At 36.6% G+C, this 139,548-nt stretch overlaps 14 protein-coding genes and 4 long non-coding RNA genes across 31 annotated transcripts in view; 7 read left to right on the forward strand and 11 right to left on the reverse strand.

Moving 5' to 3' along the window:
• The first annotated feature begins 205 nt into the window (after positions 1-205).
• On the forward strand, positions 206-32,089 carry LOC149602647 (uncharacterized). 2 transcript variants are annotated; one of them, XM_089860870.1, is made up of 7 exons: positions 206-586; positions 26,836-26,899; positions 27,056-27,165; positions 29,080-29,172; positions 29,812-29,871; positions 30,319-30,399; positions 31,413-32,089. In XM_089860870.1, the coding sequence occupies exons 1-7, from the start codon at positions 515-517 to the stop codon at positions 31,893-31,895; spliced, it is 963 nt and encodes a 320-aa protein (XP_089716996.1). In that variant the 5' UTR covers positions 206-514; the 3' UTR covers positions 31,896-32,089. The 2 variants fall into 2 exon arrangements, with proteins under 2 accessions (XP_089716996.1, XP_089716997.1); XM_089860871.1 differs by having other exon boundaries at positions 27,080-27,165.
• A 718-nt stretch (positions 32,090-32,807) lies between these two features.
• Positions 32,808-38,123, forward strand: LOC149602648 (MFS-type transporter SLC18B1-like). The gene is made up of 9 exons (XM_089860821.1): positions 32,808-32,901; positions 35,528-35,805; positions 36,407-36,502; positions 36,580-36,653; positions 37,243-37,322; positions 37,412-37,479; positions 37,676-37,744; positions 37,799-37,886; positions 37,960-38,123. The coding sequence occupies exons 1-9, from the start codon at positions 32,808-32,810 to the stop codon at positions 38,121-38,123; spliced, it is 1,011 nt and encodes a 336-aa protein (XP_089716947.1).
• A 1,010-nt stretch (positions 38,124-39,133) lies between these two features.
• On the forward strand, positions 39,134-40,540 carry LOC149602649 (MFS-type transporter SLC18B1-like). The gene is made up of 5 exons (XM_089860822.1): positions 39,134-39,269; positions 39,329-39,424; positions 39,494-39,568; positions 40,317-40,410; positions 40,484-40,540. Exons 1-5 carry the CDS (start codon positions 39,196-39,198, stop codon positions 40,538-40,540), a joined length of 396 nt encoding a protein of 131 aa, XP_089716948.1. The 5' UTR covers positions 39,134-39,195.
• LOC149602650 (MFS-type transporter SLC18B1-like) lies at positions 39,949-45,164 on the reverse strand. 3 transcript variants are annotated; one of them, XM_089860888.1, is made up of 11 exons: positions 44,512-45,164; positions 43,045-43,487; positions 42,913-42,986; positions 42,701-42,848; positions 42,368-42,436; positions 42,210-42,297; positions 41,819-42,149; positions 41,657-41,752; positions 41,514-41,588; positions 41,193-41,286; positions 39,949-41,124 (listed from the first exon to the last, which is right to left on the reverse strand). In XM_089860888.1, the coding sequence occupies exons 1-11, from the start codon at positions 44,540-44,542 to the stop codon at positions 41,086-41,088; spliced, it is 1,488 nt and encodes a 495-aa protein (XP_089717014.1). In that variant the 5' UTR covers positions 44,543-45,164; the 3' UTR covers positions 39,949-41,085. The 3 variants fall into 3 exon arrangements, with proteins under 3 accessions (XP_089717014.1, XP_089717016.1, XP_089717015.1); XM_089860890.1 differs by lacking the exon at positions 44,512-45,164 and adding an exon at positions 43,900-44,151; XM_089860889.1 differs by lacking the exon at positions 44,512-45,164 and adding an exon at positions 43,679-43,890.
• Positions 45,165-45,278: 114 nt separating this feature from the next.
• LOC149602651 (uncharacterized) lies at positions 45,279-45,969 on the forward strand. Its single transcript, XR_016377869.1, has 2 exons — positions 45,279-45,414; positions 45,645-45,969. It is a non-coding gene; the product is annotated as an uncharacterized LOC149602651 (long non-coding RNA).
• Positions 45,970-46,262: 293 nt separating this feature from the next.
• Positions 46,263-49,535, reverse strand: LOC149602652 (uncharacterized). Its single transcript, XM_089860887.1, has 11 exons — positions 49,336-49,535; positions 49,147-49,270; positions 48,992-49,080; positions 48,806-48,907; positions 48,644-48,739; positions 48,485-48,583; positions 48,365-48,424; positions 47,906-48,299; positions 47,542-47,843; positions 47,066-47,474; positions 46,263-46,569 (listed from the first exon to the last, which is right to left on the reverse strand). Exons 1-11 carry the CDS (start codon positions 49,387-49,389, stop codon positions 46,541-46,543), a joined length of 1,758 nt encoding a protein of 585 aa, XP_089717013.1. The 5' UTR covers positions 49,390-49,535; the 3' UTR covers positions 46,263-46,540.
• A 605-nt stretch (positions 49,536-50,140) lies between these two features.
• Positions 50,141-52,247, reverse strand: LOC149602653 (uncharacterized). Its single transcript, XM_089860852.1, has 7 exons — positions 51,751-52,247; positions 51,545-51,695; positions 51,370-51,458; positions 51,211-51,309; positions 50,759-50,863; positions 50,645-50,701; positions 50,141-50,512 (listed from the first exon to the last, which is right to left on the reverse strand). Exons 1-7 carry the CDS (start codon positions 51,808-51,810, stop codon positions 50,270-50,272), a joined length of 804 nt encoding a protein of 267 aa, XP_089716978.1. The 5' UTR covers positions 51,811-52,247; the 3' UTR covers positions 50,141-50,269.
• Positions 52,248-52,259: 12 nt separating this feature from the next.
• Positions 52,260-54,075, reverse strand: LOC149602654 (uncharacterized). The gene is made up of 7 exons (XM_089860855.1): positions 53,704-54,075; positions 53,485-53,629; positions 53,325-53,413; positions 52,983-53,081; positions 52,822-52,917; positions 52,692-52,748; positions 52,260-52,629 (listed from the first exon to the last, which is right to left on the reverse strand). The coding sequence occupies exons 1-7, from the start codon at positions 53,761-53,763 to the stop codon at positions 52,471-52,473; spliced, it is 705 nt and encodes a 234-aa protein (XP_089716981.1). The 5' UTR covers positions 53,764-54,075; the 3' UTR covers positions 52,260-52,470.
• A 119-nt stretch (positions 54,076-54,194) lies between these two features.
• On the reverse strand, positions 54,195-56,190 carry LOC149602655 (uncharacterized). Of its 3 annotated transcripts, none has more exons than XM_089860851.1 (8): positions 56,043-56,190; positions 55,808-55,957; positions 55,601-55,751; positions 55,416-55,504; positions 55,248-55,346; positions 55,049-55,153; positions 54,931-54,987; positions 54,195-54,781 (listed from the first exon to the last, which is right to left on the reverse strand). In XM_089860851.1, the coding sequence occupies exons 2-8, from the start codon at positions 55,865-55,867 to the stop codon at positions 54,470-54,472; spliced, it is 873 nt and encodes a 290-aa protein (XP_089716977.1). In that variant the 5' UTR covers positions 55,868-55,957; positions 56,043-56,190; the 3' UTR covers positions 54,195-54,469. The 3 variants fall into 3 exon arrangements, with proteins under 3 accessions (XP_089716977.1, XP_089716975.1, XP_089716976.1); XM_089860849.1 differs by having other exon boundaries at positions 56,017-56,184; XM_089860850.1 differs by having other exon boundaries at positions 56,013-56,184.
• A 464-nt stretch (positions 56,191-56,654) lies between these two features.
• LOC149602656 (uncharacterized) lies at positions 56,655-58,234 on the reverse strand. Of its 2 annotated transcripts, XM_089860854.1 has the most exons (8): positions 58,100-58,234; positions 57,934-58,026; positions 57,731-57,863; positions 57,582-57,664; positions 57,413-57,511; positions 57,213-57,341; positions 57,094-57,153; positions 56,655-57,018 (listed from the first exon to the last, which is right to left on the reverse strand). In XM_089860854.1, exons 2-8 carry the CDS (start codon positions 57,997-57,999, stop codon positions 56,821-56,823), a joined length of 768 nt encoding a protein of 255 aa, XP_089716980.1. In that variant the 5' UTR covers positions 58,000-58,026; positions 58,100-58,234; the 3' UTR covers positions 56,655-56,820. The 2 variants fall into 2 exon arrangements, with proteins under 2 accessions (XP_089716980.1, XP_089716979.1); XM_089860853.1 differs by having other exon boundaries at positions 57,934-58,104.
• A 40-nt stretch (positions 58,235-58,274) lies between these two features.
• LOC149602657 (uncharacterized) lies at positions 58,275-61,983 on the reverse strand. 3 transcript variants are annotated; one of them, XR_016377841.1, is made up of 11 exons: positions 61,628-61,981; positions 61,138-61,531; positions 60,947-61,076; positions 60,791-60,879; positions 60,632-60,730; positions 60,371-60,562; positions 59,955-60,038; positions 59,337-59,882; positions 58,809-58,875; positions 58,390-58,718; positions 58,275-58,336 (listed from the first exon to the last, which is right to left on the reverse strand). XR_016377841.1 is itself a non-coding variant. In XM_089860846.1 (11 exons), the coding sequence occupies exons 2-11, from the start codon at positions 61,180-61,182 to the stop codon at positions 58,690-58,692; spliced, it is 1,218 nt and encodes a 405-aa protein (XP_089716972.1). In that variant the 5' UTR covers positions 61,183-61,531; positions 61,628-61,983; the 3' UTR covers positions 58,474-58,689. The 3 variants fall into 3 exon arrangements, 2 of the variants coding, with proteins under 2 accessions (XP_089716972.1, XP_089716971.1); XM_089860846.1 differs by lacking the exon at positions 58,275-58,336 and having other exon boundaries at positions 58,474-58,718; positions 59,337-59,582; positions 59,646-59,882; positions 61,628-61,983; XM_089860845.1 differs by lacking the exon at positions 58,275-58,336 and having other exon boundaries at positions 58,478-58,718; positions 61,138-61,204; positions 61,269-61,531; positions 61,628-61,982.
• A 123-nt stretch (positions 61,984-62,106) lies between these two features.
• On the reverse strand, positions 62,107-108,451 carry LOC149602658 (tripartite motif-containing protein 2-like). Of its 4 annotated transcripts, none has more exons than XM_089860841.1 (9): positions 108,138-108,451; positions 76,910-77,371; positions 66,023-66,274; positions 65,653-65,943; positions 65,009-65,593; positions 64,503-64,946; positions 64,145-64,420; positions 63,811-64,083; positions 62,107-63,200 (listed from the first exon to the last, which is right to left on the reverse strand). In XM_089860841.1, exons 1-9 carry the CDS (start codon positions 108,207-108,209, stop codon positions 63,048-63,050), a joined length of 2,808 nt encoding a protein of 935 aa, XP_089716967.1. In that variant the 5' UTR covers positions 108,210-108,451; the 3' UTR covers positions 62,107-63,047. The 4 variants fall into 4 exon arrangements, with proteins under 4 accessions (XP_089716967.1, XP_089716968.1, XP_089716970.1 ...); XM_089860842.1 differs by lacking the exon at positions 108,138-108,451 and adding an exon at positions 81,080-81,509; XM_089860844.1 differs by lacking the exons at positions 76,910-77,371; positions 108,138-108,451 and adding exons at positions 66,364-66,490; positions 75,808-76,206.
• On the forward strand, positions 77,269-80,590 carry LOC149602659 (solute carrier family 35 member G1-like). Of its 2 annotated transcripts, none has more exons than XM_089860848.1 (4): positions 77,269-77,394; positions 77,459-78,784; positions 79,254-79,483; positions 79,763-80,590. In XM_089860848.1, exons 2-4 carry the CDS (start codon positions 78,596-78,598, stop codon positions 80,337-80,339), a joined length of 996 nt encoding a protein of 331 aa, XP_089716974.1. In that variant the 5' UTR covers positions 77,269-77,394; positions 77,459-78,595; the 3' UTR covers positions 80,340-80,590. The 2 variants fall into 2 exon arrangements, with proteins under 2 accessions (XP_089716974.1, XP_089716973.1); XM_089860847.1 differs by having other exon boundaries at positions 77,370-78,482; positions 78,570-78,784.
• LOC149602660 (uncharacterized) lies at positions 96,147-97,129 on the reverse strand. Its single transcript, XR_016377850.1, has 3 exons — positions 96,794-97,129; positions 96,576-96,733; positions 96,147-96,486 (listed from the first exon to the last, which is right to left on the reverse strand). It is a non-coding gene; the product is annotated as an uncharacterized LOC149602660 (long non-coding RNA).
• A 5,800-nt stretch (positions 108,452-114,251) lies between the features above and the next one.
• Positions 114,252-115,942, forward strand: LOC149602661 (venom peptide MmKTx1-like). Its single transcript, XM_089860824.1, has 3 exons — positions 114,252-114,437; positions 114,529-114,637; positions 115,413-115,942. Exons 1-3 carry the CDS (start codon positions 114,344-114,346, stop codon positions 115,537-115,539), a joined length of 330 nt encoding a protein of 109 aa, XP_089716950.1. The 5' UTR covers positions 114,252-114,343; the 3' UTR covers positions 115,540-115,942.
• A 2,062-nt stretch (positions 115,943-118,004) lies between these two features.
• On the forward strand, positions 118,005-121,207 carry LOC149602662 (uncharacterized). Its single transcript, XR_016377836.1, has 3 exons — positions 118,005-118,087; positions 118,171-118,361; positions 120,714-121,207. It is a non-coding gene; the product is annotated as an uncharacterized LOC149602662 (long non-coding RNA).
• A 4,301-nt stretch (positions 121,208-125,508) lies between these two features.
• Positions 125,509-130,180, reverse strand: LOC149602663 (uncharacterized). Of its 2 annotated transcripts, none has more exons than XR_016377808.1 (3): positions 129,343-130,180; positions 128,870-128,952; positions 125,509-125,939 (listed from the first exon to the last, which is right to left on the reverse strand). It is a non-coding gene; the product is annotated as an uncharacterized LOC149602663 (long non-coding RNA). The 2 variants fall into 2 exon arrangements; XR_016377809.1 differs by having other exon boundaries at positions 129,825-130,178.
• A 654-nt stretch (positions 130,181-130,834) lies between these two features.
• Positions 130,835-139,548, reverse strand: part of mop (tyrosine-protein phosphatase non-receptor type protein myopic) — a 9,226-nt gene continuing 512 nt past the window's right edge. The window contains exons 3-19 of the mRNA XM_089860869.1: positions 139,439-139,548; positions 139,239-139,365; positions 139,039-139,170; positions 138,391-138,573; positions 138,160-138,318; positions 137,773-138,095; positions 137,559-137,698; positions 136,599-136,690; positions 136,321-136,525; positions 135,710-136,025; positions 135,442-135,635; positions 133,186-135,387; positions 132,927-133,120; positions 132,667-132,851; positions 132,500-132,604; positions 131,965-132,164; positions 130,835-131,893 (exon numbers count right to left, since the gene is read on the reverse strand). The exon at positions 139,439-139,548 is cut by the window's right edge and continues 18 nt beyond it. Of these exons, the coding sequence (XP_089716995.1) occupies positions 131,373-131,893; positions 131,965-132,164; positions 132,500-132,604; positions 132,667-132,851; positions 132,927-133,120; positions 133,186-135,387; positions 135,442-135,635; positions 135,710-136,025; positions 136,321-136,525; positions 136,599-136,690; positions 137,559-137,698; positions 137,773-138,095; positions 138,160-138,318; positions 138,391-138,573; positions 139,039-139,170; positions 139,239-139,365; positions 139,439-139,548 (5,388 nt within the window). The 3' untranslated portion in view covers positions 130,835-131,372. The remainder of the gene's footprint in view (positions 131,894-131,964; positions 132,165-132,499; positions 132,605-132,666; positions 132,852-132,926; positions 133,121-133,185; positions 135,388-135,441; positions 135,636-135,709; positions 136,026-136,320; positions 136,526-136,598; positions 136,691-137,558; positions 137,699-137,772; positions 138,096-138,159; positions 138,319-138,390; positions 138,574-139,038; positions 139,171-139,238; positions 139,366-139,438) is intronic.

Raw genomic sequence — 139,548 nt, forward strand, 5'->3', positions numbered from 1 at the left:
AGTAATTATGCTACAATCGCCATGAATCTAAAACCTGGATACACTGGGTAGACTTTGAGCTTGTCTGGTTGTGTTGAAAGTAAGTTAGGCTTATTGCCAGTAGGGGGAGTTTTGTAGCACCAAGAATCTGGTCGCTAGGATGCAAAATCAATATGGTCTTTGGGATGCTCTCCCGCTCTCTCTCTTTCTCTCTAGTTCTAAGTTTTGGTTTCATCGTCATAAAACAAAGGTCTCCAGCTTAGGATGTCTCAGTTAAAAACACGTGGGGAACATGGATCGCTGCGTTCTTGGACATAAAAGCTTCTGTCCCCTTTGTTTAATCATGATTAGCTTAAATACGTTTAGGCGCGCAGGTCGTTAAGGTTAGCGTCAATCGGTTAACTAAATCTTCATTTAATTATGCGTTTCGACAAAGAATTAATGAGAATTAGGTTAATATTCTAGTGGAAATTTGTACTTTAAAAAACTAATTGATATACATATTGTGGTTCTGAAAACTCTTTCGGACTTTAAAATGCCCGTTTTAAGTTCGTGTTGCTGTAGGTCAATCCGTTGTGGGAGTTTCGCTAGTGGAATCTACACACTAGTAAGTGTTTTTCTAAGTTTAATTTGCCATGATTTTGAAGAGTGTTATTGAAAACAACCGATTTGCTGAAAATGTTGTCACTTAAAACAATATATTTTAAAAAACTGATTGAGAAATGCGTAGCGCCTTAAATGTTTTGCACTTCATTTTCTTTGGGTTAAAATTTCACACTTAGGTCTATTTTGAAAGGTAAAAAAATTGACCAACACGTGCTATTCTCTCGCGCCAAATTTTAAAGATTTTACGTCTAACAAAGCTCGTGACGTTTTCGCGCGCCAATTTCTTAAAACAGTTTCACAAGAAAGTCAATTAAGGGAACACACTCACTAAACCTATTTCACATTCCACGAAGTTGCTAAGTTAGTATAGGCCTATCTTCTTTGCTACTGTTCAGGGCGTTGCTTCAAATCCAAAAATTTACTGCCATCTACACATCATTAAAAATTCACAATTGTAATTTAGGTAAGAAAAAGGTAGCGAATCACGCCATGTCATCACGCGTGCTATTATAGAGACAAAATGACATCCTTGCGAGTAAAAATGCGCGTGCCAAAAAAGGATTACCGAGAAAGATAAGATAAAAACGCGAACCATATACTGGCAGGTTTTTCTCCCGCCAAAAAAGACCAATCACGCGGCCAAAAACAGAAGTATACGCGTGTATAGGAAAAGATAAAGATAAAATATCTATCAGCGACCCGGGATGGGCCCCAAGCAAGCAATAGACCGATAAATTACCTACCCCGTTTTCCCCTCAGAATTCACCAAGAGATCATTTCTTATACCAAAAACATTTTCAATTACATTAGAGCTATAGGGACAACACCAAACGAGGGGTTCGACGCTTGTCATACAAGAACTCATGATGACATTTTGGCAACTTTATACAATATAGAGAGGTTAAGAAAACGTCTAGCGCTCTTTAAAGTTTGGCTCTAGAGAAATAGGGTTGTTGGGCTTAATTCTTACATGTTCTTGCGAGAACGAAATTAAACATGGAAAAGTATAAAGTGGTACCGTTTTCCAGAGAATTTCTTTCTTAAACTCTCTAATATTGACTTCCTACAGAAATAGACACTTTTTTCACTTTAGCCAATGTTTTTACGTATGATATTGGTTAGTTTCCAGTCCCTCGATTCGCAAGGTCGGCAAAGGTCGCCTGTGGTGTTATTTATGATGATAGAACGTCTAACATTATTTATTTCCAATGTTAAATTATTAAAACATTGATTATATAGCATGTTAGATACATAATATACGAGTATAAGTAATGATATGACGTATCTTTGTTTTATATACAGTGTGTTTCTCTTCAGAATGGTATAAATTATGGGGGATTTTCATGGAGCGATTTTGAGTAGAAAATGTAACTTCTATCTCCATTTTGCCGTCCAGGCCGCACCGTTTTCGAGCTATGAGTTGAACGTTTTAGGGATTACCCCTTGATTAAATTAGCAGTCAAATCGGTTATCTAGTTCAGTTGTGTATAAGAGTATAGGAGATACGCGTTTAAAGTTTAAGCCTAAAAAGCAAGGGTCTTAATTCTTAACTCTTTGTGTCAACAGAAACGCCAAACAATTCAAATCGAACAAAAGAGAATTTTTAAATATTAATTTTATGCAAAGCTGGGATAAAAATGAAAAATACTTCAAGCCATTATCCTGTATCTGAAATTCAAAAAAGACCCAAGTGATTTATTTGAATTTTCCTTTTTTAATTAAGGCTTACTCGCAATTGCAATTATTGGCTAATTGAGCGTGATTTGAATTAACCTAACGTTATTATAATGACATGAACCATAATTACAATTTTATATACTTTTAATTAATTATACATTTTAAATTTTAATTTCGGTATAATTAAAACGTGTTAATATTCAAAGGGTCTTAAATCAACACCTATAAGACCATGTTACATAATCTTAAATTAATTTTGAGGAGGCACTTTTCTATAAGCAGCCCTTTTAAAAATTCATTAGAGGTACGCCGAATAAGTTTTCACTATAAAATAAATTAGTTTTACATAATTTCATATTCCACATATGCAAATTAGAAAAATGGTGTCTTAATGGAAAGCAGGGTGCAAGCTATTCAATCCGAGACAGCCCAATCAATAAACGCGCTGTTTCGCATATATTTACCAAATTAAATTTACATTGTACCTAATGAGCCCACTTTGTCAAAGGCTTAAACGGAATATATTTTAGAGAGTAATTAGAAATAAATGATATTTTAAAATACCGGGGGACTATAACGGAATTGAAAATAACCTCATTGAATTAACGCGTTCCATTATTTTTGAACTTAGGTAAATTCTACAAAAATTAGCCCGTCATATGTATGCATATTTTAAACTTTTCCGCCTTCTACTCCATACTTAAGTCTCTTTAATCATGCTCACTCCATATGACATATCCGTATATAACCAAATTTTATCATTACATACACTATATACAATCTTTGATACTCCTTGCTTATGCATTTTTAACTGGTATTCCATTAAATTTGAAGTAAGTAAAATTCTACTAATTTACGCTAGTCATACGAGGCAATACGCATATTTTAACCTTTCCGCCTTCTACTCCATACTTGAACCTCTTTAATTTTACTCACTCTTTATGACATATCTGAATGAAACCATATTTTATCATTACATACACTACAATCTTCAATACTTCAATCTTGCTTATGCATTTACAAACAGCAGCAAGTGCATACCAACGATGCAAATACTCAGTCCTCAATAAAACCTTACAGGTGCAACTATAGATAAAGCGTTACAAGTAGACAGACAAACTGCATTCGTGTTTCTATATTACATTATTTATTTTTTAAAAAAACAACGATAAAGCAATTTGATATTATCAGAAGTGGATCATATTACAGCTCCCTAGAAGTACTGGACGATATAACATCGCCGTGCATCAGCATTGTCTCCTAGCACTGAAGAGAAAACGGTATATGCGAAACGCAGCGGCGAATTTGTGAACTAAAAAAGAGGAATGATTTTGGCGCGAAAGAAATTTTTAATAAGCGGGGCAAGCAAACGGAAGTAAGTGGTAGCTAATGAGGAAAGGTTTGAGAGAGAAAAGCGCGGAAGGAAACAAGTTGTTCCATACAAAGTGTTGGGTTGTGAATATAATGGTAAAAGTCCACTTTACTTCTCCGATTTTAAAAAATAATTGGCGGTCTATTTTTTAAATGCGGTATTTTTTGAACGCTTGTGTTGAAAAGGAAATTAATATGAATTCAAATGATCAAAATAGCCTTCATAATGCTAGAATATTTTTAATGTATCCCTAGTACAGCACTGAGCTTCCACCGATTTGAATGTTTTTAGTGATGATAGTTGGACCGATTTATTACTAATTATAGGTTATGTGAGTAGACATAGAAATTTGTTTTCGTTTTTAAAGTGTGGCAAATCTTTTCAATGATTTAACGTTTTCTGTCAATATTTTTCTGTTTTACAAAACGTTTTAGTTGCTTACGGTTTAGTGCTTTTAATATCACATAGATCGTGTTCAGATGTCTCTTTAATTTGGGCTTGCAACGATTGCAATTAGTTACATTGATCCTACGCGTTTTTTCTAATTAGCAAAGAAACATAAGCCATTCTAATCAAAATTATAACGCGATAACAAGCTTCACACTAATCACGACACTGACGGTGGTCTGACAGACATTATCATCAACCGGAACTTCCGTAGGTTAACCTAACTCAAGATCCGGGTTAATGGGAAAACTATACTTGTAAAACTGGGCTATAGATGGCGGGCTTGGATGTCTTGGAAGAAAACGCTGTTTACAAAACCATAACCTACGTCCAGTACTTATAGGGAGCTGTAATATAATTCACTTATGATATTATCTTACACCCTAATTTATTAATTGAATTGTATTCTCGTGTTAAGAAAAAACCAACAAAAACTATATTTGTGCCTTGAGCTAAAATAGAAGACAAGATCGAGTACATATATATAATAGCAATCTTTTATCAGTATGGACGGACATGGTATAGTGTAAGTGGAAGTTTTATTATCCACTTCACCTAATGAAGAAGCGATATAAAAGTATTATGGGATAGCAAAGAGCTGCAAAGGAGAGAAAAAAAAGGCCAGGGCCTTTGGGCTATAGGTCCTTGGAATTCTCTCTTCGGAGAAAGTATCCAGATTAGAGATGCAAAGAGTGTTTATACGTCTCAGGAATGCGCATAAGATAGCAATGGCAATGGCAGATATAAGTAACAGAAAGTGAACCAGTATCAGAAGAACGCAAGTCGAACTTTCTGAGCCAAAGATTTGACCACTCACGTTTGTCCAGATTCAAAAATTAAAAAATAACGTAATATTTGAGAAGAGGGCTTATTGCTATACCAAGGCTATAGAGAAAGAAATTGCACCTCGCGTCATCATACTGTGCACTACGAAACGGTTGCATCCACCCATGCAAGTCACTCCTCGCTAATTCCATTTGCAATTGTCCTAGAGTATGTCGTGCCGCAGTATTATAAATATTATATGCACGTAATTTAAAAAGATTACTACTTCAGTCTTTCTCGAACCCTAATACCTTTAAATTAATAATGAGATACAAGACTCGATCTAAAATGACGCACTAATAATTCACTCGTAAAATCTTAACACACGTGATTCTATCTATAATTGGTCCCAAGATCTCAATTCGCGAAACCCAGTGATGATAGAGCTATATCTTAAAGGTTAGTTATACCATAAGTTTATAAGATATGCTCCATAAGTATGACGACGCTACCTATACTTCGTAATGCTTGAGACTTACAACTGGAGCTAGTTCGAGAACGACAAGCGAGAATTGAAGTCCTACATTCGGTGGTTAATTTTGCAGGACTATCTATTTGGTCTGCATTACTAAGCCTTTGACAGCGCCTCACCAGGCGTCGCTTAACCTCGAATCTATGGCCTACCTCACTCACTTCATGACAAGCTCCAGTTTGTAACCAGTGACAAACTTATGGAACATATCTTATGAACTTATACCTGTGTCTAGCGATGAAGAGCCGCAGAAATGGATCGGACGTATACGTAACGAACCTAAGTAATTTGCTGTATAGAGATATAGACCCATTTAACCTTTTCTCTCGGCTCTTGGCCAAGGGTTAGTATATACTGACTGTAACGATCTATGGCATCAAAACCCCTTGGTACCTTTAAGGGCCTTAACTACAGCGGTATATATGAAGTCAAGTATATAGAAATTTCAGGGGAAAGGACCTGGATTCTACACACGAAATTCAATTAAAAGTAACGGGGTTTTCGTAACAGTAACAGGCAGAGACAAGGCTTAATTTTAATTGAGGTTTAATGAAGTAAAAAACGTCAAGGACTCGGGTCGTATAATTTTTCATTTCTCGCAGGCACTGTTCTACAGTGTCATTTTATTAAAAGTAAGGTATGAACTTTAGAAGCTGTCCACTTTTTAAAGGAAAAGTTTAGGTAACATAACATTATACCTTAATATGAAAGGAAAAACATTAAAATATGATCTCTTATTACAAAATAATTAGCATTTAATTATTCTTAAAATCGAGGACTACTGGCATGCCGCCATTGTTTAGCCGAGTCTACAAGCCTGAACCTATTTTAAGGTATAATGTTATGTTACCGGAACTTTCCCTTTAAAAGTAAGGTAAGTATGGCCGGAAACCTTGGAAGCTGTCCACTTTTTGAATAATAAACAGTTACATTCAGTAGCAGATTAACTTGAAGTTTCATATTACATTTTTATCTTTTCTGGCCATATAATATCCTGATATTTTTTAGCTTATATACTTTTCATCATAGGGGCAAAGTTAATTAACCTTAATTTACGCTCATGTAGGGAGTAATTACACCCGCATAGTGCTAGGATGTAATAAGGTTACGAGTTTTTCCCTTACATAATTTTGTACAAGTTTACTAACAAGATTATATGCAAATTACGTCTCACTCTTTCACGAAAGGTATTATAAAACTGGCAAGGCGTTAGCTAATGGATAACATAAAATTTCTCCTCACGAAACAGGCGTGAAAATGCATATTTTTAACTATCTCTCGGCAACGTAAATTGCTCAAAACATCTGTTAAGAAGCAACAACTCGAGATAAAAAATATTTTGTACAAGGCCTAACATTTCTCAATCTTCCCCATTTACTGTACCATGCACTTTTTCCTTTAAAAATCAATACACTAATCAATCTAGGGCTGCCATAAACGTTGCTGTTTTTTTTATTAAAAATAAAAAGGAGGAAAAAACTTATTTCCTATCTTGGTCCTGGGATGGAAAAATATTTACACCAGGTAATATTGACAAGACATCGTACAAGGCTTAGCTCTCGTAAATAAAAATTTCATACCACAATATTATTGAAGCTACACAAAAACATACCTATTTCCTTCCAGACGTTCCCCAGTCTATTCCACTAAGCGAAGGTAAGACATAAGAAAACAAGGAACGTATCTTTGTATGGAATATAATAGGAACGTCTGGCATTTCTCAGTTAACCATATTGCGAGCATTATCTTTAGGCTTAGCGGCCTTAGCCTAAAGTATGTAATATACAAGGGCAGTAAACAAAGCGAACTAAAAGATTTAGAATTTCTTTGAAGGAGAAACGTTGTTACATCATAGATTGATGCTAGGAAGTAAAAAGCTCTTCTGTTATTCCTGGATAATAAAAGACATTCTTGGTACAGAAAAATCAGTTATGCGTTACTCTCTAGCCAAAAATAATCTAATTTGACCATCATACAATGTAGAAAAACCCTTGTAATATATACAGGGTGTTTCTGATAAGTCTATCATAAATTAAATAGGAAATATTAGATTCAAAATGGCCCAAGGAACATCCCACTTAATTTCAGAAACACCCTGTACACATATACTTTTGATTGTTTCAAAGCATAAATATTTTAGAGTTTGTGTACATAAAATGTTATTTTGATCGTATATAGGGGCAGTTATACGATTCGAAACTCTTTAGATAGATAGGGTTAAGGGTTTCTATAGTTCGGAACATTTTATGACTTTCGGATAAACACCAAATCGTAAAATTACAGGCACGGCGATAAACAGACTTATAAAAAAACATCTAGATAGAAATAGAATAACGCAAAAGTAAATAAAAACCATGATAATTCTGATGTATTACAAGATACTTAGTCTTACATTAGCTTCCCAAAAAAGATTAATCTCGTAACTTCTAACTAATATACTTCCAAACCTGATATAAACATTTATAGACCTACAACAAAAATTATGATTATGATGGTCGCAACTTTTGAAAAAGGCCCCTCGTAAGTTTATAACCCTGGATTGGTCAAGCAAAAATTGTACTTCCTGTAACAATTCGTCGCTGCGTTCATGGTGTTATTAAGACTGCTGTTATGTTATATTGGGGTATAATTTTTACGATTTATAACGTTACAATATAGGAAATTAGTCCCGAAATTCCTGATGGTCAACGAGTATAAGACGTCAACCTGACTCTCTTGGTTTTAACTGTTGGTTAAGTTGATAAGATTATTGTTTTTTTAGCCTTGGTCAACTATATATATATATATAGGTTAACAAGTAGAGAATCTCATTTCCGGGGAATCTAACAGGAACTATAGCAGTTCACAAACATTATGTCACGACGAAATGTGTAAATAATCGGTTGTGAGGAAGAACACAAGACAACTTCACAAGCTCGGACACATAAACCGTAACTAAAATCCAATCCCACGAAAGATAACCATGCAGTTACTGTAAAAAAAATCAAAAAGGCAATGGGATATATATAAATAAAATAAAAATCATGAAATTTTAGGTGATAGACTTTAAAAAAGATCGACCTCAATTTCTCAAATCCCCGTTTATATATATATAGATAGAGAGTGTAAGTTACAAGGCAGCCAATCGTATAAGTTAGACCATAGATTCTTTTACAGTCTCCTATCTAGAATATTTCTAACTTTATCCCTTTCCGGACAGAAATCCCTTGATTTCTTTTTTGGCCAAATCCTTGTAGGAGTATAGTAGAAAGCCATCATATCTGAAAAGGGTACGACGAAGTTTTTGTCGACTGTATCATTTGACGTAATAGTGCCCCGTTATATTATTATTCCTTCACGGAATCCTAAATCGGAAATGGAAATTTATCCAAGCCCTAAACGCTTCCTATAAAAAGAATTTTGACGGAAAACGTCCCTGTATGATCTCTCGTGTGGAAATTGAAAAGAATGTATAAATGTAAAGGGGTAATGAAAGGTTGCCAATGAATTGTATCTGTAAAGGTATGTTAGCCCAGAACAGACTTTTTTCAAAAATCAACTTGTTAGTTAATGTTTTCAGAAGTATTTAATACTTCTCTTCGAGAGAAGTGTATCACAAAGCGGGGTAATTGTAACATGATTCTTCCCAACATCCCTTAACATTTATTATAGCAAGGTTACTAAACCGTATCGCACACGCGATAAATAGTTCCCACATCATTACTCTATTAGCGCTTAACTATTTGCCAAGGTGCATGCATGCGCTAGTGGATTTTTGTCCCACGTCAAGAAAATCAAAGTTTGTGGGTTGATTGCTGAGGATTTAGTACCAAACAGTTATAGAATTCACCCCAGTATGCGATGCCCATCTGACGTTTGATGAGCAGGAAAGCAAACAAAAAGGGTAAGCCTGGGAGGAATCATGTTACGTAACTAATACGTAACTGTATTAAGAGGATACAGAGTGTCATCCTTCTTCTATTATCCCCTTCTGGTATTTTTAAGGTTGGTCGCGTAGTTTGACTCTACTACCCAAGGTCAACGACAAGTGTTGTTACTTAACTTTAGCTCTACTTTTGAATTGGGTAGTTAAATGCTTGCCAAAATGACGGCGTTCAAGTCAGAGCAACTACAGCCCAATTCCATCTCGGAGTGTTGCAAAAACTTCTTCGGTGAAAAAATGAGGTCATTCAATATGACCTTATATTTTACAGTGACCCCTTGGTGATACCCTACCATCAAAACTATCCTGATTCCATCACCATCTACATGATACCTACAAAAATATATAAAGTAGCTCAAGGGATACCTCGCGTGGTGTGCGGTACAAAATTTGTATTCATAGAATTCCATTGCAGAGTTTGCCCAACTCAACTCAGTCCAAAGTTTCTTGGCTTTGCTCCGCCCCCATCATTTTTTTTCTTAAAATATGGATTCAATATATTTCTCCCCTCTAGTTCGTTATATATATATAACGAATATATGACCTTATAATAACCCTTGGGTTACCTGAACAAATACGAGAAACATATGAAATAAACAACTCATGAAGGAAAAAAACTTGATTAAAAACAAATATATTATTATTTAAAATAAGTCTGGTATCTTTTTCTAGAGATATTTTTGATTTCCCAGAGGAAATTAAGCTGTGTATTTTTAACAATTCAATCATACCTTACTTTAATTATTACGAAATTTCGTTGAAGTAAAATGTTTGATTTGAGAATAATAACTCATTTTCTCTCAATCAGTCTAACAATATTTCCCCGAGTTCCCATCCCACGGGCTCCAAGCGAAAATAATACGTCTGATACAGACAATAACTCTTCAACACTTAAGCCTAATCACCTGAGCTTCGTAACAAATGTCGTTGCGCCCCGCCCAAAGCTGGACAAAACATTTACAGATATTGGCAAAACAAAAGCAGCGTGGGACAAATATTTGATTAATATAATGGATTGGTACTGAGTAACAGAGAGAGAGGGTTTCGACCTCATTTTGTAAAATATCAACTGGCTAATCGACTTCGGTATTTTATCTTATCAGGGATAGATTTAATTTTAGAAGTAGGAATGGAGAACAGAGTAATCTGGGCGCGCGTCAAAGTCCCGGACCCCCTTTCTCTGGGAAGGGGGGGGGGTATGAGAGAAGAGGCGGCTCATAGCGACAGAAGTAAAAAGGAATTACGTATTTTTCGCCGTCCTCCTCAGCAACGTCATCAAAACGTAGTTTAAGTGAGCCAATAAGATAATTTCAACTTTTCGTTACGTGTTGGAGGGAGGGGATCTATACTAGGCTATGAGTCGGACTGAAGTAAATACCAACCGTTCTCCATTCCTACTTCTAAAATTAAATCTATACCTGATGTTACATAATGATTGTTTTATTAATACCGGTTTCATAATATACTCAGGCAAACTTGCACAATGATAAGAAAAGATTCTTGGCTAACAATGCCCCAAACAAATAATCGATCCAATTAATTACTAAAAACTTGTAACGAATCTCTTCTTTTCATCCAGTTAACTTACGCCTTGGGTTTAAATGTTCCATTATTTGGCACGAACTTCCACCTACGCCTTGGAGGTCTTCTTTGCGAGCCAATTTCTTTGTTTCCCCAGAAACCTCAATGCCAACCGTACCGTTGCGCGAAAGAAAATTAAAGTTTAACGAGTTCTTCGTTGTCTTTTCCCCGGGCTGTCTGTTTTCAATTTCCTGGCGTTTCATTCAATTTTTCGGATACCTTTTGGGCAATCTAGGTTATGCCACCAGTGTCTTAATCCTTGTCTAGTTAGGATGATGGCCTTTGTTTCTCAGTAACAAAAACAACCCCAGAGCCAGAAATCCTCTAACTGCATGGAGGCCCAACTGACCAACGAAGAGAGACACCAAAACCCTATAATAAATTCGAATGGCATCCTTTCGAAGTAAAAATATGAAATTCCGTAAATATACAGCTACGATAAATCGTCAGTCTCGTGATCTAAAAACCGTAAAAGTTCAATATTCTCATTTTTTAAAAACTGACAGACCAAAAATAAATAATATTTGCTAATACCTCCTACATTTCCCACAGATCTAAGCCTAAATTTATCCTATAAAGACAGATAAAACGGAATGTATCAATTTTCGAAACAAACTCATAAATAACGGGGCTTATATGATCTCTACGTAGTGATCTATTATTCAATTTCTTGTGGTTTTAGGCTAGTATACAGATGTATTTTTGAAGAAAAGACAGGGGTCTTCTTATAAAACCGTTATTTCATTTATTTTCCCGCGGGTAAATATCTGCATTTGCAACCCGCATCTGAGGAGCGAGCGTAAGATGTTTCAAGATTTTCTTAATTTTCAAAAGTTCAAAGGGCTTTAGGTTACATTAACGAAGCAAAGGTTTCCCGCCAATTTACATAACATCTTAAGAAGATTAAAACTTATATTTGCAAAGGTATCCGAATAAGCTTCGCCAATAAAAAATTATATTTGACATTAAAAATTTAGTTTAAGGCTTTTTCCAGTAATTTAATTAACCTGAGTGAAATGAAAACTTATAGCTCGAACATTTAAAATTTGAATTGCAATTTGCTTCCTCGTACCTTTCTAAATTTTGGTTAAGAGTGCGTACAAACACTCAAATCACGCTTCCCATAATCAATTTAGTTGGGTCTAATTTAATTTATAACAAAATTAAAAATAATTCCAAGAACATTGCGGTACTCTTTCACGAAAACAACCCTTCATTCAGTCCTTGAACTTTCCAGAAAGCAATGTACCAAAACAAACACTAACTGAAAGGTGTATACCATCACTCTTTCTGTAGCAATATTACAAAGATTGGTGACCGTAGGCTAAAAGACAGTAAACACACAACACAACACCCTTTTATCTGGTTTCACGCTTGGTGATATTTCCGAAAGAAAAATATAATTGTTATATCAGGAACGTCTGTCAACAAGCCTCTAAAGCCCTCTAAGGCTATAGTTTTCGACTTTTACAATAGATATTTTTCACTCTTAAGGTCTGATATTCATAAATTTGAAGTTAGAACCATGAAAAAGCCATATTTTCATCTACCATTAAGGGGCATTTACTTCAATTTAATGTACTTCTCTCTTCAGTTCAGAGGCTGAGCTGAGAGAGACAGCTCGAGAGATATTTGAGCACGTGATATCGAACTGGGAAGATCGAAATGGTTTTAAGACCCCCGGATTCATTTCAAGGCCTTAATCATTCGAAGTAATGATTTTTATACAATCTTGTGCGGGGTGATTCGTTTGTTTTCCAATTAAAGAAAATCAGAAAAAGGTCAAGGTCGTAATCGTGCTAATGAGTATTAAAGATATAGTAGACTAATTACGTTCTGTATTATTAATTTATAACATAAGTTCATATGATATGTTCCATTTAGAAATACCAAGAAGCGATATCTAGTTTACTATAGGGAGAAGGTGTAATATGCCTAAGCATTCGCGCACCATAGTCCCCTTCAAAATACAAGGGGGGACGTAAAAGGAGGCCGGGCTATTTCTCCTCTCCGCAGTCGGAAAATACGTAATTTTCGTCATTCGCGTCGCCGCCGATGTGAGTTTTCAAGAACCAATAAGATGCTGGTTGTAATTTAGAGGCGGGGATTAACTACGGACCTACGTTTGGACTGGAGATAAAGCTAGAAATGTGGATTTATTTATACCTTCTCCTCAGTAAACTAGATATCGTTTCTTGGAAATACATATTATACAAGTGGCAACAGTCTATAATAATAGGTAAACTAATTATTCTAAACCAATTAATTATAGGCTTAACTCGAAAATAGAAGTCAGTATAATTTAGTCTAGGCAAGTTCGTTACCTGAAAATCAATCCGGCTCTAAGAAAGCCAATCTCTGTCGAATCAGCCAAAACTAGGTTTCCCCAATATTTGAATGCAAAGTATGGAAGGGGAATATGCAAATTAAAATAAACTGGGTCGATTTCTTGATATTTGTGGAGGGGGCGCCGCGACGTAACTGAACCCTTTCCTCCTGGCGTGCTCTTTTAGAGTTTAAAGTAACTCTTCTAATTTGTTTTCAGCTTTTCTCGACTGTTGGAAACATTAACGAGTCGCTGTCACACCGTTTAACGAAATTAATTCCATAGTGTCAACAAGCCAAAGTTAAAATCCTCGAAATGTAAATTAATCGCGGCTTGAGACGCTATTTATAACCAAAATTTCAAGGTTTTAAAAACAAAACTCGAAAAGAAAGAAAGGAAGGAAGAAAGTTTCCATTTTATAATTTCCAATAAATTATCAAATACTAAGGTCTATTTTTGGTCTATAATTTGTAACGGGAAAATTCAGATAAATTTTAGAATATTATCGCCTATTTTTCGTCTATAATTGAGCAATGAGATTACTAAGATTAAAGTGTATGGGAATTTACAATTTCGTATCATATTTTAGCACGAAAGTGGTATTATATTACACTTTCAAGTCTCTACTTTCAAAATATCAAGTTTGTAATATAATTGAACCAAAGTTTCTATTTTTAAAATCCATTGGAAAATCACGAAAACTCAGTTTCGATATATAAATCATTTTGTCTTGTCAGCTTGTTCGGTTGGTTTATGACATCACTATGACGTTGAGGAAAAAAACGCGGGAAACCTATACGCGCGAGCGCGAGCTATACGTGTCTCGAGCTCTGTCCATGCTTTGATAGCGGAGAGAGTGGCACCATCTCGCGTGTGTGGCGTCAAAAACAAGAAAACGTTGTAGCCTTTCTTAAAAACTTTAAAAAGTGGATTTTAAATAATTTCATATGAAGCATTTTCAAATGCATATTGCCAAATAACTAGAAATCGGAGAATTAAAAGCTTGATATTTTTGAATTCACAGTAATTAATTCTAACTTTTGCTATATAAATCAGAGGTTTTTCAAACGAAGCTTCTCATACCCTTTAAAGTAATTTTATATGAAAATAATTTCCCCTCATAATTAAAAACGGTTGGTTCCTTAACCGTTTCTCAAAAATACCAGACATTATAAAATATTTATCAAACGAAAAATGTGTCCATTATATTTACTATTTTTCATTTGACAAGAGCCCAAAACAAATATATACATTTTCATAAAAGCAACGTCAATCAACATATTTCGGCGCTATAACTTTGATTAAACCACTGAAGCTCCATTTACTGATATCAATATATAAAAAAGAAAAATACTTCTTATCCTAAAAATATATAAGTTCTTATAAACCAATCTGACGTTGATATCTCTTTAACGGGTTGGGTTTTCTAGCTAGTCTAAAAGACGATGGGATAAAAATACCTATATATGACGTTTCAACGACAGCTAGAAAATTGAAAAGCCTTAAAGATGGTCCGTTATCCCCAAAATCTGGAATCACAAACGCGGAAATTGTCAATTGAAAACATTTGCAACGTGAAAGGGTCTTCCTTTCCCGCAATACATCAGTGTTTATAGACTGAAGCTACCCACCAGGCTGAAACTTTAACATTGGTTTCCCATAGAACGCCTGTAAAAATGTTTTGCCCTCAATACACCAATGTTCAGGATCAAGCCATTCTATAGGTTCAAATCTAAAAATTACATCCAAATATAATAACGAAAACTATCACGTTTTAAACCCACATAAAAACCACAATTACTTAAATCAAAAGTAATAATTCAATATGAGAGTTCAAATCTAATCTAAGCATTATTACATCCCGGAAGTAGGAAGCAATAATGAAGACTAAGGCGTTTTAAACCCACAAAAATTCACTTATTATATAATTCAAAAATAGCAATTCAATATGGCACCCACATTAAATTATTAAAAAAAAAAAGAAATTGAATTTTATATTATCAGTTAGCGTCCGCCCACGACAAGGTATACAAGTCAAGCGAAATTTGCTCCTTAATTATGCAAAAGATTAGTACCCACTAACAAAGAAGGTTCTTGGGGGCGGGGATGAGGGGTCGTATACCCTTTCTTTGATGAGAGAAATTGAATCTTACCCTCAAGGACTGAGTAAATTTTAACTCACTACCACTAGTAATATCTATTTATAACTTTCGGTATGACTGGAGTTGTATACCTAAAGAGGATGAACAAAGATGTAATATTTTGTGACGTCAATAGAGAGAGCTTAGCGGAGTGCATCTCATTTACTCCCAATTTACACAGCGCTCAAATTCATTTTTGAATGATCATGATACACTACAATCCTAATCTCCAATTGCTCACGCATGCGCACTGTGGTTTGTGAACCTGCAGTTTTCCCATCTCATACCGAGTTTCGAAAGACACGTTCTCGTGTCGCGACGCGAGTTTTTCTCACTCTCGTCTGTATGATCAAGAAGTGATATCTAGTTTACTAGGGAGAAGGTATAAATTCACCAAATTTCCAGCTTTATCTCCAGTAAAAACGTAGGTCCGGAGTTGATCCCCGCCTCTAAATTACAACCAGCATCTCATCTCATTGGTTCTTGAAAACTCACGTCAGCGCAATGCGAATGACGAAAATTCTCCGACTGACAAGAGGTGAAATAGCCCGGCCTCCTTTTACGTCCCCCCTTGTGTTTTAAAAAGGGGAACTTTGACTATGGCGCGCGAATACTTAGGAATCTTATAGCTTCTCCCTAGTAATCTAGATATCGCTTCTTGATATGATCGAGTGGGACATCCGATATATTTGTTGTATAAACGTTCAGTTCTAAAAGCTTTCAGTGAAGGATTAAAAAAAAAGCTATTAATTGAAAAAGACTTAGCGAAAGAACACCCATCCTTAACTATAGCAGACGATAAAAAAATATCTTCTCAGATTAACTAGATGCAATTTTTTTTATACTTCGCCATCCCAGATTCATTTATGCTTATGATTAGATGATGAATATAAGGTTGAGGCGTGTGGGGGCGTTGTCTCTTCCTTCACAAAGCACAATACCCCTTCCTAACCCACCTCACTCAGAAAAGCTTCATTTGTTCTCAGGGGAAACGTTTTTGATCCTCGATCAATCACTAGATGGTTATTTCCGCTATAGCGTTCTCCCTCAAAAAAAAAAATTATAAAACAAAAGAAAAATTGTTCAAAAACAGCACTTCCTCCTTTTTTTGATCAAAATAAAGGCGGTGGGATCAGATTAAAGGATAAAGAGGGCGAGGAGGCACGATATTTGATACGAGACATGGAAAATACCTATACTATAACATGGACTATGTAATCCTAGAAAGGACCAGTAATTTATTTTACAATAACTCGAGCTTATTTAGGAGAAGATGCCTCCAGGGAGCCGAGCCAAAAATTTAAATTTCTTATATTAAAAAAATAGGATATTTTTTCCCGGAATTCTACGATTTTATAGGAGAAAAAAAAATGTGTTTTTATAGAAAAATATAAGACTAAAAATGCTCATATGTAATACCAGGGATAGACTTAATTTTAGAAGTAGGAATTGAGAACGGTTAATATTTACTTCAGTCCGACTCATAGCCCAGTAAAGAGCCCCTCCCTCCAACACGCAATGAAAAGTTTAAATTGTCTTATTGGCTCACTTAAACTATACGTTTTGATGACGTTGCTGACGAGACGGCGAAAATTACGTAATTCCTTTTTACCACTGTCGCTATGACACGCCTCTTTCATACCCCTTAGTCCCGTGGAAGGGGGCCCGGGACTTTGACGCGCGCCCAGATTACTCTGTTCTCCATTCCTACTTCTAAAATTAAATCTATCCCTGATAATACTATTTTGGCTTAAACTATGTAGAAAAATCCTATCCCCTAAATGTTTTATAAGATCCATGGCACTACAAAAGAGCGAGTGATGAAATATATTCTAGGCGATTTTGGGTGTCATGGTGTTAAGTTGTAAAGCACGCTTCATTTATCACTATTACTTTATAGAATTCTAGTTTTTGGGGCCGAGGCCCGAACCTTTCTTGATAAACAATCATCGAAATGTACGTCGGTGTTTTTGTTTTCAGGAATATATGTATTCTTGACCGGAAAGATAATACTACAGTTTAGGGTTACCGTATAGGAGAGTCGTTTCCGCTGTACGTAATATGAATATTTAGTTTCCAAGAACTTGCAAAACCATTCTTCCCCATCTTCATTAAACCATATAAGTGTGGGTCTGTAGTAGAGGGTGTATAGATAGACCTTTTCTAGGTAAAAAAGGTGGTTGGCAACCCTCAGTATCGGCCCATACAAGGGGGTTGATTCATTGCCTTCTCTGCGCACTTTCATGATACAAAAAGAATACAGCGCAGGTACCAAGAAGTGATATCTAGTTTATTAGGGAGAATGTATAAATTCTCCACATTTCCAGCTTTATCTTCAGTCCAAACGCAGGTCCGGATTTAATCCCCGCCTTTAAATTACAACCAGCATCCCATTGGTTCTTGAAAACTCACGTCAGCGCTACTCGAATGACGAAAATTACTTGTATTTTCCGACTGAGGAGAGGCGAAGTAGCCCGTCCTCCTTTTACGTCCCCCCTTGTATTTTGAAAGGGGGACTAACACTATGACGCGCGAATACTTAGGTATCTTATACCTTCTCCCTAATAAACTAGATATACCTTCTTGGCAGGTACCAAAAAGCAAGGTGGAAGGCAAGGTAATAGAGGCTTGTAATTGTTCGTAAGCTCCAATAATATTGTTTCGTATCTTAATTAATATAATTTGAAACCTGAAGGAAAATCTATTTCCCCAAATTAAAGTTCCCAGATGAGCGGGAAACCAGATATATTATTAATTTAACAAACACAAAGAAGTATTTGTTAAGTTATTAAAGTTTCAACATTTAAGGAAGCAGACATTTTTGACACTTTGAGCGGGAAGTGTTTGCCAAGACATCATCTGAAACATTTTTCTGAAAACTTAATCTCATCAGTGAAATAAAAAAGAATAAGACGTTAAGCTTAGTTCAGGTGCGATTTTTAATCAGCTTGACAAGCTGCGATAAATATAGAAAGCGTTTGCTTTAATTCCCCAAGAAAACCAACAGAAGTTCCGAGAATCTTAGGCGACGTTTTTGAATAAATTAGGCCTAATTCACAGTTCGTTTTGGGGATTCAGAATCTTCTAGGCCTTTGCTTAATTAAATATACTCTGCTTTCTTCTGTGAGAAAAACGAAGTAAATAAAAGAACAAAAGAGATAGTCCAGTCAATTTAGGGCAGCCAGCAGGGCCAAATTAAATTGTGTAAACGGTTACACAAAGTGAGATGAAAAGCAAAAGAAACAATAAAAGAGATTCCGGTGATGAGAATGCGATTCAAATGGAATGGAAAATATTCCAAATACACACTTCAAACTAGCAAAGACTCAAACGGAGTGAAATTCAGCCTAGGCTACATTATCAGTAGTATACAAGTATATATTACTTCTCTTCGAGAGAATTGTAACATGATTTTTCCCAACATCAGAACATTTAGAGCAAGGTGACAAATCCGAATCACATACGCGATAAATAGTTCCCTCATCATTACTCTATTAGCACTTAACTATTTGCCAAGGCGCATGCGCTTGTGGATTTTTGCCCCACGTCAAGACATTCAAGGTTTGTGGGCTGATTTCTGAGGATTTAGAATACCAAACAGTTATAGAATTCAACCTAGCACGGTGCGATACCCATCTGGAGTTTGATGAGCAGGAGAGCAAACAAAAAGGTTCATGGGCCTGGGAAGAATCATGTTACATACCTAAAGTATTAAAAGGATATAGAATGTCATCCTTCTTCTATTACCCCCTTCTGGTATTATGGAACAACAAGTATTGTTGGGGCTACACTAATGAATCTTTGTAAACAATTTCACTTGGTGTTCTTCAGCGTTGAAATAACTCTTTCCCAAACTTGCCCCACCTACCAATGCTTTCACTCTAAGAGCACCTTTGATCCTTGGACCGGAACTCGTTCAAACAAACCAAACGATTCAGAGCTAAGTACTAAAATTCTAAGGTTAGTAAGAGCGTTGACTGTGAAGAAAAAAAACTCCAGCATAATAAATGCAAATTTCTAGCGAAGTCAATGAGTGGAAAAGTTAGTGATAGTTTAGTTTGTAAACATTACTTTTCTATGGGGTAGGTTTTTTAGCTTCGCTACTCTTACCGCACGTAAGAGATGCAGATTTTTCCCCCTTAAGATCCACACTCAAATTTCTAAGAAAACTTTACTATCGACTCGAATTTTAAGCCTCGAATTCAACACCCTCAAAAAGAAAATGAAATTCTAAAAAAAAAGATTTTTCCGAAGAAGCTGGACACTTGTCATTTGAAGTATTTTTAAAAAACGCATTGAAATATGATTTCAAAAAACCTTTTGACCTTTTGAATTTTGACTTTCCCGCGAGTCGTTTATCGAAATCTCACACAAAGCTCTAAAAGTATCACACGTGCATTTTTGCTAGCTCAGAGAAAAATCACAATTGCAGAACTAGGTTTTTGTCATATTTTTATGATTATCTTCAATTAAAAGTCTCAGCTGCTTAGACTGAGTCATCTACTCTAAATTCCCGTAATTACCACATCAAACGTTACTAACAGATAGATAGACGGTTTAGCATTTCATAATATATGGTTAAAAAATTCAGGCTTCGCAAAAGTGAGTGTCCAAATCCTCGGAACATCTAAAACAAAATTTATTCAAATACCCTTACAGGCTAATCCCAAAGTTTCCTATGAAGAAGGCAAAAAATTTTGGGTGTAGTAGAAACCAATTTTCCTTAAAAACCTTTAAAACCCTAAGCCCGTAGCAATTCTGGAGGGAAAGAAAAAATCCTTAATGTCTTTTTCAAGTGACTTTCATGAAAAATAGTATATCTAACCTATACATATATAACCGGGTAAAAACCGCAAAATGATGAGAGGGAAAAAGAAAAAAAATCAAAAGTGCAGGGGCATTAAGAATTCCCAATGGGTAGGATCTTTGTGATTTCTTTTTAAAGTTAACCCAAACTCCCTACCCTCATTTCCAGGTTTAAATTCATGTCACGGTAATTGTTCATTATTGATATTATTAATCTATTGATCAGAGCTGTGCTAATTAGCTGACAACTAATTGAATTAGAATTAGTAATTAGGGAAATATTTATGAACTAATTAATTAGTCAATTAGCAATTAGGGAAATATTTATGAACTAATTAATTAGCCAATTACCAATTAGACATAGAAACTAATTCAATTCAATTAGAAATTAGACATTTATTTATCAAACTAATTAATTAGAATTACTATTTTCTAATTAAGGTAAAAAAGAAACCATGAGTAAATATAAAAGTTTAAAAGTGCCCATGGATTTAGTACTTTGGTAATGCAAAGTTTAATGTTTTAATGCCCTTTAAAAACGGGTACGGAAGCCATGAATTATTCTCGATAAATGAGACTTGCCTCGAGCCTTCCGTCATGTTAAAATTTGTCTCATTTATTCATTTTCTTGCCACAGTTCCTATAATTGACTCCTGAGTAGTAAATACATGCGCACTGCTATTAATTCGAGTAGGTAAAACAGTCGTAATTTCGAAATGGGGCAGTTGCGAACTACGAAATTTTCTACTAGTACTATAGTATTCTCTCATATTTGAGGAGCTGAAAAATTTAGAGCAGCACTATGGTTTCCTCATCGATATAATAAGGCTTTTTCATATTCAAATAGATGAATCAAGAGTTAATTCCTCGATTTTTTTACAACAATTTGGCGTAAAAGATTAATTGAAAATCCAATTGGCTAATTAGTTACTCCTAAATCTAATTAAATTTTAATTAGATAATTACCTTTCCGATTCATACTAATTAATTAGAATTACTTCTCAATTAGCACTAAGGTAATTAAAATTCAATTACCATTTTCAATTAGTAAATGTTGCTAATTAATTAGAAATTCAATTAGCTAACTAATTAATTAGCACAGCTCTGCTATTGATTAGGTATCGTTCGTAACTTTGAACCGTAAAGGATTCAATCAAGCTGAATTATCAAACTGATACAGTTACTTAAAAAGATATTTGATTTTATAGCTGTCGATTTAAAATTAAAAAAAAAATATTTTTTTAATGAAGAGTTTGCGTCATTAAAGGAGATATATTTTAAGAAATTGGTTTGTACAATATGAAAGCCTATCAGTGGGTCAAGGGTTGACCATTATAAATTTTTAATTTAAAAACCTTTTCAAAGGATTTTATCTACTATTATTCATTCCTTACTATCGAAATGGGTACAGAAACAAAGGTCCAGGTACTTTGTCGTTAAAAATGTTCACTCTCTAAAGTTCGATTTAAAATTCATTCTCAAGCAACGAATGTCTGTGACACGTGACATTCAAAGCCTCTAGGGGGTGCGAAATGAAAAGTATATCAAATCAACTTCCAAAAATTCACTAATTAAAATTGAGGATTAATTTTAAAATCGATAAATGAAGATTTCTAGCGTGCCTAATGAAAAAGGTCTTTAATTATTACAGACTTTGAAAACAAAATTCAATTAAGTGAAAAGATAATTATCTTTAAATTAACAGATGTTTTGGCCATGCCTCCAAGGTCAGATTATTGACCTTATGTTTGAAAGTCGAAATTAAAGTTTTAAAATTTCAATTTGAGGAATACTAGAAAGAAACTTAATCCCCATTCTACATAATTTCAGTGAGTATCGCGTAGATTCGCGACAATATAGCTGTCACTCGAGAAATTTAATAAACCGTAAAGGTTTCCTAACCCTTTCATCACAAAGTACATAGAAACTTCGTTCAACGACACTTGTTATTTACTTTGGTCTTTGGCTAGCCAAGTGTATCGTCTGTGGTATTATTGGTATATCGCGAAATCCTTTTAAGTGTACACACACAAGAGGGGGGGAAAAAGTAAAACTATACAGGGTGTTTCTGATAAGTCTGCCATAAATTAAGGGAGATGTTCCATGGGCTACTTGGACACGAAAATGTAACTCAAAATCGTACACCCAAAGAACATCCCCCTCAATTTATGGCAGACTTATCAGAAACACCCTGTATAGTATACACCGGTTAATTCGAAACCAAGGCCCGAACGGAAAGAGGAAGATAGTGAATTAGGCATTAGAGTCGCCTACAACCTAATAGAATTCCTATATAGGCGCTGAAGATAAAGAGAGGCATATATTATTCAATTTGAACAATGAACCAGTCGAAAATGGAGTGGATAAGACATCGAAATAAGTCAATTTTCTTTCTTATATTCCGACAAAAATTTTGCTTACGGACAAAAGGAATTATTTAAAACTTGATACTAAACTATAGCAACTCCAGAATTTTCAATTTTTCAAAGCTAAACTGAACTCCGGCTCGGAAAGTGCTAATCAAGATTGAATTCATCTCAGCCACAATTTGTTAAAATGTCGCAACATATCTATTTAGTATCCTAGACTCTTTGTCATTTGACTCTAAGGTTACAACAATATTGCTAGTAAATGAAACCTTTTTGCATGCAATAGCTAGTCGACCGGCTTGCGGAAAATGACGTAACATAGCTATTCAGTATCCTAGACTCTTTGTCATTTCACATCGAATGAAACCTTTTGCATGCAATAGCTAGTCGACATTCTTGCGGAAAATGTCGTAACACATCCATACAGTATCCTAGACTCTTTGTCATTTCACTATGAAGTTACAACAATATTGCCATTAAATGAAACCTTTTGCAAGCAAGAGCTAGTCGACAGGCTTGCGGTCTAGCAATCGGAGCATTGAAGCGCTAACGATAAAGAGAAATATTGGTGAAGGGAGACACGAGGAGGGGGAGGGGGGTTCTTCACGTACTCCTTTTTGTTGCTCTTTTAAGTGTCGTCTGTCGTACATTACCGCCCAATTGCGGGGGTGGACGACGTGCTAATGGATCCTCCGCGAGGTGCAAGGGGGTACTGAACAAGCTCCCAACATTTTTGGGAACTTCTTTCATTGGGTCGCTTTGTTTCCGGACAACGATCATGATTCTATTCGTAATGGAGTGTTTCATACAGATCACGTACTACAGATATAAAAGTGACCTCTTGACCCTGGCTGGCTGGCTGGCTGGCACTGGTATAGCCATTCCCAAAAATATCTGTCCCAGTTGGAACTATACCCCACCCCGTTTCGCGATAGTCGCAATTTACTGTCTAGTTTTTACTTTGGCGACGTCATTATCGACCCAGATGGGGTCATAGGGTTAAATTTTTAGGTCGTATAATGTAATTTCGCAAATATGGTTTGCAAAATCAGTAATAAAAACGAAAGATTTAACACTCACTCAGACTGCATTTGGTTAATTTAAATCCTCGTGTATGACGTTTCAGTCTGTCTTTGAGATTACGTTTGATGTGCCACGTGACCACGTGACAAAACCCTAGTTCAGTAAACATCTGTAGTTCCGGTGTGACCAAGTGATATCCATATTAATAGTTTTCTATAATAAAAATAATAGAATAAGTTATAAGTTTACTAATAAATACATCATTTTTCAACAATAAAAATAATTTAATAATTTAGAAGTTTACTAATAAATACCTCAATTAAAATTAAATCAATACCTAATGTTAAGTAATACAAAACAATACAATACAAATATTAATTAAGCCTTAGCCTATAATATTACACAAGCAAAAAACTAAAAATGTAGCGTGCCGTTAGCTGGCCGAAATTCGCGACTGAAATGACTCATCATTGCATTGTCTTTACCGATAGCGGGGGGAGGGAGGAAATCATGATATAACGTGCCCTTAGCTTGCCGAAATTCGCGTCTAAAATGATTCATTACAGCAGCAGTGTCTTTACCGATAGCTGGGGGGGTGGATATTACAAAAATTGGATTGCCCTCTACTTTAGGCCTATTTTTAAGGTTTCAAACTCCAATTCTATACACGTACACGCGTACTTTTAAGATACTCTGCCATCTTGTACTCGGAAAGACAAAAACTAAATTAATTTTGTAAAATAAACTAATTTAAAAAAATTCAATTATCACAAAGCATAGAAACAAATTGAGAAAACGAAAAGATAACGAACGTAGAAAAAATCTAATTTCCCGTAAAAACGTGAATAAAGCATTTTCTCTGATGAAAATTCGCGGAAAAATTTGAAAAATTCGAAATTTCTCTTTGTAGAATGTGTAGTTCTAAATTAGTTTCTTATGAAAACAAAGAATCTAAAATTAATAATAAAGAAAATTGGACAAGAAGCTGAAATGAAATAAAAATAAAAATACATAAAAATCACTGTTAAGGCTTAGCTCTAAGTGACTAACATCGCGTTTTAGACCTAAATATCGAAGAATGCATTAAGGTTAACAATAGACTGAAGACCGCTCTAATATTTATAATACATGGCGTTTATGTCCTAAGTAAAAATGACCGGATATGGAAGAAGGGTATATCTCTTAGATACTGTCCATTATGGTCATTTCCGCCGGAGTAAAATGGAATCCACTCTGGAGGAGGTACTGTCACCACAAACAATATACGACACCAATTTTTCCAGGAAAAAAAATAGAAATAAAATCGGATTTTCTAACAGTATCCGGAAACGGAAGAAATAGTACTTCCTGTCCAGAATTACCACGTGGTAACGTAGAAGCAAGGGTAACATACTATACAGGGTGTTCCTGATAAGTATGGCATAAATTAAGGGAGACCCTGTATTCTAATGGTGATATTATTTTTAGATTTCTAAAATCAAATTAATTAAAGGTAAATTTTATTTTTAAAATAAAAGCTATAATCCAATGATTTTTAAGACTAAATCTTTCTTAAATACCATTAAACATTTCATGCTCTGTAATGGACTTTTTAAGCTTTAATTTAATAAAGGCACTCTATAAAAGGTTAATGGAAAAACATTTTTTTAGTTAATCTGTTAAAAGCTCCGAAGCAGAAAAATTAAATAGAAAGAAGTAGATAAAACTGAAGTAATCAATTTCGAGGCTCACGTATGAAAGAAAGGTCTAAGATTTTCAATTTTTATAACGCGACACGCGTGTAATTATGGTGGCCAGCTTAGAGGAGCTGGAACTAATTTCGTCATCCAAGATCTTACATAACACTAATATGCAAGGGATTAGTCATACGAGACTCGCGTAATGGCCTAATTTGGACAACCGTTGGGCCATGCAAAGTCTTGAGGCTAGCTTTGAACAGAATTTAGTCGAAGATGACGGTAGTACATTATCATTGTATAACGAGATCTTAATCCTTGAGCGAGAGACAAAATATATGTAATTACAAATGCTTTAGAAGTCTTTGAGAAACAACCTTCATATATATAGTTCATTAAGGTTGTATAAAGGCGTTCCCCGGGCAAATTAATATATGCCCACCAATTTGAAAAGGAAATCGATGTTCCTTACAAATTAGAATTTCCAATTGAATACCAAAGTTAAACATATTTCAAATAAGTGTTTACTCCCTCAAGGACAAAGATTTCTAATTTCTGAAGAGACAGATAAAGTAAGGACGTTTGATACTTGGTTCAATCAAGCGTCAAGACGCTATATACCCATCAATTCCCCAATTTGGTTCAACGAAACGTGAAACAGGGATCCCTGACACATCTCAAGTTACAAAAGAGTCTAAGGTACAACCAAGGATGTCCGTCAAACCATTAACCATGAAGGCAAAACATCTACTAACTCTCGAACCTTCTATTCAATTCTGAGCCTAAAATAGGCCTAAGTCAATGGGGTATCTCAGTAGAAAAACAGAAAGAGATAATACCCAAGAAGTCGTCGACTGTGACGATCTCAATAAAAATGGAAAGTAATACGATTTAATGTTGTAGGAATTACTAGGGTTTAGAAGGGCTAAGAGAAGCGTAGAACGATGCTGGGGTCAAAGTTAATTCCCTACAGCGAAGTTAGATTGACGTTCCGTAGTAAGTGGGCCAGAGTGAAAGGAATGTATGAGATAACTCCTTAGGGAATCCGTTTCACGACTTCTTAAGGAGCGAGTAGGCGTAGATCCTTGTCACAGACAGGCGTTTCTTGTGACGAACTACTCGCAGTCAGTTTTGCCAGTTTTGCTTCTTTTTTACTAGAAGAGTTTTCACGCAGTCTAGCTCAAAATCATTTCTCGCGTCGCCCCAAGTTCTTGCTGAAAAGATTGGTGGCATCTCGGGTCGGAAAAACGAAAAATGGATCCATGCAAAAGAATGTAGAATAAGTTCTTTTTTTAGTAAGGGTATTAACTCGAGAATTGCAAGAAGACCGTTTAGAAGATATAGTGAACCAGAATTAAAAAAAAATGTCAACGGTCGAAACGTATAGAAGGCTATCTTTTAAATTTCTAGGCACCATTTTCCAAGATGGCTCCGGATTTTCAAGAACCTTTGATTATCATTCACTTCGTCATTACTTATTTGAACACCAAAATAACCTAACCAATTTCTCAATATAAAGTTACGTTATCATACTCAAAATGACGTTAATGAATTATATCTTAGTATATTAATTAGCATATAGCAATCATTTTTCGCCTCTTTTCTCTTTGCAGCTATTCTACATATTTTTCGTCACAGCGTGTGCCTTTCACATGAACAGCATTTTCAACGTCAGAGGTAAGAGGCTCTAATAAGATCTGATCCCTAAAGCAATTACACACTGAAACCCGTACATACTCAAAATATGTCTAAACGTATACAAATTAGACTTACATAAAGATGACTTTAATACCAATAAATGTTTCATTACCATTTTGCCGCTTCTTGATATAGAGAATCCCTCCGACTATTTTATAGAACTGTTGATCATCAGTAGCATGGCTCTGATCTTCTCTGGTCTCTGCGTTTTATCCTCGGTTCTCCTCATCGTTGGATTATGCGTGGTAATTATAAACACTTTGTACATAATCTTGCTTGCAATGATGTCCCCAATTTTCACTCTAATTAGGCAAATTCACGGTATAACATAACGGATTAGTGAAAATATATATTTGCACATATACTGTATGTAAATAGGATTAATGTCTTGTTCAAACACAAACCTAAATTTTGATTTCAATTCAACGTAAAATTAATAATAACACTTTTCAAACGGTGAAATTTTAAAAAGTGTATAATAGAGCAAGAAAATATAAAAAAAAATTCGAAATACCTTTAGAGAAATCCCGAGAGAATTTTGGACTTAATTAAATACTTCATACTTAGCAGTAGTAGTATTTTTTTATAAACATAAGCCGAAATTGCTAGACTTAAATTGAATTTGATGTTTGCCTTATATACTTTCAACGGGCTAGAGTAAAATATTAAATCTTTCAGATGATTTAATATTTCTCGTCGTGCCTAAGGCTTATTTTTAGAAATCTTATGATGCAGTATCTGAGGACTAAATAAGGTTTATGCCTGATTTCATAGACTTGTTTCGAAAATATTGAAAGAAAGGCACATATACCGGGTTTATATGGTAGAAATTTGATATTATTCCACTCTTATCTTATATAATCAAGAAGTGATATCTAGTTTATTAGGGAGAAGGTATAAATTCGCTACATTTCCAGCTTTATCTCTAGTCCAAGCGTAGGTCCGGAGTTAATCCCCGCCTCTAAACTACAACCAGCATCTCATTGGTTCCTGAAAACTCGCGTCGGCTTAACGCGAATGACGAAAATTACGTATTTTCCGACTGAGGAGAGGCGAAATAGCCCGGCCTCCTTTTACGTCCCCCCCCTTGTATTTTGAAAGGGGTCTGGAACTATAGCTCTCAGGCAACTTATATCTTCTCCCTAATAAACTAGATATCACTTCTTGATATAAGAGATACCATTCTATCAAATGTCATTGTTACGTCGTTACTTCCTAAGCCTAAAGGGAGAATATAAAAAATAATACCATAAGCTTATAAGATAAATGAAGTTCGAATTAGAACTAAGTTGATATTTTCAAATGAATTTATTACAGAGAGTAACGGAATTAATATAAAATATATCACATTTGGTGTTGAGTTTCACCAAAACCATTGTAGGGTTACGGTAAATTCATCACTATTGACTGTCCGACTTGATTAAAGAAAGAAAGAAAGAAAGAAAGAAGGAAAGACAGAAAATTCAATCTTGTTTCCTTAGAATCCTTCTTTCAATATAAGTTAGGCAACTATATCAGAAGTATATAAACCGGAAGCAACAAAAAGTGTCTTTGAACTGCGTATATAAACCCATAATATTCAGGAAAGGAAATATTTTTTCACTTCAATTTATCTTTTATTGGTTCTACCGTAAAAGATACCATATAGTAAAAAAAAAAGGAAGTTGAATTTTGAACCAAATAAAAAGTATTAGGATTTAGTTCAAAAGAGGAAGTAACTTTCTATGAAATATAGCTTCGTCGCTTAAAATCCTATGCAATAAAAGAATCCATTTCCGGTTAATATCATTCATATATCTGATGCAGTTATTAATGTTATTTTCGTGAAAAATAAAACACGAAAAACAGAGATAAGCACTCCAGAAATGTTTGCAATCGAGTGATTTAAGAAGGCAATGTCACCGTCCCCTTATAGTATTTGTATACTTCGTTACTCCTCAGCAACAGTAAGGTTAGGCATTATTATTGGTCTAGCCTAATTGCAATCAAGTTCTATTGAATTGTCGCGCGGTGTTTAATCGTTAATTAGGTAAATATTTCCGCTCTATTTGCATTGGATACAGACAGTTTCTATTCCCAATTGGAGAAAAGCGAATTTCAATTTACTCGTAATTTGTAAAGTTGAACATTCTAAATTTCCGTTTCAAATCTTATTCCAGGACAATCACCAACTGCTTTTGCCCTGGCTATCCTCCGTTTCCTTGGCTACGTTTCTAGATTTGATTATCGCCTTCTATTTACTCAGTGAATCGGTAATACCCGCAAATTCATTCAATCATTGCATGAATTGATAAGCTTTAACTAGTAAGATTGAATCAGAAAATGTATTGCCTCTTAAGGTTAATATCATACAGAGTTCTAAACAGAGTGGTAGAACCTAAGTACAGTTGCTTCTATGAGATATCTGTTTTTGAGAGTCGAGTTTGCTCGAATGGCATTTTGACCTAAGGCCTACTGTTTACAAGCTACGCTTAGAGTATTGTGACTATTGTCATAGGAGTAGATTATCGACTCAAAATTGATTTACCATAGAATCAACTGTACTTCGCTCCTGTATTTATTCTTTCTGAAACACCCTGTATATATATATATCAAAAGGTCTTTCCTTAATTAAAACTCGCGAAATTAACCAATTTATGAAAATTAATTTGAAGTACCACTTCTTAATATTTAAGGCAGAATTAAATAAATTCGTAAAGGGTAAAGTTATTTCACAAAACTTAACTTCGATTCTCAAAGAGGGAAAAATAGATTAAGGGACTTAAAGCTAACTTTTATCATCCATAGTTACGTAAGCATTTTCTCTGCCAAAGTTATTTTAAATTCATTTCACTTATTTCGTTATAGAAACCATTCCACTTAACTAATTACCTCTATTCAATTATCTCTAGGAATTGGACGTGTTTCTGGTCATACTATTCGCCATTGATATTTCAAAATGCGGGATTAACGTAAAATATAACCATAAGTTTATAAGTGATACGTTCCATAAGTATGACACTTCCTATACTTCGTAACGCTAGAGACTTACAGCTCGAGCTAGTTCGAGAACGACAAGCGAGAATTGGTTGTCTACACTCGGTTAATTTTGCAGTCCATCTAGTTCCCATTTAGTCTGTACTAAACCTCACCAGGCGTCGCTTTACGAGAATATATGACCTACGTCACTTCATGACAAGTTCTCATTAACTAGTGACAAACTTATGGAACATATCTTATGAACTCATGATATAAGAGACTTCATTTACAAAGGCGAGCCGGTGATAATGGCAAACTTCGTTCACGTTCGAAAACTTAATGACTGTAAATTTAGCTTCAGTTACTGCGGTAAAACGTTAACACCGGCTCGTCCAAAGTTAATACCGCTAAAGTGTTAATTAAGACTTTCACGTTGACAGATTTACTGCATCCTGTGCGTTTTCTCACAATACCAAGTGTACAGAGGCGGAAGAAATCCCGGGCAACTAAACGCTTTTCCGGTATGGTTATTTTAAAGGACATATCCACAGAGTTTTATCGCCCAAAGTCTGACCTAGATTTAAAGGTCCAAAATCGAGGGGTCAACCACTTCTCAAAATATATCGCGCACCATCCCACGAGTCCATTGAAATTCCTTGTTAAATATCCGACCGAAATTAGACGCAATTTCAATTTTCGCGAACGTTAGTTTAATTACTTTAAATGTATTGATTACTTTGAAGTCACCGAAGCCGATAGTTAAGATATTTAAGGCAAGAATTTGCATCAGTGGTAGACAACATTGGGTATAAACTTCATTAAGTTGATGGGATTTTGAAGTTTATTAAAGCGTTTATGTATATTCGCCTGAATGGTATTTATCATTAAAGGAAGTTAATTAAATTTCGACAGAGATAAGAGGCAAAGGCCAACAGCCTGATTATGTATTCATAGCCAAGCTGCATCCACGCGTTATAAAGTAGCTAAACAATGCCTTCTAAAATATACAGACTCACGAGAAACGTAGATAATATTAATTAGCAATAATAGATAATTCAGAGAAACTGGACGCGACTTGACAAATTTCGGTAAACTTTATACTGACGCTTAGAATGACGTCGGATTTCACCCATCCCATTCTGTTATTCCAATTCGAATTTCATATAAGCAGTGAGCACGTATGAGAAGGAGACTCAGAGAGACCAAAGTCTCCGTCATACCTCCTTCCGAAACCGGTACCATCAGAGTTTGGCACATGCGCAATCGGTGCAACAGAGGGGACAAAAATCAGAGTTTCTTTGTTTACGGCCAGTATTATGGCCGAGGCTGCTACACTCAGCCACCCTTATCTCTGGTGTTAGCCTCTAACAGTCTTCTCGTATTTACCCTTTTTGAATTTTCTTTTTAACGGATCACGTGACGTCTGGTTCGTTATAGTTACCTTCCCACTTTCCTCCTCCTTATACGTTCTCACTGATATAAGACGCCAGTAATTGCATCTAGAAAACTGACTTTTAATTACTCACTAATACAGGATATACCAATCCTCCGAGTGCATTCACCGTCGACCCAAGAAAACGGTAGCAACGTTCACAAATCATCCCATCCAATCATCCACCATAATGGTACCCAATCGAGCCAAGTCTTAAACACGTTGGGCCTCTTGTCCCGTAACAATAGTTACTCGAGCGGCGTCAAAATATCCGTGGCCACGATACAAGAGTGTCCAGTTGCTCTTTACGAACTAAGTTCAACATCGGAGCATCGGACTTCCATCACCGACTCAACAATCTTGAACGACGAGGTCCTCGGTGACGCGTCAAAGTCGAACAAAATAGTCAAAAGCCAAGGAGGTGAGCCGGTAACTGTAGTCATCAACAGTCCGGATTCGGACGACACCCTGGAAACGGAAGACAATGTTACATTAACGGAAGTTCCGGAAGAATATCTCGAGGTTAAGGTGACAGACAGCGAAAGTTGTGCCTATAAAAAAACCAAAGACACGCACGTTTCGTAGTCCCACTCGTCGTGTGTCTTTTTGATTTTTAAATTAAATTTAATAGTTAACAAATTAAATATAAAAGAACCCAAAAAGAAAAAATAATCATAAAGTATTAAATATAATGGATTTTTGTATATAATTATAAGGTTTGTATATAAATATATATATATAGAGGCGGGAAAAAATAATATATTGTATTTTACAAACAATCGTATTTAACTCTATTTAAATAAAATTTTAAACGACGTCTTATTTGTGGCGAGATAGTTAATCTTAGAATATACGATTACATTATATACAAGGCGTTTCTGATAAGTGAAGTTATTTGGGTGATTTTAATTTTCGACTCGAACTCGCACAAAGAACATCTCCTTAATTTATACCAGACTAATCAGAAATACCCTGTATCATATAACCATATAACGCAATAACATATTATTACAATGCGGAAATATGTACCACTACATTTAATATCACAAAACAATTAACGTTTCATAAATTTTAATCAAACCAAAGCGTTTCTTCTGCGAGAGAAAACACACCGCGTTCTCTACGTTAGTGCCGACGTAAAAAACAAAAAACACGTACAAAATGTAAAATGACAGATGGGTAAGGCAAGTTAGGTTACTGCATAGCGAAGAAGTCTATAGCGTTCATTTTCGCGCAAAGTTTTCCATGTATCCTACAGCTCTACCTAGGTTTTATTTAGTTTAAAAAGAAGAAGTTCATAGTCTAATTTATTGATGACTATAGCTATGCATTATCCTTGACAAGACAGATAGGTTTCGCGCCACACCGGGCGGTTTTTAGTAGCGATTCCCGCCATTTTTCTTAGAGTTTATCGAAACGAGTGTCGCGCTCACGTTCTAGGTCTTCCGCAACTTAAAAAGTGGAGCCTAAATTATAAAATTATATAGCCTAACGTAAATGAAATTATTCAACAACAATGAAAACGAAACATTATACGAAAGGATACCACTTACAGAGTTGCGATTGCGTGAAGCGGGTAATAAAATCGAAGGTAAGTGGCAACTTGTATGGAGTTGTCTTGGTGACAAATACTTACGGTCAAAGATTGATATAGCTATTTGAAGCTGTCAGAGCAATCAATCTGAGAAACTTGCTTCTTTTCCATTCGAGTTTTGTCATTAATTTTAATGGACTAGTTAATATGGGTTATAAATAGTAAAGATATTGATCGAAAGAAGGTTTAGCATTCTTGATTCAAGATCTTTCAAGTTTGAGGCGAGAAAAATACCAAGTTGTTTTTCGATTTTCAATGCATTTTAGGCTTAACTCGTGCACCGTCTATATATACAGCATGGTATATATAATATGACAGCCAGTTTATACAAAATCGCGCCAAAAGAACATTCCCCCTTAATTAATATCCTCCTGTATATGCTAATGAATCCAGAAATAAGTAACTAGAACGCTACTGTAAAAACTAAATTTTGTAGAAATTTCGAAATAACAGCATAGAAATAATCGTCAACGAAAGTGCTATACGGTATTAAAAACAGGTGTTTTTCGACGCCTCTGTATTTATTTTCCCTTGAAATTCTGAATAGCCTGATGATATGAATTTTGTTTACTATATCAAATTCCCCTGTGAAGCTAAATTACAATGACCAATTTAGTAACATACAGATAATTGTCATAATCGAAAAATAAATAATATAAATTAAAGCAATTGCAGCCTTTAATTACAAAGTTTCGACAAGAACGCATTCAAGTTAATAAGAACATAGGGTCCGGTACCGCCTGCGCATCATAAAGGAGTGAGTGACGGAGAGGCAAGCCCCATACCTATAACGTTGCCTATGTATCCCCACCTACGGAACGGCACCGAAGTCCTCCCAGCATCCTCAGCGTTTAGGTAGGGTTGTACAGTACGAAATCGTAAAGGACGCCCCCTCTGTCTTAAAAATAGAAGCTATTTCTAGTACAAATTAGAGACGAGTCGGGCCCCCGATTTAATCGGGTTTTTTCGACCCGACCCGACCCGAACCCGATTCGGGTCGGGTCGGGCAAAATTAAATTCAAAATTTTCCGGGTCGGGTCGGGTCGGGTTTTTATTTAAATTTTTTTTTCCGGGCCGGGTCGGGTCGGGTTTTTATTTTAATTTTTTTTTTCGGGTCGGGTTAAGTTTATAATTTTAAAGTTGGACTCGGGCCGGGTCGGGTCGAAAAGAAAGTCGACCCGACTCGTCGCTACACCTAACTAGAGACGAGTCGGGCCCCCAATTTAATCGGGCTTTTTCGACCCGACCCGACCCGACCCGAAACGGGTTCGGGTCGGGTCGGGCAAAATTAATTTCAAAATTTTCCGGGTCGGGTCGGGTCGGGTTTTTATTTTAATTTTTTTTTTCGGGTCGGGTCGGGTCGGGCTAAGTTTATAATTTTAAAGTTGGACTCGGGCCGGGCCGGGTTAAGTTTATAATTTTAAAGTTGGACTCGGGCCGGGTCGGGTCGAAAAGAAAGTCGACCCGACTCGTCTCTAGTACAAATACAATGGCGCAACGCGGCAGCACTTAACAATCGCCTACCCAAGGGTAGCGGCGTGCGCAAGGTACACTGAAAGTGTTTCGGCGCCGCACGTCGCCCATCATTTCCAATACATCTTACCCCACGTCTCTCTACTCGCGTACCTGGCTGAGAAGATTCGTCTGCCAATATTTATGATACCTGTGTATTAGCATAGCCCCCCCCCTCTGGTAAAGGGCGATGCAGGCGAAGAATGAATTTTCCATGTTCTTACTAGCTTGAATCCATTCTTGGTTTTGACTTTTGATACTTTTAAATATCAGAAAATATGAAAAATATTTCAATAATAAAATAATGCCGTAACTATAGCAACTGAGTGACGTCAAAACTGCGTCGTTTTCTTTATGACGTCACCAAATATCATGCAAACCACGATTATTTAAAAATAAATATCTCTCAAAACATATCATTTATTCAAAGGTCTCATTTAAAATCTAAAAATAGATTTCTACTCCTCTGAGACTACCCCTTTAAATTAGGGGTATATTGCGCAAGTACATCTTCCAGGTGCGTTAATAAGTACTTGCAGAAAACTCAGATGTAGTCTACTCGCGTTTCAATGACTAAATTCAGACGTAAGTTCAGAAAAAAACTGCGCGCACAATGAGAGGTTCGTATCTTTTCTAAGATTGGGATTTTGCGAATTTGGTATTTTCTATGAAAGTATGTCCCATAAATCCCTGATGAAGTGCCATTTTCCGCACGAAGAGTAATTACCGGTAACTACAGTTCTCACACACCTTTTTTTTCCAATTTTTTTTTCCCACGACATAGCAATAGAAATAATTTTCAGGATCATAGGTGAAACTGGGTTAGTATTTAATTCCTGTAGATAATTCGGGAAATGAGTTTAAGGGTATGTACCCAACACGACCCTGTCTATAGGAAAATAAACCAGACGCATCGACATTGGCCCCAATGTGAGCCTAGTTTATAGGGCAAACAACATTTTACCTATGTATTCTCATTCAAAAACCCACGTAGCTAACTAGTACAGTTTTTAGTTTAGCATTAAACATCGCGGAGACGAGTTGCGTGAAAGTAGAGCTTCGTAACGCGTCTATCGTTAGTTCTTATTCAATCTTTTTAAAATAAAATCAGGACATTTCTCGATGGAAAAGAGACAAAATCCCAGGTACAGTATCGTACGTCTAACCGCTTTCGGTGGACTAGGTGCGTCCAGTAGCTTCAAGAGGGCCAAACAACAGCATCTTTGGTCATTGGAGACTAAAAATGGAGCGCCAAACCAAGATGCTGCCGCGCAAAAGGAAAAGGAGAAAATGCCTTTCAAAATCATGATGTTGATCATGGTTCTAGCCCTAACAGAATTCTTCACTTTTGCCGCTATCAATTTACTAGCACCATTTTTTCCTTCACTAGTAAGTGGTTCTTCAATCTTTTTCCAGGTCGTCAGTTTTCCCTGGGCCCGGGCCAACTGTAGTACTGTCTTGATGGGGCCCCAAAATTTCGTCATTTTTCCCAGGGGGCCCGACAGCCCTGTCCTGTGTCTCTGTTTTGTATAATCAAGAAGTTATATCTAGTATATTAGGGAGAAGGTGAGACATGCCTAAGTATTCGAGCGCCATAGTCCCGGCCCCTTTCAAAATACAAGGTTTCGCCTCTCCTCAGTCGGAAAATACGTAATTTTCGTCATTCGCGTCGCGCTGACGTGAGTTTTCAAGAACCAATGAGATGCTGGTTGTAATTTAAAGGCGGGGATTAACTCCGGAACTACGTTTGGACTCGAGATAAAGCTGGAAATGTGGCGAATTGATACCTTCTCCATAATAAACTAGATATCACTTCTTGGTATAATATAATTTCCGTGGGCAGGGCTTGAATAATCACGCGTACTTGTGACTAAGCCGAGCAAGCATGTGTCATTTAATTTTTAACTCTGAGCAAAATCCGGGCGTTGACTTTGAAATGAATTGCCCTGAAGTTATATAAAGCTTTAACGTTTAATGCAATTATTTAAAGGCCGAGAAGAAAGAAGCTTCAGGTGCAGCATTCGGGATTATAATTGGAATATTTGAATTGGCCGCTCTTATAATCTCACCTTTCTGCATTAAAGCCGTGAGTTTCCCCAATTTTTAAACTTGTTACATACCAATTCGTTTTCTCTAAAATTTTCTCATTTAAACCAACTCAAGGTGTTACACGTATCACCGAAATTATTAACAGTTGTCGGAGTTATACTATTGGCATTGGGAACGTTACTTTTCAGGTAAATGCCTCAACCTTGCGAAAACAAATATGAAAAGCATGTACCAGAGTTAATCGCTTCCACTGATCTATTTCGGTTCTTGGTAGTTCATGTGACGTAACTTTGAAGCCACATTTTAGAGTATAAGTAGAAGTAACCTCAATAGGCGTGACACTTGTCATAGATTGGAGTTTTTCGTGAAAAATTAATGGATAAGTTCTGGGAAACACACTTTCGTTAACATATTTGATTTAGTGACATAGTTATTATTCCGTTACCATAAATTCATGAAATACGTTCCATTAGTTTGTCACTGGTTACTGAAAGTGACGTGGGTCATAGAGTCTCGTAAAGCGACGCCTGGTGAGGCGCTGTCCAAGACTTAGAACAGACTTAATATGAAAATGGACTGCAAAACCGAGTGTAGTCTTTCTCGAACTAGGTCTCAATAAGTCTCTAGCATTATGAAGTATATGAAACATACCTTATAAACATATGTGTTACTTAAGCTAAACGTCATTCACGTGTAGATTAGAAAAAAAGTACATTAAGGATTAAAACTTGGGTTATTGAACTTCCGTGAATTTTACTGACAATGCGTTTATTACAGTATTGTTATGATGTTACCACCGGGGGCACCATTCGTATCAGTTTCAATTTTACTGAGAATATTTCAAGGTGTTGGTTCAGGTGAGTTATGAGCCCACGCGAAAGTGGGGAAATGCTAACATCTACAAATTCCATTGTTCTCTTCTAATTTTGGTTGGTTTACATTTCAGGTGTTATTGACGTTTGCAGTTATATGGTAATAAGTTTAGTAGTCAGCGGTAAAGTCTCTACTGCCATTGTAAGTATATCTAATTATGTTCATACATAGTTTACATGCTAGGAGAATTTACAAAAGGCGGCCAGGCTACTTGGCGGACTAAGTGCAGAATCAAGTAGACTGGCCTCCTAGTGTAAATGATATCAATCCTCCGAATAGTTTGAAAATATTGTGTTACATAATGAAATTCAATAGTTAAACCTTAATATATTAACAGGGTATCCTAGAAATGGCAGTGGGTTTGGGCATAACAGTTGGACCAGCCATAGGAGGTGTCCTATTTGACGTAAGCTGGAACTTACCACTTTTACGAACCTATCTAATGCTTTGTAATTTATAGGCTGGCGGTTTTATGTTACCGTTTCTGGTATTAGGAGCGCTGATCGCTATCATGATACCAGCCAATATCGTAGTATTCCCAACCGTTGGTAAGATTACGAAAAAGTATGTCCACGGCTTATTTTTAAGACTAATTCACTTTGTTACGCTTTCACTATGTAGAAAGGCAAGACGATGACAGTAAACTTAGTCTAATGGGATTTTTACTGGACTTCGAAGTTATTATTTGTATTATAAGTATAACGTCCGGTGGAGCCACCTTGGGTTTCTTAACAGGAATTCTCGAACCTCATCTAAGACAAGTCAGTAACATTGCTATATCGTAGGATGGTGGTCGGTTACCTACAAGGTTACTAGTACCATGGTGGGACAAGTATACCTACAAGCACCCGGGGCAAGCGCCTACAAGTATCTACCAGTACCTAAAAGCACCTACAAGCTCCTTCAAGTACTACAAGTACCTAAAAGCACCTACAAGCTCCTTCAAGTACTACAAGTACCTAGAAGCACCCGGGGCAAGCACCCACAAGTACCCACAAGCACCCACAAGTACCCACAAGCACCCACAAGTACCCACAAGCACCCACAAGTACCCACAAGCACCCACAAGCACCCACAAGCACCCACAAGTACCCACAAGTACCCACAAGTACCCACAAGTACCCACAAGTACCCACAAGCACCCACAAGCACCCACAAGCCCCAACAAGCCCCCACAAGCACCCACAAGTACCCACAAGCACCCACAAGCACCTACAAGCACCCACAAGTACCCACAAGCACCTACAAGTACCCACTAGCACCCACAAGCACCCACAAGTACCCACAAGCACCCACAAGTACCCACAAGCACCCACAAGTACCCACAAGCACCCACAAGCACCCACAAGTACCCACAAGTACCCACAAGCACCTACAAGTACATACAAGTACATAAAGCGCCCACAAGCACCTGCAAGTACATACAAGCACCCACAAGCACCTACAAGCACCCGAGGCGAGCACCTACAAGCACCCGGGGCGAGCACCTACAAGCACCCGGGGCGAGCACCTACAAGCACCCGGGGCGAGCACCTACAAGCACCCGGGGCGAGCACCTACAAGCACCCGGGGCGAGCACCTACAAGCACCCGGGGCAAGTACCTACTAAATTAGGGGTCAAGTATTAACAAGATTACTGGGACAGAAGTGAAAGTCGATAAAAATGAACTTAATCCGTTGTTCAGTTCAACTTAAGTGCCACCAACGTTGGACTGGTCAGTATTACTACAGGAGCTGTTTTTGCCATCACCACGCCTCTATGGGGGTACTTATCTGACAGAAATGTGAGTTCTAACAGGCCAAATACAAGTAACCCTTTCTTAATGAATAACCTTTCAGATAAACGCCTATCTACTCATGATCACCGGAAGTTTGCTAGCCGTTATTGGTTTCTTTATATTAGGTCCATTCCCTTGGCTACAAATGGAGTAGTAAGTGACCATGTTCTTAATTAAGGTTTAATCAACTAATGTCTTTATGAATACGCTAGCAAACTATGGATGATGTTAGTGTCGTTGTTCTTCTGTGGTTTAGGGGCGGCAGCGCAAAGCATTTGTCCTTTTGGTCTTATGCTTAAAAGTGCCAGGTAGGGTAACTCAAAGTGAGAAACAAAAACTGTTTAAGTTTCTAAAGTTTTCACTGTTAAAAATTACAGACGTTTAGGCATGCCAAATGACGTCACCACATCAGCTTTAGTCTCAGCTATTCACATTACTTGCAGTACAGCAGGGTGAGATTTTAAACCTTCAAAAGGGGGAAGAAAACGGGGGGAGTTTACCGCTACTAGAACCGCGCCACGAGAATGTAGATGTTATTTGGGGGATAATTAATATGCATCCCCTACACACAGAAAGTCCTCGATTTTCAAAAACCCGAATTGCGGGGAGTGAAATTTCATATGCCGCGAAAAAGTTCCTCCCCCCCCCCCCAAAGGAGCAAGGGTGGTTGTCTCTGCCTGAAGATTCATGCCACCACGTTTCAATTATAAAATTATTCAAGTTAGGCTTAACAATTACAACGTATTAAACAATGCGGGTGGTTGTCTTTGTCAAAAGATTCATGCTGCCACGTTTTTCTCTATTATAGAATTATTCAAATTAGGCTAAACAATTAATAGGTATTTAACAATAATTAGGAGAGTTTAATTTACGCTTATAAATACAAAATGAACCTAGAGTTTGAGATTTAATTAAACACTAGTTACCCCTACAGTTGGGACTCCAAAAGGAGATAGGCTTGTCAAAGTTAAAATTTAACACACACACCTTTAGGTTGGGATTAATCCGTATCCACTCGAGTGAGATTTGACGTTAATGAAATCCATAATTACCGCACAAAACGTCTTAATTATCTTCGTAAAACACTGACCCGCGACAAGAAAACAAAATCGTACCGCGAGTCGCAGGGCAACGGGCGTACTAATGGCTGGCCAACGTTTGCGCAAACTCTCTAAAATCACGTGACACTTTTCTTTTCAGAAATTCATTAGGACCAATCGTGGGAGGTTTTTTAATAGACTTATTTGAATTTCGTATGAGTACTTTCATCATGTTTCTATTCGAAATTTTAAAGGTACGGTGAAATATTAAAATATATAAATCATTGTTCAAGTATTATTTACTAAAAATATTTCAACCGTTTTTAGGCCTTATTAGAGTTTTTATCATGGTACCTTTTAAAACGTAGAGCCTCGGCAACCTAATTTTAACAACGTCACAGAAATTATATATATATTACCTATATTTTACTCTACAAAATTTTAAATTGTTAATATTATTTAAAGGAGAAAAATAAGTTATTTGATTATGGAAAAGAATCTATAAATTTCGCGGTTAATTTTATGTACATTACACGGAGTAATTCATACTCCTCAAGAAGAAAAAACTGTATATAGTTAGAAATAAAATAATTAAATATACATATGTGTCAACTAAGTCTATTGGATAAAGTTATATAAAGTGGGGCATTTAAGAAGTTGAAAAAAATATGAAGAGTTTAAAAGTCATTCGTGAACTAATATAGGACTTTTAAACTAACCTTTAAATATGTATTTCAAGAAATTTAAACTTAATGTTAGGAAGCATCTGTTATGATTGAAATGTGTAGGAGAAATAATTGCCAGCTGTGTTGACAATTGGCATAAACAAAATCTTATCACCAAACGATACGGCGTTCAATATTTCGTTAATTTGTTGGCAAATGGCACATAGTTGTAGAATGAATTTTAGATTTTAATGTTGAAAGTTATCACCTATATCTCCTCCAAGTAAACACCATGGCAAATAACTGTTAGACAGGACATAGAAAAGACATTAGTTATTAGTGTTTATAAATCAGAATGTAAGGGTTAGTACCAGAATAACTTGAAAGGCAACCATAATGGCGCAACCAGCACGAAAACCGAGAAATTCAATGAATAAGCCTCCAATGAATGGACCAATGAAACAACTTCATTTAAATAAAGGTTAGTTTCACGTGTATAAACAGCATAAGTTTATATAAGATATGTTCCACAAGGTAATGTAAGAGACTTACTGAGGGCGCCTCACCATGCATCGCTTTAAGAGAATATATGGCGTTTCACCTACGTCACTTCATGACAAACTATCAGTAACCAGTGACAAACTTGTGGAACATATCTTATGAACTTATGATGAGGGTAAATAAATACTTACCCTAGGTTACTCGAGGTAATATGAATGGCCGATACCAAGGCTGATGTTGTCACATCTTCTGGTAGCCCGTTTCGACTGAATAATACAAAACCAACTCTGTGAATACATTCTTAAACTCTGTTTACAAACTATTTTTGACAAACCTAGCGCTTCTGAGCATCAAAACATAGGGGCAGACACTTTGAGCGGCAGCTCCAAGACCGCATAGCACCTGAGCTATGATGACTAACCATAAGATACTGAAATATATTTCAGTAATTTATTTACATATTTAAAAACGCGAAAATAATTATAAACTAACTTACGCTTTAAAGGGAAGTCCAGGAAAGGGTCCCAAGAAGAAATATCCAGCCGAACACAAAACGCATCCGCCAAACATCAAATAATAGGAATTTATTTTTTTGTCGCACATGTGACCCCAAAAGGGAGTGGTCAAGGCAAAGACTCCTCCAGTAGTTATGGTAACTAAACCCACATTAGTCGGTGAGAGGTGAAACTGACGTAGATGAGGTTCTAGTACGCCCGTCAAGAAACCCAAGATTGAGCCACCGGAAGTTATACTTATGATGCAAACCAAAACTTCGAAGTCTTTTAGAAACCGGAAGACGTTCTTCAATCGACTTTCAGCCTTACCCTCTGTGGTGAAATTAAGTTTGTATTGGCGTAAATAAAGTTATGAGATGTATCCAAACTTACTGTCACTCGGGAATATAAGATAGTTAACTGGTGAGAGTACCAGTGTTAATAGACCAAGTGCAAAGAACGGTACACCATAACCAAAATACTGAAGGAAAGTGTATATTCAGATTACTACTTTTACGGTGACATTTAGTATATATATTATCCATACACACTTCAAACATTACACCTCCTACAGCGGGTCCAGCCGTTAACCCTAAGCCAACAGCCATTTCTAAAACACCCTGAAAGTTCCAATTTGTTTTAAAGTCACTGTACCCAAAAATAGAAAAAAGTAAGCCTTTTCCAAACAATAAAATGAAAATTGAATACTTTTGGGCTTTAAAGGGTTAGGATAATATCGTATAGTAGAAAAGCAATAAGATACGGGAGACAACGAACTCAATGAGTTGGTAAACAAATAAAATAGAGCCTTAGGAGAAAATAACAGATTTTTATAGTGACGTGTGTAACAAATCTTCGATTTATCAAAGAACCAAATAACTTACAATGGCTGTTGAGACACGGTGAGGAATTTCTCGAGTTGCCACCATATAACTACATACGTCAATTACACCAGCACCAGCACCCTGCGCGCTACGCAAAACTAAAGCCACAGTGACGTAACCTAACCCACCTTCCATTTCATTAATAAACCTTTGTAAGAAAAGACAAGCTTATAAAGTGTCCGTAATTAAAAGGCAAGTCTAAAGACACTTACCCAAACAATATTGTACTTATAGCTAAAACCGCGATACCAGCTACGATCAAAATTTTTGGTGATACAACAGACACCTAAAAGAAATGAAGTACAATAAGTACTTGTTCGAATTGGAAATTCAGATGTAGTTACCATTTTGATGCAGACATTTGACACGATCAAGGCTACCAGTTCAAAGATTGCTATAATGGCACCATATTCTGTGGGTGTTGCGTTCTTTTTTTCAGCCTCCGCCGGGAAAAATGGCGAGAGTATGGTTATGGCTGCAAACGTTACGAAATCCGTCAAAGCCAAAACGGCCAGAAGTATCCATGGTCTCCAACCACCTCTGGGTCTCTTTATGGATACTTTTTCAACATCTTCCGTGATATCATCTTCGGATATCGTACGTGGTTCTTTGATACCTCCATCTTTTTGTTGCAAAAGTTCTATGACTTCGGGGCCGTGTATCGTTGTTTTTCCGTCCGACATCTTTCGCAAATTCTTACCGTTTTTTTCGACAATTCCTTTTTGATCATCAACCACTTTACCATTGCTATTAATAAGTGGCGATTTATTGGTCCCATTTAAGGATGCTAAAATGGTGATGAATATTGTCAATTGGGGGTTGTTGATTCTCTTTGCGAACCTATCTAAACCCTAGCATCATAAGTTTATAAGATATGTTCCTTAAACATGACACTTCCTAAACTTCGCAATCATGTCAAGCTCTCAGTAACAAGTGACAAACTTATGGATCATATCTTATGAACATATGCTATAGTACCGATATAATTTAATAATTAATACGGCGCGTTTTGAATTTTAATTAACTTGGCGTAATCTGACATGTCACTTAAAATTATCACTAAGGCGATACTTGACAACATTCTAGGTCAAGTAAATTTTAATTAGACTTTAAACGCGTTTTGAAACCGTTTACATAATGACGACCTTAGAATCCTAGTCAGAAGTGACATCAGCTGACAATATTCTAGTGGCAATTACGTTTAAGTGTGGTGTTTTCCGAGCCCCATTATAAAGATATATCTATCGCTTCATCTAAGACACTCGAACTAAACAATAGCCTGGCCGTGATTGTGTATCGTCTCTCTATTGAAGTAGCTTTCAATCTCGGCACGGTGTTAGTCCGTGAGTCAAGTTGTCGTCGTATCTTTTCTTTCAACCTCAAAGACTAAAATCACGGTTTCGCGCCCGGACTAGAACATTTTGGGAATCTTTCCCTCTTTTTTCCAAAAGTTTATCTATGACGACGTTTCAACTAAAATTATCATTTGTTTAAAATATAACTTCTACAAGGTTCAAAAGTGAAAAAAGTGGGTAAAATTTCCGTTTATGTTATAGTCCATTAGTCTGAGAAATTATCTTAGATGTATCAATTTTGAAAGAATACTAGTTAATACTAGCGAGAAGATGACTGCAATTCTCGTGGCGGTTTATATAGTTTCCAGACAAGGAGGATTGATACCATTTACACCAGGAAGTCAGGCTACTTGGCGTACAAAGTGCAGTACCAAGTAGCCTGGCCTCCCTGTCTAAATGTTTTAAATCCTTCTGGTCTGAAAACTAGTATAAAAACTTCATTAAAATAGTACTTACCGTGGGAATTCAAATTATTATTATTGGACATCTTGGCACATAAATTCCTTCGATTAATTCCCGCTATGAAAACAAAACTTGATATTTCTTCAAGATAAACCACGTTTTATAATCGTAATCACGATTAAAGTTAAAAGTATTTCTCGCAAAAGTAATGGATTAGTTTGACCGATACTGTTATGGTTATATTCCTTCAGCATCTTTCAAGCACGATGCTGCAGTTGGGCGCCAACTTTGAATGGAAACGGTGGAACCGTGGACAATTTACGTTTGATTTCATCATCACTATATCGCTTGACAAATTGGTCCCGAGATGATGTGTTTTTCAGTTGTCCGTGTGAAAGGGATTTGAACTCGAAGCGAGCGAGTCAAACCATTTCTTTAGAAAACGATTAAGTAATACTAGTTAAAATGAAAAATAAACCAGGCCTGGGATTATTATAGCCATAGATCTGGGCTAAATGCCGATTTAACCACCAAGGCCGGTTAATTTGCTATAGTACAAGAGAAAACTCAACAGGATATGTCGCGTATATTGAAAGATGAAAGTTATTATAATTGGATGAGACCCGCTCTTTTAATAAACACCTCGTGCGCGCTTAATCTCTTCGACGACGACTCGATTCTTCGAATGTGAAAAGGTTTTTTCCAGATTTTTCAATTCACGACTCAACTTTATATCCGACGTGTTGAGTATAACACAGCTCGTTAAAAAAATATCGAGCAATCTTATCTTTTGTTAAAGAAGAAACCAATCTGAGTTAAGAGTGACTGATGGAGAGAAAATTGAGTACATCCAAACAGTTTATATTATTGGTTAGATAGTTCAGACGTCAATTAACTAGAAGTTTTAACGCGTAATTAATTGCATTTTATCTCATTTGAATTTTTCGGTGTTCTTCGGTGAGTTTAAGACGTGATAAAGTAGGCCTGCCTTTTACCATCGCGAAATAATTGTAAACAACAATGTTTGTCCTTGATTTTGTATCTACCAAGCGCCCAATTGACTCATCACATCACCTACAGTGTTTAAAAGATCCCCTATGGAAAAATTCCTTTCATAACTTCGTGCTAATGAAATTATTATGTGTTTTTCATTTCACTCTTACTGAATACATTTTTTTCTTCTACAGGATTGCGACTTCATGGTAATTTTTGATTAGAAATAAAACAATACTACGCATAGGTAACCGACTATGTCAATACAACGTCAATACTTGAAGCATCTATTGTCTTTAATTTGATAAGGGAACCGTTTAGTTTATTTTGAGATCTGGCGTTTATTTTTGTCAGATATTTTCTAAAAACTAGGATTTTGCGTCAATGGGTATCGAAATAAGTTGGTTTTTGGAAAAGTAAACGTCAATGGTGACGTGTTACGCTACAAGAATCGTTGATGTAAATGTTTTGCAATAGACTTTTTGTTACTTTATGAAAATAAATATACTTTGATCGTCACGCGTTAGTGTTTTAATGACGTAAATTAAAATTGTATTAAAAGAAGCGCAAAATCAGAAAGACACAATGCAAAAGGAACTTACGTAACTACTTGCCTTTGAAGTTGCAGTTAAGTCATCTTTAGCCCAGTTTTGGTAATTCTATACTGTTAGTTTGTGTATTATCGGTGTCAAGGCAATCTGTATTTATGAGAAGAAAAAAAAAACCGTTCACATATACGGGGTCACATCATAAGCGTTGTTATCTTCTTGCTAATTATTTTTGCCCTATTAAATGAGAAGAGCCAAGAGTGATTAAAACATTTATAAAAGAAAATTTTAATTAGCTTTTTTTTTCTCTCGATCGTGTATCGAGATCAAGAACGTATAACCGTATATTTGTTCTAATTATTTATATTAGTATTTTTGGTATATTTTTAGTCACAAATAATATATTAGAGAGTTCACATCCGTTGTTAGTATAATAGTCACAACACGCTTGTTAATTTTTTAAAAACAAAAACCCAAGAGTTACCATTCGAGCTCAGGATGGACATAAGCTTTACTTGTGAAGTATTATTTGGGAACATTTCTTAGTACCGTGCTCTAGGTACTTTGTAACCTAAAGAAACCAATTAAAAAGTTAAATTTTTCAATTGTTTTATTGATCTACACTTAAAAGTTTTAGTCTAGAAAACCCTGAAAATTCCATGGACTCAAGATTGAGGCTTCATTGTAGCATATGTTCTCAAGACATGTTCCATAAGTTTGTCACTGGCTACTGAGAGCTTGTTATAAGTGACGTAGGTCATAGATTCGAGGTAAAGCGACGCCTGGTGAGGCGTTGTCAAAGGCTTTGTACAGACCAAATAGAAAAATAGACTGCAATTTAACCTAGTGTAGTCAATTCTCTCGTCCTTCTCGAACTAGCTCTCAACAAGTCTCTAGCATTACGAAGTATAGCTAGTATCAAACTTATGGAACATATCTTATAAACTTATGGAACATATCTTATAAACTTATGGAACATATCTTATAAACTTATGGAACATATCTTATAAACTTATGATTGTCAGTCATCCAAGGGTTGTCACGGTTTAAAACCGGAAAATCATTACCTTGACCCTCGTATCCTCCTTCACGATGATTATCAAAACGTCGTTCCTCATATTCGGAACGTCTTGGGCTTTCATGATCACCAAAGTTTCTTCTATGCTGCTGGTAATTTTGGTTCCTGACTGGTGACCTTGTTGGAGTCGGACCCTCGTCTCTGGGGTCAATGTAGGCCGGGTTATCATACTGCGGCATTCTGTCCCTATGAACAACGGGAAGATTTCTCGGGGAAGTCGGTCTGCTATTCGATTCCCGGTCTGAATGGTAAGACCTTCCTTCTGGAGTTGGTCTCAAACGTCTCTGCGAGTCTCTTACATGGTCTTCGCTTGATAAATAGCCGTTATTATCTCTCCCAGAACCAGGGACCCTTGTAAATAGCTGCTGACCCACAGGTGGTGAAATGGAGTTTCTTGCCTTTGTGTAATATTGTAATTATTTAAGTTTTGAAAGAAATAGTTTCGCTTAGTATCTAATTACTTACCGCTGGTTCAAAGGCTGTTGGTTGATAAATCTTTGGGTTTAGTTTTGTTTGGTTATCAGCACGAGTCATGGATTCAATTCTTTCAACTCTTTTTGATAACGGAGCTATTGGTTCATGTGATGGCGTCAAATCATGACGATCCATCCAGGGCTGTGCTTGACGGCGTCCGGAGTAATTACGTTGCAGTTTCGACTGTTCCTCTCGTCTAAATGAATCCAAACGTTCAATGTCAGACCTAGGACTAAGTTCTTGACGTCGTGCACCGTGACTAGAATCAATCTTAGCCATTCTGTTTTCGATTTCTGTTAAACAGAAAGGAATTTCACTAGGTCGTTAAAAATGCATTTAAATCAAAACAACTAACCTGCTGCGTTGTTTTCATAGTCGTACACGCTTTTTCTTTTAAAGACAAAGTTGGAATCACTGGCACCGGAATCGTCCATATTTGGTGGTAAACCGAATTTGTCGTGGTATGATTCATTTTCGTATGGTTGTCGATTGAAATGGGGTCGATCGTCTTCCTCTCGGTTGCGAAAACCATTCGATCTACTTGTATAAGGACTATCTTGTCCGACCGTAGATAGGGACCCTCCGTAAGGATAATTATGAGGAATTGGATCCTGGTGGGGCATTTGCAGACGACTCAAAGACGTTTCCCTCATGTCTTCGTCATTCATCGTTGGTCGATCATAGTCATAGTCTGATTCATGAGCGAGTACTTTAGGTTGCGTTTCACCATTACTTGCGATCCCAGGTTTCTATAATGAGTTGTCAATCATTGGTCGAGTTTCTTGGTGACTTTAATTAATTTAAAAATACCTACAATTTTGGATTGATCAGTAATTTGACGCGCTCTTTTGTGAACCATTATGGCTAGAAGTGTCTAAATAAATAAATGGTTTAAAAGGTTACCAGAGGCATAACAGGTCTATGTTTTTATTACATTTAATATCCATAGCACGATGGCTCCGTTAGACAAAGCGATCAAAAAGTAGGAGAAGACAGTAGAATTCTCCTTCCAATATGACGCAGTCGCGCTTGTCTGTAAGTGACGTACAAATATGACAAAACTTAAAATTAAAATACTTGCAGTATTTATTACCTCTGACGCGTGAAGTATCGATGTAGTCTGAATTGTTGTCACTTCGGGCTGATTGGTTGCCACTTCTGATGCATTGGACGTGGGTAGAGGATTGGACTAAACATGTCGGTCTTACAATTAATACTAATTAAATTGATAATTTTACGTTACAATTATACTCACAATAGAGGGAATAGCTTGAGCTATATAATAGGAACAGCAAATGAAAGAGCATATGATGACAAGAGTCGTTACCACAACCCATTGACGGACAGCGCAGGCTGCCTATAATATGTTTTAATTGACAATACTGCGGTCTAAAATACCTTTCAACGTAAAGATACATGAAATTGAGAAATTATACATTACCCTGGTGTAGTTACTAGCGATTAAAGTTAACGACGATAAAAACCAAATCACATTCACGACAGTCTGCGAAATAAGCATCGCTTTCAAACCTGTTAAATGAAATAATTTTTTATACACAATCCACTAGCTATTATGAAACTAAAACCAAACTTTACCGGACTTAAATGATTCAAGAAATGGGGCGTTGAACCATTTCCCAATTGAATTATCATTTCTAATTGCATCGAAATAATACAAACACGGTGTTATATTTAAAGCAATAAAGACCAAACTTTGCAGCTGTAGATAAAAACAGCGTTAAAATTTTCATAAAGAGCTGATAACCTGTACGAAACAACACTTACTGTTCCCAAAATGCCCGCAATTAAACTTTGAATTTTTGGTTTAACCCCGCACATTTTGATTTAAAGTTTAAAGTTAAGTAATATTTTGAGGTGATTCAACTCAGGACTAATTTTGGGTTGTAGCTAACGGGTGAAACCCCATGTTATCCGGACCGGATTTTTGATATTAAAACGAAAAGAGCCAAAACAATTGAGCTTTGGAGTTTCTTGGTACTTGGAATATTAGCAATCTATCGTAGATAAGGTCTATCCATATGAATTGTGGCTGACATTGCGCCAGATTAGATAGCGTCGTTTAAAGGCGGGGGCAAGTAATTAAATAATTTTGTTGCCGATAATTCATAGGTATAGCCTGGTTATTGGCATGGCACCATAAACAATTGAACCAAGTATTTAACGTAATCTATAGCCAGAAATAGAAGAAAATATGATAAGTATTTATAATTCGCGCTGTTACACTGAGAATTCTCATAATACATCTAAGAACCGAAAACATAATGTAATTCCCACACCATGCTTCATTATCATTGCACTTAAATATAATCATCCTTGATTTTACACGTTATGGCACATACCTACTAATCACTTCAGACTTCGGGGTTCATTAACTTCGTTTACACGATTTTTTTGTGTGACTTTCATTTGAGTACATACCTATTGAGGAAATATAACTGAAAATAACAAAGTATATACCACTCAAAATGGTCTTGCAATTTTGCAAGAAGCCTTGAATGAGAGGTTGGTTGGTTAACAAATGAAAATCTTACAGTGTTCCCAATAGAACACTCCAAAACATATTGGTAGATATTTAATGAAATTGTTACATTTATAGGTAAAAACACCTAACTAAATACAATTAAAGCTATAGTCTAAACGACCTAACAATAATAGTTTTAGTCCTATGCTTAATCAAGGGAGTCTGTGACATGCGGTGTTACTGTCTCTCTAGAGCATGTTGTCCATTCAAACCAACGTCATGTGGGTCATGTGAAGCTTTGGGATAGAGCGTAGGGTATTGAGGATTGTCATGTCCGGTTGTCCAATGATGAGGTTGCGTAGTGGAGTCAACGGACGCCATGGAGTAAGGTCTCTGTTGCATTTGGATTTGATTGTATGGAAACGCTTGACCTTCCGGTTGGAGGTTATGTGTCACGGTGTCAGGGCTCGTACCATTTGCCTGCATATTAAACGCAGAGTTTTTATAAAGACAGTTAAATTACCACAGCACCAAAACTTCTTAATTATTTCTTTTCATTTTGTAAATGAATGACGTGAAACTCAGTTTCGGTGCCAAAGGTATCGTATGTACCAATTTCATTTTACGGATTTCCTGATAGCGTTTGTAGACGAAAACGGTCAATGGAATCTAAACAATAAGCCTTATTATTGGATCTGTTGAAATCCCAAGGTACGACAACCTTACGTTGAAACTCCATCCGAAAACTACTCCATACCCACGACTTGTTGCAGCCAAATCAAGAAAGAATTCAGCGCTGTAAATCGATGGATAACCGCCACCCACATTATCCTGCATTATTAACGGATACATAGAAAATGAGAATTGAAAGAACCAAGACACAATTCCTCAAGGCATAAGTTCATAAGATATGTTCAATAAGTTTTTCACTGGTTACAAACTGGAGCTTGTCATGAAGTGACGTGGGTCATAGATTCTCATAAAGCGACGCCTGGTGAGGCGCTGTCAAAGGCTTAGTACAGACTAAATAGGAAGATGGACTGCAAAACTAGCCGAGTGTAGTCAATTCTGGCTTGTTGTTCTCGAACTAGCTCTAGCTGTAAGTCTCTAGCATTACGAAGTGTAGGTAGTGTCATACTTATGGAACATATCTTGTAAACCTATGCTCAATAACCTACCGCAGCAATACTTATGAGGTAAAACGACAATAACATCTCGCAAACGGTCATTACGGATGTGATAATGACCCATTGATAAACACCATTTGCATTGGGCTTCTATTTACCAAATTAAATGTTTAGTCTTCAGAATCATTGAATTGCAACCTATCGTCGTACCCTCTTGACGTTTGATACTAGAAGAGCAATGGAGGACGCGAACCAGATTAAGTTGAACAAGAGGATAACCACAATCATCGTTTTGACAGCTAAACATTGACACGTGTATAAAAAATCACAATCAGCATATTAAGTTGACATTAAGTTTCTTAAAATTAAAAATGGAGAAAGTTACCCGTATTAATCCGCAAGAAGGCAAGGAAATCAACATTAAACCTTTCCGGGTCTTCTTTGCCTTCACTGGAATAGCGCTCATAACTTCTACTTAAAGTGTAGTGTATAACAGTAACTGCAACTGATATCATAAAATAGATGACGCTTTGAATCTGTTTAATTGAACAATATCAAATATTAGCATTAAAGTAAATATAATTGACTTACAATTCCCAGTACACCCGCTGTAACAGTGGAGCCATACAAACCGCACCCGCAACAGCCCATGTTTGCAATTCAATTATTTAACTTAATTTAAACCCTGCGAAACCATGTGTTCTCCACTAAAAATAGACTGAATTTTAATATTGAAACGTCGAAGTAATCTTAAACAATTGAGCTTTTAAGATTCATGGTACTTTGAATTTTAGCAATCTATAAGATAAGGTCTAACCATAAGTTTATAAGATATGTTCCATAAGTAGGACACTTCCTACACTTCGTAATTCTAGAGACTTACAGCTCGAGCTAGTTCGAGAACGACAAGCGGGAATTGAAGACTACACTCGGTTTTGCAGTTCATCTTTCATTTAGTCTGTACAGCACCTCACCAGAATCTTTATGACGTTTCATCTACGTCACTTCATGACAAGCTCTCAGTACCCAGTGACAAACTTATGGAACTTATCTTAAGAACTTATGGTCTAACCAAATGAATTCCTGCTGATTAGATTGCGTTATATAAATGTAGGAAAATTATTCAAGGATATTTATTGGAAATAAATAATTGAACAATGTATTTCTTTTTTTTCTTAATCTTATATTAAAACACCCATACGTAATAATTAACAAATAATTTTAAACAGTCTTCGCGCATTATATTTAACAGATATATCAAAATAAAAGTCCATTGATAACGTCTGTTAAATTTTTTTCAAATAACAGATCTTAATTATTGTATTGCGGAGGAACACATTGGGGAGATGGTGTCCACCTTGGCAAGGGATCCGGTGTGGGTAACGAATGGGAATAAGGCCGAGAAAACAGTACCCGGGCTTCGATAACTTGGTCGGGTTGTAAATGGGCGAGTTCTGTCGCTTCGCTTAGCTATTATATCATTAATAAAACATTAAAAACCTGTCCTTGCGAAATGTCCACGACTTACGTACATGTTTTCCTCGAATTATTTCCTTGTAACGTTTAAAAACAAAAACACTTAATGGAATCTTTAAATAAATTTAAGAAAAAAAAAGTCATTATTAAAATATGCCCTCGTTAATTATTAAATTTTCAACTCACATTAAAACTCCAACCGAATACCACCCCGTAACCTCGACTAATGGTCGCTAAATCAAGGTAGAAATATCCCTCGTAGCCACTTGAATTTATATTGTCCTTGAAAGAAAAATTAACATATAATAAAAAGTAAATAACTTGAAGAAATATATCGTTGTACTTACAACTGAAATGGTTAGCAAATAAAAAGTGCACAGCATCTCATAAACTGTCATGACACCGGTTAGAATAACCCATTGTAGTACGCAATTAGCTTTGAAATTCTACAATTAAAAATTCAAAGCATAATCACTTTATTTACAATTAAGATTGCAATTAAATTTTATGCCGAAGAACAAATATAAGAACTGCATGGGAACGCTCAAAGATAGAATTGGGCTCTAACGCCGAGATTTCATAATCATTTGATTTCAAAGTAATCATGGTTTGAAAGATAAACGTACTCTTAGCGTTACAATCAGACAGACAAATGTTTCATAACATATAATTAAAAAACCAAAACTTACAGATCTCGAGTTACCAGACAGTAAAACAAGCGATGAAAAGAACCAAGAAAAATTGAATATTACAGTCGGAATAATTATCACTTTGACAGCTGCGCAATTAAAAATTAACAAATTAATTAATAGTAAAAGTGGTCAAAATATTTAAATTAATATAGTTTACCCGAATGAATTCTGAACAAGTTCATCATTTCATAAAAACGATAACTCCATTCCATCTTTACGTCAACTTTATTTTCGTACGAAAATGATGAAAAATGGTCTATACATACCAACACACAAAGCGACGAATACAATATACTTTGAAGCTAATATCACGGAATGAACCCGATCAGTACTTAATTTTATAATCGAAAAACAATTTTTGACTTAATGCACTTACAATGCCCAGAATTCCCGCGGTTACTGTGGACCAATATAAAGAACATCCAAAGCAACCCATGACGACGAGTGGAATGGTAGGACCTGGCCAAGAACGGATTATAGACCGCAAATGAAGCCAAAGTCTCTCTTGAAAATAAAAGGCATTAATTAGCCCAAGACAGGTTTTCTATATAAAAAAGAAGTTTTATGTGTTTTGACTAAAACCCTATAGGAAATAATTAACATAACTATGCCTACAAGGGTCTGGCACTGAAAAAAAATCTATATAATAGTATGACCTTCAAAAAACTTAGTAGAAACCAATCAATCTTTAATTAAACTTAAGGAACACATATTTATCACGCGATTTAACTTAGTTTCGGTACGTACCTTTTTGAGGAAAAAATACTGAATATAATAAAATTTATTACCAAACCATGGATGGTCCTTGGCTTTTTCAAAACGCCTAAGGTGCTGTACTTTGAAAGTAAAAATCTCAACACCAAAACGTTAGGGTATACTTTTAATGAAATTCTTACATTCATTCGTAAGAAATATTTATACAAATACGTAACTAAACACGATAAAATCTATAGTCTTACAGATCTAAAAACTATTGTAGTAAGTTAGCCTTTTACATTGAGTATTATTATTTAAGATTCTAAATGTGCCATTCAATGGGTGATTGGCTATAGTTTGTCCTTTAAAACTCCGACTCAAATAGATATCTAATTGTTATGTTGAATTGTTCAAGACTGTACGTTACTGAAGGAACATTAATACATTTAGGCCTGCCCCTTAACCAAGGGTGTCTCGTGACATTCGGTGTTACTGTCTAAAGAAGGTTGTCCATTCAAACCAACGTCATGCGGAGCGTTGGGGTAGACGTAGGGCTGAGGTTGAAAACCCGGTTGCGCCCCAGGGTATTGAGGATTGTACGGTCCGGTGACCCATTGTGGAGGAGGTTGAGTCAAGCAGTCGATGGGCACCATGGCGTAAGGCCTCTGTTGCATTTGAATTTGAAATTGGTTGTTAGGAAACACTTGCCCTTCCGGTTGTGGGTTAAGTGGTACGGTGTCAGCGTTCGCGGCTCTTGCCTAAATAAAACGTCACGTCACGTCTTCACAAAGACAGACAGTTCAATTACCTCAGCACCAAAACTGGTTCAATATTTTCACCCCGCCATTTCGTAACTGAATGACATTGAACTCAGTTTCGGTGCCAAAGGCATCGTATGTGTATATACCAATTTCATTTTACGGATTTCCTGATAGCGTTTGTAGACGAAAACGGTCAATGGAATCTAAACATTAAGCCTAATTATTGGATCTGTTGAAATCCCAAGGTACAACAAATAGCCTTACGTTGAAACACCATCCGAATAATACTCCATACCCTCGACTTACTGATGCCAAATCAAGGAAGAAAAAACTGCGGTAAAAGTCTGGGTAACCGCTTTTAATCTGATCCTACATTATTTATCGATATGTTCAGAATAACAGCTCCAAAAAACCAAGGAGGGAGGGACACACTTCATCAATGTTACAAAAAGTATCAACATACCGAGCCAATACTTATTAGGTAAAACGTGAAAAGTATCTCGCAAGCGGTCATTATGGATGTGATAACGGTCCATTGGAGAACACCATTAGCATTGGGCTTCTATACAAAAAATGTTTAACCATTTAGGCCTAACGATCACATTGAATAGCGGTTGACTTATCAATGTACCCTCTTGACGTTGGACACCAGTAAAGCAATGGAAGACGCGAGCCACAGTACATTGAAGAACATGGTAACCACAACCATCGTTTTGACAGCTAAGCATGGACATAGGTACAACTTGTTTCAGAAATCACCCCTCAACATATCAAGTTACATTAAATTTCAAATGAAGAGTGTGCAGATTTTAATACCCGTATTAATCCTCAAGAAGCCAATGAAATCAATATGGTACTGCTCCGGGTTCTGTACGGCTAACCAGTGTCTTGAGTCATAGTACCTCGAATAACTGTAATGTATTATGGCAACTGGAATTGACATGATGATATAGATGACACTTTGAATCTATAAATTAAACAATATCAAACCATGGTTTTCAAGAAAATAACGAACTATCTTACAATTCCAAGTACACCCGCTGTAATAGCGGAGCCGTACAAGGCGCACCCGCAACAGCCCATGTTTACAAATTCAAATTAGGCTCAAACTCAAGACGCACAGCTGTAAGAACTGTGAGAGGCCCTAGTGGTGAGTCACTAAAGCTGCAATGTCTACAAAAAAACAAGCATCGTTATATTTACAAGAGGTACGTAAAAATACTCTTACCTACTGCGAAAACTTCGAAATTAATTTAACCTTCAATTATCCAAGGTCATTTGATTCTAAAAGGTTCATGAAATAGGTGAAAATGTTGCGTCTACCGAGGTTAAATTCTAATAAAAATTGAAGCCGTCTTCACCCTAACTAAACTCGATCCCTACTAGCTGCTCCTAAGCTCCCCAACCCAAACGAAGCCGCGTCGTTGCCTCCAGCTTTAGGTTTCTATGGACAGATGTATATGGTAGGGTCCGAGGGATTGAATGAAACGAGTTTCCGTCTTGGGAGGGTGGATAAAAATCCACGAATAGATAGAGTGTACTCTCTTTACACTAAGCAGCGGGTATCGATTGATGTATTATCGTTCGTTGTTGGGCTTATCCTTGGTAGAACGTTTTGTTTTCTTATTCAATAACGTCAAATTTCCTGCGTTCTCACTCAATCATCAGAAAAGGGGCGTTGGTTATAAACCACGTCGTCCGTCATCAATGGCCAATGGCCTTATGGGTTGTTGTTAGGCGATGTAAAGCGATTTGGGTCTGATTGCTGCCAGTCGCCTGGCCACCGTAGGTAGCCCTTAAGTACTGTTATTTCGACGAGTGATGACCCTAAAATAGCCTCCGGTGGGCTGAAAATTGCTATTTTCTAACACATATAGTTGAGAAAACATCGTTAGAAACTAGTCATAGGTGAGAATTTTATCAATAAAGGATTATAGTTTAGAGTATTTAGTACAACATACAATTACAATCTACAAATATATAGAAAACATAGCAACACAATTTATACAAAACACCCTTAAACGTGTCTACAGCAATTAATAGCAAACCCCGTCCGAAACGTAACCTCTGTTATCTTGTAATCTGGACTGTTTCGTTGCGTTTTGCGTTCCAGACCAACCTGTCGCGATTTTAGAGTGTTCGTTTATTGTAGCTAGGCTCGATACGGTTGAATTATTCGAGCCAAATTGCACAGATTTGGTTCCAAGAGTTATGTACGAATTAGATGTTTTCTCCTGTAAAATAATAATTAAATTATTTAGAGTTCTAATTATGATTAAGATTGAATCGAGTTAATTAAATATTTTAACCGTTCTGATGCTTTCTAAGAGTATAGTGGCACGTCTGTAAACAATGTACGCTAAGTACAACTGAAAAAATTTAAATCGTGAAATTTTTTTAATTTAATTGGGTATGATGTGAAAATTACATTAAGGAGCCAAAAGAAAATTCCAAATTTTCCAAAAACGTAAAGCATCCATATGTAGCCTCTAACTAAGTCCGCTTTGGTCAGATCCTGCGTGTCCTCCTCCCAGCTGAATATATTTCCCAGTACATCCTAAAAGTCCCACCCCAAAAACCCTCAAATAAGATTACAATTACTTCCACGAGTTCATCCATAGCCCTTACAGAAGTCATAGTTAAAAAGTAAATCATGAATATGATGTCGAAAACTGTTATAACAACCGTAACAATTATCCACTGAGTTATGAATATCACACGATTTTTCTATATGAAATACGTAAATTATAAATTAAAAATGTATTTATGTAATTAAAGCGTATATTTAATTCCATACGATATTTCCTGCTACGAGAACAAAAGATGATACAACCCAAATACTACTCATCACTGCTACAGTTGGAATAAGACCCTTCATAGCTGCAAATTAATTTACTTTAAATTTAGCCAGTCTGAAAAGGCCTTATATTTAACAGTTTATCTTACTGTCATCAAAGTCTATAGTAACACCGCGGATCAAAATAGCCCATAATGGAAATTCAATAATCTTTGGGATGTAATCGGAAAGATAGAGATCGCAATAGTAACTACTAATTCCCAAGGAAATCATTGCTTGAATCTAAACGTGGCAATTCCAAACTTATAATAATAAACTTATGTATATTTTAACACCAACATTTTTAACTTACGAATCCCGTTAATGCTGCTATGAATGTTAACACTTTAATGGAACAACAATCGCAGATGATATTCATATTGATTTTAAGTGATTATAAACTAGACTGAAAAAAATTAAGAAAGTGACTGCGCTAAAACGAAGGCTCGCGTTGAATCTCAAAGACACAAAGTACATACTCATTATGCTATTTTCCAATTAAATGAAAATTGACGTAACTATTGAATACATACAGCTGCATTTATGTAAAACACAGATGGGTGCGTAGACGTTGGGGAAGAAAATAGCTTTATAAAGACAAGCATGCACGTCAACATATTTGGCGGTCACCCTTGTTTATCATCCTTATTTAGTTAGGAATATTTAAATAATACCAGTATATTATTGGCACAGTTGAACTAACAAATAACTACTTTCTAAAATAGTAAATGTTAGGCCTAGATGTGTAAATCCCCAACTTTAAACTTACGTAGGCATTTTCTTCTTCTTTCATACATACTTCGAGATTTCAATTTAAGTGGAACCTAATTAATTGCGATTAAATTAGAAAATCACGATACGTATATTTGTATTATTATTTTATGGCAATTCTTTATGCATTGCGGATAATTTACATATTTACTACGAGTTAGAAAAATTATGCTTTGTTACGGGACTATAAAAATAAATTAAATTATCAACTCTTCGGTTCACTGGCTTCTGGTAAGATGCCAGTATCTTATTTAAATATGCATTATTTGAAAGTCTACAATGGAAGAATTTACAGTTTTCAATATCTCCCGTGACCTCCAGGGTTAGCTATAGAGAGATAGGCGAAATGTTTAAATATAAATGAGCTTATTTCAATTTAAATCCTTTTAAGTTAATATTTAACGTTAATAAACAAACCTGATCTATGTCCATCATAATTAAAAGATTCGGGTATAGTTCCGTTTTGACCGTTCATAGGTCTGGGCTACAATGATGCATAAACATTAAGTATAATCAGAAGGGGATAATAAAAGAAGGATGACACTCTGTATCCTTTTAATGCTGTAGTTAAATGTAACATGATTCTTCCCAGGCTCATCCTTTCTGTTAGCTCTCCTGCTCATCACACTTCAGATGGGCATCGCACCGTGGGGTGAATTCTATAACTGTTTGGTACTAAATCCCCACCAATCAACAAGCAATCCTTGATTTTCTTGACATGGGACAAAAACACACAAGCGCATGCGCCTTGGCAAATAGTTAAGCAGCGCTAATAGAGTAATAATGAGGGAACTATTTATTTCGTATGTGATCAGGTTTAGTAACCTTGCTCCAAATGCAATGTTAGGAAGAATCATGTTACTATTACCCCGCTTTGTGGTACACTTCTTATTTAAGGGAAGTATTATAACCTTCCCGTTATTTGAATATTAAAAATTAACGTACGAATGAAGATAACATTGGTGATCGCTGGTTGGGTTTATTAATTGTAGCGTACAAGGGATTGTTGGCCATATTATGAATTTGATTATGATATCCATTTGACATTATACGTGGTGGTGATGGTGTTCTTGGCGGGGTATCAGGAACATCGTCGTAATCTACGTCCGGGATCTCTGGCATATCAGGGTACAACTTGCTTATCATAAAGTTGGACCTCAATGCAGGTGTGTTAGGCAAACTGCCATTGAACTGATTTTGAGGTATCGCATTAGCACGCGGCACAGCGTCGATATTTAAATCGTAATTTCTAACGGATATACGTCGTTCCTTCGGGTCTTCGTGTATTACAAAGTCCGGTGGTTTAGATGTCCGGAAACGATTGTGAATGACTCCAGTAACAGGGTCAACTTTTTTGGCAAGAGGAGGTTCAACCCATTTCTCTATTTCAGCCGGTTCTTGGTACTCGTTTGTTATTTGGTTATCGGCGTACATATTTGGGGTTGGTTTACTGTCAGCGAAGGCCAAATTGTCAAAGAAAGAGCTGCTGGCCTAATTAAGAATAAAACGCTTTAAGCTAATCGTCGCCCTTGACTTTTGTTTATGTGTTTAATTGTAAATTACCTTTGATAAACGTTGTTTTTTGGTCGTAGAAGTTGTCAAACGTATCTCGCGTACTCTTTGTGACGCGAAATAAACTAAAGGTATCTATAAATAAAGTATAAAATGTTTTTCTTTTTAAATATTCAAACTTAAACTTAATAGGATTATATGTTCATAAGATTTGTTCCATAAGTTTGTCATTAGTTACAAACTAGAGAGAGAAACGTCATAGATTCTCGTAAAGTGACGCCTGGTGAGGTGTGGTCAAAGGCTTAGTACAGACTAAATAGGAAGATGGACTGCAAAATTAACCGAGTGTAGTCAATTCTGGCGTCGTTTTCGAACTAACTCTCAATAAGTCTCTAGCATTACGAAGTATAGAAGTGTCTAACTTATGGAACATACCTTATTAATAGGATTAAATTCCAAAAACTCACATTAATCAACACACCGATGAAGAAAAATCTACTGATTCCAGCAAGAAACAACGTATAGCCTTTGTACGCAACATCTTTGTCAAAAGTATTCAAAACAACCGTAGTCCCATTTACAACTCGCGATTCGACAAAAGTTGAATTAAAATTGTTAAAAAACCTTTTCTCCGTACGAAACAAGTCCTCGAATGTAACCTAAAATGTTAATTACACATATTTTCAATAAAATATTATCACACTTCGTATATAAGGTTGGTAAATTACCGTTGATGAAAAAATTACGAATAATGTCAAGGCTACATCGGTGAAGATGATTGCCATTGTTACCCCAATCCATGCTCTAATACCAGATGCATTCGATTTCTAAATCATACCCAATATTTCGTACACTTTTAACAAGTCAATTATAACCCTAAAATTTACCGAAAACCGATTTGACAGTAAAGCACCAACGGAACTGAGAAGCCAAACGAAGTTCAGTATGGTATTCAAAATAACTACCGCATTAATACCTGAAATACCGTGTATTATACTTAATTAGTAATTAGTATATTAATTAAAATCTTTAACTAAGATTACCGTATTGAACACCTTCCACTTGCATGTAGAAATACGATAACCATTTATTCATATAATCGGTATAAACCAACGGCTGATAACAAACAAATAAAAAGAATGCATCCCATGCTAAAAGCAATGAACTCTGCAACTAAAGTTTTCAAAGAAGAATAAGTAAATTTATTGAACTAAATTAGTTCAAAATTACTTACGATGCTGAAGCCACCAGCTAAGTTCGTTACGTAGTTGTTAATCATATTTAGGCAGTTATTTTGTTGCCTACAACATTTTAAAAAATGAAACTTAATTGCGACAAAAAAGCTGTAGCCACTAAATGGCGTACAATCAAAGAAACTGGATCAGAATCAATAACGGCAATACATTTATGTGATAAGATAAAGAAAAGGCGTAATTCAACGAATTGCTCATTGGTGGAAATAACTGTCTAATTTGGTTTACGAGGCGCTTAAATACCAGGCATATTTATTGCATATTGTAAGGTGACGCGCGTTATCTCTTACAGAAAAATTTAGCTTATCTTGAAATCGTTTAGGACAACGGATCTTGAATAAGCTGAGATTCATTAACAATGGAAGTGTAATATCTCTGAAAATAAGTACGTTTCTATAACTACTTTTCTCAGAACTGCGTAGCGGATGGAATTGTTATTGTTAACAAACCTGAAAAGGGTTATCAACTCACCATCTTAATAAAATGAACATCAAGGAAATTAATAATATTTAGTTGAAAAGGATGACACTCTCGTGTATCCTCTTAATACTTTAGTTGCATGATTCTTCCCAGGCTCACCCTTTTAGTTTGCTCTCCTGCTCATCGAACCTTGGGGTGAATTCTACAACTGTTTGGTATACTAAATCCTCAGCAATCAACCCACAAACCTTGATTGTCTTGACGTGGGACAAAAATCCACAAGCGAATGCGCCTTGGCAAATAGTTAAGCGCTAATAGAGTAATGACGAGGGAACTATTTATTGTGTATGTGAATCGGTTTAGTGTCCTTGTTTGGGAAGAATCATGTTACAATTACCCCGCTTTGTACACTTCTCTCAAAGAAAAGTATTATATACTTCTGCTAGTAGCAAAGCACCAGGATTTGCCCGTCAGCCCGTTTGGACATTTTTATAACGTTTTGGGAAAACAAATATTAACTTATTAACAAATAAGTCTAGGTATATTTTTTATTCTGGTGACCAATATGAGGTTTTCAACAATTTAGCCACGTGGATATTTAGAAACAATTTAAATTTGTTAACATTCTATTATTTAATTAAAAAAATTAACGTTAGTTGGTATAATAGGGTATTGTTTAACGTATTAGTTTTCATTTCTTTTAAATTGCATATATTAAAACTTCAGATGAAAAGTTATTAGAGGGAAGGAAAAAAAGGTTTAAGAATTGTTATTAGGGTTTTAATTATTTCTTAATTAATTAATTAACTTTTGCATATTATTAATTTACCGGTGCATTAATTATAATATCACTAGCTATTTTTGTTAATTTCGTTTTAAGGAGCTGATCAGTATACATTTAAAAACATTTTCTGGAAGCTACACTCTCTAAATTTGTTAGGTTTCTGGGTTTTTTTTTTTAATAATTCTTTATGTTTTTCATAGCCCATTATTAGTGTTCCCATAACGAGTTATTGGCACCATTGACGTTGTTTATACACACGTGTATTAATTAACATAAAACTAAATATTTGTTTTTGCCTTTACAACCTAGAGATCTAAGCCTAATATGAAGGTAAAACTAATTAGGGAAATTAATTATTTGTTTATTTATTTATTTAAAAAAAACAATTTACCTCGTAGGGATTTCGAATTCGAAAATTTGTTAGTAGGGGCCTAAACCTAACTAATTTCAAAGCTTAAAAATTTACAATTTGCTTGAAAAAATATATAATATATAATTTGTCTTTACAATAGGAATAGAAATTATATTAAAAACATTTATACGTGGAATCCAAAATAAACCACAACAAAAAATACGTAAATATATATGGAAAGACGCGATAGAGAAACGAAAAGTTCATTCTTCGAACTCAATACCAGCCGCAACATTAACTTCATTATCGGAGCCTAAGTTACTACATTTTGAAGGTCATTGTAAATACTTGTAGACTTTGAAACAATGATTGCCGGAATCGGCCACAACGACGTATCCGTCGGAAGTTAACGCCAAACCTTGAGGTCCGTACAACGGCTCCCCGTTAGTGTTGACGAATGACAAGAAAGACCCATTCGAATCGAAAACCTTATTTATTTACAAATCATATTGTCAGAAATTATCATAAAAATAACGGACTGACAACGCAGCAATGAACTATTTAAGACGGAATGGATGCAACTACAACTCGGCAACGTGAGGAAAAATTTACTTTGGAAGGAAAAGAATGAAAACGTGCAGTGCAAAACCATTTCGGAACTAAAAGCTGCCCAGTAACTACAAATAAAACCATTTCGGAACTAAAAGCTGCCCAGTAACTACAAATAAAACCATTTCGGAACTAAAAGCTGCCCAGTAACTACAAATAAAACCATTTCGGAACTAAAAGCTGCCCAGTAACTACAAATAAAACCATTTCGGAACTAAAAGCTGCCCAGTAACTACAAATAAAACCATTTCGGAACTGAAACCATTCCTTTAGCTAACTTAATGAAACTTTGAATTCGTGCAACAAAGAAAAACCCGGGCGATAATTGCAAGCTGAAAACAATTGCACCAACTAAGCAAAAGCGTGCACCGTCCACCACGGGAAAACCAAAACAGTATTTTAACCAAAAAAAGCAATTGATGAATGAATTTGCGCATTCCAGAAATTTTGCGAATATATTATATTGGGACTTTTTGACCTATGGCCTACCTGAATTCTGCTGTTTCCCCAGTCAGCAACTATGATGTTATCCTGGGAGTCGACGGCGATTCCAGTCGGGGCGTTGAACTGTCCATTCCCTTCACCATTTGATCCGAACGACGTCAAGTAATTTCCTTCGCAATCGAACAATTTGATGCAATGATTATGGAAATCTGTCACTATAATCTGATTTTTGCTGTTAACGGCGGCGTAATGAGGTCCGGCAAATTTCTCGTAGCTATTGCCTCGAGATCCAAATCGGTATAGCAATTTACCATTTTCCTAAATTGGCGTTGTTTAGTTGTTTTTAAAAAAATCTTGATGATGAACCGCAATTACTTACTTGGAATATAAGTACGCAACTGCCTTTGTTATCCACAACTACAATGTGTCCATTCTTGTCGACGGCAACGCCTTTAGGTCCGAGTAGTTTCCCGGTACCAAGTCTATTCACGAACTTTCCATTGGGTTCGAAGATGCTAACCCATTTATTTTCATAGTCAGCGACAACGTAATTCCCATTGGGCATGACAGAAACACCAGTGGGCCTTTGCATTTGACCGGCGCTACGTCCTCTAACGCCAAATCTTAGTTTGCACTCTCCCGTACTCGTGAATACCTGAGATTAATGGCAGATCCAAAAATTCATCAATCAGACGTTATAGTGTTTTCCTCTTCGCTTTTTTAGAGACAATATTTACCTGAACACATTGATTGTTGCTATCAGCGACGATGATTCTACCATTAGCCATTGGCGAACAACAAACTCCTTGAGGGTTCGAGAACTCTCCTTTAGCCCTGCCTTTAAGACCGACCCTCATAACTAGGTCATCTTCGATGGGATTACTGCGTCTGTGTGATCCGCTGGACCTATAGCTAGGAGGCCTTTTAGTCGCTCTTTGCCGGACTCCGGTCGTCCTGGGTATTTTGGAGCTGGTTGGTCTATCGCTTGAGGAGCTTTCTTCTTCGCCGTAAGCCCTGACTTGGAAAGGGCTTCCCCGAATGTGATGACCGAGTAAAATAATGGATAGTTCGTAGATGCCTTCCTGCGGCACTGTATACGAGAGATCGTAACTTCCGTTTTTGAGATCGACAACGTCAGGGACAATGCTGGGTACTGAGGAATCGGTTGATATCAAAGAGGCCTAGACAATTAAACGTGGTTAAGGTTTATGCTATAAAGGACTTTCAAGTCACAATTACTTACTTGAAGTATTCCACCATCGCAAGCGTCTTTGACTATCTCCCGCCTCCTATCTTTGGTGGTAATATTAACTAAAGTTGGTTTTCCAACTACCGTATGTTTCAATCCTTCCCCCGATGCCGTACTTTCGTAAGAAATGGCGCTAGTGGTACGCACGCAGCCAAAATTCAAAATACTTTTCTTCAAGGAAGTCGCTCCGTCTTCCCCCAAAAATACCAAGTAAGAGTTCTCTTCAGGATCCTTTTGAACCCTCATGACGGCAAACTCGGTCAGTTTCTCGGCCACTTGTTTGTTGACCAAGAGCACCTCGGTATCGGTACCGTGGTTGAGAGCGTTATCCGTAAAATCGCAACTCGTAGCGAGATTGGAAAGGCACAGTTCTAGCACATCTCTTTGTTTGTCCAAGATCCTCTGTTTGGATCGATGAACATCCTCAAGCTCGGTGAGTAATTCAACCTTCCGTTTTTCCAATGTCTCCGCCAAAGAGTTGAAACATTGTTGAATCTGTTGAGACGCCTCTTGGTACTTTTGATTTAGTAAGTTTGATGTCCCACTAACGGTTTCTATGGCATCTTTAATTTCAGGAACCTAAAGAAATCGGTCAGATTTAATATCACGGTTTTAAACATTATGACGAACAAATTTACCTGTACGAAAGCTTTATCCAACAGCTTCCTTAGAGTAGCTTTCTGGTCTTCAATCGCTTCCCTAAGTCTCATGGTCATATGACCACCGTGTTCGATATCGGTACAAGTTACGCAAACTGCAGTTTCGCAATCGCTGCAGTAGAAACGTAGTGTTTGACTGTTGTGTTTCGGACACATCAAAGACGGTTGGTCGCGGCAACGCTCTTGGTCCTCCATCAGCGCCAACTCGCTCAGGGATAAAATACGATGGTCGCAAGTCGGTGTCGAAGTTAAGTGAATACCGGCACACACCTTTTATGCGAAATAGTACATTTTAGATAAGAACCTACGAATTCCATTAAAAAAAAGCATATTTCAATTAAATACAAACCTCGCAAAGGAACTGGTCACACTCTGTGCATTTGGAAACACCAGTGGCTTTACAATCGCAGCCATGGCAGAGAGACGGATGATCTAAGACATCCATCAGACTAGAGATGAAGAAATTGTTCTGTAAACCGGAGACTCCTTGCTCGGGTAGAATCGATTGTTGCCGGCAAACTGGACAAGTTAAAGTCAGACTTTCGGATGGGGTGTATTGAACCAGACACGGTTCGCAAAATGTATGCAGGCAAGGAAGCACCTGTGATAAACATAAAGATAAAGAAACCTTTCATTAGCCACCTAGACATACCCAGTTAGTAAAACTGCTTAGATTTGCATATTAGTAACCTGGGAAACCTGACATTGTCCGTCGAATTCGCATTTCTCACTTATAAACCGCGGATTTACTTTCATTTCATCAAATGTTTTCAACTCAATCGTTCGTATCCGTTAGCGTGTCTTCACTCGACGAAACCTCAGCGGAAAATAAAAGTCGTACTACTATTTTCGAAGTTTGTCTCTTTCGTGTTAACCACAGAGAAAAGAAAACGAAAGAGTATATGGGAGAAACATTCACGGTCCGATGGACATCGGGAACCGTCATTTCAAAAAAGCTTGCAGTGGTATAACCAAAATTGCTTTCAATTTTTTTTATCCTTTACGTTTTTAGCCATATCGTAGTATACGATAGGCTCTTAGTTTGACCCGAGCCGTCCGTAGTAGTAGTAGTAGTAGTAGTAGTGGCCGGGGTTGTCGCTTCGTTATCGTCAGATTTTAGCTTAAAAGGAACTTTATATTACCACAACCCACCCATAGGGGTTACTGGGCTCGGTTAGAGATTTAATTTTAATTAAAATTTTTTCAGGTCAGACCCGGGAATCGAACCCGGGTCTCTGGCGCAACAGGCAGACATTCAACCAACTGAACCATAGAGACTTGATAGAAACTCCGAGTTTTTTATTATTTATTCTTATCTCTAAAATGTCGGGGTGATGTGGGGTGGGGTACCTCTTAATCTGTCGGATCGGATACTTTTGAATTTTTATCTGTGGGGTCGGATACTTATGAATTTGTATGTTTGGGGTTTTTATATTTATTTTCTTTTAATGTATGTGCTAATTAAATAGATAACGATTTTCCCCGTTATGTTTGACTGGAACGTTTTGGCGGTTAATTCAAAGGTGGGTTTAGATAGAGCTAACATAGTGTTAAATGAGCGTTATGCGTTTGATAATTTTAGCATTGCTAAAGGTAATTCGAGGGGATAATCACTAAAATGCGTAATCACTATAACTAAACTTTCTCTTTCAAAAGTTTCTGGGCATAAGTCCTTGTTAGAAATTTATAAGATGCGATAAGTGTGCATCGGCATAAGTCTATGTTGTAAACTCATCGAGGGGATTATCACTAAAAACTATCTGTTCTTCGATTCGCCGGAATATTAGAATTACAGCATAAGTAAATTTATACGGTCATAATTTAATCACTGTTTAGAGTAGGGAATCGAGGGGCTATTCACTCTGATTTTATCCACGGGAAATCATTTAAACATTGAAAAAGATAGCGCTATTCACTCATTAGGGTAAGGCATAGAGGGGTTATCCACTCATTAGGGTAGGGTATAGAGGGGCTATTCACTCGTACGATATGGCTACTATTACGAGCCCTTGGGCCGTCTTGTTTAGGTTTAAGCAGTTGGACATGTACGTTATATGGGTGAGGACAAGAAGACTCGTGGTACTATACATATGGTGTTGATAACGAGGCTATAAATTTTTTTAACATAATACCGGCAGAAAATTGGGATTGAGAGAAATATATAGTAACGAATTGCGAAATAACGGTATTTTTTCCGTTTTTTCTAACTGACGTTGACCTAAATTCGAGTGGGTTGTTTTTATTGTTCTTTTGCGGAAAGTTTAAAGACCCCTTTATTGTTAAAATCAATTGATAACCGCGTATTAATTATAGTAAACAAAATTCCAAGTGGAAGTCCAAAAGATAAATTATATTATCTTCATTATTCAATTATTTTTTAAAGTCTACGATTTACCATGCACCAGACATAAAAGTTAAAAAACAAATTTCCCGCCAATTATATAATTTAGAAATTATTTTCCAGTCAAACTACAAAAATTAGGCCTTGTTTCTTATATAGTCATTTATGTAAACCTCATTTTTGAGTAACAATCCAAAGGCGTACTCCTATTCCACAAAGCATATAACACAGCAATTTCATAATCAATTACCTAAAACACGTTGAATCTTCCATTACAAGTAGCTAGTCCATGGCGTGGGACAGTTAGAATTTAACAACGCGCTTTGCTTTTATCCATTAAGGCTAAATTTCCCTTAGTTTCAACGCATGATCAATCACGCGTACACTCCATGTAAAACCGACAATCCCACATACATTGTGATCCGGTATATTTCTCAAAGCGAGTCAGCTATTAAATAAAAGTAAATGAACTCAAAGGTATACTGTATTTGAGGAGTTAAAGCTCCTTATCAATAATAATGCTATATTGTTGTTGATATTGATAATGTCAGTTTAATATACTTCTTAGAGTTATTATCCGCGAAGTTTTTTGTGTTTTTGAGCGTACAAGAGCTTTGGTATACTGTTTTATTCACGCACTGAATAGACTTACGTACGGGTGATTTAGTACAAAAGCTATGGCGCGCTCATGGTTTAATATAAAAAAATATGGTTGCATTAATATAATTTATACAATAATATTCCATACCATATTACTTTAAATTGTATATAAATATTATTCATATTTTTTGTTGTTGTTGCGGTTAACACTCCCGCCAGCAATAAATGATGCAATTAACTGTAACGTTATGTGGAAATATTATGCTAATAAATTGAAATGCATAATGGGTCGTTTTTTTTAACGTTTATAGTTATATCATAAGTTTAAAAGATATGTTCCACAAGTATGACACTTTCTATACATCATAATATCAAGAAGTGATATCTAGTTCATTAGGGAGAAGGTAAAAATTCGCCACATTTCTAGCTTTATCTCCAGTCCAAACGTAGGAAGGTCCGGAGTTAATCCCCGCCTCTAAATTACAACCAGCTTCTCATTGGTTCTTGAAAACTCACGTCAGCGCGACGCGAATGACGAAAATTACGTATTTTCCGAATGAGGAGAGGCGAAATAGCCCGGTCCCCTTTTACGTCCCCCCTTGTATTTTGAAAGGGGGACTGGGACTATGGCGCGCGAATACTTAGAAAACTTATATCTTCTCCCTAATAAACTAGATATCACTTCTTGATAATATATTATGAACTTATGGTTAAATATATATGTATTTATAAGCGTGCACTAGCTTTTAATGTGCGTTTTTATTGTAAAAAATCGTGTAACGGCGCCATTAGATTATCATATAAGGCGACCAAAGACGCAGGCCGCGTTTTAAGAAATGGGCATAATAACAGCGTGATGCCGGGTCACGATTACGTTGGTCGGAATACGCACATGGCTATCTATGATTACGTACTTTTGGATATTATCATGAACTCACCAGCAAAAAAAAAAAAATCAGAAAAATAAAAAAACCGAATTTTTCTTCTAAACTTCTCTTCTATTTTAAACACAGCGTTGTCTTTTCAACGCCTAATTCTTTTCAAGAGGTGTTTCTTAAACTATCCGGTGATGGTTGTATAATATTTCATAGTGCTAAATAAAGCTTGACCCATATAAATGGAGGGCCCGGAAGAATATAAGGAATTTTGAACTTGAAAGATTTTCAGATGTTGAATGATATAAACATAAGATTATAAGATATGTTCCATAAACATGCTAGAGACTTACCAAGAAGTGATATCTAGTTTATTAGGGAAACGGTATAAATTCGCCACATTTCCCGACTTTATCTCCAGTCCAAACGTAGGTCCGGAGTTAATCCCCGCCTCTAAATTACAACCAGCATCTCATTGGTTCTTGAAAACTCACGTCAGCGCGACGCGAATGACGAAAATTACTTGTATTTTCCGACTGTATTCTCCTTTTACGTCCCCCTTGTATTTTGAAAGGGGAACTGGGACTATGGCGGGCGAATACTTAGGTAGGCATCTTATACCTTCTCGCTAATAAACTAGATATCACTTCTTGAACTAACTGAGAGCTATAGTTCAAATAAACAAATCAAAAAGATGTTACTAATAAATTTGAAAGCAATTAAAGACAACCTTGACCCAATCAATCATATTGCCCAATAATTTAAAACCCATAAAGAAAAAAGCCAGGCTAAAATGACACTCACGCTAAGTTGGAAGTCTTCAATTCGCGTCTAAAATTGGGGTTAAACAAAAGACAATATTTTGCAACACATCTAATAATAACAATAATATCTTTTCCAATCAACTGTATATACGGTTCAGATTGGGGACGTCGCTTCACCATCAACACTATAAAGAAGCGGTGAAACATTTCGCAATTACTATTCGAGTTTTCTTACACCATTTGACACCCTATTGTCTTACTTAGTATAAAAGAAGCTTTGTAAATAAAAAAACCTTGGGAAAAGAGAGACCCTAATAATAATAAGAATACAAAGGCGATCGAGGATGGGAAACCATCGAAGCGTTGAATCTAAAAATGGGATCATTCTATAGAATCCATCGCGCTTAATTTGTATTTCTGTTAGTTAGTTAGTCTTAGTTCTTCGCATGCCCATTAAAGTTTCAATGAATGAACCAACAAATAGACAAAAAAAGTCTTAACTTATTTGCTCCAAATCTCATTAATTATATGAGGAAGATAAAGTTTGAGAGTCAAGTTGAATCAATGACTCTTTTTGTCCAAGGACATTCTAATATCAATAACGTCGTTACGCGAGAAATACTCGAGACTTACATTCCATATTTCAACGCTCCGATTTAAAAAGATTTTAAAGATTTAAAACATTAAAATTAATGTTTGTACATAAATTGTACTTATAACATTTTATGACAAGCTACTTTTTTTAATGGGGGGAGGAGGAGATTTGAAAAGGTTCAAGGTTTTATGGTTGGTTTAAGTATAGTTTAGAAACACGCCATGTCTCAATTAGATTAGGGTTGAAGGTCATTTATACGCAGGACAGTGCGTCTAACTTCAAAGAAGGTGCTTGCTTAATCAACGAAGGACGTTTCATATATTTTAATCTTACCAGGGGTAAATAACGAAAGGAGTTAGAGACGCTAGCTTCCGTAGTGTAGAATACAGTGGGACCTTGAAACGTCATAGAATTTGTAACTAACGTAGTGCCATCTTTGGAACTGTATTGTAAATAAGACCAGAACCTTAAAAGTTTTGCCTTAAAATCTCGCTCCGCAAGGTATTCTGGGTAAAGTAAAATGGCGGGTGTCGATGTTGTGAAGTCGTCTCATAAATCAACCCAATATAATTATTATATTCAATCGCGAGTAAATAGCGATTTAAAGAAGAAAGATAAGTCAACAATTTGCAATTTGAAGCCGGGGAAATCCTCAAAATGTGATCAAACTTGTTTTGCCGTAAGTGCGCGGTTACAGACAGAGTCGGCCCAGTGAGCCAAGGCTTAGTGGGAACTGTGGGATCAGGATCATCGACTGTATCTGTGACTAAAGAAATTAAAACAACTAAAACTGTATTGAAGGATGCAAAAACGACATTTAATTCCATTTCATTATCGAATAAGGAATTTACCAACTTTAAAGTTGCATGTTTCTAATTCAAGTGCACCTTAATGAATAAACTTTACTCTAAGCCTAATTGTCACTCAGTCGTAAGCAGACGAATACTAGCAGACATTAGAAAATCGATATCCCAGCATGCCTTTCGAATCTTTACTGCCACGCTATTGGTTGGAAAATATCATACTTATTTTGAATTATAGGCGGCGCGACCGAGGCGTTTTCTCTTTTCTGTGTCTACGTTTGAAAGTCCCACTGTATTCTACACTACGGAAGCTAGCGTCTCTAACTCCTTTCGTTATTTACCCCTGATCTTACATATCAGATGAGTTCAATTCAGAACAATATTCTTAATTATCCTTCCTTAATAATGCAAGCTTTTTATGATATAAATGTTACAAATTAAACAGTAGCCGAAGGCCTGGCGTCTTCGAACCTGAGATAAAGACTCCAAATGTTTTGGACAGATCCAAATGATACATAGTCAGATCTATCCGAATGACAGTTACAAAATAGGGTAAGGTAGCTTTGTAAACACGGTAAATACTATAATCAAGTTATTTAATTGTTTAACAACCAAAATCCACAAATTTCTGGTGGTTTTCACGTTGAAATTATTGAATTATAACTCATACAAAGGAAAAGCATATTTCAAAAATAAAATCCATCGAACCAAATTCATCCAAAATTAGCCCCATTAAAAGAGATAAAAAACCATTACGAGGAAAAACAAATATTAAATATTACCTGAGCATGACTCGAATAATATATTAAACAACAGATTCACCACGTGTGTACGTTCTCCTTCAGGTAAAACTACGCGATAAAAGTACTTCAAACTCTCATCAAAGACTACCAAGAGTCAAATGATAGTCTGCTTAAAAAAACCCTCCTCTCAAAGTCAAAAAAAAAAACAAAAACTAAAATTCACCCCCTATCTCTCTCAGCATCCAAGAGCCAGCCGTGTGTATTCCATTATTCGTTGTATAATGGCTTATATTGTATCGAGTGGAATGGATGCAATACTATCAAAGGCGGGGGACTGGTATAAACAACCGAAATTTAAAGTGGCTAAGCGATGTTTGGATAAGATTAGTTCTAATTCCATAAACGATCTAAGAGAAGCTTAACAAAGCCTATATATACCGGACTGGCTTGTAAACAGAACAGAGGCGACCAACCGGAAGTTGGAAACTTTTTTATAACGGCGTCTATAGAAGCGTGACGTCACAATGAAAATCAAGCCTACAATAGACTGTTGACCTCGGTGTATGTTTTTAAAGGAAAGGTGTAATGAAGATTAATTTCATAAAGATATAAATTTATCTAAATAATTTGATAGAAACTATGGACAAGTTGGGAACGAGGGATTAGTGTTTGCAGGGATAGATTTAATTTTAGAAGTAGGAATGGAGAACGGTTCGTATTTACTTCAGTCCCAGTATAGAGCCCCTCTCTTCAACACGTAACGAGAAGTTTAAATTACCTTATTGGCTCATTTAAATTACGTTTTGATGACGTTGCTGACGGGGACGGCGAAAAATACGTGGTTCCCTTTAACCTCTGTGGCTATGACCCACCTCTTTTTTCACATCCCCCGTCTCGTGGAAGGGGGTCCGGGACTTTGACGCTTGTCCACATTACTCTGTTCTCCATTCCTACTTCTAAAATTAAATCTATCCGTGGTGTTTGTCTACACTTAGGACGCGTTACATCAAGAAATAATACGGATGACACTTTTCCTTTGAAATTGACCAAGCATGGGTTAAATTTGAGGCCCTTTACTGTCTACCCCCAACTACTAAGTCAATTTTGATGGACATAAGCCTACTAAATGTATTAGATTACAAATCCTGGCTAAATATAAAATTACCTCGCGCCAAAAATATCTCGGTGAAACCACGTAAAAATTCGTTAATAAATTATGGTAATTTCACGCGAGACGAAATTTTAATTTAAGGCTTAAATAATAATGTTCGGTGAATTGTTTGAGGTTAAAGCTATATAGCCTAGCTCTGTTTCTTTACTTATTCTAATTAAGCATGGCGTCTACCACCTGCTTTCAAAAGTCTACAAAAAATTGTTATTATAATTTCTATCTATTTATGCGGAAATCGAGAAAAAAAAAATAAGAAAATCAGATAAAAATTCCGTGTGGGGGTTTTAATTAACGTTGTCGAAGTTATTATTTCCTTGCATAAGTATTTCAATAAACCTTTCGAATCCCACGTACAGTTTTCAAATTGCACTGATTAAGTATAGTTGAAGCTCGCGGCAAAACCTACGTAACTTTGAAATCAACAGCATAGCGTCGAATAATAAGTTTATAAGATATGTCTCATAATTAAGACACTTCCTATACTTCGTAATAGCTAGTTCGAGAACGACACGAGAATTGACTACACTCGGTTTTGCAGTCCATCTTCCTATTTAGTCTGCAGTACTAAGCCTTTGACAGGTCCTGAACAGGCGTCGCTTTACCTCGAATCTATGACCTACGTCACTTCATGACAAGCTCCGGTTTATAACCAGTGACAAACTTAAGCTTCACATATCCTATAAACTTATGGTTGAATCAACGCGTACACACATTTACATACGGTTTCACTTCCGAATTAAGTTTTACTTTCGAACTTGACCGCGTTTTACTTCGATATTACTTCCTCGTCTAAATATTTTCTCCCACGACAGTTCTTAAATCGAGCAGTAATCCGCCCGTGACGAAAACCCATCCATTACTTGAACTAGCATTAACTAGATTAATACTTAATGAATAATGGGAGTTCACGTGGTTTTACGAGCCAATCAATGGATGGCGTGGTTGTACAGTACGTCAATAAAACTGAGCTGCGTGTCGTGAAGAATTGAAATTACAGTCATGTACATTATTTTTTTATTTTTATTTTATTTTTTTCAAATATATCGGCCGTTGTCATGGAGATATTGAATCGCGTGCTATTATTAAGATATACGTCGATTTAATTTTACTTGACAGCGCTATTAAAGGTGGGAGTACTCTTTTCTTAATGGTGTAAGGGTGACAGGGTCTATGCCAAATATCCTTGGAAGTGAAGGAAGTTGGATATTTAATATGACAGACGTTTAGGTTGTTGAGGTAATGCCAGAGCAAGAAGGGATATCTATTTTATTAGGGAGAAGGTATAAATTCGCCACATTTCTAGCTTTATCTCCAGTCCAAACGTAGGTCCGGAGTTAATCCCCGCCTCTAAATTACAATCAGCATCTGATTGATTTTTGAAAGCTCACGTCAACGCGACACGAATGACGAAAATTACTTGTATTTTCCGACTGAGGAGAGGCGAAATAGCCCGGCCTCCTGTTACATCCCCCCTTGTATTTTGAAAGGGGGACTAGGACTATGGCGCGCGAATACTTAGGCATATTATACCTTCTCTCTAGTGAACTAGATTATCGCTTCTTTGCCAGAGGTAATAGACGACTTCAATTGCTTCTTTAGCTGACGCTCTAAGTAAGGGTCGCAGATGTTTTGAACCAATGAAAGGTCCCCTTCCACGCAATCTATCAATTAGCTCAGGATACGTCTATTAATATTAAAGAGGCATGTCTACGACTACACTAAGCTCTTTCAGTTATTGTGTCGAAAAGGCTTACGGACAATGCAAGATTCATCGTCATTTATGAAGAGATATAATATTACGGAGTAAAATTCTACGGTACAACAATACAATACATTTTTATACGACGTGACTATAACAAAAGTTATCTTCGGCTCAATGAATAAGCTTTGGAAAATTTAAGCCTTGGAAAACACGCAAATTTCATTAGGAAAAACAATCTTTCAACTCTTATAACAGAGTCGTTATCTAATCGCTAGGCCTAACGATAAATATTATGGATCTTTAAATTTAATTGGGGTAAGCGCACCTACTTTGAAAATAATTTCTGATAAAGAATACACTAAAAGCAAATTGAAACTAAATTAATCACAATTCATCACGTAAAATAATATAAATACATCCACCCACCCAATCATTCATTTAAATAATTAAAAAAACATGACAAGCGGTTAATTAAAACCCACTTATTAATGTAGGCGGTAATTAGTAACGCAAATTAAAGCAGAAACAAAATTAACTCACTAATTTATATCTTCTTAAAGACTTCCCAACGAGCGAGCTTGAACTTTTAACTAGGTTTTATTATTATTATTTTTCTTTTTAAGTATAACCAACGGTATAGTATTTAATATTAAAAAGCTCAAATTTCATTTGCAATGGCTTAAAAATACCGCCTACGCCACGTGTATTTCGTCGAAGACGGACTATAGAGATGGGAATTAAACCGTTCTATATGCTTTTAAAAGTTTATCAGATAAGAGACACCGAGCTAAAGACTCGCTATGGGACGCACTGGTGCGGCCGGGCCGATGATAACGTATGGTAAAAAGCACTCTAGAGGATTACATTACGGCATTACGCCCACCAATATTGGATTACAACAAGGGACTAGAAATCCATCTCTATACACTTGGGTTACAGAAACCCCTCTCTCCGACAGGGCTCGCTTCGAAAAGAGAAAAATGACAACTCGACAATAGAAATCTAGATAGAGTGAAACGTGGATTGTGAGAACGTGTTAAGAAGATTAAAGTACGGTATCTCTCGTTCACTTAATTCCAAAGCTCAATTTCATCGGAGTTTTCATTTTTAAATTTCGTATTAAATGCATTAATCTTAGTATGGATTGTAGAGCAATTTCTGATTGACTTGAAATGGGACCATATGAAACGCGACAATTACTGGGGTTTGACGTGGAGTTGGCAAACTGACAAGCTACGGTTTAAGCATAGGGCTTTCAAGTTATAGTTTGTAAAACTTAACAGTTCACTACACGAGTTAAATACGTGTAATCATTTTCAATATTAGTGTTTGAAAAAGTTATTTTTTTAAGTTTCGTAAACCGTAAACAAGAAATAGCAGTAAAAATTGCACAATCCAAGTCAATATTTCTTTGAAATTAATCATGCATCATAGATAAGATTTACTGGAAGAAACTGTTTACTAAAAATAGTTATGCCTTTCTTTCCTCTTTATAGTCCTTATGGATAATAACAAATTTCACAGTTGTATCAAGGACAAACCATAATATTTTTTCTTAATAACAATTAGATCCCAAGTCCACCAAGTGACACGTGATTTTTCTTTATAAGTAAGTATTAAATGAATAAATATGGACACATACCTTAGGTGTTGTATATCTATCGAGACATATTCCACACTTGAGGAACTGAGCATTAATCTGCTTGACAACCGGCGAGGCCACTAGTCCGTTGGACAGTTCGTGATTCCCCGCAGCGTCGATAGACGTCGTGCTACCCGACGTAGTTGTCCCTCCTCCTCCTCCTTTTAACAGGACAGGCCCCTTAGTGGCCGAAGGGTTCCCATTGACCAATGACGTCATCTTTTCTCGTTTACCGATGTCACTCTCGGGTTTCGTAGCGCCTGGAAGGCGACTTAGTCCATTAATCTTTTTCCTCGACGATTGGATGGCGGCGGTATTCGACGAAGTGTCGTCGTCCGCTCTTTCTTTCAGGGTTAAGGATTTACTTGGGTCCAAGACAGGAAGAGAAATGGGTGGTAATCCCGATGCGGATGCTTCTTGATCGCTATCGTCCGGGAATTGAAGAGCGAGAACGTCGGGGAACTGAAATATTTAAAATAAAACATGTAATTACTTTTTGAAAATAACTGCATTACATTATTAATTACTAATAATACTAAAAATTAAAAGTACATCCTCTATAATATATGGGAGACTTATCAGAAACACCCTGTTTAATTTAACGTTTCAAACGTCATATCACTTGGAATTCGTTCTATATCCAAGGCACAAGGTTCGCTAACGTTATTTAGGGATACTATGTCTTCCTTGGCTCTACATAATGGGTTTGTGACCTTCATTTTTGATAGTCTTCGCAACTACCGTATACAATGCACCGGTATTAACGTACGTTTTGGCGTAATTAGGGTTACATCTCGAAATTTCTAACTTCTATATTAAAGTGGTTAGCTCCTGGTTTGAACAATAAATATAATCTCTACAGAACAGTTGGTTTTTAATTATATTTCCGCAGTTTTGTTCACCTACGACATTGCGCTTGCAAAACTCTGCAAAAAGAGTTGCGTTTCACAGAGTTATAAAGAGCAGAGAACGAATGAGTAAATATTCTAAGAAAGTCACGAAGGGTTTATTTATCCTCAAAGAAAACGTAAGTTCAATTGGAATTCCGGCCCAAGGAAACGGTTTGCCAACGTTAGTTAGGGTTATAATTAAGGTTTTTATGTCTTATTTGACTCTGGTGCATTTACTCACAAATGCCTGTATTAGAGCACGTTTAGGCGTTTAATTAAGTGTTGTATACATTTACATCTGCTAAACTATAGTCGTTATGTCATAGCAAGAAGTGATATCTAGTTTGTAAGGGAGAAGGTATAAATTCGCCACATTTCCAGCTTTATCTCCAGTCCAAACGTAGGTCCGGAGTTAATCCCCGCTTCTAAATTACAACCAGCAACTCATTGGTTCTTGAAAACTCGCGTCAGCGCGACGCGAATGACGAAAATAACGTATTTTCTGGCTGAGGAGAGGCGAAATAGCCCGCCCTACTTTTACATCCCCCCTTGTACTTTGAAAGGGGACTGGGACTATGGCGCGCGAATACTTAGGCATCTTATACCTTCTCCCTGATAAACTAGATATCACTTCTTGGTCATAGCTTTAATTACAGGAGGAAAAATATGCCTCTGTACTGATGGTGGGTTTTAAAATTTATTTTCTACGACATTACGTTTACAGAAATCTGTTAAAACGAGTAGAATCATTTTAAAGCGTTGCGTTTCAGAGAGTTATAAAGAAAGCAAATTGAATATGGATTCTAAGGATTCCATATTTGTCGAAGAAGCCGCGAAGGTGTTAAATACCACACCCATTTTCAACATCTACAAAACCATTTCCGGGGGAATTACGTCTCACATTCCAAAAAGGAAATCGAAGCCGATATTGGGGATATTTCTAGCTTTTCTAAGCGCAATAATTGGAAGCGTTAAAGGCCTAGTGGTAAGTTAAGTTAAAAAAAACACCTATTTACTCTTTATCCTAATTTTCAAAACACCCTTTGTACGTAATATAAGTTTAATTCGGTCTGTTCGTGCAAACATACGGGGTCGAAAAGTACTTTGGTATTAACAAGTTCAATCGTGCACTTATTTACCACTATTTAAAATCGAAGCGCATCAATGTAAAGCGATTAATACGTCCTTACCAGCTTGTTTCTACAGACCATTATGCTAATTTTCCAAAAAAAAGAGCGCGGATAAAAGAGAGCGTCGCCATCTGCCTTTGAGTAGAGTGATTAATTTAAATATAATACTTATATTTTTTTATTTAATTTTTCCATACATTAATAAAAGTATTAATTAGGGGGGGGACAATAATAACATAGAAAAACGTCACTAAAAATACAATAAAAAAGCACAGATGTCGCTAACTAATTATAACATACATTCCACTATATTTAATTTTACAGGTGAATAAAATTGCGTACATTGGACCCATTGAAATATTCAGCATACGTAGTCTCGGAACTACTTTCGTAGTATTGCCCTTAGTAATATACTCCAGGGAAGCTATTTTCAGAGATTTCAAAACCAATTTATGGTTACTCCTCATGTCAGTAATTGGTAACATCGCCGTGACTGGTTACTACTACGGTTTCGCCTATCTACCAATGGGAATTGCCTCTGTCATTTATTACAGGTAAATACTTGAATACTTCGAAAGTCTCATACACTTCTACCATAAGTTTATGAGATATGTTCCTACCATAAGTATGACACTAACTATACTTTGCAATACTAGAGACTTACTGAGAGCTAGTTTGAGAATAAGGAGCTTTCGGTTGGGGGAGGAGCTAAGATTCGTGAGATAATTTTCACGGCCATACTGACAATCTCTCAGTAACCAGTGACACACTTATGGAACATATAGCTTGTGAACTTATGCTTCTACTAAAATATAAACAATCATCATTTACAGCTGTCCACTGTACACTACAATCATGGGTTTAATATTTCTGAAGGAACCTTGCGGTGTGACTCAATTTCTTTCAATCCCCGTATTGATCTTGGGTTTAGTATTAGTTACTAGTCCTTGGAATTTAGTTACTGGTAACGCCTACTCAATCCCGGGTCTCGTGGGTTCCATAATGGGGGCAATAGCCCAAGCAATCGTTTTCCTAATTTTAAGAAAATTGAAAGATATTCCAGCAGTAATTTCAACAACTTGGTGGTCTGTTATTGGAACGATACTGTCCGTGATAATACTAATTGCCACGAAAGATATTCAAATGGCAAAATGCAATATTGATGGGTACCTTACAGTTATCATATCAATTTTAGGCACTTTAGGTTCCTTAACAATGACCTTTGCCCTCTCTGAATGCGAAGCTGGATTAGTTTCAATAGTTTTAACATCAGAAATAGTATTCTCTTTCTTACTTCAAGTTTATTTCGAGGAAATAAAGTTAGAAATTTTATCCGTCATAGGAGGCGGGTTAATTTTAATCTCGATTATAGGAACATTTGTTGCTAAAAGATATATAAAAGCAAAATAATTTATATTTTTTTCAATAAAATAAAACCTTGAAATATTTGGAGAGTAATTTGGATCTTTTTTCACGCCAATGGTATAAAATTCAAGTGCTAAAAGCTAAAAGAAATAAAATCGTTTCTCGAGGTCTAGTACATATATATAATCAAATTGCTAACGATTATTCGAGCGTGGGCGTAGATAGCTTTTAAGAACCAAGTACGAAGGGTAGGGGTCACTTAGAGATCGTTTTACAATTTATACCACCAAGAAAAACTAGAAAACTACCAAAAAAAAAGTGGCGTGAACTTCCACAGAAGTCCAATGACGAATTCACGATAAATAGAAAAAAAGAGTTAATGTAATATTCGTGACAGGACACTGTAGTCTATTCGCCAAAACAAAAGGTCTTTGAAGTAAGCCGGGATAGCATCCTTAAAGTATAGTTAGATATCCTTGAAAAGGTAATGATTATATAGTTATGATATTTTAATTAGGTTTCGTTTCGTTACTTTTTCATTGCTAAGTCGTAAAAATGATTGTAAGAAATGAATTTCCGTATTCGGTTTCTTTCGTTATTAATTATAGAAATGTTTTACAAACTGTTTTGGGTAATTTTATTACCGAACAATTGTAAATAAGACACTACAAGGTCAAGGTTAATGTCAAAACAACTTCATTTCGACGCAGTTTGATTCTTTACGACTTTACTCAAGATTATGTCAGTATTTAATTAGATAAACTATTATAATTAGGATATATTACCTTTCAAATTATCTCCAAATTCAAGTGGCACACAAAAATGTCAATGCGTAAAAAAACACCACATATATTTTAGTTTAACACATAAATTTGATGTTGACTTTAATTTAACAGAAATACGCGCACTTTATTGGCATTTTGTTTGAAGAACTTTAATTCGAGCTTTGAACTATTTTTAAGTTTTCAACTAAAATATATTTTATAAAACAAGTCACGAAAATAATTTTGTATTAGCTACGTGTGTTTGAGGTGGTGGGGGAACGTCATGTACGAGGGGGGTCAAGGGTTAAGGTATAATTCTAATTTTTAGCTACTACACTACCACAGTTCACATTACAATGATTAACCAAACATTTCCATAGCTTGCTAATTGGTGCATCGAATGTTATAACATCAAAGACCCAAAGTCGTCCACAGTTATATCTCGTGCACCTCCGATTTACTGAAGGTATTTTCATGTTTCCGACCTCCACACACAAACCACAAACAGACACCACACATACATATAGCTACTTGTGATATATTACACCCGTAAATTTATGTGGGTGTTCTTCGAGGATACTAGAAAAAGCAAAGGACGAAAAATGTTTGATAAAAAACTTATCGATCTTTTATTGACAAACAGAGCGGCCTAGATCTTGCTTTCATTTCAAGGTTTAAATGTTTTCACTAAGTACTTGAAATAAAAAGGAAAAAATAAATGGGAAACTTTGGATTCTTTGGCATGGGTCGTAGGAAATGGAATATTTCACTTTGAAGTATTAAAACTCCAGTACTATACACGGAAAGCCTTTGAATATGTGATAGATATACTTCTTACCTATCCAAAAATACCCAGTAATTAGACTTACAGAAATTAGAGCTTAATTAATAACATAAACAATGAAACGTTACACAGTTTTGATCTTCATGTTACATAAGATAATTAGTTAAACAAGTTGGGAAAACCAAAATATTACCTCTCCGTGTCAAGAGGTCTACTACTACAAACGTATTTACCTAGATATGGAATTATTTCACTTTTTTGAAGTAAAAATTTACGAAATATTGAAGCAGTATTCCAAACATAGCGAATGTACAGTAAAGCAGGCGACATTTCACATCCAATAAGGATAAATCTTGGACACATGGAAATCAGTCAATGGGGAAAAGAACAGGAAATGAAGTCTACGCTTCAGCTGTTTACCCTATATTCTGAAAGCTACATTCACAACTGGTTTGCAGTGTAAACACTATCGTCTCGTCTCACCTCAACAATATTCTTAGTTTGCCAACATGAATGTTAACGTTAAATAACACCAAAGCTAAATTGTAGCTAGACGCACTAATAGTCAATGCGCACCATAAAGAGAATAATAAGTCTGTAGATCCTACCCGTTTACCATTAGCCCTTTTACTAATCTTATTATTATTATTTAAGAGTGTATTTAACTTTCGGCTCACTCTGAAACGTTGATGTCTGTTCATTTCAGACACGAAAATCAAAGCCTCAATTATTTACTCTTTGTTTCACTAAGCCAATTGCGGATAGTACTTGTTATACGCGCCGGAGTCTAGGTCTTAGTTTGCTTCATGAAATCACTAAACCAAGGATTATTCTATATACAGATGTAGTATAGCTTAAGCAATATATAAACAGCCATTTCAAATAACAATATTAAAAATACATCTTTGGAATATCAAAATGAAACAGAGCTTTAAAGCTGCAAAAGTACTAAATGCATCATAATTACGAAAAATACTTCCACATATTCACTTTATATTATGGAAAAAGGGAATATTAAGGTTCTGTATGATTTCTTAACACATCAACACAAGGCTAACTGCTAACGCGACGCACTAGTGTAACAATGGACGGACACACACAGACAACAAGAGTAACAAGGAGTATAAACCCATTAGTGGAAGCAGTATTTGTTTTCCGAAACAATCTCGCTTATGTTTATCCTCTCTAGACTTCGCTAAAAACGTATTACTACTACGTAAAATATTAATAGACAGGCAAAGATTGATACCATTAAAGAAGGAGCGCAATATTATCCATATTTTCATTTCATATACAGAGAAAAGAAATTATTATGTTTCTGAGAGGAGCTTCCCATTTTGGTTGTTGTTTTGGAAAATATATCGCAATGCACGGGCCTTGATAGATATAGGAGGCAATGAATGAAATATATCGCATGCACGGGCCTTGGTAGATATAGGAGGCGATGATAATCTCTCTCTTTGCACGAGAGGTTTATCTTTAATATTTAAATAAATATAATTATTTTTAATTATTTTAATCTTCAATAATTAACATTAATAATAGTTAAATCGTTTAAAATAACGTTATACCTAATATCATCTCAAACTTTGCTAATATTGACGTTTAAAGTGAAGGGTACCCCTCTTGCCCACTTTCTTCAAATTTTGGGGTATATATACGATTCGTTTCCATTATAATAGTAAGGAAAAAGCGCAATTGCGAAAACCTTTGGTGGCGATCCCACCTTAGGGAGGCTAGACGTTTCTCGTAACCCTAGCTGATCGCCGCGTATATCCTAAAACCAAACGATGATAATGGAGTAGAAGCCAATGATACAGATTGGTGTCTATGTGGAATAGACGGAAGACCAGTGGATGGTGGTGTTAGAAGCCAATGATACAGATTGGTGTCTATGTGGAATAGACGGAAGACTAGTGGATGGTGGTGTTTAGGAGCCAGTATGTACAGACTGGTGTCCAAGTGGATTGGACAAAGACCAGAAGATGGTGGTGATTAGTAGCCAGTATGTACAGACTGGTGTCCAAGTGGGTTGGACAAAGACCAGAAGATGGTGGTGATTAGTAGCCAGTATGTACAGACTGGTGTCCAAGTGGAATGGACGAGGACCAGAAGATGGTGGTGTGAGAACTCAAGTAGAGGAGCCGTTTCCGTGACTGTGAATGCAGTTCGGAAATGGCGAACACGTTTGCTCCGATTTGGAAACTGCGAACGCGGTCACGTGGGTGTAACAACGGACAGACACACAGACACACAGACACACACACACACAGACACGGCCGTTACAGAACCTCTCCTGGACTACGTCACACGGAGAGGTAAAAACTATTTGACCTATTAATGTTAATCTATCTGATAAGCCTCGTAAAGAATATATGTATTTAGACGATAGGGGGCGTAACCCTCTTGAGAGATACTTTGTTACACGACTAGTCAGTTGCTGCCTGACGCTCAAGGAATAAACTTAATTATTAACAACTAGTTTGTAATTAATAAACTATAACATGGTGATAGAGTTACCCTAGTCCCACGCGCGTCTCCTACGTCGGCTCCCTAGACCTGATTCTACGATGACTTCGTTCAAAGGCCCTGCACCGTTCACCCCTGGCACGGATCCTGCTTCGTCATGGGCGGAATATAAGGAAGCGTTTGAAATTTACGCTGTTGCCGCTAAACTCAACGAGGAAGATATCCCCACACAGCGTGCAACGTTCTTACACATACTTGGCTCAACGGGACGTCGAATCTACAAGACTTTATCCATACCACAAGAAGGTGATGACCGTACACTAGCGGTAATACTCAAAGCTTTTGATACACATTATGCACCACATAAAAATCTCGCGTACCTGCGGTATCAACTATTTAGTACCAAGCAAGCCGCCCACCAATCCTTCGATGATTTTCTCACTGACCTCAAGACTAGGTCACACGATTGTGAATTTCACGCTGTAACGGATTCCATACTGACGACGTTAATTGTTGCGGGCATAAAGAAAGATACCCTACGCAAATCGCTCCTAGCGGAACCCGACTTAGACCTTAAACGAGCTACAAAGATGTGTCAAGCAGACGAGATGTCAACTAACTGCGCACAGGCTATGACAGAAATAAATAAAGCCCATTCTGCGAACGACAGCAACACGGTTGATGCACTACACCAACGTAGCCAGATGACGCAACGCGGACGCTACCATTCGAGATATTCGCAAAACCCAATGAACATGGCACCAAGAAGACAGTTACAGATCCGCCAGGCTGAGCGCCCACGACAACTAGCACAGCCATCATTCCCGTCACACACCCAGGGCAGACCGACCAAGCCACAACGACCGAAGTGCCCGTCATGCGGCCTACAACATCCACCCAACCGGTGTCCCGCGCACAACACGACGTGTTTAAAATGTTTCGCGCCCGGTCATTGGGCTGTTGTATGCAGATCCACGCACGAAGTGCAACAAATCGACACGTCCAACCTATATGAGGACGAACCCTACGAAGAGGATGATGTCAGAAATACATACTTCAGCTACTGTCTTACGTTGAGCTCACAAGCGCTAGACCACATTGAGCTGCATCAAAAATCCGACCTGCACAAGGATGACCTTCTCCAGAGGGAAGACGAAATCTATGACGAATTATATCTATATGATCAACCAACCATTTTTAAACTCGATACGGGTTCCCAAGTTAATATTATCAATTGGAAAATGTATCAAACACTACCAGGAAGTCCAGCTCTCCGTACACCTGAATACACAGTAACAGCCTACTCAGGACACACAGTGCCAATCGCAGGTGTTCTAGATATTCCGTGCACTTCACACACAGCTTCCGCAACGTACCCGTTCTACGTCACCCACGAAGAACGGACTCCAATCCTCGGCGCCGTGGCAGCCATATCGCTTGGACTGATACAGCACCAGCGGCAACCGTTGGGAGACCCACCATCGCACAAAGTCTATACAATCGAGTCAGACGGAGCTTTACGAAATACCACTGAAGGAGACGAAAGACACACTGAGCGTCCTCAGTCAGATACACTCGGATTCTCATTTCAACAGTTGGTACAGCAATACCCCACATCATTCGACGCCATTGGAAAACTACCCGGGAACTATGACATCAAGCTGCGCCCGAACGTCAGTCCATCTATCGCGGCAGCACGCCAGATCCCGCATGCCTACCGCGAGGCAGTAAGGAAAGAACTAGACAAGATGTTACAATATGGTATCATAATACCTGTATTCGAACCAACCGAGTGGATACACCCTATGGTCGTGGTGCCAAAGGCGGAACGAGAAACGGAAGGACAACAACAACAGCCAAAAGATAATATCGAAGTAAGAATATGCTTAGACCCAAGGAAGTTAAACGTGGCCATCAAACGTCAACCTTACCCGCTACCAACGACACAAGAAATATTCTCTGACCTTAGCGGCTCAAGAATCTTTACGGTCCTGGATGTTAAAAGCGCATTCTGGCAAATACCACTTACTGAAGAAAGTTCTAAATTATGTACATTTGCCACACCATATGGACGTTACCGATTCACACGACTGCCTTACGGCGTTGTCACGGGCACAGAAATTTGTCAGCGTACGATGAGATCTATATATCCAATAAATGAATTCCCAGAAGTACACATATCTACAGACGATTTTCTAATTGACACACCGGACGTGGAAACGCACAAGAGAGCGATTTTCAAAGTCTTGGACAAAGCCCGGGAAGTTGGTCTATGTTTCGGCTCCAAAAAAGCACAATTTGCACAACACAAAGTTAAAGGGATAGAATCAAGGATTTCCGACTAGTACAAGATGAGGGCAGTTTTAGGTAAAAAAATGTGCCTAAAATTATGTGTGCCAAAAAAAAATCGAATTAAAACGTTTAAAATTAAGAAAAGTACGTTAGATATTTTGAAATTCAAACTAGCCGCGAATACCGACCAACTTGTTTTGTTACCCTAGTGACGTTGCTAACGTCCACTGATTCATTGGTTGTTTGGAAATAGGAGTATATAGGTAGCTCTAGACCACTGTATAGTAGCTTTTCTCCTTCACTGGGGAATCGGCGCATATTCGAGAAGACATTTGTAAACATAATTCTGATTTATCATGTTTATTATCCTTTGTTTCCTTAACTCTTGGTTACGTTGTAGAGTTGGGATGATAGAGATTTGTCAAAATAGTTACGGGTAATGGCCAAAACACCTCATTTTTACGCTATTTTGGCAAAGGCTTAGCTTCCATGAAAAATACTAATTTGGCGAAAATGCAAAATGCAAAATAGTATGAAAACTACTTTTAGGTGTAAATCTACTATATTTCCGTGTGAGAGGAGGCCAGCGGGGTAATGTAGGTGGTTCGCTCGTGTTTTTGCCGAACGACTGTAGAGGGAGCAGTGATGGGAGCGGCGCCGAAAACCAATACTTTTAAAAACTAATTAAATATAGTTAAGTTATTAAAACTATCAATATATATATATTTTTGAAAACGTAATTTTAGGTTCTATCTGATTTAAAAAAATGAAAGCTTTTCGTTAGTAGTCAAAAGATCGATTCTATCCCTTTAAATTCTTGGGCAACATTTTGACAACCAGAGGCGTTCAAATGGACCCTAGTAAAGTGCAAGCCATTTGCTCAATGCCATCACCAACTAATAAAGTAGCGTTACAAAGCTTCCTCGGGATGATTAATTACGTAATCCGTTTCCTACCTGATGCAAATGCTGACACAGCTCCACTACGTAATCTACTCAAGAAAGATATCATATATAAATGGGAACCTGAACATCAAATACACTACGACAATCTGAAGAAGTTAGCCACAACGGCACCAGTATTGGCCTTCTACGATCCAAAGATACCCATCATATTGTCGGTGGATGCAAGCCAAACAGGAATAGGAGCTGTCATGCTGCAAAATCATCATCCTGTGGAATATGCCTCGACATCACTTACACTTACACAGCAAAGATATGCTCAAATAGAGAAAGAAATGTTGGCTATAGTATTCGCCTGCGAACATTTCCACTATTACGTAGCCGGTACAAAAATCAAGATTCAAACAGACCACAAACCACTACTTGGGATTATAAAGAAACCTCTCCACATGATATCGCCAAGATTACAGAGACTGGTGATGAGATTATTTCGATACCAATTTGAATTGATCTATGTCCCGGGTACTCAACTATACATTGCCGACATGTTATCGAGAACACCGCAACAAGAAACGGCAATCAACACCGACAGTTTAGAAGGCACGACAACGGCTCTTTTTGCACTGACCACATTGCCAGCCACAGTCCAAGAACGTTACAAACAGGCAACCGCCGAAGACTCAGTTATGCAAGCACTTATGCAGTTAACTAATCAAGGATGGCCGAGCTCACATAAGCAGATCACAGAAGAAATAAAACCATACTGGCAATACCAAAGTGAAATCCACACAGAAGACGGTCTCCTATACAGAGGGCATTGCCTAGTAATACCAACCGGTATGAGGAAATACGCTATGGTACAAATACATTCCACACATCAAGGAATAAACTCCTGCATAGCCAAAGCCAAACTGAACGTTTTCTGGCCAAGAATGCAAGAGGACATCACAACATACATTCAGCAATGTGCAATCTGCAATAACAGACAGCGAGCAAACACAGCACTGCCTATGAGACCGCATCAAATACCGACTCTTCCTTTCGAAACAGTGGGCACGGATTTGTTTAAAGTAAACTCGCACAACCTAATACTCCTAGTGGACTATTTCTCAAAATACGTAGAGGCCAAAGAACTAACAACAACTAATGCTCAAGCGATAATCAAGTTCTTAAACCCCCATTTTGCCAGACATGGAGCGCCTAGACGACTCATATCGGATAATGGTCCACCTTTTAACTCGTCGGCATTTAAAGATTTCTTAGATCAATGGGGAGTTCAACATGTTACATCATCACCGCATTATCCACAATCAAATGGAATGACGGAACGAACTATCCAGACCATTAAAAATTCGTACATTAAAGCCCAACAAGAAGGAAAAGACTTGCAATATGTACTGATGGAGTACAGAACAACACCAAAGAACGACTTACCATCACCAACAGAGATGTGTATGGGGCGACAGATAAGGACACCGACCACAACAAATACGAAGATTTTACAACCACACTACCCGACCAGAACGATACATAAAACACTACTCAACCGTCAACAAAAAATGGCTGAAAATCAAAAAACTAAAGCTACGCTACCAAAACTCAGAATTGGTCAAGAAGTACGATACATGGCAGGACATCGGAATTGGTTACCGGCGAAAATCACCGCTATTGGACCTGAGCCCCGTTCGTATCAAATTCTAACAGACGACAACAAAGTATTTCGCAGAACACGAACGCACTTACGAGAAACAAAAACTACCAATCGCCGCAAGGAAAAGAAAATAAATCCAACCATCCAACAACTTTGCAACACGTAATACCAAGTGCACGAGAATGGGTAAAAACGAAGATAGGACAAACAAGAAAAGGACACGATAAAGAAAAGACAATAAGAAGCACGACGAGGAAAACAGTGCCCCAGCCATGCAACAGTCAGCAAGCAGTTCAATCACATGACACCCAACAAGATGACTACCGGCAAACAGTCCAACCACACACCACCCAACAAGAGGACCACCAGAACGAACAGGAAAACCACGGAAGACGGACATCACCAAGAATAGGACCACCTCAACACGTATCAGCATTCACACAGCAACGACAGGAGATAGGACCGAGAACCAAATATGGTCGTCTGAGCGTACCCCCAACAAGATATGGACAAGAATATATATATTAGATTTTAAGGAAAAGTGGAAAGTTAATTTAATAAATTGTAAATAGTATAAAAGGAAAGATGTTACATAAGATAATTAGTTAAAAAACTATTTGACCTATTAATGTTAATCTATCTGATAAGCCTCGTAAAGAATATATGTATTTAGACGATAGGGGGCGTAACCCTCTTGAGAGATACTTTGTTACACGACTAGTCAGTTGCTGCCTGACGCTCAAGGAATAAACTTAATTATTAACAACTAGTTTGTAATTAATAAACTATAACACTTCAGTTCGCTAAGCACGGTTTTCAATTACCATAAAACAGTTTTAGTTGAATATTGGCCTTTTAGTTTTCATGAAGCTAAACACACATTCAAAATGCCAGCACCGTCTATTTCAAATAACCTACTTCTAGTGTAAAATCCAAAATTTCATTTTCTAAATTTAACACTTGAGTGCAGTATTTCACAAGAAAGTGTGCTTTAAATGAATTATCCTTAGTTGCAGACTTAAAACCATGTTAAATTTAACGTCTTCTGGGTTCAATTTAGATCTCTTCTCGGGTTGCGAACTTGTTAAAGAGAGAACCAAAATAACGATCATCGCGTCACGAAAATATGTTTCACGATATTTCGTGCAAACTATTAAATTAAAATGTTTTCCATGTTTTTTATGGTGTCGAGACATTAGAGTGCCAGTAAAGCGCTCAACTCTGCCAACCTTGTAAGTAAGTAAAGTCCTACAAAAGCGCAGCGGGTACTTGCAAAACCTAAAATCCGCTCAACACACGAAAATCACGATTTATTAACGAAACCTCAATTAATCAAAAGGTTTTTTTTAAAAAAAACTACTTTATACAGGGTGTTTGTGAAAAGTCCATCAATAATGAAAAAACGTATTTATTGGGCCATTGTGAGTCGAAAATGTTCTATGACATTTTGCCGTCCGAGCCACGGTTTTCGAGTTATGATTAGAATATTTTAGGGATGACCCCTTAATTAAATTAACGCTGTCTTTCAATTTCTTAATTAAATTCAAGGGGGTCATCCGTAAATTACTCCAATCATAACTTGAAAACAGTGGCCCGGACGGAAAAATGTCATAGAACATTTTCGACTCAAAATGGCCCAATAAATACGCCCTTTCATTATTGATGGACCTTTCACAAACACCCTGTATAAGGCTGAGAAATAATAAAAGAAATTAAATTTGGTGCATATTAATTAACCGTGAAATTAAAAATTTGGCTACCAATAATAAGAAACCAATCAAATTAAGCTCGCTCGTACAATAAAACCCGACCCTGAATTTCGGATTTTGGAATCTCAGCTAATTATCTTCGTTTTTATATACGTGGTAGTTATGTAAGTACATTATAGAAATGGAGTGTGTGGTTGTTAGTTTGTTAGTGGCGTGTTTGATCTCATAGGATATACGATAAACAATAAACAATAAGATTCCCGTTTCAAACTCGTTAAGGCTCGAGTTCCAGCGAAAAGGGTTCTAGGGAACCAGGGATAGATTTAATTTTAGAAGTAGGAATGGAGAACAGAGTAATATCTGGGCGCGCGTCAAAGTCCCGGACCCCCTTCCACGGGACGGAGGGGTATGAAAGAAGAGGCGGGTCATAGCGACAGAGGTAAAAAATTAATTACGTTTTTTCGCCGTCCTCGTCAGCAACGTCATCAAAACGTTGTTTAAGTGAGACAATAAGATAATTTAAACTTTACGTTACGTGTTGAAGGGAAGGGCTCTATACTGGGTGGTCTATGAGTTGGACTGAAGTAAATACTAACCGTTCTCCATTCCTACTTCTAAAATTAAATCGATCCCCGAGGGAACTAAAAACCGAACATCGTGATAACACTTTTCAAGAGTTGGGGGTAAAACAGATTCTGGTGTTGCATCATCGTATTTTCTTAAGACAGAACTTCGCGGACTTGACTCTACCACACGTAGATATTAATATAGCGTCAGAGTAATTGTTTTGCTTGTTTTCTTTATTTTTGGTGTATAAAAGCATTTAGCCCATTAATTTAAAAGAGTGGAAAAATATTTAACTTGAACTAAAGCGGGTGTTAGCGTGAAGAAATTAAAATCCTTATTTCCCTCATTCCATACATACATACATACATACATACATAATAAGAGGTCTTTTTCACGGTATTTCGCCCTTAGAGGTCAATTCTTAACTGCATCATGGATGAGCCAAGAAAACTGTCACGCGATATTTAACTTTCAAGTATTTTGTTATCTTCCTAAGCCTAGATGAAGTTTTCTTTTTGGGAAAAAATTTAACCTTCTACAAAGCAAGAAGTGATATCTAGTTTATAAGGGAGAAGGTATAAGTTGCCTAAGTATTCGCGCGCCATAGTCCCAGTCCCCCTTTCAAAGTACAAGGGGGGACGTAAAAGGAGGCCGGGCTATTTCGCCTCTCCTCAGTTGGGAAATACGTAATTTTCGTCATTCGCGTCGCGCTGACGTGAGTTTTCAAGAACCAATGAGATGCCGGTTGTAATTTAGAGGCGGGGATTAACTCCGGACCTACTTTTGGACTGGAGATAAAGCTGGATATGTGGCGAATTTATACCTTCTCCCTAATAAACTAGATATCACTTCTTGTACAAAGTTTAGAATTGCTAGAACAACGGTAGGGCCAATAATACAAAAACTATCAAGCTACTCGTTTCAAATGGGAAGTAAAGGCAACGACACGTTTGGGAAACCATTTTTTAATTAATTCCTTCGCTTGCTTCTCTTTATTGCAAATATTTAATCTCGTCAAGTGTAACGAGTTCAATCCGAGGGATTAATCACTCCGAAATTATTGAAAGTAATCCTAGTCAGCGTTATCTTGATTACTCGGAGTGACTAACCCCTCGGTTTATCTAAAGCTAAATAGACTTAACTTACGCATGACTGCAGTCAACTTTAGGCCTAACACACTTCATCTTCTGTATAAATAGTTTCGGAATTAAGGGCGCGAGGGAGTGTTTGACAAAGAGCGCGATGCAGTTAAGCTAATCTAGTTGAAGAAATTGGCTTCTCTACATTGCATACAGGAAGCATTCGGTTAGGGGACAAGTGGCGCCTCAGGGTGACAAAGGGATCAACTTCGTCTAGATATGATATTACCAGTCTGGTGGAAGTCTACCCCTAAAGGCTCGCTTCGTATGGCTTCCTTTAATATTGATTTTCCAATACACTGAAAGTGAGATAAGCGAGAAAAAGGGATATATTTCTTTGGCATGCAATCGGAATTAGGAAGGCTTAAAATGAAGCCTTTTTTGCAGTCCTTGCTATTCTTAAGAAGCCTGAATAGCAATTTCGACCATATATTTCTAAAACGTGACGTAATTTTGTTTGTGCTAATTTGTATGATATAACGCTACATATTAATCACAATGTACTTGCTATGATATTTAATCATACGTTTATAAGATATGCTGCATAAGTATGACGACACTATTGCTAGAGACTTACAACTGGAGCTAGTTCGAGAACGACAAGCGAGAATTGACGACACTCGGTTAATTTTGCAGTCTATCTTCCTATTTAGTCTGCACTAAGCCTTGACCAACGCCACTTTATGAAAACCTCCAGTTTGAAGTGACAAACTTATGCAACATATCTTATGAACTTATGATTTTGTTAAAACTACTTTCTCGTGAATTATAACCGTCCTCCAAAAATGGAAGAAAAAATAACCCTTTTCTTGAGCGTGGATTATTTTTTTCAGCGAGGCTTAACGTCGCGTTTTAATACATTACAAACTAATTTTGATCAAGAACCATAATAGAAAACCCGTCCCTCGAATTAATCATGATTAAAATATAAAAAGTTAATTTTTCATAAAGGGAAATAAATTGCGAATAATTTATTACTTAATGAACCGTAATAGAAATTGCCTTCAAGCCATAACAACTTAACTTGACAATGAAACAAAGGATTTGTACGTAAATTAACGCTACTCTTACATCGTTCTTACTACGAAGATAACTTGTCCCAAACTAAAATCGTGACTTGGCGTCACGAATGGCATCTATAGCCTTTAGTGGGTGCCATAAAAAAGCACTTAAGGGTGTATAATGATAACTTATCAACCTTTTTATTTTCTTTTATAAGAAAAAGAAAAGTATTTTTAAACAAAAGACGAAACAGAACAGGGCCGCCAAACTCTTTCGTAAAATTTAAAATCCTCAACTTTTTCTGGTTCGCCTAACAAAAGAGATCTTACACAAACAAGTTTCTACTCTTTTTTTTTTCATTTTGAAAATTATGTTTTTTAAGGGTTTGATTTGTCTCTCCCGAGATAAAAAAGAAGTTCATAATTTCAACTTTATCTCCTTATAATCCAAAATAACTGACGAAAAGGACAGACTGAGACAAAGTACAGTCCATACCATAAGCCTTTCTAGTCGGAGGCGAGGGGGAAGACACTTGAGAACTCAGGTGTACAATATGACTTGAACTCAATGCACTGTCAAAGCTGAACTCATTTGAACTCAGGTGTACACAGAGATCCAAAGCGTCTACCCCCTCGGTCGGAGGTTACAGACAGGTCAGTGCAGTCACACTTAACCCCTTCTTTTTCGCCATATAGGCCTATATAGAATGCTTTACGTGGGGTCACTGGGGTCATTCCATCTGGGTACGTATTCTCCACACGTAAGGGAACGCGCAAAAATACCATAGATACAAATACACCATTAGAGATACATTAAGAAGAGACGTGACTTTTACACCCTGCAACACTTAGCCGTAACGTTAATTAAGGCTAAAAAGCTTATTTGTAAAGGGTCAGCTATAAGCAATACCCCCTTCTAACTTTGCACTGGAGGCAATTATACTCTTCCACCATATTGGCTTAACCATAAGTTCATATGATACGTTCCATAAGTTTGTCAGTGGTTACTTAGAGCTTGTCATAAAGTGACGTAGGTCATAGATTGGAGGTAAAGCGACGCCTGGTGACTGGGCGCTGTCAAAGGCTTAGTAATGCAGACTAAATAGGAAGATGGAAGTCCTGCAAATTTAACCACCGAGTGTAGTACTTCAATTCTCGCTTGTCGTTCTCGAACTTGCTCGAGCTGTAAGTCTCTTGCATTACGAAGTACAGGTAGTGTCTTCATACTTATGGAACATACCTTATAAACTTATGCTTAACCCAAAACATGCAGTGCATCGAATAGAAAATGATATTTTTTCAGGTAGTGATGATTATTGAATAGTCAAACCTGGGTAATCGTACGTGAGTCTAAAAGGAATAGGGCATCGGTTTCGAACACATTACCTAGAAAAACTCTGAATAAATTCAATACGTGAAAGGTCTACAACCTTAATATTACGTCTAGCAGTCTGTATAGAAAAGCAAAGGGCTTTGGCCAAGCTTGCCATTATTTCTAGAGCAAAAATAAAAAATTGGATAAAACATGATCGAGAAAGAAAAACACTTTTTGAGGCGTCAATCATTTTTAAAGTCCATTTCAGAGTTAGTGTTCTTCACTACTTGCAAGTAATAAACGACGATTGTAGTATATTAGGCATTGCATACGGGTTTGAAATGATCTAGAGTTCATAATAGGGCTTTTTTTGCTCAATGATCAGAGTTACATTGGCGTGGCTCACGGCCGACAGAGCGCAAAACCCGGGCAATTTCCAGTTCGAGGTTTACAATAATATACTTACATAACGAGAAATGTATACAGGGTGTTTCTGAAAAGTCCATCACAAATTAAGGGGCGTGTTTATGGGACCAAACTGAGCGGAAAGTACCAAAGAACATGGGGTGTACAACATTTTGTTACGGAGATATGGCCTTCCAAACATTCGCCCCTAAAACAAGGAAATATCCAAAAATGAGGAGTAACACTTAAGACCGACTAACCAGCTTGTTTAAAATTACTAGACAATTTCAATAGCCTTTAATCGAACAATTGATTTCTACCTTTACTAATCAGAAGCGTATAAATGAGTAGAAGTATGCCTACGGTGGTAATGTAAAATTAATCCCAAGTGACATGATGTTTCAAGATCTTCCCAGCACCAAGTAAAATGGTTCTGATTGAAGGGACTTTTATTAGCACAGCGTAAACAATGTTATTTTCAGGAATTAGTCCAAATGTCCACGGGCGGCATTACAAAAACGAGGCAGTCTTTCGAATGATACTTGGACATGTTGGAAGATCCCTGGCTTGTTCCTGTTATCTCAAACCGTAAAAAGCTACGCAAATCTTCATCATCACGGACAACACTCTTGTACGTTAGGTATGACCTTGAGAAAACCTAAAAGGACATCTCGAATGTATTTGAAAAACCCATCTCCAATTAAGGGGCGTGTTGTTTGTTTCCAACAGAGTAAACTCGCCCAGAGAACAATTACAATGCAGAGCCACGTTTCGGCGTTAATGGCCCATAAAGGTGGTCCCAAACAAAAGAACAAACTTTAATTTGTTTCGTTCAGTAAGTATTTCATGTGTCATAGATAAAACGCCATTTCCTAGAGCCCAGGTTAAACGGTGTGGCTTACTTGTAGTTCTTACGGGACGATTTACCAGAACTACTCGAAGACGTACCCTTAGGTTTAATAAACAGAATGTGGTTCATGCACGATGGTGCACCACCACATTTCAGCATCGCGGTCCGAAAACTTGTCAATAACATTTTCTTTGTGCATTAATCATGGCGTTTTATCTATGACACATGAAATACTTACTGAACGAAACAAATTAAAGTTTGTTCTTTTGTTTGGGACCACCTTTGTGGGCCATTAACGCCGAAACGTGGCTCTGCATTGTAATTGTTCTCTGGGCGAGTTTACTCTGTTGGAAACAAACAACACGCCCCTTAATTGGAGATGGGTTTTTCAAATACATTCGAGATGTCCTTTTAGGTTTTCTCAAGGTCATACCTAACGTACAAGAGTGTTGTCCGTGATGATGAAGATTTGCGTAGCTTTTTACGGTTTGAGATAACAGGAACAAGCCAGGGATCTTCCAACATGTCCAAGTATCATTCGAAAGACTGCCTCGTTTTTGTAATGCCGCCCGTGGACATTTGGACTAATTCCTGAAAATAACATTGTTTACGCTGTGCTAATAAAAGTCCCTTCAATCAGAACCATTTTACTTGGTGCTGGGAAGATCTTGAAACATCATGTCACTTGGGATTAATTTTACATTACCACCGTAGGCATACTTCTACTCATTTATACGCTTCTGATTAGTAAAGGTAGAAATCAATTGTTCGATTAAAGGCTATTGAAATTGTCTAGTAATTTTAAACAAGCTGGTTAGTCGGTCTTAAGTGTTACTCCTCATTTTTGGATATTTCCTTGTTTTAGGGGCGAATGTTTGGAAGGCCATATCTCCGTAACAAAATGTTGTACACCCCATGTTCTTTGGTACTTTCCGCTCAGTTTGGTCCCATAAACACGCCCCTTAATTTGTGATGGACTTTTCAGAAACACCCTGTATAGAAAGAATACAAAACTACACCTGATCTGTTGTCCTAAGCCTTGCCAATGATAAAGATACGCTTGAATGATACGTATAAAACTTCAACTGGATTCGCGAGTTCGGGGTAAAATGATCAATGCGTTGGAAGCCTAACAGCGGCAAAAACATAGATAATCCAGCTTAGTATCCCAGCATCCCAGGTATTAAGTCGATAATCACGAATACCGAATACTTTTTTTATTTCTACGGATATTTCATTTGAAATGACCGGAAAAACTAGGCGGTATATAACTCGAATCTGGTTTATACGAGCGAAAACTTGAAAATTTTGACGTTTTTGACATACGCGAAAACACGCGAAGTTTCAATAGATGTGTTAATTAGCGATTAGATCGAGGTTTTAAATGATACGGTTGTTAAAAGCTATCAATAACCTGATTTCATAAGTATCACAATAAGAATAAGTATGATAAAATTTTGCTTTAATGCTAAACTTCGTAATGAAATATAGAAGGCTTTGACAAACGACAAATTGGTTAAACGAAATGAGAACACACCTTCCTAGGATGGTGTTGTTATATCACGTAAACCTTCAACCAAACATAACCCGAATCGTGCGACTAAAGTTGAAAACTAAAGCCCAAATGCAATTTGTTGTACTTCATCATAGGGGTATAGAAGGTTACATTATTTAAGCCGTAGGGGCTTTGCATTATAATAATGTTGGATATAGCCACAGGCAACAATGTAAGCCGTGATAAACGAGCCCAAAATTGGTCCTATTTTTAATATTTAATATATATTGAAGGCTCAAGATATAAAATTTCTTCTGGCGAGGACAATGTCCTTTAAGGTCATATGATTTTTTTTAACATTATCAATGTCGTAGGATCTCGCAATGAGTTTTTCGGGTCGTAGACTTAATTTTTCTTCAGTTTTTACTTCGTCCCACGCAAAATTAAACCTAACAAAAGTATGTACATTTATGCAAATTAATACAGTACAAATAATACCCTATAGCTAAGCAGGTAATAACGTCTAACCCATCCTCTAAGGGTTTTCCTTTAGCATTTACTTTAAATCAAGACTCTAGGGTTCTAACAAGAAGTAATATCTAGTTTATTAGGGAGAAGGTATAAGTTGCCTAAGTATTCGCGCACCATTGTCCCAGTCCCCCGTTTCAAAATACAAGGGGGGACCTAAAAGGAGGCCGCGCTATTTCGCCTCTCCTCAGTCGGAAAATACCAAATTTTCGTCATTCGCGTCACGCTGACGTGAGTTTTCAAGAACCAATGCGATGCTGGTTATAATTTAGAGGCGGGGATTAACTCAGGACCTACGTTTGGACTGGAGATAAAGCTGGAGATGTGGCGAATTTATACCTTCTCCCTAATAAACTAGATATCACTTCTTGGTTCTAAGTTACATCCCAAAAGTTCGTCAATCTATTCTGTCCGTTTGTACCATAGTTCTTGAATTTTTAGATGCCAATTAAGTACGATTTATAAGTTCATAAAATCTGAAAGTCAATTCTAATCCTTCCTGACACGATAAGTCGACAAAAAATACCCTCGTTCGTTTTCTCACGTCAAAAAAATACCCATAAAACATGACTCCCTAAATCCTAACGTTAAAAACGAGCAAAGAACATTGCTGTGATGGGGATTTCTGTGTAATTCCGGGCCTAGATCCAAACTCGACAATAAAATAGATCTTTTTTTTTTTTTTTTGCTTTTTTCGTTCACCGTCCGTTATATACTTCTGTCTTGTTTCCTATTGAATAATGCAATAGGGAAAATTAGAAATGATGGAAAAAACTTCCTGGTCGAAGTTTCCTAAACTCAGTTTTGATCGTCTAGCTCGGTATAAATTTACATATTCCGATCTAGGTCTACAGAGAAACTAGAAAAGAAGAAAATGAGAATAAATTGAAATAGCCCCGTCAGATGACGAGCTAAAATAACTTCTATCGCTTTCTATTAGTAACCTTCAAACTAATTTGATTTATACGACCGAATTGACATTCGTTTAAATAAAAAATAAAAAATAAAGTCAAAACTGTCAAAGTGTACTTAATAAATTGTTTAGTAACTCCAAGGTGGGTAGAGGAATGTGTTCTTGCCAAATATTGACTAATTAGATTCTTTTATTTAAATAAATGTCGTATCTCGTCTCCCGCTGAGAATGTTGACTCTATAAACTACGAAACAGTTGTGGGTGGTTCCTGATAAGTCTGCCATAGATTAAGGGGGATGTTCTTTGAGTCGAAAATGTAACTTCTTTCTATCTCCATTTTGCCGTCCGGGCCATTGTTTTAGAGTTATGATTTGAATATTTTAGGGATAACCCCTTAATTAAAATCGAAATCATTGTCTAAATCAGTTTCTAAATTAAATGTAATGGGTCATCCGTAAAATACTATTGACAATCTTAGCTTGAAAACAGTAGTCCGAAGTTACATTTTCAACTCAAATTCGCTTAAAGAACATGCATCCCCCTTAATTTATGGCTGACTTATCAGAAAAACAATGTATATAAATATTATGCTTAATACCTCTCGGGACTTTGTTCCAAAGGCTTAAACAAAACAAAAACGTTACTATGGTAACGATATTGAGTACCAAGGTTATTTTTAATAAGTCAAAGGCTCCATTCGCACTTTTGGTCTCTGGTAAACACATAAAAACAGAACCATTTTATAGCACCTTGGAAAAGTTGTGAAGCGTATTTTCCAAAAAAATGTATCCATATATTACGGGGATGTGGTTTACTAAATTGTTTTCCCGACAACATGACAAGGGTCTAGGATGCTAGACAAATTATTTTGTCGTTAAGGCGCGGCCAGACGGCAATTCGGGGTAGGAGGAAAAAACCTCTTAACTTGGAGTAGAAGCTGAGGTTGAGAGGAGTTTGGAGATGTTGAAAGATCATTTGGACTCTTGGAGGATGAAAAGGATGAGGAAGATGCTGTAAGGAATGAAGGAGGGTATACCCTCAAAAGGAAAAACACAGAGAGTTAAAGAGAACTAGAAGGGAATGCGCAGTGGAAAGAAGCATCGATCTGGAAAATGTTTCCGATTCGCATTAAGGCGAAAGACGGACCAGAAGAGATGAACATCTATTGGTTGGCTTTGAACGGCTTTAAGACTCGTTGGCAACAGTGTTCTATGGGGTGTAAGATATGTCTCTGTGGTTCAAGGGTGAAATGTTAATTCGGGAAAATAAACGGCGTAGTAGTAACACGTTAGGTAAACTCCCATGGAGATAAAAGGTTCTAGCACATACTCAAAGACGGAATGCATGCACTGTTATAATATTTGTTTTAGGCTAAAGATGGGTGGAGCATTCTTCATTATAATGGGATTTCGGTAGAACTCGTTTGAGTTACTAAAAATATGTGTATAAGAAGAATGACTTATATATATTGTCTTATAATTACAATATATCATCAAAAACTAGCAGCTTGAGCCTTTAAGGATATATTGGAAAAGAACGGATTTAGAATCTTAGTCTGTCTGAGGAAAGTGAATGAATTATTTTTAATAAAAACTATTACACTGTATCACATTTACGGTTTTCTTGTCTGTGTAGGGTCTGAGCTGGCGGTTTAAAAAAGTGTAAATTATCTTCCCTAAAGTGAATGTATCTTTCTAAAACGAGCATTATTCAAATTGTTCGCGCGTGCAGTTAGCATATACGCATCTGGGCCAGGTGTTCTTTATATTCCAACTATGCTACTTTGAAATAGCGTATTTTTTGCAGAAATATATTACCTTGAAGTAACGCACAAAAGAATCACAGTTAATTTCATACTTTGTAAAAAAAGGGATCCCTAGTTTACAGACTAGGAGGATTCATACCATATACACAAGGAGGCCTGGATAGACTCAACAAGAAGTGATATCTAGTTTATTAGGGAGAAGGTATAAATTCGCCACATTTCCAGCCTTATCTCCAGTTCAAACGTAGGTCCGGAGTTAAACCCCGCCTCTAAATTACAACCAGCATCTCATTGGTTCTTGAAAACTCACGTCAGCGCGACGCGAATGACGAAAATAACGTATTTTCCGACTGAGGAGAGGCGAAATAGCCCGGCCTCCTTTTACGTCCCCCCCCCCTGTATTTTGAAAGGGGGACTGGGACTATGGCGCGCGAATACTTAGGCAACTTATACCTTCTCCCTAATAAACTAGATATGACTTCTCGGACTCACCCAGTGTAACACCTGAAGCCTGGCCTCCCTGTGTAAATGGTATGAATGCTCCTAATCTGTAAACTATGTATAACTAGGCCTAAATGGTTTCGTGCCATGCGTTGATAAGTACGTATGTATCAAGTTTTGGCAGTCAAACCTTTTTTTGGGGGGAAATTCAAGAGAGGTTCCGAGTCTGGTATGAAATCGAGAAGAAACAAGAGCCAAATTTTTTTTTTTTTTATTATGGAGTGGAAGTAGAAATAAAAGATATGGAGGATATCAAATGTCATTAACAAGTTAAAAGTCCGTCCCATCACGAACAGGTCGCCGGGCGATTATAATGAAAAAAACCTTGGCCTTACCCTAAGGGTCAAAGACGCTAAAATAATATACAGGGTGTTCTATAAAGGGTGCGCGGTAGGAAGGGCACCATCATTTACAAGTTATTATTGAGTATTTTACGTATAGCCCTTAAATTTAACCAAAAGTTCATAAGATATGTTCACCATAAGTTTGTCAATAGTTAGTGAGAGCTTGTCATGAAGTGACGTAGGTGAAACGTCATAGTTTCTCGTAAAGCGATGCCTGGTGAGGTGCTGTCAAAGGCTTATTACAGAGTGACTAAATGGGAAGATTAACTACAAAATTAACCGAGAGTAGTCAATTCTCGCTTGTCATTCTCGAACATTTTCGCTCATAGAACCCATTGAGTCGTACCACAATCTTTTAACACCCTGTAAAATACATAACTTTCGAGGCCCCTATGGAATGGATTAAAAAACATCCGAAAAACCGCAATTTTTAAAACGCATAAAAACTCTGCGCGGGAGGCAATGACTCGTAGTCACGCGCTAGGATGAAATGAAACTCGAGAATAAAACAACCAATAGAAATTTGATAAGCTCCCGAAAGGTAAAACTCTTCAAACACGAGTCCATATTTGTACAGCACGTCGAAAAGGCTTATAATCAATACATAATTATACCGTATAGAGATAATCTGGTGAATATTATCACGTGACTCAGTCCCAACTAGAGAGAGTGAGCTATACTATTAAAGGGAGAGTGAATGAAGTTTATTTTCAATTATAATACCACACCGCGGGACAGGTCAGTCACGTGACTGTGCCTTTACGTATACAACACGTCATTAATCAGATATACGTTAGGTCTATCCGCGTGGCGTCTGTCAGACCAATGACGTGTCTCCCATTTAAAATATACCTCTGTCTGCAACTTCTAAACCCACGCAGGTGCGCCTGGGTAACGAATAAACTGTGCTTGGCTTTTATCTCAAAATAATTACTATGCATTATATCTATCAATTCAAATTTTCGATTGTAAATGGGCCTATAATATATATATTCATTTTTGGTTTAAACCTGAGGTAAATATTGTTGGAAAATGTAAAACAGGTGCTCTTTTGTCCCTTGATTTTCGACCCTTATGCAGTTATCAATAATCTATTAAAAGTAAGGTGTTAAAAACAAGTCTGACGTTTGTAAATTTCGTAAAGATTAAGGCTTCTTCCTAACTCTAAAATAGTTTATTTCTACCAATATTTTGGCCCAAAATAAAAAGTTTTAACGTATTTCATCGCATAACATACTTAATGTTGTTACGTTGTTTATGAATGAATCTATCCAAAACAGTGGTGACCTAATGGACCTCTATTGTGAATCTCAGACAATAGGTCTACATCTGATACTAAATAAATTCCTATTTTCTAAAAGAGTTTAGGAAACATCTTCCAGACTATATCACATTCACGACGCGAATTATGAATAAAAACAGAAGGGGATAATCGAAGAAGGATGACACTCTTTAGTTATGTAACAGGATTCTTCCCAGGCGAGGGATCCCTTTTTGTTTGCTCTCTCGCTCATCAAACTTCTGATGGGATGGGTATCGCACCGTGCTAGGGTGAATTCTATAACTGTTTGGTACTAAATCCTCAGCAATCAACCCACAAACCTTGATTGTCTTGACGTGGGACAAAAATCCACATGAGCTTGCATGCGCCTTGGCAAATAGTTAAGCAGCGATAATAGAGTAATGATAGGGGAACTATTTAACAAGTTATGTGTCATTCTAGTAACCTTGCTCCAAATGTTAATAGATATTGGGAAGAATCAAGTTACAATTACCTATACCCCGCTTTGTGTCACACTTCTCTCGAAGAAGGTATTATACACTTCTGATAAAACGTACAGTTTCTCATTTTCGGAAACAACAGAGTAACAAACAACAGCTCTCCATTTTTTCCGGAAATACATACATTGTATCTGATTTTCTACGCACGTTTTTAGCTACGCCATTAAAAGGAGATTTAATATCTCGATTATTTAAGGGTTAATTTGATCGAATGACGCTGTAACTCTGGTTTGTTTACGTATGGATACAGGTAGAAGTAAAAGAAGTTAAATAATTGCACTTAATTTAATTGATTGGTGCGGGATAATTAAATACATATATAGAGAGATCCGGAAACTAGGGCAAAATAAAAAATGTTTAGGGTTAAGTCCAGAGTCTGATGTACCACGCGCTGATGTAGGTTTACACTGTTTTGTTAAACTTTCCATGACGAAAGCAATAATAGACGCTATAGTTAATGTAATGCACTATGGTGAAATTATTTTAACCTCTAGTACTTAACACCCGGTCAAAAAACAAACATTAAAGTTAAACGCTATTTGCAAATTATGCCAAGGCAGGCAAATAATTCCTTGTAAAAGCAGTAGTTATTATTATACTATTTCATTGCAGGTAACAACTATACATATATATAGTGTTAAGCAAGATATTTGCAAAGAAAATATAATAATAACAATAAATGAAACCGACTATTGTAATGATTGCAAAACATAGTACGTGTAGAAAAATGTTAGTCTATATCAAAAACGAATTAGCGCTGTTTTCATTTTTCTTTCTTTTTTTTTGTTTAGATAATTTCTAGTAGTTATAGAAAATTCAGCCAAAATATTAGAAATATCGAAAAAGAAAATCAGGTTAAGCCAAGTAAATGCTACGCTATTTATACCGTTACAAAAATAAAGCGTGCTTCTTGATAAGAGGCTAACCACTTCCTAAAACGTTTCCATCGATACCGTGATGCTATTTTTGTATTGTTCTGTTTCTTATCAGGGATTAAAAAAAATGTGTATTACCAGGGATAGATCTAATTTTAGAAGTAGGAATGGAGAACAGAGTAATCTGGGCGCGGCAAAGTCCCGGGCCCCCTTCCACGGGACGGAGGGGTATGTAACAAGAGGCGGGTCATAGCTACAGAGGTAAAAACGAATTACGAATTTTTCGCCGTCCCCGTCAGCAACGTCATCAAAACGTAGTTTAAGTGAGTCAATAAGATAATTTAAACTTTTCGTTACGTGTTGGAGGGAGGGGCTCTATACTGGACTATGAGTCAGACTGAAGTAAATACTAACCGTTCTCCATTCCTACTTCTAAAATTAAATCTATCCCTGGTATTACTACGAGATGAGTGATACACCCCTCGAAATTCGATGTAGAAGTTTATAAACAATAAAAGACGTAACCCATATTGCGGGTTGGGGGAAAAATAAACTTACTGTACATACGTAATTTCGTTCAAGTAGAAAGTATACCGTATCTTAAGGTAAAGGGAATGTATTTTCTGGAGCATTACCCTGCCTTTACGTCTGGTATTAATTAAGGGTAAAAAATAGATACATTGGGAACTTTCTAATCTTAAGTTGATCGTGGATTACTAGCCGCTTTCTTAGTCAAGCGCGATTCCCACTTCAGTAAAAATTATTTATGTTTTAAAGTAAGTTAAATCGCCCGCGAATTTACATGAAATTAATTTTCTTTTTTAACCTCATCATCATAATTTAAATACTATATAGGGGGAAAACCACAACGGTTCACGTTTAAAAAAATATAAACCAATATTTATGGTTGTTTATAAGTAAGAGTTCATCTATTTTGGGTTCTCTTAGAATAAGGAACAAGTATATAGATTGATCTAGAGAGGTCACCCAATTGATTGTTAGAAGATAGAGGTTAAAGTTCATACCTACGCTCTATTTAGATAAATTGAACTTACGAGCAAGATCATTCAAAATATCTAAGGAATACAATAGAGAGATTAAAATTCCGTCTGTTGCATGGAACGCATTGATCAATATAATGTTGAAACATGACCCATCTCACCCCAATTTTATTTTATTTATTTATTTTTTTAATCTCAACGTTTGTAATCACGAGGCCCTTCTTCCTCTTTTCCAACTGTAGTAGCTTTCTCATATTTTACCCATGAAAGTAACGGGGGTAAGTGATCGCTACCCATCTTTAGTTTCGGGTCACCGACCCACAGGGGGTACCACTCTTAAAGAAGGACCAAAATCTATTATAAAAATCCATCCGTATTTATGTACCGAAGCTTCCCATTTCCCCTTACTTCCTTCCGTTGTAAAAAAAGAAGGTATAACAGAAGTATATTTACATTAAAAGTTATCAATTTGCTATCAACAGTGACACCAAAAAGTGATATCTAGTTTATTAGGGAGAAAGTATAAGATGCCTAGGTATTCACGCGCCATAGTCCCAGTCCCCCTTCCAAAATACAAGGGGGGACGTAAAAGGAGGCCGGGCTATTTCACCTCTCCTCAGTCGGAAAATACGTAATTTTCGTCATTCGCGTCGCGCTGACGTGAGTTTTCAAGAACCAATGAGATGCTGGTTGTAATTTAGAGGCGGGGATTAACTCCGGACCTACTATACGTTTGGACTGGAGATAAAGATGGAATAAACTAGATATCACTTCTTGATGACACCAAAGACAAATACAAACAACAGAAGGTGACACCAAAGTTTGTGTTTCTGGTCTGTATTTCTGATAAGTCTTAAATTATAGCAGACTTATCAGAAACACCCTGTATAATAAATAACTTCGGATTAATCTATTTTTGTTACTCCGGCAAGCTCATCAAAAATGCAGGGGCCAATACGATGTTAATAGCCCGTAAGTAGAAGCTATAAAAAACAACGGAGGTAGAAACCGGGACACCCCTGCATGTATTGTACCACCAAGGAAGGATGGATTCTTCAAATTACAAGGGGTACAAGAAAGTTCACCACTCTGGTCGGTAATTCCTTAAAACCTACACAGCGGGGGTAATTGTTTATAAAATAGTTGATGATTTTAGCAATTATCATACTGAAATTTAAAAAATAAAAGAATCCCGCATGCTTTGATTTATGTTTACTCGTTTGGGGTTTGAAGTAAATAAATATGAACTAGATCGAGTTCAAGTGTGTATTTTTAAATTAAAAAATTAATTAAACTTGCTAAAATTGATTTCCCATTTTTGGATGCTTCAGAAAATTGCTGAACCCTAATTTAACTGAGATAATTTGAGAGGTTAAAGCACTCTAAATTGAGATTGGCAACCTCAGACATATGTTTTTAATATAAAAACTAATTGAATCCATATTCATACTTCATTATCTTTGAAACCTAACACCTCATCCTTAATGAGACAGCCGAATAAAATAAAACATAACCTAAACTTTCAATTAATTAAAATTCAGTTATCACCAGTCTAACTGTAAAATAAATATGTGACAGCTAGCCGCGTATTTAATTCAGAACTTTCACGGATTAACAAACTTGAGACGGTGCATGCAAGGTGTTTAACTTAATTGTCACGCTTATTTGGGCATCGACGCGTGCCGAGCGTCCGTATCTAACCGAAATTAAATTTTATTTTAAAGGTTTCAAATGTTTCAAAGCAAAGACGACCCATAAACCTCGAAAAAGAGAGATTTAAATTGATTCAATTTTCCTTTTTTTTTCACTCTTCAACCAAAATAAATTGAATAAAAATTATTTTTAAAGCGTTCTTTGAAAGGTCGCTGTCAAAATTAACCGTGCTCATTAAATTTTCTATTCATATTCACGAAAGAAAATTAGGCTATAAAATAAACATTAACTTGAAAAGTCTTTTAGGTTTAGGGAGAGATATTTATATTTACTCCAATTTAAAGGATTCGACTATGTAAAAACATTTTTTTTATTTTTACTAGATAAATTATAAAAGGCCACGAACCTCTCTTAAAATAATTCTTAACCTTAACCGAAGATTAAAATATACAGAAACACCCTGTATAAATCACTCAATTAAAGGGCCTGTATAATTCAAGTGTCCAACTAACCAACACCTTACGATAAGGATCTGCTGATTATTAGCCTAAGGCGAGACTTCCAGGATAACTATAAGAGCTTTCAGATAACGGTATAGTAGCAAGCCCTGTTTCTAATAATCATTGGTTTTCTTTTTTTTTTTTACTTATGTAAATTACATATACATGACATTAGACACGATTAGCGAAACAAGTGTTAGCAGATACGTCATTAAATTTTCAATGAGACGCAATACGTTTCCTAATCTTTAAAAAAGCTAAAATATTGACGGTTTGAAATTAAAGATTAAAATTGCAAAACGGTCGGGGTTATGGTAAGGGCAAAATGTCTGTAAGCGGAAATTCAATAAAAATTGTACGCTTGGTGAATAATTTAGATGACAATTTTGCCTACGAAATTTTCTCAGATAATTCTACTGAAGATTTAGACAAATTTTTAGACTATTATTTAGGCCTACTAATTTCAATTAACACCCTGATAAACGTTAGCAATTCACCGTAGGGTTGGTAACCTCCCCACCCATTGAACACGCCCCGCCTCGAGTTAACCCTCAAATAAAAATAATGAAATAACTAACATCGCTATTTAAATCAATAATTAAACCAATTTTGATAAATGAAATGAAATTAAACCCTACCTCGCTATTGTCGGTCCCCTTCCATAGATTTCCACAAAGGAAAGACAATCGCTGGACAAACGTCTTGGACATGTGTTTTGGGCGATGGTCCGTCGGTCAACTGTTGGCTCATGATTAACTTGTCGGGGCGCGCGAGTATTATAATTTTCACTAAGTACTTCGCCCAGACGCGGGGAGTTCCGTTAATGCGGCGACCAATGGTCAAAAAAGAAAAAAAAACAGTCCAGCACGTTTCGCGGTGTATATTCAAGATCACAGATTTTAAAGATCGCAGGTAGACTGTCGTAGAGCGCCGGCTGGTCTGCTGGCACGAATCATGCTAGTAGAAATTTTTCTCTCGAAAACCCCGTGGAAAAATCAAAACGAGATCTCCAGCGAGAGAGAGCGCGCCCTTCGCGAAAGGCTTCGCTGCATTTCCCGCTCTTAGTATCACCATGGCAACGTGACGTCATACTGAAACACTTTTTTTAAATGTCCTATTCGAACATGCGTCGATTGTTAGGAAACTTCCACCACCCATATCGCCTCGGTGGCGTTTTAACTTTCTCTCTGAGTCTCTTCTATCTTTCAGGCTTAATCATTATAGCTGGAAACCAGCTGCGTTTTCCCCAACGACAGAGAGCGGCAAAAATCCAATTATTTAATGTTTCTGTAGAACACTGCGGAGGAAGAGATAATAAATATTATGGTTATTAAATTAATTATTAACATTAAACAGGTCGCGTATATTAGGATGAAAGTCTAATTTAGTAAAATTTATCAATTCGTGTTATTATATTAATTAAATGAGCGCGTAAAGAAAGAATTAATCATTATTTATGTTTTCACCACCCTTACAAGCTAAGGAACAATGTGTGATTAATTTAAATGTTTTAGGTGCTGAAAAAGTTCGAAAAGTCTTTGGGTGTGTTCGGATAAAACCTTGATTAATAAAGGGCGTAGCGCCATTGCTGTTTTAGTGGAATTTGTTCATTTCCGCGAATGTGTGGATTTACAATCCACTTTTCAAATAAAACAAATCAACTTCAATAGATTGAAAAGCATTTTATTTTCTAGACACATCCTTTTTTAAAACCAAATCCCGCGGTTTTTCAAAATGTGACTGTGAATACTAGCACCATCTACATTAACACGGTTTAACGAAAGGTGTTTAACCTTATTTCTACTAATTTCAATAAACTAATTTTTCACACCAATCAATTGAGAAAGTATGTTTAGGCAAGTCTAATCAAATTAATTATTATTAGAGATACTTTTACATCACAATTAACTCTTTTGAAACCATGACAGATGGCGGTAAACACCGTGTCCTAGGAATAAGGCCATTCGTTAACTCGTATTTAAATTTTTTTCCATAAACGTTGGTGTTACGAAAATTTACAAGGGCGAAAGTTTTTTCAGAAAAGGGTGAAAGGTCACCTGAAATAGTCTAATACACAATTCCTAGTAACAAAGGGGACTAATGTTGCCTGTCAGGACGTTTTGGCTACTTTTCTCGACGCCATCTTGAAAGAGGGCGACATAATAAAGCCCAAAAACGTCTGGCCCCATTTTACAAAATGGCCGCGGATTTTAAAAACTTTTCTTTTTGAGTACACACTACTATTGAGTAGCTTTCCTGCAACACTAGTTTAGGCTTCTTTGGTTAATAATCAATCAGTCGGTCAGGTCTTCATACAAAAATACGTTCATGGAGAAATCCAATAAATTCTTGCGATAACTTATATCAGAAGTATATAATACTTCTCTTCGAAGCGGTGTAATTGTAACAGGATTCTTCCAACATTAGAACACTTGGAGCAAGGTTACTAAACCGAATCACATACGCGATAAATAGTTCCCTCATCATTACTCTATTTGCCAAGGCGCATGCGTTTGTGTGTTTTGTCCCACGTCAAGACAACCAAGGTTTGTGGGTTGATTGCTGAGGATTTAGTACCAAACAGTTATAGAATTCACAACACGGTGCGATACCCATCCCATCTGAAGTTTGATGATCTGGAGGGCAAACAAAAAGGGCTCCCTCGCCTGGGAAGAATCATGTTACATAACAAAAAGTGGATACAGAGTGTCATCCTTCTTCTATTATCCCTTTCTGCTTATATATATAAATTCCAATTTTATCTGTTATTCATTCTAAGCAACCCCTTAATAAAAAGGAGATTTATGGGTTCACTTTACGACAACACGTGAAGAATTAACTGAAAAACCCATCGAAATTCCTCTCAAATTAAAATAACACACCTTGGGAAGAAAAAAATATAAAAAAACAAATGTTATCGTAACATGGCTTTACGTCAAAATTCCATCTTCCAAAAGAAGCAGGATAACTCGAATTCGAGGTAAGCCTTTCTTCCTTATCTTAAAGAGTCAGTCCCGAGACTAGCTTAATTTATCTAAAGGAAAAACCAATGGTTCCAGCTACGGAGATTGGACGGATTAGTTTAGCCGTAAAAAGGGTTATTCGTCCGCGAAAATATTTGCTAAGAATTAGAAGAAAAAAAAATTGGGGCCACCATGAGACGACGACATGATGTTATATTACTTTTCTGGAATTTCAAAAATCCAAAATAAAAAAAATAATAATAAAATAAGAACTGGATGATTTTAATTCAATAAACCGAAGTTATCCTTGCTTTACTGTTTGTTACTTTGAAACTATATGAATTGTCTATCAAATATTAGATAACAATTTAACTGGGCTAGATAGCTACCCTGTTAAGAAGGTGTCCTACAAAATTATCCTTGATTTAAATTTAAAAATTTGCATTTTGTTAAACAAACACAGTACAAAAAATAAACAGTATAAATACAGTATAAAAAATAAATAGTTGGTAAATAAAAGTTTTACAAAAACGCTTGACCCCGATAGGATATCCAGATTTATATACATAATATTCATGACGTAACGTAAGATGTCTACGTAATTTCATAAGGTTATAATTAGTATTCTGTAAGTGCGACACTATACAAACATTGTAAGCTTATTCGATAATTGACTACAGCGAAGTTTTACAGTCCACTTCCTAATTAGTGGGTACTAAGCTTTTGACAACTTAAGCCTTAACAGGAATTGCTGCAAGACCAGCTCTCAGTAAGTAACCAGTGCCAAACTTATAGAACGTATAAACTTATGATAATATTTAGCATGTATAGCAGGATTCATGAAAATTATCAAAAAGAAACACGATTTTTATACCGTAGTCTTTTGGGTAGAGTCACGATATTAAACTCAAATGTCAAACATATCCTTAGAGTGTTTTCCAAGAAATGATTTTCTTTAATTTCGTTTCGTAAGAACTGGAAAAAGATAAGCTTTTAAGAAATTGCGTGTAAGTAAAATCGCCTCTCTAGAAAGAAAAACTGCTATGACGAGAAATTAATATGATCTGGAAATAAATATTAAGAAAGACTACAAAATTTGCTTTGTTATCATCAAGAAGTGATATCTAGTTTATTAGGGAGAAGGTATAAATTCTCCACATTTTTCCAGCTTTATCACCAGTCCAAACGTAGATCCGGAGATAATCCCGCCTCTAAATTACAACCAGCTCTCATTGGTTCTTGAAAACTCACGTCAGCGCGACGCGAATGAGGGAAAATTAAGTATTTTCCGACTGATGAGAGGCGAAATAGCCCGGCCTCCTTTTACGACCCCCCCCTTGTATTTTGAAAGGGGGACTGGGACTATGGCGCGCGAATAATTAGGCATCTTAAACCTTCTCCCTAATAAACTAGATATCACTTCTTGTTATCATTTTCTTTAAGAGAGTCTTATAAATATTTTAATGGGGTTAGGTAAGGTTGGGTTTGATCATGTTTGGTTAAGCTTGTAACCTGTCAAGGTCAAGTTGAGTTTGCGACAGCTGACCTACCCTCAAACCTCGAAAAACACCCAAATTCATCTAAAAATACATATGAACTCAGACTGAACATAAATTGGGAGGCGTAACACCTTAATTAGCGGTGATTAAAATCAATTAAATAAAAAAAATCCGGTTTTTATATTGTTTAAACCATCGAGTTACGGGCAACAATTAAAAACGTACGTCATCGTTCCATTCATAAAAAGACCCTTCGGCAATTCATTTATATAAAGTTTTACTCAATTAACATAAACTCTAACCAATTATTATTCCATACAATTATATCTAACAAGGCGAGCCGAATTAATTTTTTTATACATAAATACTATACCCATTTCATTACCATTAATTACTTATTTCCGATATGCAAACGAACGTGTAATTAAGTATATATACAACCAGTTAAATAATAATAAAAAAAGATATTTTAAATCCGGAATATGAAATTATCTTGTAACATTTATTATTATCATGAATTTGTTCATGTTAATCGTGAAAAACTGATACATTTTACTGGCAGTTTTGAAAAAGATGGTCCATATTTTCCCTTCAAATTAAGTTTAATTGCCTTAATTTAAATTAGATTAAATAAAAAATGTTTTAAATCCGGAATAATAATATGAATATTAATTATCATGAATTTGTTCATGTTAATCGTGAAAAGTTAATATATTACTGGCAGTTTTGAAAAAGATGGTCCATATTTTCCCTTCAAATTAAGTTTAATTGCCTTAATTTAAATTAGATTAAATAAAAAAATGTTTTAAATCCGGAATAATAATATGAATATTAATTATCATGAATTTGTTCATGTTAATCGTGAAAAGTTAATATATTACTGGCAGTTTTGAAAAAGATGGTCCATATTTTCCCTTCAAATTAAGTTTAATTGCCTTAATTTAAATTAGATTAAATAAAAAATGTTTTAAATCCGGAATAATAATATGAATATTAATTATCATGAATTTTTTCATGTTAATCGTGAAAAGTTGATACATTACTGGCAGTTTTGAAAAAGATGGTCCATATTTTCCCTTCAAATTATTGTTTAAATTAAGTTTAATCGCGTTAATTTAAATTAGATTAATGAACTTTGAACTTATTTCAATGGTTTTCGAAAACTCCCAATACCTTTTAAAAAATATATTAATAAGAACAAATCCCCTAATTATAGATTATATTTAATTACTAAAAATCTTTCATGGTTAACCCGAATTAATCTCAACTATTATATATTCGAAACACATAATTGGAATTCCTTAACTTCTCAGCATTGTAACTCGCGTTAGAAAACTCGAACATGACGTAAATACCGGTAACGAATTACGTAAAAAAACCCTCAACCAATGACGTATTCCGATATATATTACCACCAAAATCGAATTAAAGAAAAAAAACCTGAGAGAGAAACGAGCCAGAATTACTGAAAAACTTAACATTAAGAATTCAAAATATTCTGGGAAATTTTGGGGGTCGACAGCGTGTTAGTTTGAGCACTAAGCCCTTAAGATTATTTAAAGGACAATTGCGAGCTGGGAGTCAGAAACACTCTGGATAGTAATAGCAGAAGTATATAATACTTCTTTTCTGGTAATAGTCAGTTTCAATATTAACAAACGTTAATGTTTGAACCCGACGCTACGCTTGCCGCTATGTAAACCCGAATCCGGCAGAGAATCGTGGCCACAAATACAGCCAGGGATAGATTTAATTTTAGAAGTAGGAATGGAGAACAGAGTAATCTGGACGCGCGTCAAAGTCCCGGACCCCCTTCCCCGGGACGGAGGGGTATGAAAGAAGAGGCGGGTCATAATGACAGAGGCAAAAACAAATTACGTATTTTTCGCCGTCCCCGTCAGCAACGTCATCAAACGTAACTTTTCGTTACGTGTTGGAGGGAGGGGCTCTATACTGGGTGGTCTATGAGTCGGACTGAAGTAAATTAAATCTATCCCTGGTTTCAATGTTTAAACCCAGCGTTTGCCGCTCTATAAACCTGCCGAATCCAGTAGAGAATCGTAGCTACAAATACAGCTGTTAAAATATTAGAAAAGTAAGTTCGCATATGGACTTTAATATAAAAAATCCAAACAAGCAAGGAGGTACTGATATTAATCACGATGTCGTCCCCTTCAAGTCCGTAATCGTTTTAAAAACGTTCCCTTTAGGCGGTTTAACATTGAGAGGGGGTTCAAGGGGGGGGGTGCAAGAAAACCTCGGATCCTATATAAACTAAATGAAGTCCTCCAAAACATTCATTCACATTTAAACAAACTAAGCGAAAGCTTTAGCTAAATAAATCCCTTCTGAAAAAATATTACAATTCCATTTTTTTCAAAAATGAAATTTTTAATTGTCGCTACCTTTATGGTCGTAATCGTTGTATTCAACGTGGAAGCCGCTGTTTTTCGAGAACGTGCAAAAATTGTTGATGGTAAGCTAGACTTTCTCTCTCGTATAATTAATTTTACTATTAAATTAAATTAAATTAATTATCCCTCTAACTAACTTAATTTTGATATCAGGTAAATGTCAATATCAAAACGAGTTAAAAGCTGACGGAGAGGAATGGCCCGAACCGGGATGTATTAAAAGAGTTTGCGATGTCCCTGGCCGTATGGTTCATGGAATTGGGTGAGATAATATTTTGCATTTATTGAAAGGCTAACATGGCTTGAGCAAACATCAAAATTTTTATTAGAAAACAAGTTTTTATACCATGAAAGTGTAAGGTTTTCTATGATGGGTAGCAAAACAAAATCAGATTTGAAAATATACTATTTCAGGGTTAATTTAGAATTATTTGGTCGGGTAAAGCGTAAAATTCATGGTAACAACAGCATTTGACAAATATACTTCACTTTATGAACGTCTATTATAAATTCGTAACTTTTAAAGTAGCTATTTTAATGGGTAATTAGTAATTATGGCAATTAAAATTAAACATAATAGCAAATATTTAAAATTTATCACTAAGAACTTCAACCCTATTAGATTCGTTAGCTTAAAGGTAAATTTTTCCAAGGTCACCAAAAATTATCGGTAGTCCAAATGCATCTTGTAATAATAGAATTTTAAAAAGGTCAGAGTTCATTCAATAGAATGAATCGCTTTATTTAATTCTTTCCTATGATTAAAGTTGGTTATATTCCAAGAATTTTTGGAAAATCCAGTGATTATTCGTGTCCGGGAAGTTATGATATCATAAGGATATCCGAGAAAGTGTTTTTTATAATCAAAACCGGAGAAATATGGGAGCTTAAGATTTTACCCATCTTATCTACAGAAATTAAGAAAATTCTTTCCTGTTATAATATAAAACCTTAGAAGAGACAAGCCATTAATTGTTAAGCCTATTTTGTGGTCAAGGTCATAGAGTTCGTTTAACTAAATTGTAAATTATTTTCAGATGTGGTAAAATCGGGGGAGACCTTCCCAAGGGTTGCCGAATTGTATCCGGTGAAGGAATGAACCCTGAATGTTGCGAAAAGATTGTCTGTGATAAATCAACGCCTAACAACTTCCAGACTTATTAATTTTAAATGACACTGTATCTCGTGGACGTCTTTAACTAGTCATAATTATTACGTATTTAGACAAAATTTACTTTTTTAAGTAGTTCCTATTACCCTGTATCTTTTATATCTTATTTAAACCTGTTTAAACCTATAGGGAGCTAACAACTGGCTAGGGGAAAGAGATAGTCTGACGTCACGCAGCCCCCCTCTGGTTGGCATTTTTGCGCGTAGAATACTGTTTAAAACCGTTAGGGGGGATGAAACTCCAGTAAGAGATAAAACGGTGTGACGTTTCAGGGTCAGAACTGTTAGCTCCCTATTGTATCGATACCTTTTTTATTTCGTTTAAAATTTTTGTACACACCTGCGTAAGACCATGTACTTCCGTCATGAAATAAACATTTTTCGATTGAACGAATAATTAACTAAATATAAATGAAACTTTGAAAGCTTGGTAGCATTGTGCAAAAACAAGCTGTTTTTCTAGCAAGGCACTGAACCTCTCAAATATTTTAAAAACCTACGGCGCGTTTATTGTTCCACCGAGATACTGGATGTGTCAATCGAGTTACCTTTGCGTGTAGTGAGACATTTTCGTGAAACAATGATATGACCGGGTCAAAAAGACTTCGCGAAACATCAAATATAACTTCATAATACTAATGTTCTTTATAATATTAATAATCTAACATTAATCTAAGATAATAATTAACTTCAAAAAGCTTCACCTCTGGCTTCACGTTGCAGTTGCAGTTCCAAATGCCGACTCACGTGGAAAGCACACTTCCTCTGGTCAATTGCTTGGACTAGTTTTTAAATTCAAGAAGTGGGGGTTACTGGTCCTCGGGACCACAAGTACTAGATTAAAAAATATTCTTATTTCCCAGACTGGCGCGAAATCGAGGAAGCGGGGCTGCGGGGCACGACTGCAGGATTGGAAATAAGGTGGATTTTGTTAGTGGTCCTCGGGACCAGTGACCCCTCATGTTGGAATTATTAAACTAGTCCTTGGGACCAGTGACCCCTCATGTTGGAATTATTAAACTAGTCCTTGGGACCAGTGACCCCTCATGTTGGAATTATTAAACTAGTCCTTGGGACCAGTGACCCCTCATGTTGGAATTATTAAAGTAGTCCTTGGGACCAGTGACCCTTAAATTAATTATTTTTTACTGGTCCCATTATAAAATTTCTAAATTGGTGAGAATAAGAAGCGCGTAAAGACACTGTAGGAAAAAGTAGCGTATCAAAATCAAAAACAGTTAACTTTTATTTCTTATTACAATTTTGCGACTAGTTGCCACAAAATATCAATCAACATGTCTAATGATATTTGAAGTTCTTCATCCTTTTCTGAACTATCCTTATTGCGTTTGTGGCTACATCAGTAAGCTAGAGTACGAGAGCTCCCTTAGGATCAAAATCCTATAATGTGACTAGTACCATACACTATAGAAGCCCATTCAATCGGACAAAAAATGCGACTTTTGGACTATCGGCGGGGAGTTCAAAGGAACCCAAAATTAACATTAAGTTCTACGGGAGGAGGTAGGTTTTTGGACAGATCCTTTGTCCTATTCATCCAAATGACCTGAAATTTTAATGAGACTTGTGTTTTGACGTGTTTTATTATTCTAAAATGGATTCAAGCTTTTAGAGTCGATAGAGTTTTTTAATAAAAATTAATTTCCAATGTCAAAATTGTAAATTCAGTACTTATAACCGTTTTCCAAGTCTCCAAGATAAAAAACCCAACCCCATCCTCCTTGTCCAAAACATGCCTTTTAGATTATACAAGATTTTACCAGATTGTCTAGCCCATAATTAATTAGTTTTACCTCAAGAAACCAAGGAACGCTTTGCTAGCGCACATGTCGGGGAAACTAACCTTAGTATTATTGTCCATTGTCATTACTGGAGGGAAGACTCTCATCTCTCGCGATTGAACCATTTTAAGTGGAATTTCTGATAGCATTTTGACGTGTTTTGCAACCCGATTATTCTTACAGGACACCCTCTTTATTTCGCATAGCATCTTCTTTCTTCATTGCATTTTTTATTTTAGTAATTTTCTAATTAAGAACAGGAATAATTAGGCCTGAAACAAAGATTTTGGAATATGTTACACTTTTAATTTCAGAACATTTATTTGATCTAGATCAACGTAAAAACTGGGTCCCCTGTAAAATGGATTAACTTTCATAGGAATTAGTTTAATTACTATGATTTCAGGTTTCGACCTATTAGACAAACACGTTTATAGGGTGGTTTTTCCAGCTGCAGGAATCCATAAACTCCAGTATCACTCTTTAAAAGTGGAGAAAAGTGTTTTGGGCTGTTTAGAAGACATTAGTAAATAATAATTAACTAAATTATTAATTATATTAATAAATAGAAACAATAAAATTGAAATGCACGCTCCCGCCATATTTTGAAGTCTGCCTAACGTCAGCAGCGCCATCTAGCGGTCCGTGTTTGGAGATAATAAACCTATTCATTCTGGGTTATTTTTGGGGTCGTTTTCCGTTAGAACTGGCTGCTGCGATTTTCTGTCCGATTTTTGCTGGTAAATATTTTGATTTTATTTATATTTTAAGGGTTAATTTTGATTAAATAACAAAGTTTTATCGCAACCGATCGGAAATTAAGCGTTGGAAGTGGAAAATTTATGGTCAACCGTGCCAAAATACGTTTGTTAATTACGACCAAGGCTTACGGGACCACGTTGGTTGGCACCACTGGCTGGTGCTACTATAACCAAGGCTTACGGGACCACGTTGGCACCACGGATTCAAGGAAGCTGTTGCCTCTTTCAGTAGTGGTATAAGAGATCTTTCCAGGTAAATATTTTATTTATATTTTAAGGGCTAATTTAGATTAAATACCAACGTTTTATCGCAACCGAATGGAAATTAAGCGTTACAAATGGAAAATGTATCTTAACCGTGCCAAATAGGTTTGTTAATTACGACCATTGTCTGTTTGAAGAAAACATAGCCTTAGTTGATTTTATATATTGGTTACCAAACATAATGGTAGTTATTTGGAACTCCATAGTTCTAAATAACTAATGCACTTTTGTTGCTTTGGTTATTGGCTGTATATTGCCCTTAACTGAAGCGAGTAGAAAACCTTTAACGGCAGTTGTGTATTAACGCCAAAGTGAGCTTTTTAAGTAACTGTAGTTCTCTAAAATGTTTTCAATTAACAAATCTATTGGTGTAAATATGGGTGTCTAGGGTCGGAAATAAGCACAGGACACATTGTCCAATAACATTTTAAAATGTCCCATACTATTTTTAAAAACTAAGGGGGTCACTGGCCAATTTGACCAATGAATTTTCCCAAAGTTTTGATAGCTTAACCAAGAACACGCGATACTATTTTTGCACACTCTAGTGGACAATGTCCTATAAATTTTCTAGTCAAAGGAGTTAAGTCGTTTTTGTCCTTTGAGTATGTTATAGTCCTATTTGCCCCCCCCCCCATCCAACCATATTAGAAACCCAGGGTTACGACAAACGGGGGCCGAGTAATTAAGCAAAATGTTCACAAACATACCCCATCCATAGGAATAGCATTACACTAAACTTTGGGGGTTCATAACTGTGGTTCTACTCGATATATGGGGGTGTCCTTTGATTATGTCATAGTCCTATTTCCCCCCCCATCCCACCATAATTACACCCAACTTTGGGGGTTCATAACTGTGGTTCTACTAGATATATGGGGGTGTCCTTTGACTATGTTATAGTTCTATTTACCACCATCCCACCATAATTACACCCAACTTTGGGGGTTCATAACTCTGGTTCTAGTAGATATATGGGGGTGTCCTTTGACTATGTTATAGTCCTATTTGCCCCCCATCCCACCATAATTACACCCAACTTTGCGGGTTCATAACTCTGGTTCTACTAGATATATGGGGGTGTCCTTTGACTATGTTATGGTCCTATTTCCCCCCCCCCCTCATCCCACCATAATTACACCCAACTTTGGGGGTTCATAACTGTGGTTCTACTAGATATATGGGGGTGTCCTTTGACTATTTTATAGTCCTATTTGCCCCCCCCATCCCACCATAATTACACCCAACTTTGGGGGTTCATAACTCTGGTTCTACTAGATATATGGGGGTGTCCTTTGACTATGTTATAGTTCTATTTACCACCATGCCACCATAATTACACCCAACTTTGGGGGTTCATAACTGTGGTTCTACTAGATATATGGAGGTGTCCTTTGACTATGTTATAGTCCTATTTGCCCCCCCCTCATCCCACTATAATTACACCCAACTTTGGGGGTTCATAACTCTGGTTCTACTAGATATATGGGGGTGTCCTTTGACTATGTTATAGTTCTATTTACCCCCATCCCACCATAATTACACCCAACTTTGGGGGCTCATAACTCTGGTTCTACTAGATATATGGGGGTGTCCTTTGACTATGTTATAGTCCTATTTGCCCCCCCATACCACCATAATTACACCCAACTTTGGGGGCTCATAACTCTGGTTCTACTAGATATATGGGGGTGTCCTTTGACTATGTTATAGTCCTATTTACCCCCCCTCCATCCCACCATAATTACACCCAACTTTGAAGGCTCATAACTGTGGTTCTACTAGAGATACGCGGAGTTTTTGCACACACTAGTGGACAAGGTCCTATAAAATTTCTAGTCAAAGGAGGGGACAGATGTTCTATATGAATGTTTTCTTATTTCCGGCCCTATGGGTGTCAAGCCCATTTGTTTTCACCATAACATTTGTGTAGTTACAAATTAGCCGTATCCAAATGGCTTCTTGGAAAGAATTTAGAAGTTTATTTTGGGGAGTTGCTTTCAAATGGCACACAGTATTCGTGATTCACATTTATGTCGTACTTATTCAAAATATTTGAAATGAATCTTATTAAATGTTTCTAATTAAGTGCGCGTTGCATTTATTCCTGGTTTTACTATTCAATCTTTTAGTCGGTTTAAAAGTAATTCAAAGTGATTGTTTAATTGACAAATATCTCAAGATTGACCCTAAACCGTATTAATATTTATCTTTCTAGTTACGTTATATGATTTATTTGAAAGTGGAATTAATGTTATTCAAAATGCTTGTGCCATTTAAGCTGATAGTAATTTTAATTTTGTATTAGATTGTTTGAATTGAACAGATTATATTTTTTTAGCTATCATCCGTTTCCAAAGGGGAAATTTATGTTGGATTCTAGAATGAATTATTATTATTTGACAATTGCACCCTATATTAATCAGGTCAATGAACCCATTACAATTTCATTCTTAATACACCCTTTCGACGAGTCTAAGAGGGAAAGGCGCGGAGGTAAAATTCTGCTTTACATCTCGCTTTTTAGCGCCTGCGTTGTAGTAATTAAATCCCATTAATAGTAATTTTAGCAATATTAACGGGTTAATTCCATTCTCAATTCAGGTCTACACTTTGTTTTTATCCGTTTAAAGGGAATCTCATTAGCAAAAAAGACTATTTCGACAGCCTGTAAGATTGTAGGCAATTATTGGGGTATTTAGTTCATTATTTATTATTATATTTATTCTTAGAAGGAAAGCGCTTGTGTCCTTTTCTATGTAGGGTTTTTTTCGCCAGGACATGAATAAAATGCTGAAATATGGAATAGGTGAAAACTGGTCCTAGCCCCCCCTTTTTAGAATAATGAACGTAATCAGGATTTTAAGGGTGAGATTCCCTTTGCGGTATTAAGGCATCTAGTTTATGATTTTAATTATAAATATTTTTAGGGGAAAAGCGTTTGGCAACTCGTTGAGGGTGTTTTGTAGGATCTAAATAAATTTATGATTTATGTTTAAGGTAGAAGGTTGCTTATACGCTTTGTCCTTTAAAAGTAAACACGATTTTAAGCGGATTTAAATCAAGTATTAGGTTTTTATGGTATTATTTTACTTCCCCATACTAAGGTATTTATTTTAATGTTACGCGGGTGCTATTAATGTCAAATATTAATAATGTCTTCTGCCCGAACATCAAGCAAGAATATTCAAGTGGATTTTCATATTAAGGTATTTAATTTGAAGTTATGCATGTGCTATTTTCTCCGAATAATAATAAGAATTTCTCTTGCGCAGGAACATTCTCTCGAGTGCAGGACTTCAATGATCGAGTGCAGGACTTCTATCATCGAGTGGAGGACTTCTATCATCGAGTGGAGGACTTCTATCATCGAGTGGACTTTCATTGGAAATCCCATGCTAAGGACGAAGTTTCCTGGTTTTGGGGGCTCCACAGCGGGCCTTAGTTTAAATTTAATAATTCCCGAGTTAACCAGGGACTTGTTAAATTTAAATTGGGCTCGCAAGGCTTACCTTGGGGGTGGTAGCTTAAGTTTAAATTTAAAGTTTCGATATTGGGGAAGGAACAAAAACAGTCGAAAAACACTTAGGGTAGTTTTTTTAACCTTTTTTTATGCGTATTTTATTTTTTATAAATTTTTTTATTTTTTTAATAAATTTATCAAAAAAAATTTTTTTTTGTAAAAAAATTCTTTTTTAATGTATTTTTTCACTTATTTTTTAAATAAAAAGCTTAAAAAGGGGTCAAAAAAACCTCCCTAAGTCCAGACATTAAAAAATTGAAACCAAGTCTAGTATCTAAAGAAATTCAAGAAAAGAAAGAACGAGGTTTAAGGCAAAATTTATTCAAGAATAAACAAAAAAACCAAAGTGTTTACAAAAATTTCGAACAAGAAAATATTAAAGAGGTTGGTAAGTTAAAGTTTGAACGCGAAAAAAAATAATAAGTAGTTACAAATAAAATTTGCAAGCAAAAAAATTAAGTTAAGTGGTTACATGAAAAATTTGCTTTCTAGCTTCGATGATTTCCTCCATATCTTTAAGTCACCGCTGAGAGAAAGAGCAAGTCCAGAAGACATCATGTAACGTGAATCCAACGAAGCGTGTCATCAGGAATGATACATAGCAAGTCCAGAAGACATCATGTAACGTGAATCCAACGAAGCGTGTCATCAGGAATGATACATAGCAAGTCCAGAAGACATGTAACGTGAATCCAACGAAGCGTGTCATCAGGAATGATACATAGCAAGTCCAGAACAGCTTCGTGTTGAGTCAATCGGAACAAAGGAAGGATACGTCTCGGAATGACCAGCGACAGAAAAATCCAAGAAAATCATCCACATCTATAAATTAAAACATATCAATAACACATAATAAACTGTTGCCTACTAACAAAGTAATCTCGTAGATTTAAATAATTTAAGAAAAGCGTGTCCTTAATTAAAAAAAACTGGTTACCAAATTTATAAACCCTGACGAACTACACCAACTAATTGCCACCCTAAATTAAAGAAAGAGTTGACTACCGTGAATTCCACCCCGAATTAAATAAATACTCTTGCTAGCTAATTCCCAAAATTTTATAGAAAATAGTTTTAAGAAAATCGTCCCTTTATTTAAAATTAAATTATGTAACTTAATAATCAAATTAATTTAAAATATCCCCTAAATTAATTTCAGAAAAATTTGCCATTTATTTATTTCAATTACGCAGCTTAATAATGAAATTTAAAATATCCCCTAAATTAATTTTAGGAAAACCTGACATTTATTTAAAACTATTCCCACAGATAGAACCCATAAACAAAAACTTGAGTTGAAATTGGACAAGGCTGAACTTAGGCTTAAGGCAAACGTCCGCGTGTCTTAAAACTATCTCTGCGGGACTTGATTTTCGAAAATCTGTCGCTTTAGCTCTAAATTAATTAATAATATCCCCTAAACTAATTTTAGGAAAGCCTTCCATTTATTTTAAAACTATTCCCACAGACAGTATCCGTAAAATAACTAGAGTTTAATAAGACACGGCTTAATTTAGGCTTAGGGTCCTCGTGTTTTAAAATTCTCTAGGGTGGACCCGATTTCCGAAAATCTGTCGCGTTATCTCTAAATTAATTACGTACCCCGTTTAATAGATTATACTAATAGCCCCTAAACTCATTTTAGGAAAGCCTTCCATTTATTTTAAAACTATTCCCACAGACAGTATCCGTAAAATAACTAGAGTTTAATAAGACACGGCTCAATTTAGGCTTAGGGTCCTCGTGTTTTAAAATTTTCTTTTGAGGGGGATCTGATTTCCGAAAATCTTTCGCGTTTTCTCTAAATTAATTACGTACCCCGTTTAATAGATTATAATAATAGCTCCTAAACTAATTAAAATTAATAAGGGATTCTCTCTTGTCCAACATCTCGTTGTAAAATATTATTTATTTTACTTGATTTTTAATAAATAAATAAAATTCACTAACATTTAACACTGCCTAATTAATTTAAATACTTGAAATAAAATAAATAATTTAAGGGGAGCTAGATGAGTTTGGATTATTGAAAAGGTTAGGCTTACGGACTGTTAAAGCACCACGAGGCGAAGCAATGGCCGCCAAGTATGTTGAAGAGCTTCGAATTCAGCTTGCGTCCTCGGCAAAATCGATCAGCGAAATGACGTATCTATCAAGAATCGACCTCAAAAGCCGGGATCACGATCAGCTGTGCGAGAAAGGTTTTCCCAAGCGACTTTCCTGACGGCTTCCAAGCAACGAATGAACCGGCGTAATGATGATGATGATCAAGAAAGGTTTTTCTAAGCGACTTTCCTCGACCGCTTCCAGGCAACGAATAAACCGGCTGACTCGTAACTTCCAACTAAGTAAATTTCCAACGTCGGGGGGCGCTAAAAGCGCCTATGCGCGGACTCGGGTGCGCCATATCCCAGGCACGAAATCCAAATGGCTGAACACCGCTAGGCCTAAATGAATGAACGCTAGGCCTAAATGAATGAACGCTAGGCCTAACTGAATAGACAATCATTACCTATTACCATTAACATTTGTCGTGACGTCACAAGTCAATTACCTCGGTGACGTCATAGGCCACGTGATCTGACGTCATAGGTCACGTGACCTGACGTCATAGGTCACGTGATTTGACGTCATAGGCCACGTGATCTGCCGTCTTATGCCACGTGATTTTACGTCATATGCCACGTGATTTTACGTCATATGCCACGTGATTTTACGTCATAGGTCACGTGATCTGACGTCATAGGCCACGTGATCTGACGTCATAGGCCACGTGATCTGACGTCATAGGCCACGTGATCTGACGTCAAAGGTCACGTGATTTTATGTCAAAGGTCACGTGATATGACCGTGATTTGACGTCATAGGTCACGTGATCTGCCGTCTTATGCCACGTGATTTTACGTCATATGCCACGTGATCTGACGTCATAGGCCACGTGATCTGACGTCATAGGCCACGTGATCTGACGTCATAGGCCACGTGATCTGACATCATAATCCACGTGATCTGACGTCATAGGCCACGTGATCTGACGTCATAGGTCACGTGATCTGACGTCATAGGCCACGTGATCTGACGTCATAGGCCACGTGATCTGACGTCATAGGCCACGTGATCTGACGTCAAAGGTCACGTGATTTTATGTCAAAGGTCACGTGATATGACCGTGATTTGACATCATAGGTCACGTGATCTGACGTCATAGGCCACGTGATCTGCCGTCTTATGCCACGTGATTTTACGTCATATGCCACGTGATTTTACGTCATAGGTCACGTGATCTGACGTCATAGGTCACGTGATCTGACGTCAAAGATCACGTGATTTTACGTCAAAGGTCACGTGATATGACCGTGATTTGACGTCATAGGTCACGTGATCTGACGTCATAGGTCACGTGACCGGGTTTAATTAATCCATTCACTATCACACATACACTTTTATGTAACTAGTAAATGAATAAAATCATTCATTATAACTTTGATACTGTATTCAAAATATTCATTGGATAAAGTCAGTTATTCTGACTGTTTATTAAGAGTGTGTCACGTGTCTCACATCAACATACTCGACTCACGGCTCTACTATGTTGGGAAAGCATTTTAATCATACTCTAATTCAGAGGTATGAAGCAAGTTTCTATACCTTAGTCACTAAATATAATTAGTAAGCTTACAAGTAAAAATAAATTTATCAGGCAGACTTATAAATATTAATTCAATATTTTATTTCGAAATCTATTCCATTTGATACATTCGGATTTAATAAAAATTTGAAATTAAAATACTTTTCAAAAATGTGGTAATCATTTTTATAGCTTTGGTTAAAGTCTTTTGTTCTTTTTATTATTTGACGCCATAACTATAATTAATAAGCTTATAAATGAAATAATTTCATCAAATAATATTTTATAAATATTAATGCAAGTTTTTATTTTGAAATATATTTCATTGATACATTAGATTTTATTAAAAAGATTAATAATGAAAATAATAAGAATATTTTTATAAACGTGTAACTTCCGAGTGTTGAGTCCAGGTACTGAAAATAATAAGAAAATTTCAATTAATAACAAATCTTAATCGGCTTAGAATTTCCACTGTTTTTCCACGCTAATATCTTACGGTGGAAAACGAGGTTGTTTGGATGGAAAACCAGGGTATTTGGTGGCAAAACGTAGCATTACGCTTTCGCGTCCAGATAGGAAGTGCGTAAAGTCACTGAGTGTTGAATAATTAGGAAAGTAATTTGCGCGTTTTAATGGAATAAGTTAATTGTTAAAATTAAAATTGCATAAATATTATTAACATGTATAGATTAAGCGGATTATTAAGAAATATGTAAGTGTGAGTGAACAATAGTAAAAAGATAAAAACCCACCCAACCTTGAATACAAAAATAACAGAAGTAAAAACCTTGAGCTTTCAATTTCCAAAGCGACCAACCCTTAATAGTAACAAAAATGCACCTTCGTATTTGTAAAACAAGCTTTGTTCATCTGTAATCTTAGAGAGCTTCTACCTCGAGCTAGCGAAAGGGGAACGTTACCAAAACACGTCTATTTCTCCACAAATCGACAAGAGTTTTAAAAGAAAGTACTAAGCTTGTGGCCCCGGATATTCACTTATAACGTAAGTAAATTTATTGAAATAAGGATTAAGGGTTCTAATTTTTTGTTAGAGTATCGATGGGCTATTCACTCTGATTTTCTTTACGGGTACCATGTTTTACCACTGTTAAAAGATGCGCATCGAAGTACGGTACGATGTGGCTACTCTTACGAGCCCATCCCTTGGGTTGTCGTCTTGTTATAACTTCGTATTAAATTATTTGTTTAGATAACCCAGAGTTGCTAAATAATTACCTCGGAACTAAGACCAATTAATAAACAAAAATAACTACCCAACCATTGTTTCAGTCCGGTGGAGGGATTTAAATATATTAGCTCTCCCAAGTAGTGCTTTTCTACACTGAGGCCAGAATGCGCGAGTGTTTAGCCCCTCGGTGACACTATAAACTACTTCAATCTCACTATTAAATTATACATTGTCGAGGGGTCCGACATTTACAAGAAATCCCGTACGCTTCTCGCGAAATCTTTGAAGTAATCAATAAATTACGAAATCAAAGAGGAAATTCCGAAACCTTAGGCGAAATCAAGAAGAAATCCCTAAATTCCGTAGACTTTTATTTTTGGTATAGTCGGACCCCTCGTATATTGTACTTGGTATGCCTCAAAACATAAACATTTATAGCTTAGAAAGAAATACCAATATGGCGGCAAGGAAGAGTAACGCCGGAATTGCCAGGAACGTTTGAATCAATACCGAACATCTGTAATTATAATAAACTAGCTGTTACCCGCGGCGTCGCTCGTGTGTAATAAGAACTTCCATCAAAATGATATAAAGAATGGGTAGATTTTACTGATGACTAATATTTTTGTAGCACCCTAGGAGCGAAGGCACTCGGCGTTGCCCGTCAGCCCGTCGGGACATTTTTACGCGCACATTATTCCATATAGAAGGGTTTTTAAATTTCTGGCCGCCATTTAAAAAGATGGAAACAAATCGAACCCAAAAGACCATTCAGCCCGTCTATAGGTTAAAGGAAACCAGTGTACTAAATATTTGCGAAATCGGTTGAAACGCGCGGACTTTGTTGCATAGAGAAGATTTTTTACATTTCTGGGCGCCATTTATTAAGATGGCGGCGGATTGGAAAAAGCGCCTACTACTTATGAGTAACGTTCCTGCAAATTTTCAGCCTTCTAGGGCAAGCAGTTTGGACTGGGCGTTGATTATCAGTCAGTTTGTCAGTCAGAACTTTGATTTATATACATATAGATAAATAAATTAGTTCTTCCATGATAGAACTAAACAGAAATATTACTGCTTGAACCGGCAAATAATAATGCTTGAACACGAAAGATTTGATTGAACAAAATTTCTAATAAATAAAAGTTAAACAAGATGGGCCAAAGGCTGGGCTCATAATAGTAGCCACATCGTACCGTACTTAACAGGCGTACATAAAATTTACGTGAATAGCCCTCGATGCGCTACTTTTAACTGTGCTAAAATGATTACCAGTAATCCTTACTTCAATAAATTTATTTATGTTATAATTGTAATAGTGCGGCGGCAAGAGAAAACTTGAGTGAGTAGCCCCTCGATGCGCTACCCTAAACATTGCTAAAATGATTACCCGTAAGGCCATTATAAAAACGAGGTTTTAGCTTTAACAATGCTAAACTGATTACACACAAGTAACCCTTAATAGAATAACAGAAAGTTTTAGTGATTATCCCCTCGATGATCGAGTTACCTTTAACAGTGCTAAAATGATTACGTACTTAACGTTCAACTAATACACGTACAGAAACTTTTAATTTACAACTTATGCCTACGCATACTTATCGCGTATTAAAAATTTCTAACATGAACTTATGGCCAGAAGCGTTTGAAAGAGAAAGAATTCGGTAAAACACTCAATAATTGTAATATCCCGGTGTCTTAAGACCATTCCAAAAATAACATCAGCATATATTTTCCTTGCCTAGATTATAAATTCCCCTAGATTTCTTTCAATGTTGAAATAGGGGAGCGGTATTGAAAGCGTGAAATCGTATTGTGGACGGCGACGACGGGTGAGACGAATTTTAAAGGGAGAGTATATATAGCTTAACCTTACCATCATAATTCCCTTCATAAGTAGACGAACGAAAAATATCACCTCTCCCTTTCATTTTCCCTTCAAGGACTAACGAAAACTTTTATACAGCCAAAGGTGGGTATACTGGCACGACAGGGACAACAACAACAGGGCAGGTCAAACTAAGAGCCTCACCGTAGATGTACGTCATACGATGTGGCTGAAAATACTTTAACGTACTTTTTCTTACTTGAGAAGTATTACTACTGAAAGCTTATGCAGAGTTGAGAATATGTAAATCGAGTCCATGGTCTTACCTTTTATGATGGCGGCAGGAGGATGGGGGGGGGGGGATGAAGAGAAACGTCCAAACCGCGGTCCCCATCTCTTTAGATGGTTACTGAAAGAACATGTAAAGGATCGAAATTAAACACTTACGCCCGTCTTTTCACAAACGAAATAAAGAAATACATTTTTTAAATTAATTTTTGGGACCCTTTTACGAACTGAAAGAGCTTACCTTCCTCAATACACATATTAATAATCTACACCTAGATTAGGCGGGAATACAACTTTCAAATCTAGTAATTCTCTATTGTGAATGTAATATTTTCCTTTATGTTTAGCATATTTTTCAAGTTACTAATTTAATTACTATACCAGGGATAGATTTAATTTTAGAAGCAGGAATGGAGAACGGTTAGTATTTACTTCAGTCCAAATCATAGCCTAGTATAGAGCCCCTCCCTCCAACACGTAATTAAAAGTTTAAATTATCTTATAGACTCACTTAAAGTACGTTTTGGTGACGTTGCTGACGGGGACGGCGAAAAATTCCTTTTTACCTCTGTCGCACTGACCCGCCTCTTCTTTCATACCCCTCCGTCCCGTGGATGGGGGTCCGTTTTTTATCGTTATTTTATTTTTTATTAATAGTAAATTATGGTTCTTAGATAAAGGTAACGGTTTTTTACTCTTTCCCTACACCAAAAACTCTACTAGACAAGTGTTTAAGATGGATTAAAGAATGTGGGATGGCATATTGTAACACATCTCTCATTAGTTTCATTACATTTGGACCATTTAATCCAACGATATTGTGGATTGAATACTGAATTTACAATTTTGACATTGGAAATTAACTTTTATTAAAAAAAAATCTATCGACTCTCAATGCTTGAATCTTTTTAATAGAAATTAATTTTTGTTAAAAATTTATTCATTCTAAAACCTTGAATCCTTTTTAGTATAATAGAATAAATTGTAACACACCTCTCATTAAAATTTTCGGACATTGGGACCAGTAGATCCGATCATTCGAAGATATATTCAGTCTTAGCACTGAAGCCATCATTTTGACTTTGGAAAATAATTTTTATAAGAAAAACTATCCACTCTAGAAGCTTGGAACCTTTTTAGTATAATAAAACACGCCAAAACACACGTCTCATTAAAACTTCAGGTCATTTGGATGAATAGGACAAAGGATCTGGCCAAAAAAGCTACCTCCTCCCATAGAACTTAATGTTAATTTTGGGTTCCTTTGAATAATCTTCAAAAGCTACGCTTAAACATGTAAATCGAATTCTTTGAACGGGCTTCTGTAGCGCGAGCAGCTTGCGTCGTGTTGCGCGTGATCGAGTGAACTATGCTTTAGTAGGGAAGTTGTAACCAAGGAGTACTAACTACATAGGAGTAGAATTGGTATATGTAACGTGTTTACTAAAAAAATCCAATTTAAAAATAACATTTGCACTTTATTTCGCTGGAAATAATACCTCCTCCTATAGAACTTAATGTTAATTTTGGGTTCCTTTGAATAATCTTCAAAAGTTGCGCTTAAACATGTAAATCGAATTCTTTGAACGGGATTCTGTAGCGCGAGCAGCTTGCGTCGTGTTGCGCGTGATCGAGTGAACTATGCTTTAGTAGGGAAGTTGTAACCAAGGAGTACTATCTACATAGGAGTAGAATTGGTAGATGTAACGTGTTTTCTAAAAAAAATCCAATTTAAAAATAACATTTGCACTTTATTTCGCTGGAAATAATACCTCCTCCTATAGAACTTAATGTTAATTTTGGGTTCCTTTGAATAATCTTCAAAAGTTGCGCTTAAACATGTAAATCGAATTCTTTGAACGGGATTCTGTAGCGCGAGCAGCTTGCGTCGTGTTGCGCGTGATCGAGTGAACTATGCTTTAGTAGGGAAGTTTTAACCAAGGAGTACTAACTACATAGGAGTAGAATTGTTAGATGTAACGTGTTTACTAAAAAAAATCCAATTTAAAAATAACATTTGCACTTTATTTCGCTGGAAATAATAATCACCAATAATTAAACATTACAGAAAATAGGCCTATAAGACAATTCACTATTTTAAATGACATGAAACTTTTTAAATACTAAATAGAGAAAAATTAACAATTGAATATTATTAAAAATAGGACGAAAAAAATATTAATTACCATAAAAGAATTAATTTTGAAACTATAAACTCCAGACAAACATAATGTTAACTCTTAATACTACTAATGTAAATTAAATTTTAACGAGCCTAGGTGTTAATTCCATCAAGCAAAAGCGTCATTACCGAATATTAGCTCACTTTTAATGTCAGGCACTTTTATCGTACGACTTAAAGAGCCTAGAAAAATTTATTTCCGTTTTATACCCAAATAGGCCTATTAAAATGATCGTTTTTCTTATTTATGGAACTGTATTATAATTAAATTAAATTAAGGGTTACTGTAGTAAATAATTTGATATAGTTTATCTAAACCGATAATTAAATACTCTTATACTAAAATATACACGTGGTAACTATTCCTTTTTAAGAGACCACAGAGGGTCTAACTGGCTCAATGGATCATTACTCGACGTTGGATTCTGTTGACTCAATCCCAAGGGATTTTTAAAGCTATCCCTGGTAAATTTTTTCTTACCTTGCAACCCTGAATCGAGGGTAAAATTAAGGGGATCTAAAATACTCGTTACCGAATTAGACTGGCTAACTGCGCTACTTCTCCTAGACGCATTTCGCGAATTGGAAACTTCATCAGTACGATTAACGGGGCAAGAACTAGGTCTAGGTTCGGGTTCAGGAATGGGAATCGTGTCTTTCAAAGACATTTCCGTCATTGAAGTTTCAATCGGTTTATCATCTGTAAGTGCCAGAGTTGAACCACTTTTGGAATCGGTATCGGACTCGCCTTTGGAGTCTAAACTACTCGATTTCTCAATTTTTATTCCACCTAGAATGAAATCCTCCGAAGGATGGCGAGTATGGGTTCGAATTTTAGGTATTTTCTCATCAAAAGTTGTCTTGTTGGATAATATGCCTCCTATTTGACGAGAACCTGGTTAATCTATAAAAAGAAGACACTGCCGATGTGAAACTAATCGTACTCCTTACGTTTGACTAAGATGTCTTGGGCATAATAAAGAGCAGCCTCGTGGGAAAATTTGAGTTGGTCTTTCTCTTGAATCAGGAACTTTCGCTGTTGATTAGCTTTAATTGCCATTAAACTTAAATCGGGAATAATCCCACCTAGACTAAGTTCTTTCATAGCAGCGGATAATAAACAAAATACTCCACTGCGTCCCACTCCACTCCTACGAATAATGCGTAATTATTCCACAAAAACCATTAGCAAACATTAAAGGGACTGTAAAGAAGGCATCGGCGGGTGGGTTAAAATTATTTGAAATACGTCAGAGGCACGTGAACGACGAGAGGCGTGGTCCAAAGAAGCTTAGTTCGTTTTATTTCGAAAAGTACCACTTCATGGAATTGGCGCTGCAATCTCGCGAAAAACAAGGACTAGATGTCCAGTTCCACTCCATGAGGAGTCTTTGTATCTTGGCATCACGTGATGTCTGTGACGTATTTCAAATAATTTTTACCCACCCGCCGATGCCTTCTTTGCAGTCCCTTTAACTCAACATACGTGCAATGAACAACTATAGGTCTTTGCAGGTTACGCTGTTGTCTATGATAGTTATGAACTTCAGAAATAAACTGAAGCACAATTGCTGGATTTGATGGAACAGCTCTGTTTACGGGAATAAAATCATTGAGAATGACGTACATTACGTAGAATAGTGACGCATTTACCCAGGTGGCCAAGAAAAGAACTGTAGAAATATAACAACCCTGGATATTTTAGTGTCATTATGAGTTACGTTGAGCATAAACTCATTAAAATATTGACATTCCTTAAAATTTTGGAGGTTGATGCTTAAAGGACCGTAATTCAAAGGTTGCCCTCTTTCTGTTGGCCAATAAATATGACCTTTCAGCTAATAATAGAAAGCAATCTCGCATTAAGTTTCCCAGCGCTCTTTTCCCAGGGGCAAAAATATAACGCGAGTTACCTCAGCATTCGATATTAGACATACAGCTACTTCCGCTTGTTGTTCCCATAACATAACCCAAAAATCAGTAAAAGTAGAGGGAAGAGGGGCTTGCGTAACTATAAATCTAGGGCTAGTCGGGGAAAGACCATTGATAAATGACGCGTTTATGTAGTCATCTCTGAGTGACTGAATTTCCACTCTGTTACTGTCATCTACGAAAAAAATTCTCTGGCTTAATTTCCTTACAAAACAATCCTGACTCAACGATAAATCTTACAAGGCATGATATCAGGCACACGATTCTTCAATGGATAACAACGTGCAACTGAGATGGATAGTTTCCTGGATTCCTTATCTTGAGCATCGGTAACTTCCTTCCATTTTTGATCCAAAGGTGTTGGACCATTCAAAGATTTCTTAGTCAAACCTTCCACAACCTTTTTGAACTTATCCACCTCAATGACAAACTTCTCCAGAATATTTTTATCTGACAATGGATCTTTAAGATAAGACGCTTGACTGTCTACGTCCGGTTTTTCTTTTGAAGCCTGAATTTCCGCCAGAGGAACAACTTTTGGTAACAAAACTGGTCGAACCGATTCGTCAGGGATATCAGTCGAAAGAGATTCAAAAATGTCTTTTTTCACACCCTGACTATTAGATGATACACGAGCCGGACTCGACGTAACTGAACTAGGTCCTGATGACACCGAAGAATGACTCTCAGCTGAGCTACCACCCTTAGCAACATTAGTTTGGGGTAAAATATTGGCCGTTAAAACGGACACGTTGCTTTCTTGAAAAGAAGTAGGTAAAGATGGTTGTGGTGTTTTAGTTGGTTGTAAAGGCAAAAGACCCGATAAGTCCGATTGGTAACTTTGAGTAGTTGTTGGGGGAACAACTTGGGTCCCGTAATTTTGATTGACATTTGTTGGTTGTTGATTATACCCAGTTTGAGTTGAATAATCCTGACTAGGGTGAACTTTTTGTTCTTGGGAATAGCCATATTGGGTTGGTTGTTGATACTGAACACTAGCGTTGTCTACATTTTGATAGGTTGCTTGATAACTTTGGGGTTCCTGTTGCTGACTGTTAACATTTCCCGAGTAAGCCTGATTGGGGGTGTTATTATAGCCATACACTTGAGCTGAACCATAAGAGGACGCGGTGTTATAACATTGATTTTGATGATCAACTACGGGTTGGGAGCTAGCAACTGTCGTTACAGTTGGTGTGTAACTCGCGGAGGAATATTGTTGGTACGTTGCTGCAACTGGTGTATTACCAGCTTGGGAAATTACAACTCCACCATCTTGAGTACCCGTTGGAGTGTAACCTGCGGAGGAATATTGTTGGTACGTTGCGGCAACTAGCGTATTACCAGCTTGGGAAATTACAACTCCACCATCTTGAGTACCTGTTGGTGTGTAACCTGCGGAGGAATATTGTTGGTACGTTGCTGCAACTGGTGTATTACCAGCTTGGGAAATTACAACTCCACCATCTTGAGTACCTGTTGGTGTGTAACTAGCGGAGGAATATTGTTGGTACGTTGCTGCAACTGGGGTACTACCAGTTTGGGAAACTACAACCCCACCATCTTGACTACCTGAACCATAGTAATTACGATACACTCCGGTAGCAGCTGGATAAGTTCCCCCCGCTACATTTGAAGTTACGTAAGTCGCGGCGGCGCTAACATCTGAAGAAGTCTGTTGTTGATAGTTATAAGATTGTTGGGGAATAGCAGACACTTGGGGCGAACTATACGACGACGAAATGACGCTGGTAGGCAAAGGTTTGTATTGATTTGTGGAAGCGTAAGACGTTGAATAATGATAATAACTATCGGGCATAGAGCCACCAACTGAGGCATAAACTTGAGGCGTCGAAGTTGGAGCATAGTACTGCGAAACAGGCGTTTGATAGTAACTACTTTGAGGTGTAGCAGCAGTTGCGGAAGGAGATGGTGTCGTATCATTATAGTTATAAGAATAAGCGGAGGAGACTTGCTGGTTTTGACTCTGAGAAGCGTAACTAGCATCTCCGGAATAACCATACTGCGAATAATAATTTTTCGCGACACTTTCACCGTATTTCGTTAATCCCGAAGCTCCGGAATAAACGCTGGATGAACAAGAACCCGTATTTGTTTGTTCAGATCCAACCGGAGTTGGTCTAACTCCCATGGGAACTGTATCGGGTGTCGAAGAAGGATAAGAAGAAGAAGCGCCACTCGCTAATAGATTTGACGAAATGGGGGATGGTAAGCTCGAATTAGAGGAGATTTCGGCATTACCACCACTACCAATACCACTACCAGCCCATGAAGATGTAGGTTGAGTAGCCACATTAGGAGTTGGTACGTTACTTCCAAGTCTCGAAGTCATAAATGGCAAGTAATCTTTCAATTTTGGTGTAGCTGAAGATGGAACAGTTGATGATAAACTTGGAGAGGGAATGTTAGATTGCTTGGAAACTGAAAATAAAGCGTCAACTGGAAATCTTATCAAACTTTTTGAACTTTGTATACCTTTCTTGGAATGCGCGTGACTGATTTGAGACCTCTCTTCTTCTTGTACGCTAGTGACACTTTTAACCCTCGCTTGAAGTCTTTGAACGTTAGTTTGTAATTTGCGATAAAAATCTATTCCTTTCTGTGTTTTTAGAACCAAATCGTCATAAGCATCGTAGGATTTCATCAAATTTTCAATTAAAATTTCTCTCCTAGAAGAAAACAACAACAAAAAAACAAATTAACGTGAAGTTCCAACAACAAACATCAACTCAACTCAACTTACTCCGCCATTGTTTTGGTAATAATCTTCCTGGTCTCGGCGTATCTTGAGATGGCATTAATTAATGCTCTAAATATATTATCTTGAGCATTCAAATTTTGCTCGAGATAACCTAGAATCGCGTCGTGTTTCTTCAACTGATCACTGAAAATTTTTTGGAGACTATCCTTTTTATCTCTGGTGACTAATAACTTTGTAATATCGTCATTCTGTATCTCTTCGCGTAATTGACCTTCCAACATTTGCCTTTGACCTCTCATCTCTTCAATTTTATCAAACAAAAGCTGGAGTTCGCGAACTACTTCCGCCGCATGTGGAACTTAACAAAAAAGAAGTCAATTAGTCTTATTCCTGATCAGCGCCACCTACCCATAGCGGCGACTTTGAGAACTACTGTAATCGGCAAACCAACCAGATGTCGCTAAAATCTGGTGACGTCATTTTTGGTAAGACCCGGAGAGTGCCCGTCAGTGACGTCACCAGATTTTAGCGACTTCTGATTGGTTTGCCGATTACAGTAGTTCTCAAAGTCGCCGCTATGGGTAGGTGGCGCTGATTAGGAATAAGGCTAATTCAACTCCAAAACACCATTAAAATGAACATAAAGTTCTTACTATCTTCTATTGAAAAAGATGGTATAATTTTTTGTAACTCTGGCAATGGACTTTGTAGTATTTGAATATCGGCCAAGTGAATTTCCAAAGCTCTTTGAAGCGTGGCATTAGATTCCATGGCTTTCTTATGAGCCATTTCAAATTTTGATAATTCTTTTGCTAATTCAACCGTGATTAAATTTGGAGCTCTTTTACCAAACATTTCCTAATATCAAGGTTAAGTTCGATTATTACGCGCAATCAATTTAATAATTACTTCACGTAATTAGACTAATTACTTGATGCTGTTTCTCTCTTTCTTCATCTCTCAATAATAAAGCCTTAGCTTCATTTACTGAAGATTCAACTTCTTGGCAAACTTCCGTCAAAGCTTAGGGTGAAAAAACGAAATAAGTAGAACAAGACGGCCCAAGGGCTCGTAATAGTAGCCATATCGTACGAGTGAATAGCCCCTCTATACCCTACCCTAACGAGTGGATAACCCCTCTATACCTTACCCTAATGAGTGAATAGCGCTATCTTTTACAATGCTTAAATGATTTACCGTGCATAAAATCAGAGTGAATAGCCCCTCGATTCCCTACTCTAAACAGTCGGGGACGGGGAAAATCGTTATCTATTTAATTAGCACATACATAAAAAGAAAATGAATATAAAAACCCCAAACATACAAATTCATAAGTATCCGACCCCACAGATAAAAATTCAAAAGTATCCGACCCCAAAGATAAAAATTCAAAAGTATCCGACCCCAAAGATAAAAATTCAAAAGTATCCGACCCCACAGAAAAAAATTCAAAAGTATCCGACCCCACAGATTAAGAGGTACCCCACCCCACAGATTAAGAGGTACCCCACCCCACAGATTAAGAGGTACCCCACCCCACATCACCCCGACATTTTAGAGATAAAAATAAATAATAAAAAACTCGGAGTTTCTATCAAATCTCTATGGTTGAGTGGTAGAATGTTTGTCTACTACGCAAGCGACCCGGGTTCGATTCCCGGGTCAGACCTGAAAATTTTTTAATTAAAATTAAATCTCTAACCGAGCCCAGTTACCCCTATGGGTGGGTTGTGGTAATATAAAGTTCCTTTTAAGCTAAAATCTGACGATAACGAAGCGACAACCCCGGCCACTACTACTACTACTACTACTACGACGGCTCGGGTCAAACTAAGAGCCTATCGTATACTACGATATGGCTAAAAACAGTGATTACAGTTTATTTTCTTACCATTTAAGGCTGATTTCATATCAGAAATAGCATTAGGTTTGACACTAAGTGCCGCACACATTTCTATAAGCTCATCAGGTATCTGATCAGTTTTTGGTACCAATGAATTACGATCCAATTGAACAGAGGATAAAAATGTTCTGCAAAAATTAAAAATCCTATTAAATTATTATCTAACTTTAACTCTAAGGAAATTTTAATTAGATGTAATTACGCTAATTCTTCATTTTTCTGGTCAATTTTAGCGGAAACTTCCCTTAGAAGTTTGGCCTTCTCTTCACTATAGAGAGATGAGGCTTCGTGGGTTTCCATTGGAACCAATCTTGCAAAAATATCTGGTCCGCATACTTCAGGATCATGAGGACTAAATGGAACTCCTTTGACTAAGGAAGCTCCTTTAATTTCAGGAAGAGCATCAGGTGGTAGAACTTTTTCGTGGTAGACAAACTCATTCTCTTTTTTGGCAGCATTGCATTTTCCACCGATAACGTCAAGAGTAAAGGTTAAAGCTTCTTGAACTTCATCCTTGTCAACAAACTAAACGAAAAAAAGAATACTTTAAAGGTCCTAAAACACTTAAAATCTGGTATAAACTTCTTACTTTGGACAACTTAACAGCTTCATCGTGTTTTTCAAGGGCAGACTGATACCATGCAACTCTTTCCCCCATTAGTTGCTGCTCTTCAGCTTGATTTCCCATGTACAAATGCGCGATGCTCGTGTAATAAGCTATTTTAAACTCAATGTACTTTTCAATGTGCTATGTATATACAAATTTACAAGTTAACCCCCCATAAGATATTATTGGTGAAAATTAAAAAACTTATCGTACTTTAAACATTTTAGGTTTCATTATGTCTAAAATACATCCAGGTTCGGAGGTTGAACTTCCGAGTAACAGAACATTTAAGGTGCTTTTATAAAATTCCACAACTTGGGCAGCTACCTTCGCTGTTATTGTTGATTTTCGACTATCTAACATTGATTTCTCTAATATACATTCCTGAGATTGAGCCTGATTGATAATAAACAGCGTCATTTTAGCATGTAATCATTTAATGACTAATACCAGAAGGGGATAATAGAAGAAGGATGACACTCTGTATCCTCTTAATGATTTAGTTATGTAACGTCATTCTTCCCAGGCTCACCCCGCCTTTTTGTTTGCTTTTCCGCTCATCAAACTACAAATGGGCATCGCACCGTAAGGTGAATTCTATAATTGTTTGGCACTAAATCCCCAGCAATCATCCCACAAACCTTGATTGTCTTGACATGGGACAAAAATGCACAAGCGCGCCTTGGCAAATAGTTAAGGGCTAATAGAGTAATGATGAGGGAACTATTTATCGCGTATGTGATTCGTTTTAGTAACCTTGCTCTAAATGCTCCGATGTTGGGAAGAATGACGTTACACTTACCCCGCTTTGTGGTACACTTCTCTCGAAGAGAAGTATTATATACTTCTGGTAATACTTACAAGCATTAATGTTATAAAACACGATAACAGATCTTGGGACATATCACTTCCCTTAGGTTGGGGAAAATTATCCCTTAAATGTTGAAAGGCCCATGCAGCGCATTGAAAATGTGTACAAGCAACCTTCATTCCCTGTTTCAAAAGGTTCTTAACGCCCCTGACCATAATTCAAAAGAAAACATTCAAAAAAACAAACTTACCTCAGGATTACTACGTTTATCACTAGTTCCTAACTCTGAATGTAAAGCCCCAATATTATATAAGATACACGCCTCCTCGTATCTGATATCGGTTATATTGAAAACCATTCCAGAGTATATGTCACTCCTGAGAAGACACAGACACATACACGATGTTGAAGTTGACGAGTCACAAACACTTACACAAAGATTTGACTTACCAAACAAAAGCAACACTGGCTTCCCCCTCTTCAGCCATGGGAAACCTACTTTCAAGGCAAAGTAACTGGGCGTAATATCGCTTTAATATTCGTATTCCAGTGAAATCACG

This window comes from Phalangium opilio, unplaced genomic scaffold, assembly GCF_054372755.1.
Source record: "Phalangium opilio isolate 3A_F unplaced genomic scaffold, DU_Popi_V2 ptg000354l_1, whole genome shotgun sequence".
In the NCBI taxonomy this organism is placed as follows: domain Eukaryota; kingdom Metazoa; phylum Arthropoda; class Arachnida; order Opiliones; family Phalangiidae; genus Phalangium; species Phalangium opilio.

Excerpts from the sequence above, each read along its gene's own strand:
- LOC149602649 (XM_089860822.1), top strand. The coding sequence starts at position 39,196 with ATGATCACCGGAAGTTTGCTAGCCGTTATTGGTTTCTTTATATTAGGT. Across the intron at positions 39,270-39,328 it reads CCTTGGCTACAAATGGAGTA|CAAACTATGGATGATGTTAG; the intron begins GTAAGTGACCAT and ends TGAATACGCTAG. Across the intron at positions 40,411-40,483 it reads TTCTATTCGAAATTTTAAAG|GCCTTATTAGAGTTTTTATC; the intron begins GTACGGTGAAAT and ends AACCGTTTTTAG.
- LOC149602657 (XM_089860845.1), bottom strand. The coding sequence starts at position 61,182 with ATGATTAACAACTACGTAACGAACTTAGCTGGTGGCTTCAGCATC. Across the intron at positions 60,880-60,946 it reads AGTGGAAGGTGTTCAATACG|GTATTAATGCGGTAGTTATT; the intron begins GTAATCTTAGTT and ends ACGGTATTTCAG. Across the intron at positions 60,039-60,370 it reads TCATCGGTGTGTTGATTAAT|ATACCTTTAGTTTATTTCGC; the intron begins GTGAGTTTTTGG and ends CTTTATTTATAG.
- LOC149602659 (XM_089860848.1), top strand. The coding sequence starts at position 78,596 with ATGGATTCTAAGGATTCCATATTTGTCGAAGAAGCCGCGAAGGTGTTA. Across the intron at positions 78,785-79,253 it reads GAAGCGTTAAAGGCCTAGTG|GTGAATAAAATTGCGTACAT; the intron begins GTAAGTTAAGTT and ends TTAATTTTACAG. Across the intron at positions 79,484-79,762 it reads GCCTCTGTCATTTATTACAG|CTGTCCACTGTACACTACAA; the intron begins GTAAATACTTGA and ends CATCATTTACAG.
- LOC149602647 (XM_089860870.1), top strand. The coding sequence starts at position 515 with ATGCCCGTTTTAAGTTCGTGTTGCTGTAGGTCAATCCGTTGTGGGAGT. Across the intron at positions 29,872-30,318 it reads TTTCAAAATGCGGGATTAAC|ATTTACTGCATCCTGTGCGT; the intron begins GTAAAATATAAC and ends TCACGTTGACAG. Across the intron at positions 30,400-31,412 it reads GGCAACTAAACGCTTTTCCG|GATATACCAATCCTCCGAGT; the intron begins GTATGGTTATTT and ends TCACTAATACAG.
- LOC149602648 (XM_089860821.1), top strand. The coding sequence starts at position 32,808 with ATGAAATTATTCAACAACAATGAAAACGAAACATTATACGAAAGGATA. Across the intron at positions 36,503-36,579 it reads CACCTTTCTGCATTAAAGCC|GTGTTACACGTATCACCGAA; the intron begins GTGAGTTTCCCC and ends AACCAACTCAAG. Across the intron at positions 37,323-37,411 it reads ATTTCAAGGTGTTGGTTCAG|GTGTTATTGACGTTTGCAGT; the intron begins GTGAGTTATGAG and ends TTTACATTTCAG.
- LOC149602653 (XM_089860852.1), bottom strand. The coding sequence starts at position 51,810 with ATGGGCTGTTGCGGGTGCGGTTTGTATGGCTCCACTGTTACAGCGGGT. Across the intron at positions 51,696-51,750 it reads CAGCGGGTGTACTGGGAATT|ATTCAAAGCGTCATCTATTT; the intron begins GTAAGTCAATTA and ends TCAATTAAACAG. Across the intron at positions 50,513-50,644 it reads AAATCCGTAAAATGAAATTG|GCAAATGGTACGAGCCCTGA; the intron begins GTACATACGATA and ends TTTAATATGCAG.
- LOC149602656 (XM_089860854.1), bottom strand. The coding sequence starts at position 57,999 with ATGAATATCATCTGCGATTGTTGTTCCATTAAAGTGTTAACATTCATA. Across the intron at positions 57,864-57,933 it reads TAGCAGCATTAACGGGATTC|ATTCAAGCAATGATTTCCTT; the intron begins GTAAGTTAAAAA and ends TGCCACGTTTAG. Across the intron at positions 57,512-57,581 it reads TTCTCGTAGCAGGAAATATC|AAAAATCGTGTGATATTCAT; the intron begins GTATGGAATTAA and ends TATTTCATATAG.
- LOC149602661 (XM_089860824.1), top strand. The coding sequence starts at position 114,344 with ATGAAATTTTTAATTGTCGCTACCTTTATGGTCGTAATCGTTGTATTC. Across the intron at positions 114,438-114,528 it reads ACGTGCAAAAATTGTTGATG|GTAAATGTCAATATCAAAAC; the intron begins GTAAGCTAGACT and ends TTTTGATATCAG. Across the intron at positions 114,638-115,412 it reads CGTATGGTTCATGGAATTGG|ATGTGGTAAAATCGGGGGAG; the intron begins GTGAGATAATAT and ends AATTATTTTCAG.
- LOC149602658 (XM_089860841.1), bottom strand. The coding sequence starts at position 108,209 with ATGTCCAAGACGTTTGTCCAGCGATTGTCTTTCCTTTGTGGAAATCTA. Across the intron at positions 66,275-76,909 it reads ATAGATATACAACACCTAAG|GTGCTTCCTTGCCTGCATAC; the intron begins GTATGTGTCCAT and ends TGTTTATCACAG. Across the intron at positions 63,201-63,810 it reads GGGGAAACAGCAGAATTCAG|GTTTTCGATTCGAATGGGTC; the intron begins GTAGGCCATAGG and ends TAAATAAATAAG.
- LOC149602655 (XM_089860851.1), bottom strand. The coding sequence starts at position 55,867 with ATGGGCTGTTGCGGGTGCGCCTTGTACGGCTCCGCTATTACAGCGGGT. Across the intron at positions 55,752-55,807 it reads CAGCGGGTGTACTTGGAATT|ATTCAAAGTGTCATCTATAT; the intron begins GTAAGATAGTTC and ends TTTAATTTATAG. Across the intron at positions 54,782-54,930 it reads AAATCCGTAAAATGAAATTG|GCAAGAGCCGCGAACGCTGA; the intron begins GTATATACACAT and ends CGTTTTATTTAG.
- LOC149602652 (XM_089860887.1), bottom strand. The coding sequence starts at position 49,389 with ATGTGCGGGGTTAAACCAAAAATTCAAAGTTTAATTGCGGGCATTTTG. Across the intron at positions 48,740-48,805 it reads CTCAAGCTATTCCCTCTATT|TCCAATCCTCTACCCACGTC; the intron begins GTGAGTATAATT and ends CGACATGTTTAG. Across the intron at positions 47,475-47,541 it reads CAACAGCCTTTGAACCAGCG|GCAAGAAACTCCATTTCACC; the intron begins GTAAGTAATTAG and ends TATTACACAAAG.
- LOC149602654 (XM_089860855.1), bottom strand. The coding sequence starts at position 53,763 with ATGGGTTGCTTTGGATGTTCTTTATATTGGTCCACAGTAACCGCGGGA. Across the intron at positions 53,630-53,703 it reads CCGCGGGAATTCTGGGCATT|CTTCAAAGTATATTGTATTC; the intron begins GTAAGTGCATTA and ends CCGTGATATTAG. Across the intron at positions 52,630-52,691 it reads AAATAATTCGAGGAAAACAT|CTAAGCGAAGCGACAGAACT; the intron begins GTACGTAAGTCG and ends ATGATATAATAG.
- LOC149602650 (XM_089860888.1), bottom strand. The coding sequence starts at position 44,542 with ATGTCCAATAATAATAATTTGAATTCCCACG. Across the intron at positions 42,987-43,044 it reads CAAATGTCTGCATCAAAATG|GTGTCTGTTGTATCACCAAA; the intron begins GTAACTACATCT and ends CATTTCTTTTAG. Across the intron at positions 41,589-41,656 it reads TTGATGCTCAGAAGCGCTAG|TCGAAACGGGCTACCAGAAG; the intron begins GTTTGTCAAAAA and ends TGTATTATTCAG.